The sequence below is a fragment of the Polyodon spathula genome, chromosome 12 (genome assembly GCF_017654505.1).
Source record: "Polyodon spathula isolate WHYD16114869_AA chromosome 12, ASM1765450v1, whole genome shotgun sequence".
NCBI classification, from domain to species: domain Eukaryota; kingdom Metazoa; phylum Chordata; class Actinopteri; order Acipenseriformes; family Polyodontidae; genus Polyodon; species Polyodon spathula.
Window position 1 is genome coordinate 30,442,168 of NC_054545.1, and position 144,179 is coordinate 30,586,346.

Here is a 144,179-nt window from a genome sequence, read left to right on the forward strand (position 1 = left end):
TTCATGTTAGATTTTGAAATGTCACATTTTTCAATTTTTGCCAGTTTTTCGTTAAGTATATGGAAAACTACAAACCAGTATGAAATTCAGTACGTTCATGTATAATTATTCAGCAGGTTTCATTCGAAAATTAGTAAATTCTAGAGGGTGATTCAAAACTTTTGGCATTAGCTGTACTTACTTTTATTGTGTATGTATATGGTACACAGAATAGGAAACTAGAATTGACATCCCAGGTAATTTCCTATTATGATTACTAGAGGATATGTACATTTATTAGGAGTCATACACAAAAATAATACACAGTAATACAGTATAAAGGCCCATTGATCCTTTAAACCGATCTCATTCCACATGCCTGGTAATGTATTAATGAGTGTGCTGAAAGGATAGTGAAGGTCATATTACAGAGGTGTTATCTCTTATACAGCACATGCAAAATTTGGGAAACAAATACTGTACATCATGGCTCATAATTTCTAGACATTTTCCAAATAATGCTTTTTGGTTCAGGTTTTTTGAGGACTACAGTAACTCCAATCTTATATTTCCATTCCCTTCTTCTCTTACATTACACCTCCCCTTCTCCTCCTACTCTTCCACACTCTCTCTCTTTCTTTCTCTCCTCCTGGGTATATCCAGATTCTTTCCATCTCGTTGTCCTCGGGATATCATCGCTGTGATTTATTAGAGACCCACTAATATTTAAAGCTCTTATCCCCTCCGTTCCTGCAGTAATAATTTAGCACAAAGCCCCTTCAGGCTAAAACAAGATGTAATAATGGAACTGTTAACCCTGTCAGTTCCACTGACTTGTAAATCTACATTTCAAAACCAGTTTAAAGTTAACAGTACAATATCACTTCACTAGCTGCTACACCAGTGCTTCTCAGTCCCTTAGCTTCCACCATAAGGGCACACTGCCTCCCGGTCCCTCAGCTTTCACCAGTAGGCCATACTTCCTTCATCCTTGTTCTAACCACTAATCTCACTGACCCTCAGCTCTAACCACTAGGCCACAATTCCTCCCAGTCCCTGATCTCTATAAACTAAGTCATACTGCCTCCTAGTCCCTGAGCTCTAACCACTAATCTCATAGACCCTCAGCTCTAACCACTAAGACACAATTCCTCCCTGTTCCTCAGCTCTCACCACTACCTCACTGCACCCCAGTCCTTGCCTCTAACCACTAAACCGCACAGCATGTGTGTGCTGTGGAGAAGCCTTGCAGTGTGGCATAGAAAACCTGGGCGAAGATTGATCCCTAGTGCTGTGAGAAAATCATTCTAACAAATATATAATTTCTGAAAAGTTTGGAGCACAACTATTTAGTAAGGCACTGCAAAACATTGTTCTAACACTGTAGAGTGGTCCCCCTATGTGAAGCTTGTTGAGTAGAGAATGCCTCACAGTCCTGTAACCCGAGACGCCTTCAAATCTTATTACTTTCCCCAAAATTAAAACCAGAGTTTTAATCCTGAAGACGAGCAACAATGATTTCACTCGCTTTATTGCTTCTGAAATCCCAAGACGACCACCAAATAAAGAGAGGGAGAGAGGAAAAAAAGAAAGAACTAACAAATAGAAATAAAAAGAAGGAAAACAAACAGAGAATAGCCCTGGAGGAAGGCAGCGTTTTGTGATCCATTTGAAACATGGTTTGCACCGATCTGAGTTTTTGTCAGTCTGAAATTTAGTGCCAGTTCCTTCCGAGGGATATTTCTTTGAAGGAAGGAGCACCTCGTGAGCCGTTTGTTAGCTGATTCTACCTCTTGATTTATTAATCACTACAGACTGAGTCTGTTTCACTATCATTGCGGACAGAAATACCACCGCTGCTTCTACTGATACATTGTACAACAAATACCAACCAGCCAGGAGGGCAGATGTGTTGGTAGAGGACTGGGAGCCAGGAGAGCAGATCCACTGGTTAATGCTGGAGACTGAGAGCCAGGTGATTAGGTTAGCAGGTCAGAGGGATCTTCCCAGAAGATAAAGCCTATGAATTTGACTTGTCCTTCTAGCCTTGTCCCCCTGTCTCTGTTCTGAATGATGTGGGACCGCCTGCCCCTGCTTCTTGTTGCTTGCTGACATGATTTATGTCCCTCTCTGTCATTAACCCGATAAAGGGACTGAGCTGTCTGATTGCTGGAGGTGCCATGGGCTGCCGGAGTACTGGGGCTGGCAGGGGAGGTGGGAGGGAGAGGGTGGCATCTAGTGGTGAGCTGATTGTCTAGGAGGCAAGGGTTACATGTTCCACAATGGAAACTCACTGTATATGTGGCTATACAGCATGAATTTTGCAAATATGCAGTACTATACACAGTTTGAATATAAGACATTGAACTGTCTACATCGTAAACCTAAATTCAATTCAAACACATCTGAATTCCCATTCAGCTTTTCATATCTTCTAGCATCCTTTTATAAAAGCTGAACTGTTGGAGTGTGAATTGCTTTAAAGTCTCTCTTCCGGAGGTCAAAATGTTTAAATTACCGGTGCCAGTTTTTGACCATTGCTGATTGAATGCAACTTTGTGTCTAAAATGATTACATACTACAGTCAGTATCAAGTCCATCGCGATAATCTACAAAACTTCGACAAATGGTATTGAGTGAGAAGAAAACTTCAATGTTTAGCCTCAATGTTTTAAGACTGTGGTGATCCGGACTAGGGGGTATTTTTAACTGATCTGATAATCACCACTGAAAATCAAACATTGAACAGCGCATGATGTGAGTGCAGCTTTAATGTATTTCTATCTGTAAAAATATGCAACCAAGATGGGTCGTGTTTTAATTATATCATTAAATGTTTTTGTCCACAATTATTTTGATCAATTTAATCTCCCCTCCCCAATATTTATAGTTTAAAACTCAATTCACTTGCTCAAGGACAGATATTTATTCCTGAGTGTCTGTGTAAAAAGTAGTTATTAATCTCTCTCTTATTATAATGCCTTTATATTGTTTCCGATGTCTTGCCAGCCTCATGAACCTCTATTTGTGTGCTCCCTACTATCCAGGAGATGCAAAACAGGGGAAATAAATTAAATAAATAAATAACTACTGTAGACTGACAGTCAGTAAACAATGAAGACAATATAGTAAACCACTGAGACTAGAATGTAAATTAAAGGCAATATATACATATGCATACACACTCACGCACACGCACACACACACACACACACACACACACACACACACACACACACACACACAAACTCATCTAAATGTGATAAAAAAGGGAAGTGCCCTGTGATATGACCTGAATGAGTGACAACAAGAACAGAGCCCTCTTCAGTATGAGTTAGAGTGCAGTCATCCTGCCTGTGGCAGAGCACAGCTCTGCCCTTTAGAAATTGGCAGGGATGGGGTTAAATTCCCCTACCTGCCTGGGTTCATTGTGTTCAGGTGGCTGGGGTTGATTAGTTGATTAGATGATTAGCTTAATTAATGATCAATCAGCGCCCAGCCACCTGACATAAAAGGAGGCCTCTGCGTCCCTTTAGGAGGAGGGAGCTGAGGAAGCAGGTTGGTGTTTGTGGTTGGTTGTATTTTTGAAATTTTCTAAATCCAGTGAAGACATTGCCCAGACTGGCAACCTTTATTTTTGTGAGTTTTGCTTTTTACTTTATTTGTGTTTAAATATCTGTTATTTTGCCCTTGTGCACTTTTGTGTTAATTTATAATAAAAGTATATATTTTTTGAACTGCAGTCTGTCTCTGGGCCTCTATCCACTTGCCAGCCTGTCACATTTGGTGTTGGAGTGGGATATAGTGCCAACAGGGGGCTTAGAGCAGTACTGCAGGATTTTTTTTTTTTTTTGGGACTTTATTTTTTAAATGGGAAAGAGCAGCCACTGGCAAACTGGTGTAACTGTTGTGAGGAGGATGGCCACAACTGGGCAGGATGCCCCTACAATCAGGCCCAGGAAGAGGTGCACTGTTCACCCCAGGCATCAGGGGCCACCCCACTACCTCCAGCACCACCACCTTCACCACCGTCCCAGGAGATCTGAGACTGGTTGATGCACCCTGAGGCAGACCTCGTCCACGATCTCCCCATAGTTATCAACACGCTGTGGCGTCGAGATGGGGAGAGGTGGGAAAAGTGGGAGGAACAACCTCACCCAGAGGGGTGAGCCGAGAGCCAGAGAGGGCCTGGGCACCTGACATAAAAGGAAGCCTCTGCTTCCCATTAGGAGGAGGGAGCTGAGGAAGCAGGTTGGTGTTTGTGTTTTTGAAATTTTCTAAATCCAGCGACGGCATCGCCCAGCCTGGAAACCTTTATTTTTGTGAGTTTTGCTTTATGTTTAAATATCTGTTATTTTGCCCTTGTGCACTTTTATATTGTGTTAATTTATAATAAGTGTGGTTTTTTGAACTGCAGTCTGTCTCTGGGCCTCTATCCACTCACCAGCCTGTTACACTGCCCTAATAAAGCATGCTGCGTGAGAGCCATTAATCTGGTCTGGCAGAGGATTATTGCACAGATCGGATCTCTGAGCCCGCCCCCTGCTGGAAGTCACGGTGCCGCCCCACTGGCAAGGCTAACAAAGCCGGTGGTAGATTCAATCAAAAAATACAGTAGTGCTCTCTGATCTGGCTACTGTTCAGTTCTATGGCACTGACATAGGCGGACACCCACCCCCCAGACACTCTATTGGAAGAATATACAAAATGTGTGCTACCATTCTACAAGCCCTTCATTCGAAACACATGTATATCACACTATGGAAATTAATAGAATGTGTCCATATTACAGGAAAACAAGGCTGCACTGTGTTCTTTCTATCCTATCCCTCCCAGTTATGACCCACGTGAGAGCAAGTTGCTTGTGTTAAATTTGACGAACAGAGTTGTTTTTAAAAATTTGCTGTTTTTTGGGTTGTAAGAGCACACTGGTTGTCAGATGCAAGTACTAATGTTGTTTAAATGTTAACCAACATTTCTAAGAGTTTGTCGTCTATTAAAAGTAAGGAAAATGCCACAATGTTTGTTTCAGTTTGTCTTGAAACAGGTGAAGCTCTCATTTGGTTAGACTAGGTTTCTGTTGCACATTAGTAGTTCATAGAGAATAAGCTCTCTGCTCATCTGCCCGATAAACAGCACTTTGATATAAGATAATGAAGGAGACTGTCCCTGGGTACTTGAGTTATTGACTGGTACAAGAATATATAATCTAAGGACATCTGAAATGAAATTATGTTGTCCAAGGATAAAGAAAACACTTTGGCAAAAAAAGCTTATCACTGTTACAGTGCCTTATCTGGGGAACAAACTCCAAGAAAACTTAACATTCCAGTTTTAAATTAAAAAAGAGGTTAAGAAAAATGTAGAAACACATGCCATGACACTGTTAATATGGTGCAAAGGTGTTTTAATTTTCCTGGAAGGACACTGTTCCATTGTAGGCTAATCAGTTGCGATGCGGCCTCTGGGAAAATAAAACAGCAGCCAACTTCACAGACTTAATGTGTCCCATTGTGTTGTTCTGTCCAAATCTCATACTGTGTGTTGGTGTGTGTGAGTTTTTGTTTCTGACTGATAAAGTGGCTGGCTTGGGTGAACAAAAAGTCATTAATTAGTTAATTAATTAAAGTATTCATTAATTCTCTGTGCTTTTAAAAGTTTGAGTGCATATGGAAACATTGAGTTTGTTCCTCATTGTCCTAGTATCATCCTGGTAGTCTGTCAAAACGAGTAAACCAGTCGCCCTCAGCACAGCAATGGATTTTACTTGGCAAACTGGTAGATTAATTAACAGAGAAACAATCATACCACAAAATACATAAGAAACAGCAAGGGAAATTAGAAAAGTTCCCCACACGCGCAGGCACACATCACCCTATGCAAGATGAATTATTTACAAGATGCATTGGGAGTGTGGGGTGCAGAGCTTCTAATCTGCCACAATAACTCAAAACAAAACAACAACTTGCTGACACTTAAAAAAAAAAAAAAAAAAAAATCATTTTCCAGTAAAAGGTTGAAGTCCTTAAGCATCGCCTTTGGATAATGCCTCCTAGGGCCATCCTTCATCTTTAAAAGGCAGATCAATTCCGGTTGAGGACTTAAAAGGCTGTTTACTTTATTTTCCATCAGCGTGTGTCCATCCACCCCCCCCCCCCCCACACACACACACACCCCTGCCTGCCTGGGAGGAAACCTTCCCATCAGCCCCTGTGCGGGGCGAGGGTCACCCAGCCTGACAGCTCTTCAGCCTCAAAGTGCTTTCACATAAAACATTCATTAAATATTCATTTATCTTGCTTTATCTCGGCATAAACTTGTAGAGATTACAGACATGTAAACAAGAACCACCGTGCACTATTTTTTATAAATACAATTATACACCCTGGGCTTGCCACTCTGCCCAACACTCACAAAAGTAGTTTGTAGGGTCCATTTAAAACCTTGTGAAGAATAAATATACACAAGACACATTGTCATCCCCTTAAATTCTGGCACCAGTAGACATGTTTAATTTTTTTCATGATTCCTTGGCAACCATAGACGATGATAGTTTCTCATTGTGTCTGGACTGCTCACATGTCCACCCACAAAACCCTAACAACAAATTGAATATCAAGGAGGAAGGGGGCTTGAATAGTTTTGCACCAGTTTTCAAAACAATTTATTCCCCTGGATGGGGGCTATACAGTCAGGGGGTAACAGAAAGAAAGAGATAGCGGAAGCCAGGATGGCAATGAGCAGCTGGAGGCCACACCAAACTGACTGCCAGGCTAACAACTAATAAATTCCTGATCGATTTAAACTTACATGGCAAGTACCCTCTGCAATATCAGTTCTATAGAGTGTGAACGGAGTTTGAAACCTGTGCCCACCTGACAGTTGGCAGCACTAGAAAATTGCGACCTAACATGTAGAAGGTAGTAGTTCTAAAATATAAATGTTGGGTCAAACAATCTTTGGGAGATTTACTGAAAATTGTTTGCACACACCCCAAGCCCCATCCACTCACTCCCCTAGTAAACAAACACAATTAAACCTACAGGATCTTTCTAAGAAACCCAGTTATTATCTGATTTTGCCATTTTAAGCAAACTTGCCAAAAGAATAAAACAGTTATACAGTGTCTAATTATTGCTGTAAGGATTGCTGGGCATATTTACTTTATTTTTGTTGTTGTTGTTGTTGTTGTTATTTATTCTCTTCAATGCAGGGCACTGAATTCGGCTCAGAGTGCTGATGCAACGCTGAGACATCTTGAAAAAAGCATTCCGCTCAGTGTAGCAGCTTGACAGGCATTACTTCGCTGTGTGTGAATTCCAGGGCTGGCAATTAAAAAGTAATATTTTCTGCGGCCGATGTTGGGGTTCCCTTGTGTGCTCTCAGCAGCCAGCACTGTCAGAGATGGAAATTTGATTCAGGGAGGATTTGCCATCGTTAGGGCTGGGGAGGGGGGGATATTAAAAATCTATTTAAGAAACAAACAAAAAACACAACATGGCCCAAAATCATGCGTCTTAGGTAATTAAAAAAACTGCAATACAAGTGTAAAATAATCACCAACACATTTAAATCGTTACGCTGAAATTCAGCAGAGATTCATCAAAGGGATTTTATAACAAATGCTGAAAAGGTAAAAGGGGTATTTTCTTACTGTATAAAACTAACAAAAAATGTGTTGCAGGCTCTTCATTTATTGATTTTGTTTTTATTTTTTGCAACCTAAAAATTGTTTAAATTGTATTATTATTTTCAGAAAATATGCCTGTGCAATTCAAAGGGGGGTTTAAAGAGTTGTGAGCAGGAAATATGCTTCGTGAACCAATGCAAATCTATCTGGCCACTTGCCCTTCACATAGTGCTGTTTATAGGTGTCACATATACAGTAGACATGGTACCTAGTGTGTGTCATTACATGATAAGTAATGGCATTTAACATCACGTTTAAATACATTCATACTATATATCCCCCTCCCAAATACTGAAACATTTAACCAAATTAAACCTCGGCAGGAAGTATAGCAGACGTGAATGCTCGGTTACTAATGAGTTCTCTTCAAGACAGCAGACTGACGATCAGACCAGAAAAGCAATTAAGATTGTTTGCTGTCAAAATTCATATTTTAATTAGTCTTTTACGAGAGAGAGAGAGAGAGAGAGAGAGCGAGAGAGAGAGAGCAAGAGGGGGTGCACAGGCTCATCTCCTGTTGCAGGAGTTGCTGTAATAAAAGCATTGTTACCAGAGATCCACATCAACAAATAATTAGCGCCATTGTTTTAGCAGGGCTAAATTAGCTTAACAGCCTAAAAAGAATTTATTAAAATAAATTCCCACTTTATTATTCCACAGGTAGTTACACACTCTTAACCAAGCTCACAAATGAAAGCGAGAGAGAGAGAGAGAATTGGGACATGTTATTCTCATGTACCCTGGGTCTCTTAATTATTCTGAGAAACAGAATGAATGCCCTAGTTTTCTTAAGTATTGTTGTGGATCAATCCACTCAACAAATCTGCACTTGTACCCTGACAATAATGAATTGTGCAGGAATGGTTTTGGGAAGCATGACAGAGACTTCAGGCATCTTCCATGACCACCACGACCCCTGGATCTCGGTTACTGGGGCTTTGCTGACTAATCAATCACCCCAATGGCAGACAAGAGCAGACCAGTCACTGATGCTCCTCAGCATTCACTAAGTCAACTTATCTTGACTCAGCCTAAAACACCTCAATAATTAAAGGATATTATGGTGTAAGACATATTCCTTAATTGCTTTACTAAACAATAGCTGACCTAATAATATAAAGACTAACTGTATTCTCTAAGCGATTTCTTTAGTCTGCAATGACCTCCTATTGTTCAAAAGCACTAAAGCCTTGTTAATGTAACAAAATAGGAAACAATTGAGAATGCTCAACGACGTACTTTATACAGTCTACATTTTCTTCATGTTTTATTCCTTACATTGTTATTATTATATTAAGCGTACATTTGTAAAATTATGTATGTCTGTGACTGTTTACCAGTTTTGGGAGTTTTTTCAGAAGCAGACCCAAGTCAAATGCCAAATAAATAAATACATGATGTCTAGTAAATAATGAAGCTGAGACAACAATACACTGGAGGACACACTTATTAGGGCATTAAATAGGTAAAAAAAACCCATAGTAACAGGTCCCTTTAATCCGACTAATGGACTTTGAATTAAACTACAGAGTTGATTTATTGTAAAATTAGCAGGTTTCTTTCAACCTTAGTTGTAAATTCCAGACTGGAGTAACGGTTTGAAGGATATTAGCCCTCTTTGCCATCCCTCATTCAAGCGGTCGGGGCTTGTTTAGTTTGCTGGTACAGTAATGACCTGTGTTCAGTTGTAACTCCTGAAGGCTAATGGGCTGAGGGAGAGGGGAAGGGGGGGGGGGTATACTATGATACATCGCTTGCCTGCAACCTTATCAAAAGGGCTTAATATAAACGACTATTAACACCCACTCCTGCACACACTCGCCCTGCTAATAGCACCGATATTTCTGTAAAAATAAACAGCACTCCTATTAGGTGCCCTGCTCATAGATATGAGCTCTAATAGCTGAAATTTGGCGTTCAAATGAATATATAAAGCTGGCCTGCTCTGCATTTGTGTTGTCTGTGTATCACTGTTGTTCTGAGGATACTTGGGGAAAAACATAGCTGAGAAATTGTTCAGCTGAGAGCTGGTGGTGACATAAATAGTTATTAATTGAAAAATAATTTTAGTCAGGCTTTTTGTATATAGGTGCTGCCATGTGTGTGTGTGTGTGTGTTTGTGTGTGGACAGATATTTCTATCAATGTGAGGACAAAATTTGAGAAAATGTCCCCAGAAAGATAGTAACTCCTTTGTAACACACCTTATTAACACCGATATATGCCTTAAAAAAAAAAAAAAAATAGTTTCTTGTCGACTTTCACCCTGTGTGGAATTTTATCTGACTGGATTTAGAAATAGTAAATAAAAATATAGTGAGTCAATGAGAAATCCCCACATATATAGGAATGCAAACAAGTAAGAAATGAAATAAAACCCCTCATTGCTTTTGAACGGGAGAGTAACACTCAATTACAGCAGTGCTCTTTATTAAACAGAGCCTGTAATACTGCATGAGGAGGGGACAAATAAATGATCAGCCTTCCACAAGAGAATAACAGGAGGAGACACTGGGGCTCCATGGGTTAACAAGGGCTACTCTCTGTCACACTGACACACACACATTGAGCTTCACAGTATATTTCAAATAGGTACATTCTTCATACATCATACATAGCACCTCAAATATCAGGTGTTATATTTCTAGCCAAGATAAACGTTATGGTCTGTAAAAAGCCACCTCTACTGCATTCATCTTCAGATGGAAATGTGAAACCCTACCCACATCTGCTCTGTATCCCAATGACATATCTTGGTTTCTTAAGAATGAAGTTGTTTGGGACCTACAGAGGAGGCCCTCAGTACTGTTCACATCTAAGGGCAGTGTTAAAACTGTGGTATGTGAACACTTTTACTGCCTCCTCTACAAAGTATGGAAAGGTGAAAAAGATCACAACCCTTTATCATTTCTATACAGCAGTGATGTTTGCCGCAACAATCTGAAATTAAAAAAGAGCGTTTTGCCCGGTTTACTGGGACAGCCTGTGCTTATTATTGTTCCTCTCATTGAAAAAAAACTGCCTCCTCCCCTCCTGTGCTGAGCACTTAGCACCCCTGGGCATCAAGCAAGCCATCGCTTTCCCAGCATTTATTTATCATTATTTATTATATGGATAGAGCTCTGCTGGGCTCTCACTCTCTCTGCCTGGGAGAGAGACGGATAATGGCTGTTAATATTTTCCAGCTAATTTCTCATTAATCGCAAGGCTGAGAATGAAAAAAAAAGAAAGCAGAAAAACGTATTAAATTAAAAAGCAAGAAGAAAACAAAGAGAGAAGGAAATCTTCTCCTCCGCAGATCTGCCATAACAAGTTGAAACGCGGAGGCAAACCAAGAAATAAAATATTATTGGTTCAATTAAAATTAATTGAGGCTGAGCAAAATAAGGTATCAAGAAATAAAATATTATTGGTTCAATTAAAATTAATTGAGGCTGAGCAAAATAAGGTATCCCAAGGCTCTCTGAAATGGGAGGCTGATCTCCTTAATAATAATTCTGCCTTTTTTGCAGCAGCTGGGGAATGAAAAAAACATTATTGCATATTAAAGAAGAAAAAAAATTAAGAAAAGCAAAAGCGGGGGGGGGGGGGGGGGGGGGAAAACAATCCTGCAGGTTATGGAAACTTATTAAAACAAACTACTTATTGCTAATAGAACTATCATGTTTGTGTTAAACATATAGAAATTAAAACTAAATACAATTAAGGTGCAATCAGAGAATGTAGGGCTCTTTAATTCAACCTAATTAGAGTTACTGGGCAACATGGTTTATAGATTAAGATGGGTCCAGGTCTCTCTCTCTCTCTCTCTCTCTCTCTCTCTCTTTCCTTGCTGAGTTATGCAGTGTCAGTGACCCACACTACATTAACACCATTCATCACTGCCTCTTTACCTCCAATTACCGCCCCGCGCAGACAGACGACTAACGATTCTCGCTAAATCTCCCGTTATATTTACACCCCTAACCTTGTTTGCTGGGACCAACTGCAAAGTTGAAATTAAACAGAGATCTAATTCTGCTCCCTCCTGTTAATTCCTAATGCCACCCCCCACCCTTTTCATTTTAGAAGCTTTTTTACTCTTCTTTGTTTTTTTTGTTTTTTTTTGCTGATTCTGCTCCAGTCCATAATTGAATAATAAACACCCTAGCAAAGACAGTTTCACAGTGCCTGAGTATTAAGAGATGAGAGAGACATTTATCAGCTGAAGAGGGGCTTGAGACAGCAGTGTCTCTCATAGACTGTACTGATGGTGTGTTCTTGTTGTTCATTGTTTGTTAGGTGACAGTGCTGGAGAGCGGAGAATGGAATGTTTTCATGTTTATTATTGCTGCTGCCAGAGTTAACAAGAACAAAAAACAATGAACGCATTACCTCTGTGTTAGCAGCCTTACATTGGCTTCCTGCTTCTAACATATAAAGCTTTAAATGGCCTTGCTCCCCTATATCTAACAGAGTTGCTGACCCCATATGTCTCTAGTCACTCTCTTAGATCGCAGGTTTGCTCAGTATTCCTCGCATACAGAGAAAGAAGGCAGGTGGCAGAGCATTCAGTTTTAGAGCCCCTGCAGAATTATCTGCCACGATTTACGAGGGAGGCACCATCTCTCACTATGTTTAAAGTCAGACTAAAACCACATTTTTATAATTTAGCATATGCAGTTTAAGGGGAAAATGTATCATCCTGTGTTATACTTACATATTTTATATATTTAGTTTTTTTTTTAAATGATGTCCATTTTGTCAATGCTTTTTAATGGATGTCGTTTAAAGGGATGTTTTTTCATCTGATCTTTTACTTTTTCTCAAAATTGTTTGGTATATTATTGATGTTTTATTTATTTATTTATTTATTTATCTAGAAAGCACTTTGAGATGATTAATCTAGAAAAGTGCTATATAAGAAATAAAGATTGATTGATTGTTTTAATACTCATTATTAAGGGGCAGATACAAATAGGAACAGTACAGAAAAAAAAAAACCATAAAAGCTGGTTAGCAAAATACGTCTCCATTACCTGATAGAGAATGATCGATGTGACTCCAGCTCCAGATTACTTAGTGTGTCTGGGGCCAATGCTTGATTCTCAGTTTTCCTAAAGCGTAGATATATTTTCTGGCCAATGGATAAAGTACTGCTTCAGGAACATCAATCTGCCTGTCTGTCTCACTATCTATGTAGGGGGCCTGCGATGGAGAGTTCTGCACACCACTGTGGTGACCAATGCGTTTGCTACTGTCATTCAGCCTGGGGTGGGGAGCGAGCGTGTGTATTGCTCACAGAGGGAATCTATTTTTCATTGTTTCTGTTTCTGCTCCAGGCTAGAACCTCTGTTCTGTATATTGACTGCTATGCTAAAGAGTCTGGCTTTCTCTTAGTCAGGTGAAACTGGCTATCACTAAGAGCAAGAGTAAAGCTGGAGTTCACCTATTATAAACTGACCCGTCAGCTGCACGGGTTCCACACAGTCTGGGGGTGGGGGTGTGATTTGTCCTGTTGTAGAGGGTGAATTGGTGATGTGTACGTGAGAGGGGAGGTTGTACAATATTGTTTGATCGTCTATGTTAACCCTTTTACACTCATTTCTATAAAGATTTTTAACATGATAATTCTGGGATTTTTGTATGAAATTTCTGTCTTAAAAAAATGTATTTATGAATAATTTTTGTTACAAGAAATATATTTTGCTAAATTTAAAAAAAAAATTCTATCTATCTATCTATCCATCTATCTTAATTTATTCACCTGGAAAAGCTGAATTCTTCTGCAACATAATTATTTCACAGATCACTGCAAACATGGATCCAAAAACAGTATTCATTTAGTTCAAAATCAATTAAAAGTGTTATCTTGAGGAATAAGAGCTCATTTAAAGCTGGAGTATTATTAAAAACACCTGTCATCAGCAGAGCATGCACTTATCTCCGTTTCTAAGCTTCAACTCGCCACTCACAGAAAAGAGTTCTGGTGCCACCTGCTGGCATTCAGAGGAATGCCAATAGACTCTCCACTGTTCTCTCTGAGGCGAAAATGCAGCAGCAGACCCACCTAGTGCATAGCTGTGGAGTTGCAAGTTCTTGACAACGGAGCGTAAAGTTTGGAAGCAAAGAACAGCTTTTTTCCCGTGCAGTCAGGTCCCAGTTGTGATAAGGTTCATTTTTCTTTTTTTTATGAGGAAGGTTGTGTAATTAATTGCATACAATTAATGTTTGCTTGTTTGTATGTGTTTTCTTTGGGCTGGTATGATTTTCTCAGTGTATTAACTGTAACATATATTGTACAATTAAAGACAATTTGCAAAAAGTACATGGCATTTGATTTATTGCCATGTTTTTAATGTAATGTTTATTTAATATTATTGCCCTCAGTATCAGTTAAAAACAAATTTAAAAAATCTGACAATGGTGACAGCTGAAAGTTAATTGCTTGGCATATCAGTGCTATTATTAACAGTTAGTTACACAATGAGCTTGCATTCAAGATTCAAGACCCTGTTCAAACTTTAAATTCAAATAGAAAAAGCGTTCTCCACTCCACTTTATTATATTTTGACTTGACAGATTACGTTTATTATTTTATGAAAATGCCACCCTTAATACAGGTGTGTAATACATAAAAGCTGCATCTCCCTGCTCTAAATCAGTGATGGGCAAGACAGTCAATCTGGCTCTTTCACGTCACTCCCCTCAATATATAACCCTAGCCCCTCCTCCCCCTACTCTTGCTGATTTATTCGGGGTACTCTCCTGACTCATAATAGCCATCGCCTCCCCCTCCTCTGTATCATCGTAGAACTCTTCCCCTTCATCCTCAAGGTAATTAGAGGTCTGGCTGCTGACCCTCACCTTCATCATTGAAGATGTGACGTCTGGAGAGAGGCAGAGGGATGCAGCTGCATGTGACTGTATCTCACAGAACAGACATGTTTTCTGTAGCACTACATATAAATATTTAGTATTTATATAAAACCTTACAGCACAGTCTATCAAAAGCTAATATTTAAAGTAACATAAGTAGCTTAAAGTGTCATTTTTACTAATAGATATGGTCATTAACAATGAAATAATGTTATTTAAAATAAATAAATAAATAAAAACTCTGATTAGTTTTCATTCTACAAGGACAATAACTTATATTTAATAAACATCAGTCAGCCAGCAAATGCATACAAGTAATGAACAAGAAGTGCAGGTTGAAATGTGCGACTGTGTGAGTCGTCAATATGAGATGCTTGATCACTAAAGGTTTGATTGTTTGGAGTGCCATTTATTTTTAGGAAATTCTTAAATTTCACTTTGTGACAACATCTCATCTTTACACAGCGTGCTGAATGGTAGAGAGTATTGATGCACCAAGAACCAGCTTTATTAAAACCAGCAGCTTCTCTCACTAACAGACTGCTCAAACAGATCATCAATCTTTCTGTGTTGTCACTTGTAAGTGGAGGAATTCACTTATTGATGCATGAGTCCTTCCTGTTTCTATTTATTCTTTCTATTAAATTAACTTAAATAGTTAGCCAGCAGTACTTGAATTTTTGTGATGTGCTGTGTTTGGGGTGTGCTGTGTTTGAAGTGAAAAGTGGCATTTTTTAATATCTTATACAATTGTGATGCCAGCTCATCAAAGGCTGTAGGAATAGCTAGCTGTCTGTAATCCCATGTTTAGCAGCACAGCTGCATGGTTAAGGGATTGTACTCTGGATTTGATTGGGCTGTTGCTACTTAATAAATTAAAAGCTATTCATGCTGCGTTAGCTTGAAACAACCTTCAGCATTGTTTAAGTGGTCATGTTGATTTTTCTCATTTTCTTTGATAATTCAATGCTGATATCCTTACATGATATATGCAAAGCTCATCACATTCAAAAGGTACCAAAATGTAGCTACAGTAATTACTTATTCTTAGCACATGCCTAATTCAAAGCTCATATTTACTATCAAATTGGAATCACTATATTACTATTGCTTTTAAATAAATGAAATCTAAAATGTATGTTTGCAGGGGACTTGTTGTTTGAGGCTCAAGTTGACCGCTCTCCCGTAGCTGGCCTCCCGGAGCCTACATTCATTCTTGTAGGTCCTGCCATTAGATCCACACACAGTCTCCCCAGAGAGACACATACACTGTGGCTCAGGGTCTTTTCCACACTCCAAGCCCTCCCTGCATCGTCCGTAGAAGCGTTGTTTCCCATCGGAGTCACAGATCTGCCCCTCCACATTCCCACACTCCTTACAGCGCCCACACTCGTCCAGCACCATGTCAGCCGGGCAGCTAGAGGGTGCTTCAGGGCACAAGTCCAGCCGGCACTCTCCACAGCTATCCCCTTCTTTCAGCAGCCGCAAATAGCCGCCGCGGTAGAACCGTGGTGAGCCATGAGCCAATGGCACAGAGAGAAGCAGAGTGAGAGTGAGAACCAGGGACATAGTGAACCAGAGTGACAGCGACATAACACTATCCCTTATTCTCTTACTAAAAACCTGTGTTATTAGCTGCTAAGGAACTTGATTCCCGAAGACATATGCAATGCACTCGCAGTGTAGAAGTTTTCAGAGTCCTGTCAGATCCAATATTGTACTCTACCGTGCCTTGAGAAGCTAATATGAAAAGAGCTCAGAAGAAAAATCGGATGTATTGTTTTACTGCATGTTGTCTCTTGCTGTTTCCAGGTTAATCTGCATGAGTAGAAACACAAACTCCATCAGTAACCATCAGGGATATCAATCACTTTCCTCTACAGAAAGACAGTGAACTGCATCGAAATGTCTGAAATCTTCCTGGTAAGATGAAAGTTGAAATGAAGTACTTGCTTGGAAGATGAGCAGCTGAAAGATTAGTTTAGAAATAAAAAAAGTAAACTTTTTTCTTTATCTTAGCGCCGTCTATCTCTTTCAGTGCTGAGTGGTAAGGGGTTGTATCTCGAACAGACTGAGGGAAAGTGTTTGTCTTCTTTTGCTTGGCTATGTTGGCACAATCTTCATATTCATTCCTGTTTTGAAGGCGGGGTGGTGGGTATAACCTGAGTGCAAACAAACAGCCTGAAACCGAAAAAACAAAACAAAAAAACAAACATTTCTATATAAAGATGCCCCGAGCAATATCTCTTTTTAATGGTGCCAGTGCTTCTCACCAGAGCTTACTCGACATGCCCTTTCAAAATGTTTTACTGCATGTCAAAATCATCCACAACCCACCCCTAAGTCACACCTGATCTGAGACTATATTGGTTTAGCTATGAAATATCAATAGCTATAGGGTCCACTGATGTGTGCATGTGTAATTTTAAATAGTGTTTGTGTGGGTTTCTGTATGCCTATATATTGTCTGTATGGCTTTCTGTTTTACTGTAGTGTCTATATTTCTGCTTTCCTTTATAATGTGTCTGTAAGCCTGTTTTTTTTTTTCTGTTTTCCTGCATATTGTGTCTGTGTGTCTGTATTGGTTTAAGTAGACTTGCACATTATGTCTGGGTGTCTATGTGTGTTTATGTATACCTGTATGTTATGTCTGCATGTATTTCTGTTTTCCCGTGTTATGTCTATTTGTACCCATGTAAGTGTGTGTGTGTGTATGTGTGTGTGTGTGTAATTCCTGTCTCCTAGGTTGCCCACTCTGTAGTTTCCAGCTCAAGGTGGTGAAGGTGAGCGATTCCTCACCCCAGTGCCAGGTTGTCAGGTTGTTTGTCTTGGCCCTCGACACTGGCCAAACACAAGGAGGGTGAGAGTGATTCCAAGTTGCACTATGCTTTTTATTAACAAAAGTTTGACCGAGCAGCACAAACTTTATTTGAATATGTAATTAGCTATGTGTTGGCATTCATGTCTTGGAATTGATTTGCCATAGCAAGCAGTGCAAAATAAAACCAAGCCAGTAAGAGGTTCTAGAAGAAAGAAAGGAAACAGTTGAGATTTTAGTGGTACGAGAAAAGGCTATTTATTTTTTACATTTTAAAACATACATTTACTGTTCCTAAATCATAATAAAAAAAGTAAAGAAACAGATGCTATTGAAAAACAATAGCTCCATTAACAGGTGAAAAAAACAGCAGCTAAACACATACGGTACCACAGCAAAATGGCATGAACCTGACCAAACCTTTTAGAAGCGAGAGTGGTGATCTCCGCCCACCTCCACCCACTACCCACATAGATTCAATTTAATCTTTAATATAAACAGCAGCAAAATAATGCTCCTTACAACAATAGCTCAATTACAATAATAGAGCAATGGCTATTAGAATCAACACTTGGTTCTACAGATTAAATACAAAATAAATACATTATTAAATATGTAAATAAATAAATATGCTACATAAAAACATAACAACTGAGTTTGTTTATGGGTGTGCAGAGAACGATGCCTAAGCTTTATTAACCTGCTATACCGGCATATATGCATCAAGTTTACAATACACTGCTGCTAACAGTAATTACAGCTTACATTAGTTTGGTTCCAGACTTCTTATTTGCAGTAAATATTGCTCATAAATAAATTAATAACTCAATAATACTGAAATCCCCAGCTGTCTAACTGCAGCTAAATGAAGAGCAGGTAATGCCTCTATTCTTAATGTTAATCACATATAATATATCGGATTCTGCCGTCAACGCCCAGGGGACGTAAAGTTGTCATTAAGGCAAAAGTGCGTGTGCGTGTAGATAGATTATGTTTACAATTAGGCATGCTTAAAATTCAAAGGTAGAGCACAGCACACAGTCACGCTAAAGAATCGAGACATATTTAATGACTGGTGAAATACTGCTGCAACTTTGAATTGTATGTCTACCTTTTTGACATATCAAATATTTTCACAAAACAGTCATTACACTTTAAAGCTACAGTGTGCTGTGCAAAAGCTCATCATGAACACATCTGTGAAACGGTAGAATAAAAGTTGCTACATTTAAAAAATATATAAACACATGCATTTTGCGGTCCACTAAAATAAGTGGCTTTACATAATCCCTGTTAGTAAGAAATGGGAGTGTCCAGTGTGAAAACACGAAATAATAAATGAACGTAGCATACAAAGTAGCACTATAGCATTAAAATGTTAAGAGCTTGCAGTGTCCAAAAAGAAAATACAAATACAAAATATGGACTGCATCGTAACAGGAAAGCGCAATCAATCAGACATGCAGAAACGTTAATCTGTTAACGTTTCTCTCGTGAGTCTGGGTTGGGAGTCTGTATCATCTGATTCGAAACTGCCAAACTCTTTGTCATTTAAACCTTCATCATTGATGATGGATGCAGTTATCTGAATCATTAATGCACAGAGCGAGTTTTCTATTCAGGTGACCCTCAGGCATTATTTGCGCATGGTTATTAAAAAACGGAAATTAATGGTGAAAATGTTACTTTCAGCGAAATGTTCGTACAAACCGTGGCGTTGAACAGCAGAATCTGGTAATCAGTATTTGGATCATTCAAAGTTCAGTAATGAGTGTGCTTGATTTGATTGTACAATGCTGCTGGTAGGCATGGAAGGAAAACGTGTGTTGAGTTTAGGCAGAGTGAAGAGAATATATAATATGCTGAACTGAGGAGCAGAACTATTTAGTTTGGGTGAAGAATTCCCTATTCCCTTTCTCTATAATGTGCATCTGTTAATGTGAAAGGGATCCATGTCTGACAGTAGGTTTATCATGTTTGAGCTGAGAAGTTTTCAAGGCAACCTCAGTTTGCCAGCCACTGATTTTCACTTGTAAATTTTTCAGATGTAAAAACGGGCATGATTAAATCTATCCCGCGGCACTTCATAAGTAGGAGTTGGGAAGAACGAAAAAAGACAGTGTGTCACACATTGGGAGACGGGCCCATTTGTTTGCTGCAAACTAAAGATGTTTAAATATTTAACTCAGGTTATTTAGAAAAGGATATGCTTAACATAGGTCAATAGATTCTGTGGTGGACAGCAGTCTTCTTATGCAGTCCTTCATGTTTTTTTTTTTACTTTCAGGATCCAGTTGTATGCAATAACACCACTGCAGAAGGAATGGAAATCATTATAAATATTTTAGTGCCTGATCTCTTTCCCCTTGTAATTTGAGTGACAACCACAGGGATGGCCTTCATCCGGCTCACAGTTGGATACTTTTAAAATAGCAATTAAGAAAGGAGACCACAGCAGCTTGTCCATTTTATTCCAAGTGTACACCCTTTAAAACTGTATCATTAAAAGACGAGGAGGGGTACAGTGCGTGTTCAGAGGAAGAGGTAATAGATCCAGTAAAAAACATTGATTAACATGAACGCCAGGGGGAAGAACATGGAGGAATTGCGGTCAATGTTGTGTGGATTTTACACATTGAAGAAAGCCAGGGTTAGCTGAACCTTCCCCTTGAGAGCCATGAAGAATTGCTCATTATCTAGCCGCAGCTCTGCCTTTGAGCCCACCTTCCCGGAAGTCACAACTCTCATACAGTCATTCTGGGTATTGTTTCGCTTCACCACCTTACTGGGGTTGGCAGAACTGGTGCTGAAGACTGGAACCATCCCGTTTGACTCCTCTAAATCTTTCCTAAGCTCCTGCAGGAGAGGGAAGCAGAATTCACTAAGTGGGGTAGCAGAAACAAATTGAGATTTTGTGATCAGTTTGAGTCAACTTGGGCCAGCGGTTTTCCAGCTGTTTCTCTTCCAGTCAGTTCCAGTCCAGGACCTTGTTTCAATCATCTACTTTTTAAAGTGAATTGTCATCACCCCTAAAGAGAGAGAAAAAGGAGCAGGTGGTGTTTATCTTTCAGAGCTCACAAAGAGATCTGTCCAATAAGTGGCTTCTGACCCACTTGTATAGAATTAGTACTTTTGTCAGAACCCGGTACTTACTGCTTTATCTCCAGAGTGTTTAGATAACATTAGGTGATCAACCAAGGTTTTAAGATGTATAAAGAGTGTAGCACTTGCACAACGTCACATTGTGAGCGAGAGGGAGCATGTTATTATTTTGGAACGCTGTTGAATGAAGAGAGCTGTGGGGCAGACAGTGTCAGTTGGTGACTCACCGATGCAGGTGCGGGCTGGGACAGAAGACTGGCTGATCCAGAAGGAGACCCAGGACAGCGCCACCAGCAGTGTAGCTGGAACATACCTCTCTAGGATGAAGTACAGGATGTTACACCACAGCGCAAAGTGGAGGACCAGCTTCGGGTAGGAACCTGAGAAAAAATATAAGCCTCTTTTAAAGCCCCCAAACTTCTCTCATTACCTGTGTGTTTCTATTATTATAGGACCAACTTTGTTAGAGCCATGAAACTCTCATAAATCCCCCCAAAACCTCGACATGTATTCCGACCTACTATATACACACTTGGTGACCTTAGTTACCTGTCTCGTACACAGCTTGTGACACAGAGGTGTAGTAGCTCTCCACTGAGTACTGTGCGAGCTGCAGTGTGTCTAGACCTTTCATTGAATCGTTCCCCTGCGTCCAGTAAAAAACGACATCCTGGAGATTATAACCCCCTGCGTGGAGAGAGGAGTCACAGAGATAAACCAGGGATCTGTTCTGGGATACCCCAGCCAAAGCATGGTGGAATGATTCTGCTTAACCTTTGCTCAGTCTTGGATCTTAGAACTACCTTGTTTCAAATGACCACAGATGCCAACAATCTGAGCAGTCTAACTCCTGTAGTAATCAGGTCACAGCATCCAACCTGTAATAATGTGATTCTGTAGGTCTTAAGAAATCAACTGATCTAGGAGATGCTTACCATGGGCTTGACTGCTGGCAGTGATCATTTATAGAACACATTTTAACAAGGTATTGCTAAAATAAGGTGCGGGTCAATACACTATTGCATATTATTGGGTAGGAGTTATTATCAGGAACAGTATTGGTACTCACAGCTCTCCAACTGCAGGGTGCACATTTGCCGATCCATGGGGTATTTGGTCAGGTCCATGTTACAGGCGATTGTAGCCGTTATCCTGAAAACAAGATTCAGCAAAGGAACACCTTTTTGAAAGCAGACTACATTATATCTGCATTTATTTGTGTTACTTATATAGGGTACTTTGTACCACTATGTTTCAGAACACAAAGTTTCTCTGAGAAAAGATTTAGAAAGATTTAGTCAAGACCAGTGAACAATCAAGGAAATGCTTGTTTTGAAAGATCTTTATTAATTCATTATCACTGCTGGCATCCTAGTAACATACTTGGAACTCCAATGCTACTGAATGCAGTCAACAAGCTCTATATATTGGTTAAACAATTCTAGACTATTGTTGTCTACTGTAGCAACAGACTGAAACAGTTTCATGAATAACACAGTGTGAGATTGTTTTTATTGAAGTAACTCCTGAGTTCAATAATTGTCAGTAAGGCCTGATAGGTATTGAAGGTCCTACCTGAGTGCATAGAACACAGTACCATTGCTGAAGATTCGGATGAGGCGGTTCTCCACAGTGATGTCATGCAGGAATGACTTCCTGGAGTTGACGATGAATGTGTCTGGTACCCAGAGCAGCTCCACTAACCTTCGGTCAAGACTCAGACTCTTATTGCCCTCGAAGAGGAGTCGCTCATCCATCCACTGCTGCCTCAGGAAGATGGTCGCTGTGTAATCCTGGGAGTGGGTGGGGTTGGGGAAGGGAGACAGTAAGGACACAGGGACAGATTTACTCAGGTATTTTCTCTACACAAAACAATATGGTAGCATGTTTGGTCCATTTGTCCAGAGACAACTTGTATATTGTATAAATACTTTATTTGCACTTATAGATTCCTATAATAATATGTAAAATGGGTTAAATTTGGGGTTGTTGGACCTCACTGTCCCGTATGAAGACCAAACCTACTGCAAACAATGAAGAACTGTGATAATCACCGTCAGCTCTCCATGTACTGAAGGAGCAGTGGATTAGTGCACTTGTACCCTGGCTAGAGACTGATCCTCCTTCTCAGACTCACCATGTTGATTTCAGAGATGGCATCAATACTCGCGATGCCCAGACTCATTCCGATCTCGATCGGACCTTCTGGGAAGAAAGTAATGTGAGAGTCAATACTTTGAGGACTGTGCTACTTTATTTGGAATGTAATTAAGAGCTTGGTGACACAATGGATTAATGTAATTCACCTGTTGTTCACTAATTTAATATGATTAACACTTGAAAACTTTGAGGTTCTCAAACTTTGCCCTCTCTAAAATAGGTAATGGAGACTTAATGTAACTGTCATCTCACATAAATTAGAAGAAGAAGAAGAAGAAGAAGAAGAAGAAGAAGAAGAAGAAGAAGAAGAAGAAGAAGAAGAAGAAGAAGAAGAAGAAGAAGTTATCACTAACCATTGAAATTGGGCTTCAGGTAACTGTTGTAGCCTTTCATAAGTTTCCGGATGGTGGGTGAGAGGTCAAAGTCATTCCTGTCAGGATGCTTGGCTCCAGATAACACGCACGTGCTAGAGAGAGTGAGGCATACATAGAGGAGATATAGCAGAGATATAGCAGAGACAGAGCAAGGAGGAACCGAAAACCACCATAAAGTGAAGGACTGATGTGCAGCCTTTTTGTCTAACAAGCAAGAGATTGCAGTTAGTACCATATCTCACTCACCTGTGCATCAGGAAGAGAAAAAGGGGGACACAGGTCAGCAGGGAGACAAGCATCTTCTTCACCAGTGTGGGTGTGAATCCTGAAAAGAAACACAGCAGGAAGATGAACACAAAAAGAGTCCTGGCATAGATCCTAGGACTCAACTATTGAACTTCCAGGGATTGGACAAAATATTACAAAGGTCTACCATAGCACTGTCAGTACAGTGGGTTGGAGAGGCATCTGAGGCAGATGAGTCTGCAAGGTGTTTTAATTGAATTGAAGGGATACATGAACACCCTTCAGTAATTACCACTTAATTACGTGAAGAAAGTAGGGGTTGATAAATGAAGCAAATTATTTCATCCAGAAGCATTGGACTTTGTACAGTCTTGGATATAGAATTATACATTTTTTACTTTTACACTGGAGACTAGAGAGACCTGGAATTAGTAGGTCTGTCTGTTATGAAAAGTTAATTGTTGACTCCAGACTATTATAACATCATTCAACCATGAATCACTGTAGTTTGCTGGCTGACCCACTAGGTGGCAGCACAGTAAAATACAAGACAGAAATCCAGTGAAGGGAGTGCAGCTGACAAATCCGCATGTTCATAGCGAGGTACAGTGCCTAACAGAAAAGCGGCTGTGGCTTGCATTTAAGTGCGACAAAGTAAAGTTACCCAGCAGTTTACCCACTGTACTGTAATGGCAGTTTAGCTGAGAGGCCCAAACTATTTTCATTCATTTCCTTTCCTCCTTGTAGCTCCTTTTTGTGTCCTGTACTGTACAACACATGGCCTGAGGAAACACAACTTTTTAAATTATTTTTTCATTCTTTCATTCACCCCTGTCATATTTAATCATTAGCCTAAGATTACATATATATATATATATATATATATATATATTATATTATTAGAGATCTATAATATATATAATAATATATATATATATAATTTGACCGTCAGTTGTCTGTGGTGTCCTCAGCCATAGAAATACTTCTCTTCAGCACAGTTTTTTTTGTGTGTGTGTGTGTTTTGTTTGTTTTCTTTTTCATTTTGTAACATTAGCATTTTCTCCTTTCAAAAAAAAAAAAATAGGAGTTAATTAAAGAATAGATTAAGGACTAAATATCATGGTATCTCTGAATAGATAATTGTCTCCCTCTTTAAATATATGAAACTTTTGTAATTAAAAAGTCTGCCCTACAGGTGCAATGGTGCCCAAAATAATAGATATTTACTACAAATGCCTGTACTGTCTATATACACACAGATATTGCTATACGACCTGGAGGAAGGGAATGTCTCACCTTCACTGCTATGAGAGTCAAGTATAGTAGTAATCTGCATGTGCAGTGAATGTGTGTTTGCAGTTAACATACAGTCATTAGTTTTGCCTGCAGGAGACTACAAGTGTGTTCAGTCCTACGACAGGGACAGGAAACATCGTAAAGAGAAAGCCATCTTCTGCTCTTACGAATGTTTTTTCATTAGAATCTAGAACACTGCTGTAGTGGCTGGTGATGGTAAATTGCACATGCTCCACACTGACTACTTTGTGTCTGCTGTGCTTATTTGAATTGCTTGTATTTACTTTCTGTTTTACAGGGTGCTCTATACATGTTTTAGAAATTTCTTTGTAGTGTTGCTTTTATAATTGAGAACATGTGCTGAAAATTATTAAACGAGGCAGTCTTCCCAGCGACAGCGAGTGGGAGAAGTACAGGCGTGGAAAAGTACAGAGCAGTTTCGAAGCAGAAAGGAGAAATTGCATCTTGAATTGCTTTAATCAGAAAACAGAGGACATTGGGGAAACACAGCAGCAGCTCAAAGTCAAACAGCCGCGTGTGTTTTTCTGATAACAAACAAGCTGAAACTCGGAGCAGCTGATTCAAATTCAGCGCCGTTTTGAGACACGGGCGAGGGGAGGAGCCGACAGCACAGCAGAACAACGCAGTTAAACGAGGCAGTCTTCCCAGCGACAGCGAGTGGAAGCGACAGCGAGTGGGAGAAGTACAGGCGTGGAAAAGTACAGAGCAGTTTCGAAGCAGTTGGAAAGCAGGTTGACAGCTGCAGAAAAAACTAAACTTAAAAAAAAAAACCCTCAACATGGTCTTCAAGCCTGTAATCTGTGACACCTGCTTGATGTGGGAAATCCGAGAAAACCCAGCGGAGCTAAACCAAGTGTGCGTAAAGTGCCGCGCGATCCAGGATTTGCATGAACTAGTAAGTATGCTAGAAATGGAGCTGGAAGAAGTGAGACAGCAACAGGATCTTGAGGAACTGGCACACCCACAATTCATGGAAGTCTGCATCACCCCTAACATACTGAAAGCCACCAGGGAGATAGAAGGTCAGAACAGCTGGGTTCAGGTAGGCAGAAGCAGGGAAAAAAAGAAACTTCGTCAAACACAACCACCAGAAATCAAAACAACCAACAGATTTGAGTCACTTCAGAATTGTGATGAGCAGAACCAACAACAAGAGAATGAAAGGAACAACATCCAGGACCCCATTGACAGTGGTGACCAGACAGCAAAAAGAAGGGAGGTCATGATTGTTGGGGACTCCATATTGAGAAACACAGCAAGTTCAGTTCGCAGTTTGGACCCCCTTACTACAACAGTGTGCTGCCTTCCGGGAGCCTCGGTCAAGCACATCACTGAGAACGTGGACAGGCTCCTAGAACGAACAGGAGACGACCCGGTAGTAGTCGTCCACATCGGTACAAACAACATTGGAAGAGACAGACCAAAATCCCTGCAAAACAAATTCAGAGAGCTAGGAAGGAAATTAAAAGAGAAAGACCAAAACTGTGGTATTTTCTGGTATACTACCCGCACCTTGCAAAGGACCATATGGACAGCTGGAAATAATTAATCAAAACGCATGGCTGAAGACGTGGTGCACACGGGAAGGCTTCACCTATCTTGATCATTGGACCACATTCTACAACGAGGACTATCTGTATAGACGGGATGGACTGCATTTAAATAACAAGGGAACTAGTCTACTTGGAGAAAAGATCCTCGAGCAGGTTCGGAAGCATTTAAACTAGAAAGGAAGGGGGGAGAAATCAACAAAAAAACAGAAGGGAGACCGCATCAAAACAAGAACAACAACTCAGGTAAGACAACCATTAAATGTATTTATCTAAATGCTAGAAGTATCAGAAACAAAATTCTAGAACTTGAAGCTACTGCACTAACAGGTAACTATGATGTGATAGGTGTTACAGAAACGTGGTTGTCTGAGAGTGATGGGGACGAATATAATATTTGTGGAAATACACTGTATAGGAAAGACAGGCAGGACAGAAGAGGAGGAGGGGTAGCGCTATACATAAGAAACAGTCTTGAAGCCCAGGTGTTAAACCTGGACAAAGAAAATAAAACCGAATCAATATGGGTCAGAATAACGGACAAAAATTCAAAAGGCATAATAATAGGAGCATGCTATAGACCGCCAGATTCAGATGGTGAGCAAAATAATCTGTTATACAATGACATTAGAAATGCATGTAGCAAAGGAGAAGCCATACTAATGGGGGATTTCAACTTCCCCCAAATAAAATGGGAAAACCCGGTGGGTAGCGCGAAGGATGAAATAGAAATGGTGGAAATGACAAATGACTGCTTCCTAACACAATTTGTGAAGGCACCCACTAGAGGGGAGGCATGCCTTGATTTAGTCTTTTCAAATAACGAAGATAGAATAACTAAAACAGAGGTCAGAGAACCACTGGCAAACTCAGACCACAACATGGTCTCATTTGAAGTGTTTTTTAAATCCTCAAAAGTAAAGACTAAAGCTAAGGTTTACAATTTTAGAAAAGCAAACTATGAAGGTATGAAACAGAGACTAACAGAAGTAGATTGGAGTAAAATAGAGAAAACACCCACAGAAGAAGAAGGATGGTTGTTCTTCAAAAATGTAGTACTAGAGGCACAAAACAATTACATCCCTAAAGTAGACAAATCTAAATGTAAAACTAAATTGCCAAAATGGTTTAATAGATCAATTAAAAAAAATATTCAGCGAAAAAAGGCACTTTACAGAGCATTAAAAAAGGACCAAAAAGAAAGTACGCAGAAAGAGTACACAGAACTGCAAACGCAAGTCAAAAAGGAAGTTAGAAAGGCCAAGAGAGAAATAGAAATGAACATTGCTAAGGGAGCTAAAACCAATTCCAAAATGTTTTTCCAATATTACAACAGCAAGAGAACATTCAAAGAGGAGATTAAATGTTTAAGAGATACAAATGGCAAAATCGTAGAGGAAGAAAAAAAAATAGCAAATATATTAAATGATTACTTTTCACAAGTTTTTACAAAGGAAGTTACTGACAACATGCCCCACATGTCATCCAGTTCCTATCCAGTTTTAAATAACTTTAGCATAACTGAGGCAGAAGTGTTAAAGGGACTAGGAGCTCTTAAAATAAACAAATCCCCTGGGCCGGACGAGATCCTCCCAGTAGTACTCAAAGAAATGAAAGAAGTAATTTACAAACCGCTAACCAAGATCATGCAGCAGTCTCTTGACACAGGGGTGGTACCGACAGACTGGAAAATTGCAAACGTAATACCGATCCACAAAAAGGGAAACAAAACTGAACCAGGTAACTACAGACCAGTAAGCCTGACTTCTATTATATGCAAACTTATGGAAACTATAATAAGATCCAAAATGGAAAATTACCTATATGGTAACAGGGTCCTGGGAGACAGTCAACATGGTTTTAGGAAAGGGAGATCGTGCCTAACTAACTTGCTTGATTTTTTTGAGGATGCAACATCGATAATGGATAATTGCAAAGCATATGACATGGTTTATTTAGATTTCCAGAAAGCTTTTGACAAAGTCCCGCACAAAAGATTAATTCTCAAACTGAACGCAGTTGGGATTCAAGGAAACACATGTACATGGATTAGGGAGTGGTTAACATGTAGAAAACAGAAAGTACTGATTAGAGGAAAAACCTCAGAATGGAGTGTGGTAACCAGCGGTGTACCACAGGGATCAGTATTAGGTCCTCTGCTATTCCTAATCTACATTAATGATTTAGATTCTGGTATAGTAAGCAAACTTGTTAAATTTGCAGACGACACAAAAGTAGGAGGAGTGGCAAACACTGTTGCAGCAGCAAAGGTCATTCAAAATGATCTAGACAAGATTCAGAACTGGGCAGACACATGGCAAATGACATTTAATAGAGAAAAGTGTAAGGTACTGCACGCAGGAAATAAAAATGTACATTATAAATATCATATGGGAGATATTGAAATTGGAGAAGGAATCTATGAAAAAGACCTAGGAGTTTTTGTTGACTCAGAAATGTCTTCATCTAGACAATGTGGGGAAGCTATAAAAAAGGATGCTCGGATACATTGTGAAAAGTGTTGAATTTAAATCAAGGGAAGTAATGTTAAAACTGTACAATGCACTAGTAAGACCTCATCTTGAATATTGTGTTCAGTTCTGGTCACCTCGCTATAAAAAAGATATTGCTGCTCTAGAAAGAGTGCAAAGAAGAGCGACCAGAATTATTCCGGGCTTAAAAGGCATGTCATATGCAGACAGGCTAAAAGAATTGAATCTGTTCAGTCTTGAACAAAGAAGACTACGTGGCGACCTAATTCAAGCATTCAAAATTCTAAAAGGTATTGCCAGTGTCGACCCAAGGGACTTTTTCAGCCTGAAAAAAGAAACAAGGACCAGGGGTCACAAATGGAGTTTAGAAAAAGGGGCATTCAGAACAGAAAATAGGAGACACTTTTTTACACAGAGAATTGTGAGGGTCTGGAATCAACTCCCCAGTAATGTTGTTGAAGCTGACACCCTGGGATCCTTCAAGAAGCTGCTTGATGAGATTTTGGGATCAATAAGCTACTAACAACCAAACGAGCAAGATGGGCCGAATGGCCTCCTCTCGTTTGTAAACCTTCTTATGTTCTTATGACACAAACTAAAACATACAAAAACATTGAGAACCCAATCCTGCTGTGTAAGACCAAAATCAATCATCCCTCAAAGAGGGATGAAAGCAGTTTTTTTTTTTTAAAGATAGCTAATGGAAAGCACTGTATGAATGTCTTCATATTTACACATTCACATGCCTTCCTTGTATTTTCTTGTTATGCTTACAGCAGTTCAGTTAATCCCCAATTTTTATTTATTGTACCACAGTATACTGGTTTGCACCAGTTACCTTGACAACAAGTTTGCATGCTTTTTTATACTGATATTTTCCTGGACTAAACCAACAGGGAACTTTGCATCAATTTACAGATATCAAATCTTAACTGAAGTGGTTTTTGTTTGTTTATTTGTTTGTTTGTTTGTTAGCACATAAACATGTATTATACTTATCATGATTATTACCGCCTGACATCAATTATGCAACATGCATAACAATGAGGTTGTTGTACAGACTTGCTGAGAACTTAGTAGATACTATAAACCAGAGCCTTGAGCCTCATTGTATGTGCACCCACCCACAGTGATAGAGTCAGCACTATGATGTGTAACTTATTAATCTTGCATTTAATTCATGTAATATAGGAATGTCCATGGCAGTTCTGGAGAAGGGCAGAGACAGAACTTTGCGCTTCTGTTACATGAGAGAGTGCTGCAGAGGGAATGATTCAGTGGCACAGCTGTCTTAACCCCTTCGCCCCAGGAATTCTCATCTGTCTACCCTCTCGTGTGTTCTCCTGTTTCAGACACTAAGTCAGCGATTTAACCAGGGCTGGATTCAAGGCCTAGGCAAAAAGCTACAAGGCAGAGGGTTAGGCCAAGGCTGGGATACAATACACAAAGGTTGGTGTCAAAGAAAAAGGTCTGCTTTGGAGAAACTGTACCTGACACCTCGAAACTAAAGCACTAAATCAAATTCACCGCATTTTAAAATGTTTCATTATTAAAATAACATTTGAAATGTGTTATTCATTTTATAACAGGTATCAGTATGAGAAATTGGATGTGACCAGACAGAAATGTCTTTTCTCTGGAACACAGGAAATCCGAAGACAGACACTCAAGGCCACTGTCAAGGTCCAGGTTTTAACCACTGAAAAAAAAAAAAAAGTAAAATACTCAGACACCAGTCACTGTTTACCAGCTCATGTAAGGCTTTATGTCTGTACCTCATTTAAGTTACATGACCTGTGAAATTATTTTATGTATTTGTTTCTCTTCGTCAACAATTTACCTTGGATGCTTATTTGAACTAAATGGCTTTCACTTCCTAAGGCTCTACAGCCAGGGGATAAGAATGTTAGTTAAGTCTTGGTCTAAGTTGGCACTCCCTACTTGTTTCCTCTCCCAACACAGACACATACAAATAAAATACTTACTTACAGTGTGAACTAAAAGAATCAACTGTTTAGTGAATGATGTATGAGGATAAATAAAAGAAAAAGAAGAAAAACAACCAGTTTCAATTATAATGATCTGAAAGACATAGTGATAAGTGATAAGGCACTAACTTTTCATTTATTTTCATCTATTGTATTTCATTGATCTGCACCCTAAATTAAAACAAGCAAAGAAACCAAAACTCTTCAACACAAAATAAGGGAGGCTGTGATAATATTGCTAGTGCTGATAAGCAGTATGTTTTAAACTGTCATGACACTGAACTTAAAGGGCTGTTACACTGTAATCAATTGCAGAGTATGTGATTGTATCAATGTAGCTTTGCTTCCCAGTTTCTGTCCCAGTTATATTCCACTTTGACTGTAGCTGTGATGATGCAGTCACTTTTCATTGCGGTTTTCATCTCATTTCAATCTTTTGAAATTTGAATGAGCAGTGGCACAATTTAATGTTCAAAGTAAAAGAACATCCATTAAAATGAAGCAGGAGGGGAGTCACTGATTGCATTTTAATTAGTATTACAATTTAATAAAAGCTATTATTATGCTTATATTGTATCAATGTAAGTTAGCGCTCTGAATTATTCTGCACAATTTCAGCAATTCAACAATCAAAATGACTAAATACAAAATCTGCATATAATAGTAGACACCTGCAGCCCAATACTTTAACCACGGAGCAACTGAAACCATCTATCCTCCACACTGCATCCCAGCACTACCCACTGAGCAACTGAAACCCTCTACCCTCCACACTACATCCCAGCATACTAATCACTGAGGAACTGAAACCCTCTACCTTCCACACTGCATCCCAGCACTCTAACCACTGAGCAACTGAAACCATCTACCCTCCACACTGCATCCCAGCACTACCCACTGAGGAACTGAAACCCTCTACCCTCCACACTGCATCCCAGCATACTAATCACTGAGCAACTGAAACCATCTACCCTCCACACTGCATCCCAGCATACTACCCACTGAGGAACTGAAACCATCTACCCTCTACACTGCATCCCAGCACTCTCACCACTGAGCTACTGAAACCATCTACCTTCCACACTGCATCCCAGCACTCTCACCACTGAGCAATTTAAACCATCTACCCTCCACACTGCAGCCCAGCACTACCCACTGAGGAACTGAAACCCTCTACCCTCCTGTGACGGGGTCTTCCTCGAGTCACGCGTGTGGGTCGCCGCTGTTCAAGCATACAGAGAGACTGAGGTTGGTGTTGAAACGCCGGCACAGGCGCGCAGGATTTATTAACAACAAAAAGAAAGTGAAAGTAAAATAAAGGTGGTCATGTGACGTTACCAGCGATGGTAACGCACAGAGGACAAATACAGTAAACCGTACAAAAAGTGCAAAATAAAACGCAATACCCCAAACTATAACTCAAAAGGTGCCGTGAAAACGGCAAGCCTTGCAGCAGCCCCGAGCAATCTCCCGCGGATGTTTTTAAACTGACGGACACTCGGTCGAGACCCGCCCATGTGCTGATTGAGGACCAGCACAGCCAATCACTTGCTGCCCTTCCCTCAATCAAGCACAGCAGGCAGCAAGTCTCAATCGAGCACCCGTCTGTAAACAATAATACAATCAAACTAATCAAGTACCAAAACGTCACAAAATAAACCCATTCCCACATATAAACCACACCAACACTAATTTACCACTGTGCAGGGCAATCGCACTGCCACACCTCCACACTGCATCCCAGCACTACCCACTGAGGAACTGAAACCATCTACCCTCCACACTGCATCCCAGCACTCTAACCACTGAGAAACTGAAACCATATACCCTCCACCCCTCCACTGTGCCACACTGCAGCCGAGCACTCTAACTCCCAAACTACTCCAACCCACTCCTTTCCACACCACAGCCTGGAACTGTTACTGAGTAATCCACACTGCAGTCTAGCACTCTGAAGCCTGAAATACTCAAACCCATTACGCACTGTGATCAAATCAAATTTTCTAATTCAAATGTATTTAAGTAATCAGGATGGAACCCTTGAGAGTCCTGACAGGACAAGAAATAATATTATACAACCAATGTCAAAAGCAGACAAATCATTCAAACAGGACAAAATCACTTAAAACAATCATAAAAACAGTTATACAAGATAAAAGTATAAAAAATAGAACAATTGCAATTTACACGATCCTGGACATCGTCAGTATTTGAAAAGCTGGTCAGATTTAAAATAAATACTCTGGGTTTGGAATTTAATATGCATAAATGGTTCAACTTCGTGTGAGTTGAAAAGTAATTACTAGTTACTGTGTACATTCTCTTTAGCTTATCGTCTTTCTCATATTTGTGAAGCCTCTCGTTAATGCCTAGAAGTCGACTCTTTCTCCCTGAAGAATAAACTAAACGTAAGCTTCTAATTAGTGCTTTATTCCCTTATACAAATTTACCATAGTATTTTCGCACTGTATTTTTGCACTTTTTCCCATTTAATGCCATGTATTAACCACAATGTACCCTGGTTTACCATGTTTATTAATGTTTGATCATACCTCACTGTTCTTTACATTGCTTTGCTGTGCTTTACCGTACCATGTTTATTAATATGTTTGATCATACCTCACTGTTCTTTATATTGCTTTGCTGTGCTTTACCGTACTTTGACTATGCTTTATTACACTATGGGTTGACCTTCACTGGAATGTCAAATCAACTTTTTCAGATTAAGTTTTACAAAAAAAAAAAAAAAAAAAATATTAATTAAAATATTAAAAGTCAGATCTCCAGGAATGGTAATGAAAGGAGTTGTACTGTATCAATGAAAACAGATAACTGATAATACAATTTGCATGGGGAAACAAAAGCATTATGCACATCTATCTGCAGTCACCGAAGTGACAGTGAATTAATGTTGTCATAAATACAAGTGTCACCACATCTCAGTCGCCCTAAAACAAAACAATGAATGCTCCTGATAATGAATACATTGTGATTGAACTGTATCATTACAACTCAGGTTAGAATTTGATAAGAACAAGGAGCTTACCTGGAAGCTCTTCTTAGCAGTGGCAAAGCTTCATTCTTCTCTCTATCTGTGCTCAAATAGTACAGTTCTATTCAGTTTGGGCTCGGTCCCGTCACCTCCACATCCCACAGCAGCCTAATGGAACACCAACTTCCAAAAGCAATGAACAACAGTGAGTGTGTCTCTGTCTCTGTGTCTCTCAGTATCTCTTGCGCTCCTTAACTCTCAGGACAAGTCACTGCCTCTTCTTTCTCTTCTAACTTGAGTCTCTCTCTCTCTCTCTCTCTCTCTCTCTCTCTCTCTCTCTCTCTCTCTCTCTCTCTCTCTCTCTCTCTCTCTCTCTCTCTCTCTCTCCTGCATGTCTGGGATATAAATGCTGCTCAAAATGTCTTTCTCTCTCTCTCTCTCTCTCTCTCGCCATCAGTTCAGTTCAATTCAAAAAGACATGTTTGGCATAAAAAGATTATTCAAGCTTTGCTAAAACAATTACAACAGGCGCATGAAAAGAAAATACACGATATATGTAACTGTAAATAGCATTTCTGTTTTGGCAAAGCTCTTCTACATTTTTTTCTCTTTTATCTTGTGTATCCAATATGACCAAATCATATGTACAGAAATGGACAAATTTAAGAAAAAATCCATATACAAATGTGAAATAAAGGTCAAAGTTAACAAAGCACAATTGGGCAAATTTGTATCTCAGCACTTCATCAGGTAATTTTATGCAGGGTTTGCCAGGTGTTCAAGACATAGGGAAGGTGGGGATGGAAATCAGTGGGAGCATCTATTCTGCAAAATGTCCTGTTAAGTCATTGCCCTTGAGAAATCTATAATTTGCAGACGCAACCAAGAGATTTTATATACATCTCTGAACTCATGCTTCTGGTTCTGGATTTCATTTACATAACAATGTGAGGGGAGTATGTGCATCATATCACACTGGCCCAATACAGGCGCGACATTTAGCCTTTCTGATGCCACTTTTACAACTTATCCCATCAATGGATCTTATTACCAGCCACCCACAGCGCACACTGTCATTAAAGAAACATCACCATCAATATCAATCACACTCGAATCACAAACCATGCAGGGGGGTAATAACACTGTATAACACATTATTTTTTTTTTTTTTTTTGTTCCTGGGTAGTAAGTGTTATTTCCTAATTGCTTATGCCTCAAAAGTATAGAACATGGCTATTATTCCCCACAAACTATGTTTTTGTGACCAGGACAGTGATATTTCAAAATATCACTATTTCCAATGGGAAAATGGGCAATGTGTGTCTTTTCGTTCACATAAAGTCAGAAAAAAACAACATATGAATCCAAATTAACATGTATTTATACTAAAGTAATACAAAGATGACTACAAAAGATTTAGAAAGGAGTTTTTTTTACAAGATTTACAATTATACTGTAAATACAGTATAATTGTAAATCTCGAAAAACAACTCACTTCTAAATCTTTTGTAGTCATCTTTTTATTACTTGTATTAAAGTCAGGATAACACTGGGCAAGGTAATGGGTCTAGAGGCAGACTGTGTTTGGCCCCAGCAACCCAGGTGACACAAGGGAACCAAATATTTTGGGATTATCGATTAAACAGGGTTTGCTGCCAAACATGCTTTCCAAAATTAAATTAATCCAGATCTAACAAGGTTTAACCCTCATGCAGCTTACAAAGCTAGATGTTTTTTCTAACAATTATTGGCTTTTCAAGATAAACATTTTTTTTTTTTTTTTTACTACAGGTAGCCCCAGAAGCAGAAGCCCTAGAAACGTAGGGAGGCACTGCTGCAGCTCATGATTCTCAACAATGCCTTGTCTACCAAGATGTCTGAGTTTCACATGAACACTGCCACTAGCTAACTGGAAGCTACCAAATTGGATTTGTTAATAAGAATAAGCATGTCCGAAATCTATAACATTGCTATTCTAGAATGCACAGTACTTAGCTGAAAGTGTTTCAGCAATACCTTTAATCCTTTCAGGTTAACTCCAACCATTTACAAAGGAGCAGATTACTTTGTTACGCCCCTATTTTATAGCCTCGCTCATAAGCCCTTGGTTAACGAGTGCATTCACTCCTCCAATCCACAGCCATTTCCCATTCGGGTCATTGAGTTCGGGTACCTTAGCTCAGTCCCATTTCTAACCGGTTGACTTCCACCTACCCACAGGAGTAACATGTCATGCCTTTAAGTCCAGGGTACACTGTTCCCTTTATCTAGTACCCCCTCAGGTCGGGAGGGAGGTCTAACACCAAGTGCAATTCGATCTCTGTCACAAATACTTATTACTATATTTATTGAATTGTATTCGTTATTGTATTCATTATTATATTTTCCAATTCTTTAATGTGTAAATTCCAGAACAAAGTTAGCCAAATTAGGTCTTTTTTTTGTTTATCAAGACAGCTGAGGAAATCGAGTGAGGTTTGGTTAGGAAGCCAGGCAATCCAATTCTCTGACATTGTGCCTGCTAGCTATGATTACAGGCAGGCTAATGAGGAACAGTGGGGTAAAGGTGTGAGGTAATTGGAAAGCAACATGTTAATATGTGGCAGGTTCAGATGCTCAGCTCTCAGCCTGGCTGCAGAGAAAGACAGTGTCCAAACTGAGCGCTGTGCCCTTGATAAAGAAACAGAATAGCCAAGAGAGGAAAAGCCATGTGGAGAGAGAGATGTGGGAGGAGAGTAATACGGAAGACATAATCTTTACCTCTGGATTCATCTGTTTCTTATACTCCCCAGTGTGTCCCCCATATTGTATTGTTATTTAGTTCTGTACAGAAAAATATATCAAAAACAGTTGTAGATTAGGTGGTTAGTTGTATGTGGGAGACAGGGAAGCAGAGAAACCAGTTCTGTATAACAGGGGACGGAGTCTGACCAAGGAATCTAATCATTAATATTAACGTTGTCAGACTAATGAACAAGCGTCTCAAACTTATCCGCACTTGGGGAGGCTGAGAGAATAGGGAAAGGACTAGGATTTTAAAATAAAGCAGAGAGAAGCAGAGCAGGACTGCTTCTGTGGAACAGCTCTGTCTGTAGGGATGCAGATTGGTTATCCAGTGGTGGACAGGATCACATTCTAAATGATAAACGGTTTGAGTATAAAATCAACGTGCCTCGATTTGATGGTTTTCTTTTCATTACATTTTGTTATCAAGCTGGTATTTTTTCTAATACTAAATAGAGCACAGCGTGACATAAATTAATTTGGGTTACATAATATCAGTTTGCCCAAAGCAGCCAGGCTGTTATCATCACAGAACAAGATCTATTGATCTTCACCTTAACAGAATCTAGTTTTGCCCATGCTCATTTGACACATTCAGCTTTGGATGTCAACAAAACATCAAAATATTCCAAATGTCAAGAAAACTGGAACTCAGCAATGATCCCACAAAATAGCAGTGGCCAGATAGCAGTCCATTCTTTAAAAGTAGGCCTACTCACGGCTGGCAAAAAAAAAACAGTAACACTTTATATTAATGTTTTATAAATGTATAAAATATGCTTAATAACTAAGCTCTATAGTGTTAATAAAGCATTATAGATGGTAATAATTACAATTAAACATCCCAAAATAGAATAGGTGTCTAAAAACTGGCACCTTTATAAAACTAATTCTGCCTGTGGCTGTTGCATGATTATAAACCATCTATAATGCTTTATTAATACCATATAACATATTATTAAGAATATATTATTCATGTATAAAAGAAAGAAAGAAAGAAAGAAAGAAAGAAAGAAAGAAAGAAAGAAAGAAAGAAAGAAAGAAAGAAAGAAAGACTTTGGGTCAGGTTATTACGATTTCTCTTCTTCTCTTTCTTTCCCTTTATTTCTTCTTCTTTCTTCCTTCTTTCCTTTTTTCTTTTTCCCTCTTTCTTCTTTTTTTCTGGTTCTTTCCTCTATCTTTTTTTTTCCTTTCTTTTTTCTCTTGCTCCCTGACCCTCTTTCTTTTCCAAAGGAAAGAAAGAAAGAAAGAAAGAAAGAAAGAAAGAAAGAACTAGAGTGGCTGGGAAGAAACAAAAATGCACCATCCAATCAGGATGGGACCTGTGCCTGACTCTGTGTATTGGGCTATACTGGGTTATTTCTGTCTACTCACCCAATAAACTATTGCAATCCTTAAAATAAGATGCAACACAGTAAGAAAGCAATATTGTGTTTCTCTCCAGAGACTGAATAGTTCAATAACTGCGAGTCAAACCCAATAACCATGCTGCCATAGGCACAATGTGATGAAGATCACGTCCCCCAGCTCAAAACAAACTTGCACAAATACCTATACCTGTAACAGCTTCCAATAATCTACAGAGGCTCAGGTGGGGTCCTGTTACCTGTAAGATAAGAGGTGAACTTACTGTACAGTGTTGTTGCAGAAAAAAATAGCCTCAGTTAAACTACAATACAAACAAGTGAATAAATTAAAAAGACTAACTAACAGTAAGGGGCTTGTGATTTCACTGTTGTGCTATTTTTTTTAAACATGGGTTAGTAGCCCTTTAGCTGAAGAACATGCTTTTAACGACAGATAAGGTTCAGGTGTGGGGACTTGTACATTTATAATCGGCTACGAATTCTAACTAATGTGATCTGGAGCAGGAGGGCCAGTGCTGACATACTGTTATAGAAACACAATCCATTATACCCACTTCGTCCTCAGCATTACACGCCACACTTCATTCCAAGTTTATGAAGACAGATTACTAAAGTGAACTACAAAGGCAGTGTTGTTTTAGGAACAAAGATGGACTTTAAATGAGACACCCAGGATAACTCAAGGTTCTACATGCTTTGAATGATAAACCATGCAAACCAAATATTCAAGAAGCACAAAGCAGTAAAAATGCCTGCCCTCAACCTGTGTCTCTGGAGCTGGGTGAGTGCACTGACTGTTTTTAAGATCTGTAATTGGGAATAACATCTTACTCACACCAACGCATAATTTCCCCACATTCCCTGTGCTGTCAACTGCACCAACGTTGCAGTACTGACCTTAACCTCCATCTACTTTGCAATAGCTTCCAGTCCATAACCAGGCAACAGTATGTGCATTATTCTTACACCCAAGTGCCATTTGCATTGTTTGGTTTCTTAACCCAAGTGCCATTTGCGTTGTTCTTTTTTTAAGGGTCATCTGCCAAAAAAATGTTTTTATAGATTCATAGCTTTTTTTTTTAATTGGTTTGTTGAGGGCTGGGTGATAGCTAAGGGAACATAATATTTAACATTTTTAATTATACTACTAAAGGTCTCCAAGAATAAAATGATTGCATTTGTATCATGAAATAGCCCTGCAGTATCTCTCTACTGTGCGAAATATAGGTTTGGAGCTTAAACAAACAGATGCATCTATTTGCATTCAGTTTGAGCAGCAGGTTCTTTGATAAGGTAAGTTCATTAAAGATCTCGGGATAAAATAAACTTACCCTGGCCATTTCTCAAACAAGTCACCAAATCCCTTACCCCTGTTAATGGTGATCGTACACTAAGATATGCCTGATAAAATGTTGCTCTGTGGATCTCCCCAGTTAGTTATCTTCTAATAAGAAGGAGTGTCATTATTCCTACTGAATTAGGACATTCTATCAGAGAGGTGATGCATGGGGTTAGACGAGTAGCAATATTCATTCAGCATGTAGCTGTTGTAAGCATCTTCCTCATTCTGCTGTTACACTTGGCCAGCACAATGCAATCCTTTCAGTGCATACCTGTGTGGCCAGGGGGGACTGGACACCCAGACAGACTGCTAGGGTGTCCTGGGGGTCTTGCAGCAGCCTGGGAACTTCCTTTGAAGAATTCATGGCTTTTATTTTCCCCTGAAAGAATACAAAACTGTAAGGCTGAAGATTTGGAAACTTCAAAGTAAGTGTGACAGTGGGAAACCTGTAAAAGAGAAGTGTTGGGAAACTGCCTGTTGTCAGTTCCCACCCCAGTTGGCTACCCCAGTAAAAATTAGCAGTGGAAATAAAATAAGGCAGGCTGTGATTCCTGAAACCTGCTCTGTTCCAGTAATGGTAAGGTATTTTTGGTGCAGGTACAGTAGATGCACAGCACGGTTCGAAGAACGAACATTATAGAATGAAAATGATAACTAATTACATAGTTTCGGTGTCACTTCAAAAAAACAATACAAAATAGGCATAGATATACATGTTAGATTAATTTGCTGGTCTGCTGTTTTGGGTGTAGTTATCTTTCATATACTCCAAGAGTGGTATAAAGCAACCTGCATACAGGTCTGAAGTGTTGAAAGAGGTCCTACTGCAAGTGGAAACGATGCTAATTAATTGTGGACTCAGTAAGGGCTGTACTCAAAAAGAATGGGTCTGAGCCCTGCAATACAGGGCAGTGGAAACTTAGGTTCTGTACAGAGAGAAAGAGTTGACTTGAATTCCTCTGACATGTCACCAGAAAAGGAGGGAAGGAGATAACGAGAGAAACACACACAGAGAGACACAGAGGAATGACACAGGCTCGTCAGTGTGTAGTGAGCAGAAGGGCTCTTGGCAGCCTGTGTAAACAGAAGTCCAGCTGGAGAGATTCTTGGGGACAAGCTGGTTTCTAGGGACAGGCTCAGGCAGCAGGTGTATCCTCCTCTCCTCCATCTCCGGAACTCCTGAGCACGAATCACTGACCACATACCCAGGTGTAAGCAGCACTTGGGAGGGAGAGAGGGAGGGGTACCTTCAAAATCAACACTTTCTGCTTCCTGCTAGTTATTTCTCTCTAAGCTGCTTTAAAATCCAGCAGTGGGACACAATCAGCATTAACAACACTTTCAGAGAAACAAAGTGTCAGCTGTTATGTTTAATTATCACACTTCTGCTCGGTGAATGTTTGAAGACTATCCTGAGCACCCAGGTGTGTCAGTGTGTGTGTGTGTGTGTGCGTGTGTGTGTGCAGGTATTTCTATCAATGTGTGGACAACATTTTAAGAAAATGTCCCCACAAAGATAGTAACTCCCCGAAAAAATGACTTCCCCACTTTGTAAAACACCTTTTAAAGAACTAAATATGCCTTAAAAAAAAAAAAAAAAAAAAAAAAAAAAAAAAAAAAAAGTGCCAAAATATTTAGTTTGTTGTCGACTTTCACCCTGTGTGGAGTTTTGTCTGACTGGAGTTACAAATACTAAATAAAAATATAGTGAGAGTCAATAAGGAGTTCCCACAGGAATGCAAACGTGTGTGTGTGTGTGTGTGCGTGCGTGTGTGGAAGGAGGGAGGGAATTGGCTTTCCCATTGAACAAGACAAGCCTTAGAACATAGGATATTTTTAAAAGCTGGGTTGCCATGCAGCTACAGAAACAGAATGTAGAGAACGAGAGGTTGGCGGGGCGGTGGAACCTGTGTTGTGTGTATGTGTCATGTTGCCGGCACAACAATTCTTCGGCTGTTAAGATTTTAGGTGTGTTAATTGCAGCCAGCCAAACAGCCAGTGAGTCATGTAGCAATTTAGAATCTGGAAAACTACCAGTATGCTCCATATCACACTCATCATTCAGTCTTACATGGTTTTGCAACAGAAAACAACACAGGCAAAGGTAAACATAATTATATATATAATTTAATAATATAAAATCAAATCTCTGAGCTGGAATCTGATAACAATTTAAGAATATTATAGAATGTTAAACACAGTTATAGTACAGTCTAGGTCAAACAGTTCAATAATACTGCTTTTAAATGTTCAATTCATGTAAGCTCTATTCCTGATGACACACTTTTAACTGACAGATAAGCTTTCAGCAGCCTATGAATGAAGAAATCCATAATAACAACAGGATTGAAAATGCAGTTAACATGACGCCTCATTGGAATAAAATACCTTGCTTTCTGCGTTGTTGCTCAGGGCACTCACTGTGATGAAACAAAATGAAGCATCCCATCTGTCTATAGCATAACACCTCAGCAAGCGAAAGCTGAACTCCCTCATGACAATCTAAACATAATTAAAAGTGAAAATCTGCATACAGGTACATTTTTCTCAAAGCTGGGGGAAGTTTGTGTATAGTAGTAGTTTAGAATTCAAGGTGTTCATTTGATTTTTTGGTTTGGGGTTATACAATGTCACTAAAACTTTTCATACCAAGAAATAAAAGTTTAAACTTTTGTCCAAACATTTGGCTACTTCTATGGAAATAATTACATATTAAAAGTCAGAAAATGAAATAGGGTTAGCAATCAACATTTTGACTACTGTATGAAATAGAACAGTCAAGAAAGGTCAATTATGGTTAGCGCTGCTCTTTTCCTTTCCTTACTTGCATATCAATGCTGATGGGATATCAAGGCCATTGGAAACACCCAGCACAACCTCAAACAGTTTTTGAAATTCTGACTGACATCTGCTTTTTGATGACGCTTTTTACAGAGCATATAATGAGGTTACTGTAGCATCTAGAAATGTTGCTTTCAAATACCCAGGCACTGCAGGAGGAGCGCATTTAAAATGAATGACAATGTTTTCTGAAAGGGTTCAGTGCTGGATTAAGGTTTGTCAATCAATATTATGTACCTGCTTGGGCACACTTCACTAACTTTCATAAGCTGCTGTTTGTATTCAGTTTATAACTCTTAAAATACATTATATTATTTGTTTAATTTTTTACCTAGTTATGTAACTGGAGCCAGACAAAACTGTAACCTAAATCGTACATGTTTATGAAAAACAATGAAGGATAAAATGGCCCCAAGTTTTCCAGATCTGTATTAACCAGAATGGCAAAGGGGAATGAGTTAAACAGTTGTCTCATTGTGTTCCGTAATTGATAATTTCCAGAGCCAAAGGGAACTGGAGAACTAAGTGCTGTAATAAGCTGATATCCGAGCACACTGTCAAACCAGACTGAGTGATGGAGGTTTGCTTCAAACCTCTCCGCCCTGGTCATCCATATGTGTAATTACAGCTGATGGAAGGGGAGGGGTCACCACACCACTGGAGGTTGTGGCATAACACAACGATTAACCCATTAGGGTCTGAGCTATTTTCGCCTGCTTTTTTACTGTTAGATTTGTGACTATAAAGGTTACAGGTACATGTCATACATTAAATGAATGTGCACACATTAAGCTTTCATAACAAAAAGTGAAATAGTCTGAAACTCACCCTCACAGTACAGATAATAAAAACCATAGAAAAAGAGAGATGATTTTTAGAAAAATAAAAACATTATTTATTGCTTGTAAAAAAATATTTTAGCATGACCAGCTCTAATCTGACAGTGCACAATGAAACTTCAACATGTAGAGAACATGTAAAAAATAAAAATAATAATAACCTAACATATTGGATAAAACAAATTAGCCATATATACAAAAGAGACCAAAAGCAACCAAAAAAAAAAAAAAAAAGATTAATTAAAAATGTGCAAAAGAAAACAAAAGAAAAAATAAGAAAAACATTTTAATTATTTGTCCCAGGCACCCTGATCATGTGGCACAAGATGGAGCTGTTCACTGTGGCTTGAACAGCAGGAGTTCAAACATGACATTACAAAGAGACCGCACAGCTGTCAGCACTGTGTCAGCACAGCTCCAGCACACTTTACCTCAGCTGTACCTGACTCCACCTGGAGGCCCTTGGATCTTCATATTCCAAAGTATCCATAATTTAGGAATTATTGTGGTGTTGGTGGATGGTACAAATATTGATTTGAACCACCTCAGAGGTAAAATATGTCTTACCTTATAAGGGTTTAGCAGTATTTTAGGAACAGTGCAGATATATGTTTTTTACAGTGTAAGATTTCAATAACTATCATCCTTCATTACTGTGATTCCTTCTCATAATACCGCTTTGATTGAGCCCAGCTGAAAGTGTTAATTGTTATATGTGTCCTACTTTAGTTTTTGGGAAAATGTTTGGGCGAGAGAGTGTGAAACTGATTCCTGCTTTAAATTAAATGATACAGATATAGAAGATGCTGTCGCTCAAAACAGTATCACAGACTTTAGGGATAGTAGAAGTTATACAAGTGGCTGCAGCATGATGAAAAGTGAGGGAAATCAGAGAAGGAAAAGTTAACCATAATGCTACAGCACAAAAAGGTTACATAACAAGTAGCAACAAAAACATTTTAACATTAAGTTTATAACTAGGTCTGAAGTCTTAAGAAAATTACATTCGGATTTGTATCTCAATCCTACAGTTTCACAGGCTGTGAATGACTTGCAAAATAAAAGCTTGATTGAGACCAACCACAGAGAGATGAGAGGTGGCTGTGCCAGTCTGCAGTGTGTGTGAGCAGACAGCGGAAGGCTTCAAGGGAGAGCAGAGCTTTGGGGGATAGAAGGATCTGTAAAAAACTGTCTGATAATGCACAAGTTTCATTCATTAAACAGTGTTCCCTGTTTAACATTTATAATTTATATTTACTGTCATGTCTGGGATTGTACTGGGGGTTCTATAAATTTAAAGAGGTTGAGGGTAGATCAGAGCTCTGCTCTCCTTGACCTCGCAGAACCCCTTCTTGACAGATCAGCAATACACACTGTGATTGAGCATGACTCAGAGGAGAGCAGGGGGGTCATCACTTTTAATTAATCTGCTTTTTAAAGAAGAGAAAGGAATCAATCATACTAAACCCATTTTTCAAAAAGGCTCTGCTACATAGGAAAAGCATGACTGACTGGACTGAATATGAATGGACTCTGCAAATAATGATCTCCTTGCTTTGTTGTTAAATCCTGGACCAGAATAAGCTTTATCACATGTACATAGGCACCCTTTTTAATTCTCATAAACTATTTAGATGCTATTCTTGAGATTGTTTTTTTAAAGGTTTGAAAAAAAGGTCTGCATCTGTTGGGTCAGCATTGGGACTTTCATTCAGTATTCTCCAAGTACAAAATTACTAAGGTGCAGTATGTTACCTACAAGAATGATGGGACTCACCTTGCCCAATCTGCTGTGATCTGCAGTTTCCATCTGCAGCAGGCCTTTGTATTTCAGTACAAAATAACCCCCTTGCTGTCCTGTTCAGGAATGGAGCCTGCCAGCTCCCTGGACCTGGGGAAAGGTCCATCTGACCTAAATTAATTGCCTGTAGTTAATGGGGCATTTCACTGTCTGCACACAGTTAAAAGCCTTTCTCTGTAATGAGGTCTCCAGTGAACAATACTGGAATTAGATATATAACCAAACAGCAGCCGTTTCACAGGTTGAGAATGTGAGTCTTATACCAATACTCTCCGTGTATACTTTACACTTCAATAGGCTTGCTTTTTTTCACCCACCGTTAAATAGATATTTATATCAAACTGGGCTGCCATCAGTTCCTGCATAACAATCTGTCAGGTCAACTACTGCCTATTATTCGACTACATGTAATGTTTTACACTTCAAAGAAGAGAAATATGCCTTGACTGAGTGCTATTTCCCAAACATTCAGCAGTTTCAGGTACATTATGTTGCTGCACTTGACACATGGAAGGCATGGTAACAACATTCTGATCTGAACACTAACAATAACAATAACAACAACCCAACGATGAAAATGGACATGGTTAATTATCAACACAACAATACAACCATGAGAGTTACAGGGGCTAAAGGAAACATGTTTGAGATGTTTGTTTAAACATTACAAGGACATGGCCTGTGTCCACTTAAGGTAGGTTTTGCTTCCTTCTTGTGAATGTCATCTCCTCCAAGGTGTGCTGTCATTGATTTTTCAGGTCTGCGGGTTCAGTGGGAGCTGCAGGAAGTGGATGCTTTATGAATATATTGTCATAAGGGTTCAGACTCCAGCCCTAATCAAAAGTCACAAACTCCCTGTTTAATCAGTCAAACTGACTAGCAGCGTTATTGTTTCCACAGGCAAAGATCCATGGCTACAGCTTTCTCACAAAGCCCCTTTTCTCTTGCTTTACACATCTAGTTCACAGGTACAATTTCCATTGCAACAGCAAATCAACTGGAGCTAACACTCCAAGCCTGCACAATATATATTTGGACAGGTTTTATTCCGGTTTGAGAAATTAATCCTGAAATGGCTTGAACTGCTTTTCAATGAGAGTCTTATTTATTAACCAACATGTAAATATTGCACAGTGTATACCATTTTTTCTAAATATTTGAGGTTCTTCTAGGGAACATGCACCCCACAATAAGGGTTTCTTAGAGAAACACAGTGGGGTATGTGTGTTGTTTTGTGGCTGACAGTGTGGTTCATCATTTGACCTTAAATTCACTTCAGGCTTATGTTTATGAAAGACAAATGTGAAAAGGCTAGTGAAGAAGATGACTGCCAGTGTACGTGGACACAATGGAGATATTTTAAATTGACAATTGCCGAAGTAAAGAGTAAAGGTACATTGGCATTCATTAACAGACATAAACTACTGTGCAGTGTACACTTCTGGAATAGCAAATGAAAATGCAGTTTGAAAACACAATTAGGTGTGAATTGTCAACAGGGGACAGTCCAGCTCAGATCTTAAACAGGGATTATAGAAAATGTCTACACTATACTGTTGTGTAGTGGAGAACCGATCATTCTAAATCACAAAAGCCTATTGAGGAAAGGGCCTATGATCTTTGTGCCACTCCTTCTGCATTAAATACATTGTACAGAGTTATAACTAAAAGACAAATATTAAAACAAGAACTGTATAGAGTAATAATCAACACAAAGCACTCTATCCTCAGCTGTCCAGCACTCTATTATTATTGTAGCGAATGTTTTCCTAAATGTAGCTAATGTGGATTATTAATTTATTTATTACTCCTAATAAACTCTGAAATCTGACCCCTGTAAAACCTTCCATAATCTTAAACTCTCTCTCTCTCTTTTGAGAGATCTGTCTCCCATGTGTCTGACCAGCCATTTAGTGGGAGCACGCGTTCAAAATGCAGTGCAAAAAATGATGGTTGATATTAGATAAGAGCAAGAGATTGATTGATAGGAGGTTCAGGGAACCTCTGCTGATTAAACAGATCTTGCTTGTCACCTATGTGGTATAAACCAATTATCACTCCATTCTCATGCAGTGGAACCTGCACCTTAATAAGCACCAATGCACTTCACTATCTGCTCTTCAGCACTGCCACTATGCAAATAAATAATGACACTAACTAAGCAATTCTCAGCCCTCCAGTGCTACAAAATAAGAGGTAAAACATTGCATTCTATTGAACTACTAAGAAAGCTTGAGAAAGCTGTCAGGGCATTGACATGGGAGCAGGGATTGTAAAGAGTGAAAGTGTCACATTGCCGTTGTGAGGCTGTCAAACCACTGTGAGCTCCAAAGGAAACCGAGCAGGAGAAAAAAATAAATAAATTCCAAGCCCTTACTGATCTTGCTTTTCACTATGGTCCTCAGTACTGTACTGTATGAACTGTGTGCCTGCCAGAAATCTCTTGAAGCTATGGTCTCATACACATATATTTAGTTGATAATAATATCCAAGTATTATTATTATTATTAGTTATAATGGGGCTTATTTATACATGTAAGAGTATGACTGTTTTCAAATGTTACATTTGAATTTATATTTTTTCTATGTATTCATCTGAGCAGCTTCATTAACTTGTATATTTTATTTGTTTAGTTGCATTGATGGAATATTTTTAACAATAACAACAATTTACATTTCTATAGCACTTTTCATCACAAGGATCCCAAAGCGCTTCACACACACACACACACACACACACACACACACACACACACACACACGCACACATACACGTGCACACACGCACGCGCACACACACGCGCACACACACGCAAAATTAACAATGAAACCATTAAATGAAAAACAGTCAAATACAGAATTTGATGAAACAGAAATTTTAAAAAAGAGATAAAATTGTAATTGGAGAGTTTGAAAAACTAAGATAAAAAGCCAGTTTATAAAAATAGAACAACTATTAAAAAATAAAATAATACATTTGGGGGAAAGACGCCAAAAAGGAAATGCAGTTTTGGTTGTAAAATAGGAAAACTTAGATAAAAAAGAGATTTTGTAAAAATATATTTTCAATCTTGATTTAAAAACAGAAAGAGTCAGTAATTTAGGAGCTATGTTTGTTATTTTTCCGCGGTATGTTTAAAAATCTAATACAATTATATAAAAAAAGGAAGAAATTTCTGCTGTAGAGCCCTTCTTCGGGAGCAGCAATGGGGTTGCTGGTTCTCATTCCTGTCACTGCAACCTATAACGGGAGATTAACATCGAGCGGCTATGGATAGTGCCACAGCACCACAGTTCTGCCTTGTTATATCGTAATTCAATAAATCAAGGGTTAATTCACATTGCTAATGGTAACTAGCACATGTACTGTACTTCACTGACTGCATCTACAATTAAAAGATATTTCAAATTTTGTGATGTGGATACAACAGCTGGCTTTTTGACTTGTGACATGACGTTTGTAACAATCTAACCCCCAGCCTCGAAAGTTTGATATTCAAGATTACGTCTTCCAATCTTTAACGATTACACCATTCTAAATTTTGATTATGAACACAATGCCTGAGGTGACCCTCTCATTGGTGATTATCTTCCCCTTTGACTCTTTTAAAGCTTGTATATTGTGCAGCACGGCAGCAGCATCGCCAATGAATCTGTGAGATTAGGTAAGAAATCTCTCCCCCCTCTCAAGAAAAACAGCAAAAACATTGCACGCAACTAAACTAATCTAAAATTCACTAGGCAGAGTCTTCCAGTGTTAATATCCAGAAATGCATCATCACCAATCTGTGTATTACTGTCACGCATTTCTTTAACAGTAATTACAATGTGCACCCCTTGCTATGTACTGTGAATCCTACTGTAATATATTATATATTGATAATGAGTCGGACTGCATAGCATCGATTGAGTATTGCTGTCTATTTAATTACGGGTCTCCCGGGTCTTATATGTGCTCTTTTTACAGTTGCTACTAGCTTCTTCCAGCTGTACATAGAGCGTCAGCCCTCTATTATGTACTGCTTTGTCATCAAACCATTGGATTATAAATACAAGAGAATATTTCACCCGTACTCTGTATCATTGGATTACTGTACCTGCTCTACCCTTTGCCACAAGGTGTCAGCCTGGTTCTATGAAATACAAGTTAGCACAATTAGTTATTCCACTATTTCCTCAGTGCATGGATAGTGCATAAACATGTGAAGTTTAAAAACCCTTCACAAACCAAGCACACGCACACTTAATGCTTTATGTGGATAGGAAAGCAAAGGAGATGAATAATGACTCTATTTCCAAGAGGGCTAGCCCTTCTAGTTACAAAGATGAACTCATTACTTTGCTGTGAAATATATGTAATGACAGTGATCGCTCACCGGCACAGTGACAAATTTCATTTGTGTATCATTTTCCGAGAATGGTACAAGACAGGCTACATTGATAACCTCTATAGGATTTATTGATTCAAATGCTATTTAATTATGTATTTTTCTTAGCTCCTCTGCATACTGTGTAGTCTACTGGTTAGAGCTGATGGACTGGGATACAGTGTGCCCTTGTGGTAAGTGATAAGGGATTGCGAGTGTCCCAGTTCTATTTCGTGCTCTGCTGCCATCAGATTCAGGCTGCAACATACTCTTCTCTGTTCTTTAGTGACATCCAGTGGACAACAGATATAATTACACCATAAGCACACAGGGAAGGACTGTATGTACAGTGCTGTACTGTATTATCCTTTTTTTTTTATAAGATTGACAGTTTGATAATGCACAAGCCTGCAATTCAGAAATAAACCATCACACCTGCATGACTCATCTGAATAATAAAAAATAATAATAATAATATAATGACAATTACAAACACACACCGAAAAGTTCTCTCAAAAGTTTATTGTTAAATATTCTTTGTACAACATCTCAGCAGGAAAAAAAATACATTTTTTTTCTTTAGATTCATTCAGTGAATTAACCAAAACCATTGATGAGTGGATGAAGCTGATGGGATCGCACTGGTTTGAAATCCCCCATCTGGGTTTGTATTGGTGGGGTTACAACCTCTGAAAGAGTATTTCTCAACGTGTTGTCATGGCTTGGACTCCTAAACTCTCATGGACAGGTTTTCTTTCTTTCTTTCTTTGTCTGAGAGGCTCACAGTGTTCAATAATAATATCGTTGTTCAGAGAAACCAGATGGTCACCTCCAGGACAGAGCACAAACTGACTACCACATAGACACAGACAGGGACTATAGATTGTAGACAAAGAGGCAAAACCCAACCCACTCTCAATAGCATAGCCAACAGTTTCTTATAATGCAGGGTGCCAGTAGTAATGTTTAGTACTGTAGGCAACTCTAAATTGTTTGGGCGCACTACTTCTTGCATGAACCAAGTACCCAAAGTACTATTTGAACAATTTAATCAAAATGTTAAGAATGGTGTATTTTCTCTAACAGAACTCTAGTAATATTCATATGATTTCCAGTCTCAGGTTTTAGTGGATTGGTGGAGTTTTTTTTTTTTTTACCAGTGTTGAAACAAATAATAACATCTTGTTGGAACAAAAGACAGGACCACACAAAACCCACAGGAAGTTACACAAACATACTTATAAACACAGGAAACGATTTGTTCAGTAGGTCAGACTGTGGCTTCTGGGGGAGTGGTTTTGGGCGGGTGGACAGTCGGGCGGTGGGGGGGATTTTGAATTACAATATGACCATCTAACGAATATGAACAGAGCTTGGCTTCTTTCAGCTGAAACACAGGCAAACACTCCCGCTCATCCATGCTTTTATATATACTGCCGACACATGCCCACAGGCACATCTTTAGACAATGCTTTATTTTATTTCATATTCATGAGAAAAAAAATCAGCGGCAGAACATTTTCTTTTAAAACCTAAAGGTGCTAAAACAGACCAGCAATATTGAGGTGGTCTGTTACAAACAGGTGTATGCATAGGAAACAAATCAATTAAGCATAAATAAAGTAGCATTCATTAACAAAAAGCCATTAATTACATGCACAAATATAGATTTTGTAATTGAATAAACAATGAAATGTAATAAAATAGCACTTTTCACTATAGAACTATGCGGTTTCAATGCAAAATTCATACTTGGTCAGTTCAGAAAGCTTCATGGCTCTGTTCTTGCCAGTATGAGGTCTGTCAACTGCTGACAGTGCATTACAAAGCAGCAGCTTTGATTAAGGCAATTGAAAGCAATGGTGACAGACAGATATGGCACTGAACCAGATCGACTTGCATCACATCAATGATGTTGTAAGTCAATCCTAATATACAGCATAACAACAATGCTACTAATATTACACTATATATCTATTTCCTCATGTGGTAAAGATGTGGATCACAGAAGCTAAACGTCACTGAGGAGTAATAACTGCCTCCTCCCATTAAAATCCTCTGTCACGCACATTTTTTGCTCCATCCGACTTTAAATTGTAATTTGTGATTCTGAATCACTGTGGTGTCAATCTTTTGTTTGGTGGAAGTCTTAAGTGGATGAGACGTGCCTGCAAGCATACACACAAACCCACATAACATACACACTGTATCCGTACTACCAACTAACTTGTAACTGAATGTTTCAAGATGTAATCACGAGGACTTGCTGTCGACAGCCATGTCATTATCCAAACAACATGCAGGTGCGTTCTTAAAAATAATTCTACGGCTAAATAGTAGAGCAGAAAATAAAATGACATTCACATTTTTATTTTACCCTCCCTAGTTTTTTTTCATGCTTTTATTTACTACTGAGGACAAGATGCCCTGAAACCCATCATGCTCTCGCACGCCTATTTTGCTGTTCTTTTATGCGCACACTAGGAACTGGACTGACGCTAACAAACAGGAGTGTCAGACAGAAGTACGGCTCTGTGACTGTATGTAGTTGCACAATCAGCCTACAGTGTAACTGCCAAGTGGCCCTGGCTCCTAAACTCAATGCACAGTATTAATTAACATTAATAAGGCATCAAATAAAGCACAGGGCTTCATAATAAGGCTAGGATTTACTAAGTTCCAATGTCTGCTTCACAAAGTTTGAAAATCATTTTGCAATTTGACTTTAAAAATGTAAAATAGTATTTAATGGCTTTATTTACCCGTAGCTGCAATATTTTATATAGCTAGTTTGAAAACAAGCACAGTTTTAAAGGACGAGTATTGCTACAAAGCCATTTTGGCATTGCAAACCTTTCATGTTTGCCTTTATATACAGAGTGGTCAGAAAGTCAGTATTCCACTTAAACTGCTGCAGTTGAAAAGCGACAGCCTGTTGCTCATTATTTGCCTATACCTTTTTCATTGTTCTGTTTTCTTCACAGCAACATTACAAAGTGGCATCCTGATATCAGCTGTATATTTTAAAGAACTGGCTAAGCACTGAACAGTGTAGGATTGTCTTACAGTGCAGCCCATAATCAAGATTGCTAGCTTGATTTTTGCTTGGCATTTTTTTTATTTTTTTTTATTTCTTTGTTTGCTATAGGCAACAAAAAGTTGAAAAAAAAAATGAAAGTACCACTCACCCACTCACCCATGACGCCTGTCCTCCTGACAAACCGAGAAAACAACAACATGCATTAGAAAAAAGTGGGACAGGAGACTCCAGTCCTCAGACCTCTAGCTCTGAACCCCCAACCCCACCCCACCCAACCCCTGAGTCTCCAGGGTCTGTCCAGGGCCCCCCACCCCCGTGAATAAACAGCGGTGTCCTGGGCTCTCCACCAGGGTGGAAGGGGGTCCCAGTTCACTCCTGCCTCAGCCCCAGACTCAGGATCAAATACAAAGTTCATGGTCTTTGAACCGCCCGTCCTCCCTCTTACATCACACTCTCAAAGAGCTGCAGGGATCGCATGATGTTTTCATCCTGCGAGAGACAGAGAGAAAGATAAGAGAAAGATTTACCTTCCGAAAATACCACCAAACCAACATGTTTCAGAGTCAGCATTTACTTATAGCTAGTGTCCCGTAATTCTGCTTAATTTTAAGTAAAAATCGGATCCCTTAAAGTCCTTCATGCTGAGTTTACTCCTTATAACAGCATGCACCAGGACACCTCTAGAGGGTGCTACTGTGATTGTCTGCTTCATGTGGACAACAATGATGATCAAGAACTGTTTGAATTATGTGGCACTACCCTGTAGAGACACTAGTGGGAAATGTTAATCCACGAGGTAGTCAGAGTCGGTTTGACGTGAAACCTTGGGTGCAATAGAGATACAAAGAAACCAACAGGAAGAAAAAAGAAACATACTTCTTGACAAGACATCATGAACTCGTCCAATGTTACAACTCCATCTTTGTTCTTATCCATTTTCTGTCAAAGGAGAAAACAGAGAGACAGTCCTGCATAGTTACAGCAGCCAACCAGAAGAAAGCACTGCTATTGTAACTGTGATTGTGTGTGGGAGTGTATGTATGCATAGCTTACCACACTTTTGCATTCCATCGCGTGTATTTATTTGTGTTTTTAATTTTTTGTTCTTTTTTTACAGTTGATGAAGGGTGTGTTTGGAGTGCTTGCTGACCTGAAAGAAGGCATCGACATGTTGCCGTGGTGCGTCTCTCCTCAGCGCTGGGTATGTGTACTTGCCCATCATGTCGTAAATGGCTCTCACGATGTCAGTCATCTCCTGCGGATACAGAATGAAACCCGCACATGAACAAGGTCCATCTGGTCTATTGTAGATCTATTTTAACAAATCCATTCTAGTTCTAAAAGGAACCTTCGCCATGAATGTAGACAAAAAGGATCCTGTCCATTAGTTACAGTGTGAATATTTCTGTATTTATACTGGCTACTAGACAGTCCTAAAGGGATTTGAAAAGCTTAATTTTTTGTCAACATTTTTAGGTAACATCAGGTTAAACTCTAATAAAAAAAAAAATACAGTGGGGGTTGGAAATACAGCTGTATCGGGTGCATTTCAACCCTCTAGCTGTAACCATGGAGACTTCGGCCTCAGCACCTCACAGGGAGGGTTGAGTTTGTAAGGCGATGCATGAAAGGCAGGTCTCAGTCCTTCGTATAACAGAGGGTGGGACTCAGAGAATGGAATGGTGCTTCTCACCTCCTTGTTAATGTAGCCATCCTTGTTGATGTCATACAGGTTGAAGGTCCAGCTCAGCTTCTCCCTCACTGACCCTCTCAGCAGGATTGAGAGAGCTGTCACAAAATCCTGGTGGAGAGACAGACAGGCAGACAGTCCAGTTAAAACAATCCAGGAGCACAAACAGACCTTAACAACAAACTCTGAACTCTAACATCTTCAGTACAGAACAGGAAAAATAGTTAAGTTAGACAGACATTTTAACTGCTGCTTAGTGGTTCACTTTTGTTCTGCTACACCAAGGATCTAAATTATAATGCCAAGGGATTTTTTAGTTTTTTTGTAGTTAATAGTGGTAGTCTAGATAGTATGGGTTTAACCTCATATATTCCACATATTATCCTCCCATGCATTACAGCAGTTGTACTATATGTTGTAACTAGGTTGCTGAGTATCTGAAAATGCCTTGAAAGGGAGCTGCATCAAAAGGAGGTGATATTTTCCAGTGTAAGCCAACAGTTACACACACAGTCAGCCAGTCAGTCTCAGAGCTGGAGTTTGCTGATCGAGTGTCAGTGCTGTTATTGTTATGTGGAGAGAGAAATAAAAAAAAAACAGAGAGCAAGATTTTCCTGAAACAGACTGAATGCTAAGTGTTGTGAATGCTGTTGGTTCCACTGGTGCTGCTTCAAGACCCTAAGGGTCAAGGTGTAAAATCACCAAACATACTACTTCAGCAGCTAGCTCACTCACAGGGTTTCATTAGAGCTTCTGTGACCCCCTGGAGCCTGACAGACTTAAAGCAGTGATGAGAGGCGCTGGCTCATTTCAGAAGAATGCATGGAGGTGTTCTCCATGGTCGGGAGTGAAATTGTGTTACTGAAACCTTTTGGGACTATGGTTCAACAAGTCAACAGATGTAAGATTCTGTCAAAAAATGAAACAAGGCCATAAAACACAAACACAAATAGCCAGATACATAGTCAATTGAGCAACTGTCTTAGTTTTTACCTCAAATTTGACAGATCCATTGTGAGCAGAGTCAAAGGCATTAAAGAGATAGTGTGCGTACATGCTGGCATCTGCAATTAGAAACAGTGTTAGGTGTTGACACTGGCACGTGTTGCTTTATAGTTCAGTACATCATGCTGTCTTTAGTAGCCCACTATATTCCAGAGTCCTGTATCCTGGCAACCACAGCGGAATGGCACTCACCTCCCTGTGGAAAGAACTGTGCGTAGATCTGCTTAAATGTATCTTCACTGACAACACCACTTGGACATTCCTGTCAGGGAGAACACGGGGGTCAGGGCAATAACAGGAACTGCGGCACGTAAGAAATCAATTGAAGAGAAAAAAGGGGAGCGAGAGAAGAGAGGGATGGAGGAAGTGGGAGAGGGAGGGGGTGGGTGTAAGAGAAAGGGATGAAAGGTGTAAGGAAAGTTAAAGGGAAAGACAGTACAGAAGTAATGGAAGAAGGGAAATAAGGAAGAAAGCATGGGAAGGAGAGTAGTGAATTTGGAGGGATGTGTCAAGGGAAGGAGTGTGTTTTTTTTTTACGTTTTTGAAGCCACGATAGAGCACTTGCAGCTCTCTCTTTGTGAAGTTGGTCTGTGCCTCCATCTGCTCCAGCCCCTCAGGCCGGTGACACACCGTCGTCATCTCTAAGTCATCTTCCACCTTGTCTAGACAGATAGAGAGAGAGAGAGAGAGAGAGAGAGAGAGAGAGAGAGAGAGAGAGAGGAGAGAGTGTGAGGGGGACTGAACAAAAACGAATCAGGGCAGTGGGAGTCAGACGAGAAGTGGAGACCAGTCCTAGTGCTGAAGAGAAGGAAAAGAGGTGAAAGCAGAAGTCAGAGATTAATTTATTAATCTGAGATTGCAAAGAAGAACTTTCGAGTTGTAATAACTCATTTCCACTAGCGCTCTACATCAGTCAAAACAACTGATCATCTATATGTACAGTACAGTCTATATGAAATGAAATCAACCAACAGACATGCTTGTTATTATTTAACTGTAAATTGAGTTTCCCTAAATGTTATGTAATATTGCCACCATCTGATTGTCAGTGTAACCACAGTAGTCCGCATTCAAAAAGCTGATTTAAAAAGATTATTCACAAACATTGTTAGTTTTTTTGTTTTTGTGTTTTAAATTTTAAAAAAAGTGTTGGCTTATTTCACAATTGTTTAGTTTCCCTTTATATTAAGCTTCTCGAACTACAATGTCGTTAAACTGAAATAATACAGTAACAACAAATATGGCGTAGTAAAAATGCAAAAACATTTCTTAATTACAAAAGAAAATGCTATCAGTTATAGTGTTTTGCAATTACAATGCATTTCCACATGTGTCTATGTATTTAACAGTGTAATTACTATGTAACTCCATGTGTAATTACACTGTAATAGCAACATAGTTACATACACTTAATCCAGTGTTACTAAACATTATTTCAATAAATTCTGGAAGGAAAATGGCTCTCTGTTACTCCTCTAGCATTTCAGTAAAGATACAAGCACAATTTAGCAGGTACTCAATTGAAATATATTCTTTAAATAACCTCTGGGAATAGCGTCTTTTTAACAACCCGATGGTGGAAGAGGATCTAATCACACTCTGTTACAATGCTAGCACAGGAGGAGCACTTTCTGGATAACAATCATTTAATTAATACCAATAAATAAAAATACAAATAAACAACATTAATTATCCAGAGAATCTGTAACATCACACTTTTAAGCATGTTTTAGGAATGAGTAGAACATTTTGGTTTCCTGGATGTTTTATTCATGCTTAAATGCTCGATGTTGCTGATTCCCTGGCTAATAAATCCATGCTGCCTTCCTTCTCATTGCTTCTGGTTTAAACTTTCAGCTCCTGGAGGCATTGGTGACAGCCACTGCTTCAGTTTTACTGCACAATTAAACATTCATTTGTGTCTAAAACCACAAAAGCTACAGAAACACTTCCCAGTGGAGAACTCTTACACAGATGATCCTGCAAGCACAATCCAATAAACTCAACCACCGGTGGTCTGAGGGCAAGAAATTCAATATGCTGTTGTAGAAAGAGCTCAATACTGGAGATGTGAGAGCTATCGGGTACAATACAGTATAAAGAACTAGGGACTGCCAGCCCAGACTGCAAGCAAGCGCCTTCACCACTATGCAAAAGAGATTGGCTCTTCCTGCATTTGTGGTTATAGTTTTGGTAACAATTCACATTAAATGTCAATAATGTCTATAATGTTACTAATATATTTACATAGTAGTTATATAGTAAACACATGTGTACTTACACATAATTACAGTGTTATTATGCATAGTTACAATGTCCTTAATATGTGCAATGTTTGCACAAAAATACTGTATGTAAATACAGAATAGGATTAAGGGGTTTAGAGTTAGGGTTAGGGTTAGGTTTAGAGATAGGATTAGGGTTAGGTTTAGAGTTAGAATTAGGGTTAGGTTTAGAGTTAGGGTTAGGGTTAGGGTTAGGGTTAGGGTTAGGTTTAGAGTTAGGGTTAGGTTTAGAGTTAGGGTTAGAGTTAGAGTTAAGGTTATATCATGCAAACAAAATTACACATTTAGAACATTGTAACTATACATAATAACATTATAATCATATGTATAAACACATGTATTTACTAAGTAACTACTATGTAAACGCACAATAATTTTGAACTTCATCTGATCTCACAGACAGGAGAAACTTTAACCCTTTGCGGTCCTATGTCGGATAGCCCTATGCACCACAGAGATAACAGTCTTAAACAAAGGAAATAACTGCTTCTGCATCCAGTGCTGAAAGAATATCACAGACATTTGCAGAACTTTTTGAGATGTTATAGTATTAAAATAATGACTTGGATCACATTACTGAGGAGCTTGGTGATAAAACGAGTGATAAGGAAAGGATTATCAGTATGCATGTCTAAAAAGAAGTATGTGAAAAATACAGTGGACAAGAGATGGGGCTTGGCTGGAGATACAGTACTGAGAGTCCTTTTGCTGTTCAATGCCTTTTAAACCTGTTTTACTCTGAAAAGAAAAAAAATTAAACAGCATGTGTAAAATAACAGCGCTTGTGAAAATAAATTGGACCTGACACGCCTGACAAGCGCTGAATAAATGGACCGCTAAGGGTTAATGCATCCCACAACATAATGCCCATCACATCAACAAATTGAAGAGAACGTAGTAATGAGAACCCAAGCGTCAGGTATTGTGATAAAAAGAACTCCAAAATGTGATACTATACAGTAGATTTATCTTGACACTAAAGTAACAACAAATGCAGACTTACAAAAGGTAAATACTTAAAACTGAACAGACTTTGAAAGGGTGACTGGTAGCAAGAAGAAACTCCAATTTGTTAAATGAATAATCATTTTTCAGGAATGATTTATTAAATACTATTAATAGGAGACATTTATAAATGAAAATTGAAGCAACAGGAAGGATGAAGCAGCTGGACCAGTGTTACTGGAGGAGACTGGGGACAACAATACTTCAGACGGCTGCTCTTTCCCTCCAAATTCCTGAACTTTCACTTGTAGGTCACACTACCACCTAGTCCCTTAACTCTCATTGCTGCTAGACCACTTAGCCTCCTAGTCCCTCAACTTTAACCACTATACCTCCCTGTCGTTAAGCTCTTACCACTATGCCTTTCTGCAGCTAAATTCCTCAGCTCTATAACCACTTGACCAAACCCGCTCCCAGTCCATCAGCTCTAATCACTGCACAACCCTGCCTTCCAGTCTCCTAGCTCTAATCCTATACAACACTGTCTCCCAGTTTCTCAGCTCTATCTGTACAGACAGATTAATTATATCTGACGTTGCTCAGCAGGCTCCATCATAACAGCCTCTTAGGGCCATCATTGTAACTGCCAAAGTGTTCAGTGTCCCGTTGTCAGGGAGACGCATTTCCTCTCGCTCCAGCTCCTGGTCTGCACAGAGTTCATCACTCATAAGGAGCGACAAAGCAGTTGTCATTTATAGGCTATAACCCACCATTAACACCAGGACTACCAAAGTCTTTCAATTGGGAGTTTAACTGTGTTTAATAATCTGTTGTTCACCTATTGCTCAGGTGTAACTAATCGCCTTCAAAATCATATACCAAGTTAAGTGGCCTCCACCTGTGTTAAATTGTAGTGATTCACATGATTTCAGGATAAATTCAGCAGTTCCTGTAGGTTCCCTCTTCTGGGAAGTGCATTTCAAAGCAAAGACTCAACAATGAGCACCAAGGTGCTTTCAAAAGAACTCCGGGACAAAGTTGTTGAAAGGCACAGATCAGGGGATGGGTATAAAAAAAAAAAATATCAAAGGCATTGAATATCCCTTGGAGCACGGTCAAGATGATTATTAAGAAGTGAAAGGTGTATGGCACCACCACTGCCTAGATCAGGCCATCCCTCCAAACTGGATGACCGTGCATGAAGGAGACTGAACAGAGAGGCTACCAAGAGGACAAGGGCAACTTTACAAGAGGCTTTTATAGGTTTTTATGGCCAAGACTGGTCAAAGTGTGCATGTGACAACAATATCACAAGTGCTCCACAAATCTGACCTGTATGGTAGGGTGGGAAGAAGAAAGCCATTACTCAAGAAAGCCCATCTTGAATCCCGTTTGAAGTATGCAAAAAAACATTCACGAGATGCTGTAGTCATGTGGCAAAAAGTTTTGTGGTCTGATGAAACTAAAATGGAACTTTTTGGCCTAAATGCAAAGCGTTACGTTTGGCACAAACCCAACACAGCGCATCACCCAAAGAACACCACCCCTACTGTGAAGCCTGGTGGTGGCAGCATCATGTTATGGGGATGCTTATCATCAGCAGGAACTGGGGCACTTGTCAGGATAGAAGGGAAAATGAATGGAGCAAAGTACAGAGAAGTACTTGAGGAAAACCTGATGCCCTCTGCAAGAAAGCTGAAACTGGGATGGAAGTTTACCTTTCAGCATGACAATGACCCAAAGCACACAGCCAAAGCTACACTGGAGTGGCTAAGAAACAAAAGGGTAAATGTCCTTGAGTGGCCCAGTCAGAGCCCCGACCTAAATCCAATCAAAAATGTGTGGCTTGACTTGGAGATTGCTGTCCATTAACGCTTCCCAAGGAACTTGATGGAGCTTGAACAGTTTTGTAAGGAAGAATGGTCAAATATTGTCAAATCTAGGTGTGCAAAGTTGTCCAAGAGACTCACAGCTGTAATTGCTGCCAAAGGTGCTGCCACCAAGTATTAACTCAAGGGGGTGGAGACTTATCCAATTATGATCTTTCAGTTGTGTATTTTTAATATATACATTTTTTTCTCAATAAAAACTTTTTTTTCCCTTAACAGTGTGGAGTATGATGTGTAGATAAGTGGAAAAAAAATCCTCATTTAAATACCTGACACAACAAAATGTGAAAAAAGTTTAAGAGTCTCTCTTCAAAGGTCAGTTGTAAAATGGACACTTTCACGATGTACAGAAGGCTACTGAAAACCAAAATGACTGAGTAAAGGGAGTTTGCCCTCAACGCTGACCTCTACTGCTGCAGTGCCTATCGGCTATGACCAACCAGAATGGATTTGTGTTCTTTTGAAAGTTGCAAATGAAAAATGTGCCAAAAATTGGGCCTTGCAAATCAACAATGAAAATAAATCCCTTAACTATACTCACCGGTGTGCTGGTTTACTTACCCCAGGCATAACACAAACAAGCCTCTCCCAAGATTTTTAGAATTTGATCTAAACATGTTTCCATCTCCATTAAGTTTTCTTTAACATAACATTTAAGTATTGGAACAGAAATAATGATTAGTGAAAGTAGCTATAACACATGACTATACCACTAACATCACTTTGCCATAAATTAAAGCAATTTTTGCTGTAGGTCGACAATACACACAGCTATAAAGCACATACTGTCATATGTTAATACATATTAATGTGTATTGACTGTTTGGATCAGGATTAGATTGAGTTTAGGTGGTGTCTGTTTGGCAATGTATATATTCCTTATTTGTGCTTGTTTTTGTTTTTTTGTTGGTTGGAAATGTTCCAGTTTCTTCAGTTTAAAGATATACTTTTTAAAAGTAAAAAAAAAAAAAAAATTTCAGAGCAGTTCCGTAGCTCAGACTGTTCTAGTAAATCAGGGGCTACGTTTATACAAACATTAGTGCAGTTTTGATTTTATGAGTGAAGTGTGCAAATACTAGGATTCAGCAAAACAAAAAGTCTCTTTCCAAAGTGGTGCTAAATGGGAGCTAAGCAGGTTCCCTTTGAAGAGGTGAGGTCTGTGTGGTGCTGTCTCTGTGGAACTCTCTCTAATTAGAAGTGTCCTGTGGGGGAGAGCTATGCTCTGGGAACCACAAAAAAGGCTCCTCACATCCTGCCTATGCAGCGCATTGCAAAACCAAGCCTCATCAAGAATTAATAGGAAAAGAGTACCGTCCCCACTGACAGAGAGGGACAGCAATTGAAAGAAAATTATGTATTTCAATATTGTGTAACATGTTCAGTTAGCTCTCCACAATAACTGTGTATTTTTTTTTATCAGGTTTCACAACATGAATAAAGTAAAAAAAAAAAAATTATTTATTTTCTGGCTCCATGCAAAGCTAAAACTATGCTTCCTGTCTATGCATTCTTCATATTACACATCTCATTAATGGAGGTCATTGTCACATAGGTGTCAGGATGGTCGAAGGTCGGGTAGGAAGGCAGGTGTCAAACTACTGATTAAAGTTCAGTGTTTTTGCTCTCTTTTTTTATCGCTGTTCACAGTTGTTTATTGTTGTCTTCGGGTTATTGTAAAGTGGGTTAAGTTTCTTTTGATACAGATACAATCACATAAACAGGCTCCTTAGCTTTAGAGCTCTTACCTTCAGCAAACAGTTCTTTTATCAACACATAGTAGCACTAATTTTAGTGCTGGAGCAGCTTAAAATACACTCTGTTCCTATAGCCTACCAACCCTAATTGGACTTTCTGCAGCCTTTTAAATATATATCAGATGGATTATTTAACCAAACGATTAATTAATTGGCCAACCAATCAAGGCTCCTCATTCCAACCACATGCTCACATCTATCAGCTCACATGATGCCGGGATAGCGAATTTTAAACACAAAATCGACACACAAAATATACCCTAATAATGTGACAGGGGAGAGGTCAACCTATCACAAGTGGTATACTAAGCTTAGTGACGGACTGGGACTAAAAACCGGTCCTGGCATTTTAAAGTGCACCGGCCCAGGTTGAGGCTGTGATGGTACTTAGTAAGAATAAAATAAGGAATTTACATAAGATGTTCAATTTTAATTACTGAACTAAAAACAGGTGACTGGACTGTTTTACTGTTTGCTGTAAATGTACTTCAACCACAGGAGACCTACAGCTATATCTGGAATACAATGTACAATGTGTTTTGTTATTTATTTCAGTAGCCTAATATGTTATTATTACAGGCATTTAGGAGGTAATAGCCAAGGTAACATTAACAAGCTTTTATGTGCAAGACAGAGATGCCAAAGGTTGACTGTCCTAAACAGTGAGATTCAAGGCCAAGAGACTTTCCAGGTGTCTGTTGGTCATTGCTTAAGACAGGAACTCTCATCTTTGGTCCTTGGACCTTGATGACATCAATTTTAAAACAAACATAATAGTTTGTTTTAAAATGTACACTGCTTAATATTTCATATGAAACACTTCAATCAGCTAAATTAATTAATATTTAACCCTCAGCAATACAGTAGTTTGCAGGCATATGCTACATAAAAACAGAATTTGGCAGCTTTAACTAAAATAATATATTGTAGTGTGCACAAAGGAAAGCAGCAGCAGGGCTGGTAGGTGACATATATATGCTCCTTCCAAAGGAACCAGCTCTTTTGTACAGTGGTATAGGCGCTATGCTTTAGTGAGAGAGGGCCCGGGTTCGCGTCCTCCTCACCCTGTGTGATGAGCTTGCCTGCGTTAACCAAGATCAACACAATATATATATATATATATATATATATATATATATATAAAAAAATATATTTGATATATTATTTTCATAAGCCACTGGTATGTCACACAATTTTTAAGAACATGTTTGCATGGAGGTAGAAAGGTATAATCCTTATGCTGTATTTTCTTTATGATGCAATAGTAATAGTTACGATCTTAGCAAAACCAAACATGCAACGCAATTGTTCTGTTTAGCAACAAATACGCAGCTTCAATTAAAATATATTTTCTATTCACATCACAGAATTTATAAATATATGCTATGCAAATACTATAATAAAAGTTAGATATGTTCTATAGTTAGACAATGTACTTTTAAAGTTTGCCATCAGGCATCACAGTTAGCACATCAAGTAAGTTAGATATGTACTTTTAAAGTTTCGCAGGCATCACAGTTAGCGAAAGCATCAAGTAAACTGTCTCTCGCGGCGCTTGGTGCTCATACGATCACTGATAGGTTGAAAACAAGAACACCCGCCCTTGCACATTGCTTAGTGCCAATTGGTTGAAACACAAATTGCCAACACCCTCACGGCAATACAATTGGTTGAACAGTTGCTCCTTTCTCCTCTTGTGGGCATGTAGTCTCCATGGTTACCACAGTACACAAGCTTGGTTAAGCCTCGTGCCTGGGACCTCGGATCTGTATTGTTGTCTAAATGTTGTCTAATTGTTATTGTATAAAAATATTAAAATCTTTTTATATATATATATATATATATATATATATATATATATATATATATATATATATATATATATATAGCTCCTTGAGCTAATATATCCAATCTGGCAGACTTGACATGTCAATGAACATGCAGATGAACTTTCTACCTTCACTACTACGGTGCTATCTTTTTCTATAACTTTCTGTTTCATGAAATAAAAGGACTACCCTCAAACAATAAGCAGTTATACATGTGTAGCTCCATCTACTGGCCACGGCTAAATAATAATATTAAAGAGGACATATGGATCAGCCTATTGTAATTGTTGCTCAATAACAGGAATAGCTGCCACAAGATCCAGGATATCTGCCACAGGATGAGGAATGTCACTTACTAACATTTCATTCACACCACGATCGTGATTCCTAAGTTGAAGTTGATGACGATGGTCGAGATGGGCCGGGGCGACTAAACCAATCAGTTATTTTAATACATTTTTGTGTTTCAGTTTCTAGAATATTTTTTTTCTCTAATTTTCATGCTCTGACTTTTCATTTAATTGATTTGTTCATTTTTTATTTTATTTTTTAATATGCCAACACATGATGACCCAACATTCTACGTTGATTGGCTCAGGATTAGGCAGAAGCTATGTATGAGTGTGTGTGTATTGTTGTATTTTTTAAATAAAGTTACTGAGAGGGAAGTCCAGTCAATTTGTATTTAATTACATTATTTTAGGTGAGTTCTTAATGTAGTAAGTCATTTGACTAAGCTTCATTTCAAGAATTGAGGAGAAACTTTTCACCTCAAGGTCACGGAATAGCAGGTCAACCCTGTTATTTTTTTTATGTTTGTTTTTTAAAATATCCTCATGATTAGAAGAACCAATGATTCAATATAGATATACTTCTACACAGTTACAGAGTCAGGTACAAACATAGTTCCTATGGCAATTGAAAAAAATCAGCATACAGTGTATGTATGAATCCGCAGTGAGGCATGAGCTTTGTTACTGTTCATTTTCAGAAAATTCGTTAAACAGAAGTAGGTCACATTCATCATCTTTTGCAAGGCACAGCGAAGGCTCTGCCTAGGTAAGGTAAAATAATGGTACTGCAGAAATTGTTAATTTATTTATTTATTTATTTCACTTTTTTTTTTCTTTTTTTTTTTTGGATAGAGCAGCCACCATCATATCAAGTACCTTTGCTATAATATTGTTGATTCTTGGGTCAGTATATACAGTAGCCACCTTTACCTAAACACACTAATGAATACACCTGAAGCTGTAATGCATTTGTTGCTTCTGTATACGCCAGTCAGTAAGTCAGTAAGTATACCTTTCCTGTCCAAAACTGTAACAGTCAATAGTTTATATACTGTAACTGTTAACAGACTATCAATACTTTGTACACCATGATATATTTTACACATCCAACAGTCCTTTAAGAATACAAATAAGAATTATGTACACCCAAACACCTTCACCTGTGCCAGTCAACAGTGTCAATAGCACATGCTCTTGGAGCTGTCAGCAGCCTGCACTCTGGCACCCTGCCAGCAGCTCGCTGTGGTGGAGGAGGGTGTCAGGCATACTCACCGTCGCTCAAGTCGATGAATCCCAGGAAGTGAAGGAGTTTGAGCAAGGAGCAGAGCACCACCACAATGCCAAGCGTCTGTAGCCCTTCAGACTCACCCTCCTTCCACATGCTCCCCTCTGCCTCTCTCCGTCTGTCCCAGGCTTACTCCAGCACACACTATCTCTCTCTCCCCTCCACAAGGGCTGAGGTACTGCACTGTCCTTCACAGGAACTTGTGCACCCCCACTCGTTTTGCTCCTCCGGTCGAACTGACACACTGCCTCTGTGTAAAAGCCTTTCTCCCAAACACTGCCTCTCTCTGTTCAACCCTGGCAGGTAGACTACGGAGCTTCGGGGTTGTTCGTTACTTTAGTTCTTCTCCCCTCCCATTCTTTCCATCCCATACTGACGCTCACACTGTTTATTTCTCTCTCTCTCTCTCTCTCTCTCTCTCTCTCTCTCTCTCTCTCTCTCTCTCTCTCTCTCTCTCTCTCTCTCTCTCTCTCTCTCCCCTCTCTCTTTCTCCCTCTCTCTCTCCTCCAAGCACTGGGAGAAATCTTTGTGTTATGCCAAATTCTCCTCAGTGTCACAAGCCAAAAAGTAACAAGCTAAACACCTCTGGAGGAATTTAAGTCTCTATTAAAAACATTCCAAGCTTATGGAAAATAGCGATTTTGTATTTTAATTGTCGTAACTGATGTTTTAATTTTTGCTTGTTTTGTAAAGCCCGTTCAGATGGCTTGCCTTGAAAGGCGCTATATAAAATACATTGATTGACTGATTGATTGACTGACCTTTACTAACTAGTTACATTCTCCCTGACATGTCTCCCTCCTTGCTTCTTTCACATTTTTGCTTTAGAGACACAAGCTCCACCCCTCTTTAAAATCTGCATACCTCTATGTCCCTCATATTTTTGTTGATTCTGTTACTTCACACAGCAAGGTTATAAATGGATATCAATGATTTATTGAAGCATAACAGAAATTAAAAGGGACTGTATTCCCAATTTACAACATTATACAGCTCTATAGAGCTTATATTTCCAAACCGACTTACAAGAAGCACTGTGTGGCATGCTAATCAACTTCTTCCATAGCTGCGTTGTTTGACAACTATGAAATATTCTCAGTGTATGAAAAGTCAGAATGGAGAATAAAGCAACTACTTCATACACTCCTGTGAAGTGAAGGTTTAAAGACGACAGCCCCTGAAATCGCAAGCTGTTCTTTTTATCCTACCTCTAGACACAAACGCTTTCTAACTGTTAGAGGCTGAACTGTGGTGAAAAGCTGTTCCTCATAGCTTGAATATATTTACCTGTCCCGAACAAATAGATTTATTCAGTTTAATATTTGTGATTGCTTTTGGTTATTCACGTAACCTGGATCTTTAGTCATCTGTGGAATGAAATCAATCACAGCTTAATAATATTTAGATTATAAATAATAATGTGTCATACCTAACAACAAGCTATTTACATATAGGAACTTTGTTGTAAAACTTCTATTATAATATGCCCAGGATATTACTGTCATTAATAAACACATTTTATTCTGTATTAACAATACATTGTTTTACAAACACTTAAAAAAGTTAAAATTATATTTCCATAGTTTATCATATATTATTGTAGTATTGTCCTTGTACGTTTGCACTACATATGTTTAATATATACACTGTAGCATAATAACAAAAAAGAAAATAGACAAGTAGACTGTATTGTCGGTGAGAGAGAACTGTACTGTACCAGTACACACGTTTCCAGCACTTGTTCCATTTAGGAAGTTGTGAAGAAGTTTTTAAATGGGCTCCTCTGATGTCTCCCTCTGGAAGCCCGTTCTCAGAAGTCTGAGTTCTCGTGAAGACTGGCCCCTGACTTACAGCCCTTTCTTTCTCGGTTTTATTATACATCACTCTTTAGCTGGACTGGGCACCTGCTACTCATGATTTAGGTAGACTTTAGTGTGCAAGAGAGTTTACTTGTAGCTGGGGATTGCGGAAACTGACTTTGAATCTTGTTTGGTTTGGAGGGACCCTCTTCAAAGCACAGCTTGACATAAATCCCAAAGATAAAAATGAAAACAAAAACATACAGTATCCCCCAGATACTATTGATTTCAGCCAAGAACAGTTTGTGTATCTAAAATACCACGAGATGATACCCGAAACTCTTTTATTGGCTTTGAAATGTTTTCAAACAACATGACACAGGAATCTTGAAACAAGCAATGAATACTTGCAACACACACACACACACACACACACACACATATATATATATATATATATATATGTGTGTGTGTGTGGTCACACCCACGCACACACACACACCACTGTGCCGTCTACCCACGTCACGTGGGTGCAGTGCACTGTTCCAAAAGACAACTTCTGTAACCAGGGGGGGAGGGGGTGTGTGTCCCCCACACACACCACTTGTTTCCATTAACCAAAGACCCCTTCACACCTCCGTTTCCATGAACCACATTATACCCCCCCCCCCCCCCCCCCCCCACACACACACACACACACACACACACACCAGTTTCAAATGAACTTGGTAACCCGTGTAAGGCACAAAGTGCAACAAATTGCCGCCCCCCCCCCCCCCCCCCCACACACACACACACGTTTTTGAATTGCCGTTTTTCACTTAGCACGTTCACAAAGAAAAATGTAACGCAGTTTTGCATTTATACTTTTAATTCCAAAATGATTCAAATAAATGTTTATTTAAAGAAATCTGTCTGCTAAAACAATATCTCATTTACTGTAACTTGTTATACTAGCATCTACAACGTCACTGCAGCAACTTGAAGAACAACAAAGAAGGCCTTCTAATCAGTTGGACTAGCAAGCACTAGTAAAAGCTCAGTTTTATACGGTGCAGAACTCATTTATTTTAACATTTTGTTTTGTTTCTGGACTCTGCGATAACAGCACGGTGGGTGTCTTTAATAAAATCTAAAACGTATCGACAATAACAATCAACCGTTTTGTTATAGACTTTCTAACAAGTCTAGCATAAACAATTTTGTCTGTTACTTTATTAAACCCTTCTAAACAAAAAAAATGCTTTTCATAAAAAGGAACAGTCCTACTACAGTAACAGGTTCAGTTTACCGTGCCTCTGGGCATCCGATCAATTCCAGATTTTTGTAAATCCTTTGATTATTATTATTATTATTATTATTATTATTATTATTTATTATTATTATTATTATTATTATTATTATTATTATTTATTTATTTATTAGCAAATGCCCTTAGCTAGGGCAACTTAAAGTTGTATAAAAAATACATATCAAGAATTACAGTACAATTAAGTGCAACATACAAAATACAATGACTTCATTCATAATAAGAGCAAATACAAAACACAGTAGGATTAGATATTGGGGCAGTTCAAGAACAGATAACAGTGTTGACAGTTACATCAAGGTTAGATACAAGTGCAAAATGCTACAGATTGGGTTAAGTGCAGGATTAAATACAGTACAATAGGGAGCAGATCAGTGCAAGTTAAAGTGAATTAAAGGCAGAGTGCTACAGTATATAGTCCAGAAGGGAAGAGTTGAGTTTTACAGGTGTTGTCTGAAGAGGTGTGTCTTGAGGAGGTGCCAGAAGGTGGTCAGGGACTGGGCAGGGATCGGGCTCTGGAGCAAAGGGAGCATAGAGGAGGTACAGCCAGTCTTCTAGTGCAGGCGGACAGGAGAGTTCGGTGGGGGTGTAGGGAGAGATGATGGTATGGAGGTAGCTGGGTGCAGTCTGGTCAAGGCATCGGTAGGCAAGTACATGAGTCTTGAACTAGATGTGAGTGGTGATCAGGACCAGTGGAGTAAGCAGAGCAGTGGAGTAGTGTGGGAGAAACGAGGAAGAGAGAACACCAGGCAAGCAGTGGAGTTCTGGATGAGCTGGAGTGGATGGGTGGAAATGTCTAGTCTACTTTTAATGTTTTCAAGCAAATTGATTTCATCACTGCTTTTCTCATATGCACTTGCACATCTGATACATTATTTCTCTTGTCCAGCACTTCATTCCCTATTCTGCATACCAGTGTCCCAGAGGTATATGTACTGCATGAAACAAATGCGAAAGTATATCGAGATGGATTTATCTTTTAAATTGTTGACAATTTGACTGTAATCCCATCTGCAGCGAATTCACGTCTTGACCTTTAACTTGCAAGTATTTCCTGCCCAAAATTACGTGACAACTCAGCTAACTCGGAAAACCATGGAAACGCCTCCTTTTTCACCAACTCCAGTTGTCCATCAATTCGAATTCAAGGAGAATTCGGACCAATCAGAGCACACTGGAGTTGACTCGAGTTGGCTGTCCATGGAAACGAGGCGTAAGGAAAGTCATTCTCAGAATTCTGCAGTTAAATAGGTTTAAACGTAGGGTTAAAATTAAAATTGTTATATAAACAGAGTACTCTGTGAATATTAATACAGTTCTGTAGTCACTTGTGTGGATATCTATGAAATATAGCTACAGTACTGACTCGTGGTGCATACTCTGTATTTCTCAATGTGTCTTTGTTAACAGCTGTGGTTTATACTGAAAAACCGAAAAGAGTCACCCACGCATACTGAAAGTCTGCTTAAAATGTGTTTTCAGCAGTAATGGAAAATACTCAAAAGCACATGCATGTGTACAGCAATTCTATTACTTCAGTCAGGGATGTTTTAAATTTAATTTAAATAAAACACAGTTATATTTGCCGATGAAAACATATACCTGGTATTAAAAAAAATAAATGTAGGGTACACATGCACGTAAAAAGACAAACAGCCTTATAAAATGATAATGAACCTCTACAGAGAGACATGCTGAATAAATTATGTTGAGCAATACTGTTATAATTGAATATAATTGCTATCCTTGTCACAAATTAACAGAAGTGAAAACAGATTGCTCTTTGAATGACCGTTTAGAAGCGAGTCGGACAGTTACATCCCTTTTTTCTGTTTGTTAAACTTTAAATGGAAGCAGATATAGTGATTGTATAACTTGTTCACTTTGGAGGCCCATTATGGTTAGCAAAGACACTTTTCAATCTCTTGTAAGGAGGCACTGGATAATTCTATCTACCACATATTATAATGGCAACAGTAAACTCTTTTAACCCAATAGATAATTCACAGCTTATTGAATCAACATACATCAGCAAAACAGGTTTAAAAGGCACTGCATATCAACATGACACCCAGTACTGCATCTCCAGTCCTGCCCTGTATTTATCACATACAGTGCCTATAGAAAGTCTCACCTTTCAAAAATGTTCACCTTTTGTTGCCATAGCCTGGAATTAAAATGCATTAAAATATATATTGTTTCATGTATCTACACATCCTACCACATAACTTCCAAGTGAAAAAAAAATATTCTAGAAATTTGTAGAAAATTAATTAAAAATAAAAACTGAAATAGCTTGGTTGGATAAATGTCCACCCCCCTTGTAATAGCAATACTAAATTAGCTCAGGTGTAACCAATTGCCTTCAAAAATCAAACAGTTAAGTGGCCTCCACCTGTGTTAAATTGTAGTGATTTCAGAATAAATTCAGCAGTTCCTGTAGGTTCCATCTGCTGGGTAGTGCATTTCAAAGCAAATACTCAAAATAAGCACCAAGGCGCTTTCAAAAGAACTCAGGAATAAAGTTGTTAAAGGCACAGATCAGGTGATGGGTATAAAAAAAAATCAAAGGCCTTGAATACCCCTTGGAGCATGGTCAAGACAGTTATTAAGAAGTGGAAGGTGTATGGCACCACCAAGACCCTGCCTAGATCAGGCAGTCCCTCCAAACCGGATAACCGAGCAAGGAGGCTGATCAGAGAGGCTACCAAGAGGCTAATGGCAACTTTGCAAGCGCTACAGGCTTTTATGGCCAAGACTGGTCAAAGTGTGCATGTGACAACAATATCCCAAGTACTCCACAAATCTGGCCTGTATGGTAGGGTGGCAAGAAGGAAGCCATAACTCAAGAAAGCCCACCTTGAATCGTGTTTTGAAGTATGCAAAAATCACTCAGTTTGGTCTGACGAAACTAAAATGGAACTTTTTGGCCTAAATTGAAAGTGTTATGTTTAGCGCAAACCCAACACAGCGCATCACCCAAAGAACACCATCCCTACTGTGAAGCATGGTGGTGGCAGCATCACGTTATGGGGATGTTTCTCAACGGTAGGGACTGGCGCACTTGTCAGGATAGAAGGGAAAATGAATGGAGCAAAGTACAGGGAAGTCCTTGAGGAAAACCTGCTGGCCTCTGCAAGGAAGTTGAAACTGGAAGTTTACCTTTCAGCATGACAACGACCCAAAGCACAGTGGAAAAGTGGAAAAAAATCCTCATTTAAATGCATGAAACTGAGGCACTGGCACAACAAAATGTGAACAAAGTTCAAGGGGGTGTAGACTTTCTATTGGTACTGTATCTCTTCATAGTTGTGCACACTGATAAATCATCTCCTGATCATTCGATTTATCACTAAACTCCTCAATAATGGTATTGCGTGGCAAATGTCTGCAATTTTCTTTGAGTGGTGGATGCAGAAGCAGCCATCTTGTTTGTTTATGTCCGTGTTATGTCTGTGGGGAAAGGACTATGCGTATTGCTCAGATCTGCCTCAGTTTTTCCGGCTTCTCTCGGCTTCTCTCGGCCTCTCTCAGCCATTGAAAGCTTTTCTCTGCTTTTATCAGAGAAAAACCGACTAGGGACCTGTGATTGACATCTTTTTGATGATGTGAGACAGGGTCCAACATCGGACCGGAAAGGAAAAATGTTAATGTCTGACCTGGTCCAACACAGGACCGCAAAGGGTTAAACAGCTCTGTGTTTCTCAAGGCCACTGAGAGTTTGTTTCCAATTCACTGGAGCCCAGTATAAGCACCTTTCTCTCTCAGTTCTTTTTTATAAACTACTAAGCTGTAATTTGAACTACGCATCTATCATTGTGTACTACTGGGAAGCACAGGCTGAGAGGGCATTCCATTTCCTGCTGCCTGTTCCAGTTTTTGTGTGTGTGTGTTTGTAAGTATTTCCCACGGCTCAGCACTTTCTAACTCTCTGGCTGCCATCCATCTTTGGGCTGCTTGTTAGCTCTGCTAGGCAAGGGGATGAGGCCACTGCACTTGCTTGCCACAATTCTGCTTAGGGTATGCAAAATCAAGGCAATAAATAATTGCTGTAACATTTATAATGCACTCTTGGAGCAGTACAAGAACAAATTGTTCCGCAGAGCATTAATTATTCCCCCCAGAGCAGGTGCTGTTGTGGTGGGGGGGCTGGGGTATATTTCTAAAAGTAGGTATTTGTGTAAATCTGGCAGCCAATCAAACAACACAGAACAAATGTACTGATGTCCTAAAAAAAACAGAAGAAAGCAGAAGATTTATTGTCTCTCAATGAATCAAGACAAAGAATAAACCGCTGACAGTAATTAGCAAGTCAGTTCGGTTGCTTTACTTAGTTGCCATTTCTTATCATCTATAGTATCACCGAATGCAAAAGACATTCACATGGCCTCAAACAAGCAAAGCAGCATACTGATCTATTGCAGGGTTTGCATTTAGAAGTATTATAAGGGCTCTGATTGGATTTTGATCTAAAGTATGTGTTTGCTATCTCAACCATTTGTATTAATTACCACTTTGCTTTTCCTATTAGACAAGAAAGTGCTGCAAACTTGGCACTTGAACACATGTTTAGTAAATTTGAATGCTGAAGGTGTGCCAGAGACAATTTCACAGAGAAGGCAGCTGCTATAATGCACCACAAACCATTTCAGTCACTCTTTTGGCGCGGCACAATGTGTTTGTTTTACTTTTTTTAGTTTTAAGCCTCATCAAGGCAGTTTTTTTTTTGACTGCACAACTTTTAACCCCACAGTAAATTTGATGAAATGTGATTCCCTAAAATATTATATATAAACAGGGGTTCACATAACTCGTACGCAGGTAGGCATAAGCACCACTAAAAAAAAAAAAATGCAGGCTTCCATATTGCTCCATTTTTCCTATAGACAGCGAGGGTGTTCACGCTTGCAAGGTCAAGCATATTATCTAGCTGTGACCCATACCTGCCTAACCTTGTTCTGTCGAGTCTCAAGGTCTCTGGGAACTGTTAGCTAATGCTGACCATAATTAAACACCAGTTGCCATATTTCACTTAAGGCCAGAGTGTTACAATTAATTAAAAAGTTCATCCCTGCTAGCACCTCCATTGGCTGCTTCAAGGTTTTATTAAAGAAAAAAAAAATCGGGAGAGCGATAGGTTATAACATTAATCATTTTCTTTTAATGGACATTTGAAACAACCAATGATAGCAGGAATCTTGATTTAGCTGTCCATTCAGAGAAGAGGGATGTATTTGTGGAAGCTCGCTGATGCTGAGCAGTAGTGAGAGGAGGTGTCAATGTTTGAAAGCTGTTACATTTAAATGTTAAAAAAAAATACATTTACTTATGCATTTTACTTACAATTATATTTTTTCCCTCAGTTAAACAAATACTGTTGTGCTGTCAAGCTAACGTGTTCAACAGCACTAAAAGATGGCTTCCTATGTACCCACATGGACCTCTTAGAACTATATTCTCCATCATTTCCTACTCACTGGAAAATCCATCTCAGTTACATATGTGAGCAAGAGGATGATGGGAAAAGTAGTTCTGAGAGGTACATGCGGGTACATGGGAAGCCATCTTGAGGCAGGAAATGCAATTTAAAAGTTTAAAAAGGTGGTCAAAATGTAAAAAAAATAAATAAATAAACAATACACACACCTTACGTAAACAGTTTTAGCAACACATGGGAACGTGTAACAATAAAATAAAAATGTCCTGATGTACCCTTTAATAAACCGTTGTTGATGTCTCTGACAAGGCCATTAAGCAGTGCTGCTTGTGAGTGTGGGTTTTCATTTTAAAAAACAAATATTGATCTCGCCTTTCTGCCCTGATGCATATTCATGTGTGTAAGATGACCACTGAAACCACTGATCCTGAACCCAGCATCCTTGGCAAATCGCTTTGAAAATTGGTGCTAAACTGTTTTGAAAGTTTAGCACCGGAAAGCCTACTTGTGATAAAATATTAAATACCAACATAATCAAGCTCCCCTCACATAACACAATCCTTGGACCATTTGAGTAGTCCAGACCCAATGCGAAACTATCAGCATCTATGGTTGCTAACGAATAAAAAATATAAAAACAATAAATAAAAATAAATAAAAATAAAACATAATAACAACAAACTAAACTTGGCACCAGAATTTAATGTTGCTCGTGCTATATGAAGCACCCTGACATTAGAATCTGGCTCCAAATGTACACCCCTGATCCTTGGCATCTCAATTCTTTGCACTGCCGGAGTAGGCGGTGGCCCTAGATACCAAACCATTTCTGCTGGTTTTCATGTAAGAACCTAATGACAAAAGTTAGGTGAGCCCCTGTGTATAAATAATGCTTGGTTCTAGAATGCTTTGTTATTTAATTTGAAATAATCAATTAAGCATCTATAAAGTGGAATAAATTATCCAAAGGTTACAGATTTCAGGCTGAATGATTTACTCAAACCCAGCAGCTTGTGAATTAATGAACATGCCATGAGATGTACTGTGAATCATGGAGGGTTTATACACCAATTTACAAGTCTTTACAGTCCCCATAGTGCTCTCTGCAGGGTGTGTGCTAAATCTCAGGTACTGTATTTTCACTTTAACACATACAACATTAATAGCTCTTGCAGAATTTGCTGTGCAAACAGTTTTTTAAGGGTTTATGTAAATGAAGCACAATGTCTCCTAGTCAAGCACAGATATATAATACAAACATATGTCAATCATACATGATGTGTGTTGCTCAGATACTGTGCATTGTAATAAACAGTCCACCACGCAGTGGCTACCTCAAACAGGATTCAATCAAACACTGAAAATGCTGTGATAAATCAATTGAAGAATAATCCTCACCGAAGACACATCTAAAAACTGCAAGTCATTAATGCTGCTGTATATTAACACTTAAGAAATGGACCCTGGCTTGGGCTCCTCAGATGTTTCATCTTATAAATGTTGTCAACAGAGATAACAAATACAGCTGATTTAATTAACCCCAGAGGCAGAGCACTGATAACTAAACAAATTGCTAAAAGAAAATGTGTAATCATTTCCTTGGCTCTCATTAGCACATGAACGTATTCCCAAGTCCCTTATTGCTCTTTGCTGCAGGCAATTCAGTTCTCGTGATTTTATTTGTACTTTGTCTCCGGGATAGCCAATGTATTTTATCACCATACTGTACATGCATTTCCTTTGCAGCTGATTTACGCATGGGGCCGAACTGACCACATAGTATTGACTTCAGACCGATGATGAACACTGATCTTGAACTTCTGGTACCTAATGTTACTTTAAGTGAGATAGTTCAAGGTATGTGCTGTGAAACCAGCTCTTGAAGCATAAGAACATAAGAACATAAGAACATAAGAAAGTTTACAAACGAGAGGAGGCCATTCGGCCCATCTTGCTCGTTTGGTTGTTAGTAGCTTATTGATCCCAAAATCTCATCAAGCAGCTTCTTGAAGGATCCCAGGGTGTCAGCTTCAACAACATTTCTGGGGAGTTGATTCCAGACCCTCACAATTCTCTGTGTAAAAAAGTGTCTCCTATTTTCTGTTCTGAATGCCCCTTTTTCTAAACTCCATTTGTGACCCCTGGTCCTTGTTTCTTTTTTTAGGCTGAAAAAGTCCCTTGGGTCGACACTGTCAATACCTTTTAGAATTTTGAATGCTTGAATTAGGTCGCCACATAGTCTTCTTTGTTCAAGACTGAACAGATTCAATTCTTTTAGCCTGTCTGCATATGACATGCCTTTTAAGCCCGGAATAATTCTGGTCGCTCTTCTTTGCACTCTTTCTAGAGCAGCAATATCTTTTTTATAGTGAGGTGACCAGAACTGAACACAATATTCAAGATGAGGTCTTACTAGTGCATTGTACAGTTTTAACATTACTTCCCTTGATTTAAATTCAACACTTTTCACAATGTATCCGAGCATCCTTTTTTATAGCTTCCCCACATTGTCTAGATGAAGACATTTCTGAGTCAACAAAAACTCCTAGGTCTTTTTCATAGATTCCTTCTCCAATTTCAATATCTCCCATATGATATTTATAATGTACATTTTTATTTCCTGCGTGCAGTACCTTACACTTTTCTCTATTAAATGTCATTTGCCATGTGTCTGCCCAGTTCTGAATCTTGTCTAGATCATTTTGAATGACCTTTGCTGCTGCAACAGTGTTTGCCACTCCTCCTACTTTTGTGTCGTCTGCAAATTTAACAAGTTTGCTTACTATACCAGAATCTAAATCATTAATGTAGATTAGGAATAGCAGAGGACCTAATACTGATCTCTGTGGTACACCGCTGGTCCATTCTGAGGTTTTTCCTCTAAGCAGTGGTTCCCAACAGGCTAACAGTTAATTAAATAATTTAGGACCTGGACTGGAATGGACCTTGAGGGGCAGAGTTGGGAACCACTATGTTAGAGTAATGTACAGAATGATTTGCAGTTCCCAGCATAGCTCCCATTAGATCACTGCATTACAATCAGGAAAATAACTGGGTTTAAATATTATTCAGAACACTAGAAGGATGGTTGAAAAAGAACTTAGGAAAATTGCATTTATACCTGTCACAGACCTGTCAAACCACTTTGTCTCCTGGTTCTGATTACTGATTATATTTGTTTTTGCAAGAATCCCAAACTGAGCTTTTATTCCAAATCAACCTGTTCTGTACTTTTCAAGTATATCATGAAAAAAAAATGAAGTCAAAAAAAAAGAAATTAGTCAAAACGAAACGGGTGTACCGACGACTGGGGTTTTTTTTTTTTTGCCATCATTGGCTTCATCGGCTGCTGAACAAACCAAAAAACATATGTTCAACAGATATATATATATATATATATATATATATATATATATATATATATATATATATATATATTATATATATATATATATATATATAGACACACACACACAGATCGTCCAATTAGAATGGACTATTATTCACATTAAAGTTTAATCTTTAATTCAACTTTCTTGAATCTAGGTCATGGCAACTCTACCATAATATTTTATGAAAAATTGTTTTTCAACATACCATACATTTTTGATTCCGATCAGAAAATGTCCCTTTGGACTTGTTTCAAAATAGGAAGTCTTTTAAATATACAACCCGACAGAGCTCGCATTTTGTTTGGTGAAACATTTTTCCTTTGATAAAGCCGGCGATTAGATTTGGCATCTCTTTTTTTAACCATTGTTCTTTTTAACAAAGGTTACTGTGTGTGTATGCGACCATACAAATCCTGTTGCAGTACATTATTACCATGGGTAATTGGAAGTGTCTGCACAGGTTATTCCTTTTAGACTGCTGATGATGGATAACACCAGTGGCTGAACTGCTATCACAACGATTCCTAATTTAAAGAAAGCATCTCATTCCACACCTGCCTGCCATTAAGCACTTTGATGTAGTATCACCTCTGTGTCTCAATTCAATTAACATTACTGTTGTAAATGGCTTACTGTATATACTGATTTAATAATAATACAACTCTGCACTGCGGGAGATTTTTAAAAGCTTGTATACATTTGAACTATATTATGGACGGCATAGAAGGCAAAACCTACTGTGTCCTCAGCACCACCCATCAATGTGATTGACCATAATTTCACTATGCTGTGCAAAAGAACCCTGGTTAGAGGATATCACCCTCTGGTAGTTGACTGTGTTGGCAAGGCAACGGCCTATTTGTAGCTTTTCTTCCACTTTCCTTTTTTAAATCTGAATTCTATCTGTGGTGTTTGTATTCTAAAGTTGTATTATTTTATCATAATTTACCTCAGCAAACTTTGATAAGGACAGACTGCATTGCTGTACATTTGATCCTATGGATAAAAAGGTGTGTGTGTGTTGGGGGGGGGATTCTGTGTTGTTGTAGGACTCAATGCACTACAGCGGCTAGACACCTAGTGTGCTTAGGATGACACCTGCAGGACTGGCCTTTGTCCTCCAGAGGCCAGTAGATCCCTGATATCCACTCTCGAGTTCCTGGGTGTAAAAGAGAAAACTGACTCGCTCATGGGATCAGAGGACGCCCACTGAGCATTCAGTTCTCCTGTGGGGAATTGCTGCAGTGAGCAGAGAAAATAATTGGACATTCGAAATTGCTGAGAAAAAAATAATTGGGGGAAAAAAAGAATAGAAATGAGGCCAGAGCAGGAGGAAGTCTTTAAGTGGGTCTGTGCTCAGGCGCTGGCAGGAGGCTTCAATGAAGGCAAGGCCTGACGTTTGCTGTTTCAGAGAGTTGTTAATATTCTCTTGCTGTGTCTCTGGAGGACGCTTTGTCAGGTAAGTGGGTCAGCCAGCAGATGACCAGCTCACCACAAATACCTGGCAGGGAGAGCGCTTCCTTTAGTGATGCGCTGCTGCAGTTTCACATCTGCCATCGGTATGGCTTTAGGCTCTAAGGCATTACAAGCCTATACCATATTTACTTCCAGTATATTCAAGCCACACATATATATTTCTTCATACTTTTCCTGTTTCCTGTTTATTTCTTGAGAAGTCTGGCCTAACGAGGGACTAAGGAACTGCTAATATTGGAAGCAAAATTGTGATTTGCAAAAGGATGAGTAAACTTGTTGGCCAAAAAGAATGGATCCATCAGGGAACAAATAGCTGTCAGTTTGTCGTTCATAAAATCTCCTTCAATCAGGAACTCCATTTTTAATGAACAATGTTTTGCAAAAAATGTTGCAGGATTAGGTTTAGCAATTATGTTTCTTGTTTGAAAGATACAGTTTCAGTTTGAGAAAATATTGACTGGATTGTGATGCATGTTTTCAAAATTATTTGGAAAGCCCCTAAAACGAAACAGTCACTTCAACATCACGGGTATAAAACATGTATTGTAAAATGCAGTTTTCCATCATCACTGTGTCTGAACAAAAAGGCAATACAAAGTAAAAACATTGTTGGCAGAAGAGATCAACATTTTATATACTTGGCTTGTCTCTGTGTGCAAGAAAAATGACAGTGGAGCAGTACCTGGAATTTGAAAAATCAGGAGGGTTTATTTGTATTCAGGGGTAGAACTCATTCCTCCTGGTGCGCTGACCTTACACAAGCCAAATTAAATACAATGGTGTTCAACTTCAAACCTCACGATAGTCAACGTTGAACAGATAATCCAGGCAGTTGCTAGGTGTTAGCTCTCCCGGGTAAGGTTGTGCGGAGAAGTGTGTAACTGTGTAAAATTTAGGGTTAGTTTATCCAGCTAATCTGGTCCCAGCCTTAAGAGATTATCATAACATTTTGTTTTGTTTCTTTTTTTGTTTTGGTTAAATATATTAACTTGCTGCTTTAGTTACACTATGTAACACAATTTTTGTTTCTGGGTAGTAAGTGTTATTTCATAATTGCTTATGCCTCAGAAGTATAGAAAATGGCTATTATTCCCCACAAACTTTGCTTTTGTGACCAGGACAGGTAAATTTCAAAATATCACTATTTCCAGTGAGAAAACGGGTGAATTTGTGTCTTTTCGTTCACATAAAGTCAGGAAAAAACAACATATGAATCCAAATTAACATGTATTTATACTAAAGTAATACAAAAATGACTACAAAAGATTTAGAAGTGAGTAGTTTTTCGAGATTTACGATTATACTGTAAATTTACAATTAGGAAATAACACTTACTACCCAGGAACAAAAAAAAAAAAAATTTGTTACACGGTGTTATCAGACATTCTACTTGAATTATATCAGATCTGAATGAAAGCTATTTATTATGTTTTTTTCAATAAGGAGGCAGATTAATCCTAAACTCCATCTCTATTCCCCACAGATCCCTCCACCTGCATCACTAATGGGCGGCGGGTAATTGCGTTTCTCCTTCCAGAAGATTTGATTCCTTTGCTAATGCGATTGTGACTAAGCTTGTGGCTGCACGCTTAATAACTCCTGCATTTCCAAATACCTGTCATCGGGCAGCTGCCCTCCTAGAGATGCAATTGCTCACTCCTCTAACCCCGGCTCTGTTGTTACAGTATCTGGCTATACGGAGACCACAGGGACAGTCTTGGCTCATGCCAGGAGAACAGCTGCTCTCCTAAGCAGAACATTAATTAAAGATATCTTTACAGATGTTCACAGTCCCCGATCAACTGTGTGCCCATCGCTGAGCGTGATCTAATTGAGATAAAAATCAAAGGGCGTAGAAAATGTCATGCATAACGGATAATAGAAAGGTGTCACCAAATGTCATATAGTTGAAAGATTATCGCTCACATCACTAACCAGTTTGGGACAACCTGGCATACTTAGAAAGAAAGAAATGGAAGGTGTTCAGGTCAGGATTGTCATGCGCCTGTAGAGCAGTGATGAGAGGGTCATGTGCCACCTGACAGCACCTTGCCTGTAGCCTGGGCTTTTGTTCCTCAGTGATACCAATAGAAACTGGGAATAGCAATGGCAAATTATTCAATGATAGATCTTCGTCAGGCTCATATTTGTTACAGGGCACTTCTCACAAAGCTTTACAAAATTATTTTTCAAAGTCTATTGCTATGAATAAAATTTAAATTGAAAAATCACAATTTATTTTATTTTTTTTTGTAGATTAAAATAAGCCAACGACAGTCTAGAATATCAGAGCTGCATTTTATTAATAAAAATAGACTATTAAACATTATTTATCGTTAATGACAAATAAATACAATGAAAAGCCTACCTTTTGTTAATAATGCTTTAGTCTTGCCACTCTTTCATCTCAATAGTGGACAAACCATCGCCTGCTCAGACTGCCATTGCTCAATAGAAAAAAATAATGTTCATTTGTTTTCCCAAAAGATGTAAATCGACTTCCCATAGGATAACAACATTTTGTTTTCTTTTTACAGTCTCCCTTCTGGCCTGTCTGTAGCACTGCCCTCGGGGTTAATGAACAGCATGTTATAATTCATTTCAGTGTCTCCCTCTTATGGAGAAACCCCAAAACTGCAAAAGTCTAAATATGAGAGTGTGTGCCTGTATGTGCAATTCTGTATTTGTCTGTCTACTGTACCTTTAGATGTGTGTGTGTGTGGTTATCTAATTAAGACACATATTTACAAACAAGGTTGGAACCACAGTAATCCCATCCTATGTACAGGAGGGTTAAGGTAGCTTGCACAGAAACACCACCTTCTTACAGATGCAGAACCACAGTGTGTTCAGCCAGCACAGTGTTTCCAGTGTTAGGAAGAGCTGCAGTAATAAAACAGGCCAAGGGATGTCAGCCTAGACCACAAGAGCTCTCAGGCACAAGATGACTGAGAGAATGTTGCTATGAGGAGGGGAGGGGATGGGAGGGAAGGGCAGGGGAGGCAGCGAAGCAGCAAATAAATAACAGTAAGAGATACACAGGACAGAAAGAAGACGTCGGTACATCACAGCTTTTCATCTTATTTTTCAATATTTCATTCCTCGTTACAACAGGCAAACTGTAACTCTAGCACTGTTTAAATTCTCATGCCAACTGCACTCAAAAGTAATCACTGGCAATGGGCTGTGTCTTTCACTCTCCTGTAAAATGATATGCTATATTCACATATTTACACCTGCACTGTATTCGGTATTACATTTTAACACAGCTTAATAAGGAGAAGTGGTAAATCCAGCTAATACACGCCCACCAGGGATGATAAGGGGGATTCAAACTTACAGACACTGATGTATAGAAACATTTAAACAAAACATTTATTTTGCGATGTCTTCAGTGGTTCAGTGCTGGAACAAGCCTACTTGTGTTTTGACGACACTGTGTGATTTCACCCAGGCCAGTGGCTCAGTGCCATGTTTATCAGCAGAGCACAGGATCAATGCCAGCTTAACAATGGAGACTCTGCAGCCAGCAGGATCCTGATTATCTTGTCTCTCCGAGGAGAAGGGCGTTGCGAGCTGTTTCCGAGTCTGACTCCTGGCTAATTAAAACGTGTTCGCAAAAACAGCTCCTTCTTGCATGGGTTGTTATTCACCTGTCTTTATCAACAGCCCTTTATTTTTACAGTGTTCCTGTAAAATCCAAACATATGTTCCTTCATAGACAGCAGGGTCCATGCACCTCACAGCATCCAGGATCTGAGGTTTGTGAACTTTTTGGCCAAAATGCAGTTTTGCTTCGTACTGTTTCCAAGAATCTCTTTCTCCTCTTACCAGTGTTCCCCTCAACCCTGTAAAGAACAGGACTGACAGTTTTGCCTAGATCCAGACCTGCTTCTGCCCTATACCCACATATACCAGGAACCACCTGCCCAAACTGAAAAATGACCTACATGCAGCCAAGTTGGAATGATCAATCACACACACACACACACACACACACACAAAGCCTGTTGCCCTCTGGTGATGTATGTCATTTATCGTCTTACTGTGTGGTGTGCACATTAGTAAGCTTTGGACACAATTGGTAGACTATTATTTGCAGTGTTTAAGTTTGCGCTTATTATGGTGGATCAGTGTCTGGTTCATGCAAAAGTTCTTTTTTTGCAAAGAAGTGTTTGTCGTCACTGCATATATATATATATATATATATATATAATATAGATAATATATATATATATAGATATATATATATATATATATATATATATGGAGTTACACCCATATGCTGGAGTTACACCCAGTAGGGCTGAGTGACACCAGGCAGGTAGAATGCATGAGTAATTCATGACCAGTTCCTGAGATCTCTCCAGCTGATGGATGGAGACTGTCAATTAAACTGAAAACACAGCTGAAATTAAATGTGCATCATAAAAAAAATGCAAGAAATCCATTTGTAACAAAGCCGTAAGATGTATTCAACTTTAGTTTCTTTCTTTCAATTTTTTTTCTTCTTCTTTTTGTTATTTATAAAATTGCAGTCATGTAGTTGTTAGGAAACAAGCAGATGAAAACAGGCTTCAAAGAAAAGCTTGAAATGGCATAGAGGGAATAAAATATACTGTCTATAAAAACAAACAGATTATCTCTGCTATACTTTGATCTGTAAGAGATGCTGACAACCGCGCCTGTTTGGCTGGATTTCTGAGCTGAAGTGAGGCAGATAATGGGTTTGTGTAGCTCAGTGTTTAGAGTGCTAGCCTGCAGTGTGAAAGACAGAAGGTTTGAGTATCTCAGTGGTTAGAGTGCTGGGTGCAGTGTGGAAGGCAGAGGGTTTGAGTATCTCAGTGGTTAGAGTGCTGGGGTGCAGTGTGGAAGGTAGAGGGTTTGAGTAGCTCAGTGGTTAGAGTGCTGGGGTGCAGTGTGGAAGGCAGAGGGTTTGAGTATCTCAGTGGTTAGAGTGCTGGGTGCAGTGTGGAAGGCAGAGGGTTTGAGTATCTCAGTGGTTAGAGTGCTGGGTGCAGTGTGAGAGGCAGTGGGTTTAAGTATCTCAGTGGTTAGAGTGCTGGGTGCAGTGTGGAAAGCAGAGGGTTTGAGTATCTCAGTGGTTCGAGTGCTGGGTGCAGTGTGGAAGGCAGAGGGTTTGAGTATCTCAGTGGTTAGAGTGCTGGGTGCAGTGTGGAAGGCAGAGGGTTTGAGTATCTCAGTGGTTAGAGAGTGGAAGGCAGTGGATTTATTTCAGGATTTCTTTTTTACTCCACACTTTATAGTTAAACCCTTTATAACATAGACATGGATAGAAATATCACGGTAATGAGGATTATGCTAATTTAGATCACGCTAATGAATATTATGTGAATAATAATCATGATGATGCAGATTATGACACTGGAATGAGTGTGCATGTGTAAGTGACAGGAGGGGGTCTCCCACAGGCAATGAAGGATTAACTGAAGTTTCAGACCATGAGAGTACAGCCTAGCACTGAATTACTGAAACCCTCTACCTTCAACCTTGCAGCCTTGCACTCTTAACCACTAAGATAGAATGGGAGGAGTCTATAACCATTTTTTCTATCTCTTATTAAGTAAATCAGTCCCCCTTTTATCTGCGATTAAGCCGTCCATGCATCCACTGTAGCCCTGGCACTGACCACACTGTCACTGTGCTGAGCAGGTTTCATTTCTCTGAAGAGTCATGCTCACTGGCATTCCAATGCGATTAGCTTTCTCAATGTTTATCTTCAGCAAGCAGGGCGATGTGGTTGAGCTAATCCCTGGTTCTCAACTCAGGAGCGGCAACTGCAAGACAGCTTGGCACTGAGCTCGAAGATGAGCTATGAGCGAGGAAACAGCAGTGGGTGTGCAGCCTGGCCGTTAGAGTTGAGGAGCTATGAGGCAGTGAGGACTTGAAGCTATTGGAAACCCAGTCTAAAGAGTAAAGCTGTGGGAGCCTGCTTTTAAATATCGTTCTGCTCTCTCAATCCCCAATTTTATTAGATTTCTGTCTGAAGAACATGTGCGTTTCCTAGGCTTTCCTCTCTTGCAGACTGCACAGCTACCATTCACGAGAAAGAAATCTAAATTAAAACTGGGCATTGAAATTCCATCTCCCTCATTTGTAATGCATGCATTCATATACATTTTCAAGAAATACTTTATTAGAACCTGTTTTTTGAGACCCTCTGAACAGAGCCAAGCCTTGTACAACACCAAGGGGCACTGTGTAGGAACCTGTCACCTCAATCAGGAAACGGGAGGCTGGAATGCCCAACAGTGTAAGCCCTTGAGAAATGCAGTAAAGTTAGTTTGTAGGCTGTAGCCATTTCCTCCCATACAATAGAAAGCAGGGAAAGCAGGAGATGCTCCTGGAAGTTTAATCCCTGAAGAAAGCCATCGCGTTTAAAACAATTTTACAGCACTAAACAAAAATGGGACGCCCACCACACACACAAAAAAAAAACCTTTCATCATAACCTCCAAAAAAATCGCCTTTCTCTATCTTTCCCATTCTCTCTCTCCACCCTTGTCTATATGTCTCACCTCTCTCCCTTTCAATTCATCTAATTAAAAAAGAAATAATAGTAACAAAACTCCAATTTAAGAAAATGACAGTTCTATTAAGTCTTGGAGCATTAACTGTTCGCCCACTCTCACCGGAATCAAACCTCTGAATTGAGAATTCTAATAACAGGCCTGTCCTCCACACGACGGCAGAAGCGAGAGTACTGCAGCCAACACTGGGTTTTGCACATGCACACAGACTGTTACAAACGATGAAAATCAGACCCATAGTCCCGGAAACATCAACAACTGAGTGGCAATTCTAACTGAACACTAAGTCTGGCGCTGCACAGTGGACTTGCACATGCCATGCTGGGAGATTGAACTGGTCCAGGTTATCTTAAAACTAATCACTATATGCACTCAAACCCTTGTACTGCTGGAGAGCTGGTAGATGGCACAAGTCCAAAGCTTTTACTAAACTTGATAGCACACCACCAACTAAGGAAATTGCAGTGCCATCTTGCAAGTGTTACTCGACAAATCAGTGCCACATGACCAATCCTGTTAAGAATACAGTTTGTTAAGATGAATAAAGAAGAGTTCAGAGGTTTGCTCATACAGATTGGATTTTTTCCACAGAGTGCCTACTTTCCGCATCACATTATTGTGGTACAAACCCCGGATCCTGACATTGATGAATGGCTTTTCTGCTTCATGACTGCCTGCCCCAGGACTGTTGGTTTTCTGTGCTTTTACAGCAACTGCACATCAGCCAATAGCAACTAGTAATTCAGCTGATTCCAAATAAGAAAAGACTGTATATCCTTTGAAAAAATTATTGCATCTCATTTGTAGAGAAATTGCAACAGCCAGCGACCACAACATAACAATTCCATAAGGTGCTTTTCTCTGCAGAGAGAAAGAGGAGGTTGGCGCAAACCAATAGAATAAAATAATTTAAAAAGGGAGATAAGTAATCTAAAACACCCAATTCTCAGCTCTCCAGCACTCTCACTCTGCAGTTTAATAATGAGCACTAAAACTCTCAATTTCAGCTCTCCAGTGCTGTCATCACATGACCAAAACCCAATAGAAAATAGGAAAAGCTAGACAGTACATCTTAAGGGAATGGCTGTACTATTGATATGTCAAGAGGTTAAAATAATGTGGTAATGAAATGGTTCATTTCTACTGAACACCACCTGTATGAGAGAGAGTCATAATTATGATTTCCATTACATGAGAGTAGATGTTAAAACTTCATGCTGATTTGAACTCGGCTCTCGCCAAGAAAAGCACCAACTAAGACATAGCTTTACAGTAAACTAATGTGATCCATCTGCATCTCCATCAATTTGCATTTCTTTCCATCTGATGATGTAGATATCCTTCTGCTTGGTCTTGATGGCTGAAGTGTAATGCTGGCTACAGGGATCAGCTTATTTTGTCTCACAAAATACACAACGGCTGTGATGCTGGCTCCGGGGATCAACCCAGTGCGGTCTCCCCAGCGCATCAGCATGACAACCGTCTGGATTGAACTAAGTAGGGTACATCTCTGGGGTCTTCAAGTGGGCACCTTCCATCCTCTGTGTTTCATCGACTAGCCCAAGAGGGCTCAACAGTGATTCTGGCATTCCAGCATCACCCCCCTCCATCCTCCCACTCAACTCAGCCCAGCTGTACATCAGCATTGGTTTCTTTCTATTCTGCTTGAGATCCCCAGCCAGAATCTTCCCGTCTCAACCACAGCCAGTTGCTGCTCCTTTCTGCTGCTTCAGATAAGTTCTACACTGTGCGACGCAACTCTTGGCCACTGAACCCAACATCTTTGAGAAACCGGGTTGTAGATTGCGCCACAATAAAATACAGCAATGTATCAACTGTTAAGGAAGCGGTCTGTATTTATATGGTGAGGTGTGGCACTTTATGGAAGAGTCAATGTCATAGTCACCAACACATTTAGCAAGGAGGGTTTATATGGTTTGACACAGTGGCAGTGGTAGCTTCATATGAAAGCTGTCAATGAACTTGATATAGAGAATCAGAGAAAATATCTGTGTACTATGAAGCAAATATCTCAAAGCACTAGGTCCTCATTATCAGGGAGGCAAAAAGTCACATCAATAAGGCATCCACCTTAGGTCCTAAATGAATCTGAATGGTGTTGGTAAGAGTTTTCCTAACACTGAAAATAAAAGCTTGTCAGCTGTTGTACAAGCAGTGACGGGTTTCCAAATTCATATAAGCTCCCCTTGTTTGGCTTAATTAAAAAGAATTAGGTGTTGGTTTGACTCAGCTGTGCTCCTCCTGCCTCTGCTCTTTGCTGTCATACAGTAGTTTAGAGGAGATACGTGAGATAATTTGAGTGGATTAAGCGAACAGCAAGAAATGCTGCTGTCCATATCTCACAGAATGAAAAGAAAATCAATACGGTCTGTATAAATAACTATGTCAGAGGCAGCTACTATAGAAGCTAAGTGCTGGAAAAGAAAACCGTATTTAATCTTGATCAATTATTTAGTGTGCGTACCTTAATCTGTGTCAAACAGTTAGTGTAAAAGTGTGTGTTAATTAGTTTTGATACACAGTATGTTCATTAAAAGTAAAAGTGAAAGAGGGACTGACCCCAACAAAGAACAGTTCACACTCCCAATAAATCAGAAGCCTTTAAATATACCCCTGGAACCTATAAGGCATGGAACAGTAAGAGACTACAAAAGAGTCTTTATCCATGTGCTGCATCAGTTTTCAATGTTACTGTGTTAGCATAAACCTTGTTATGGTTTTCTTTTCATTGTTATCATACAGTCAGCATTTTTGAATGAGTGAGAAAGAGGAACGTGGAAAACCAACAGTAGACACTCACGAAACAGTCTATTCAGTTTGTCACCCCTCCCTGGTTGCAATAGCAGCGCTCTTCAGATCAGTGGTATATGTGATCCATACGACACAAACAGGAACTGACGTTGGTAAAACTATTGTTTGACTTAGATTCTGATCTTTTACATGAGTCACATGAACATGCAACCTGCATTATCTTGTAGTGCTGATGTCTCAGTTCAGTATTTGCTGATATTACTGAAATGTATTTATTTTTTTTTCCTTGCTAAAACAGACTTGTTGCACAATGTAGCGATTTCCTGAGACAGATATTCCTGGTGTATGAGCGGGGACTGTTCAAGTGGAAATAGACTGGAGCAGCTTCACTGACACTGCCAGAAGACAATTCTTTAGCAAGGCAGCCTGCTGCCCAGTGAATCTCTAATGCTGGATAATGGGCTGCACACTCCCTTCCCTAACACACAACTCTGAGCCTGTGATTGATCTGAGCAACACATCAGCAACTGTGACTTTATCAGCACCTCAGTTTGTTTCTATTTTAAGTGTGTGTACTTATTTATAAAAGTGGATGAGAGAGAGAGAGAGAGAGAGAGAGAGAGAGAGAGAGAGAGAGAGAGAGAGAGAGAGAGAGAGAGGAATTGGGGATCTGTATGACAGTATTTGTATATTGCAGTGTGTCACTGTATGGGATTAGGCATGTGTGGCTGTGTGGTGTATCAGTGTGTGCTTGACTCCCCAGTGTGACAGTATGTGATCACTGGAATATTCAGTGCTGGTTCCTAGGCATCCAGCAAGAAACCAACACTGTCATCAAACATAGGAGAATTGTGGCCACTCTACACAGAACATTGCTTCTAAATCACACTGTAAGATATTGATATTTGTTATTCGGCACTGGATTTCAAAGTGCTTTTAGCTGTATCTACTTTAAATTGTTGTTGTTGTTATTGTGTCTACCACTGTTTTTCCATTTCCTGTCGCTCCACCCACGCCTTGCAAGCCTGACAGCGACACTACCTGAATACTTGACCCCTCAGCTCTGAACAGCACACAGTTGGTTCTGCATTTAGCAGAGACATCCATCTCTGAGCAATGCTGTTGAGATACTGTGATAAGGGATAAAACAATAATTTGCCCAGCTGTAGATTTATATTTTTAATGGCACTACAGTAGCTACATATGAGTATGAAGGAAGTGATGACAACACACATAATATCAAGTACTGAAATAGCTTTGTTTAACTGTTGCCATGGGGCTGCTGTGTGTTTCTGTTCCAATGCTAGCTTTCGAAACGTCATGCACAGAAGTACGGGCCTGCAGGAGAACAGGTGTTTGTTAATGCTCAAACATGAGCAGTACAATAAATGTCCCTCCCTTGTTTCTGTTTTTTTTCTGCTTCACCTTTCATTTCTTCCCATCCAGCCCTCCCTCCTTGCCCAATGGCAACACTACCTGCATACAAAAGCTGGTCTGCCTGCCTCCCTGCCCCCAGCCCTCACCTTGACATCCCAGCTCAGCTCCGCTCCACTCTGTCTAGGAGGGAGGCACGTGAACAAACATGGAGTGAAGTGACAGAAGGACTCAATCAAAAAGCCAGGCAGTAGAAACATAAAAGATAAGCCAGAAACATAGAATCTGTTTTTTTCCCCTCCAACAAAATTTCAGTAAACCTTACGGTAGGCACACTCAACAGATCATTCTAGCATGTTAGAAGAAACACTGGTATTGATAGGGACCTACTCGATGTTATTCAAATATTAAATGTCTCTGTGGTGCTCTTGTAACCATGTTTTGGGTTTTAATTATCTTCTCCTTAAGAGGCCTTTGCATGTATTATCACAGGATAAGAGTGAGCACAAACAGGTTTTATAAGGCAATTACATGTGCAGGAAATTGGTTTGTGAGCAAACTCTTGCTCAATCTAATTCAGTTAGAAAACAGTCTGAAGAGTCTTATGTCTGGGGAGTGCTTCTTTTTGGTACAGTAATCTCAGCTTGTATTAAAATCACGGCGATTCCCCATTGGAAAAACACCACAGTCATATAGGCCTGTTATTGATCTGCTAAAACCACTTTATTTTGGAAATAAATGAATTAGAACAAAATATTGAAACTCAATACAACCTCAGAGAAACAGACCATCTTAAAGGTAAAGTTAATTTTTACATATGGGTTGACATACCAATATTTATTTAATTCTACAAAATCATATCATTTCTCAATAGATTTTTTTCTGATTGATTTTCTTGTGATTACACCATTTAGTCAGTTGGTGGTGCTGTGTGCTATGTAAGATTCCCATTCAAAGAAAGCATAAGTGTATATACTGCACTGCATATATTTAGGATTTAGTTTTCTGCAGGTCCCCATTCCAATTATAGACAGTAGAACCAGACAGAAAGAGAGACTGGAAAAGATTAAGATTCATCCTCCTATATTAACAAGCACTCCTGAATGTAAATGAGAGAGGAAAGGAGATATGACAGAGAGTGGAGTATCAATGCATCCATTTCTTAACACTTTATTTAAGGGTTCATTTTAATGCCTTTTATCGCTTGAGTTTTAAGTTAAACAAACATAAAAAAGAATACTTCTATTATTAAGAATGTAAATCTGAAATCACTCACATTGAATTCATATAAACGGAATAGCTAATGATAAATAAATTCAACACTTGAATTGGGTCCCCCTTGAAAACAACCTGGCTGTGCCAACTTAATAAAGTTAAATCAACACTTATTTACAGTAGCATCCCTGTGTCTGTTCATGATAAAGCTCTTCCTGTTTTATGAATTCATGATTTAATAAGAATAAGTAGTCATTAATTCATGTTTACATAAATCATTTATGATAACTTTATACAATTAGAAATACCTGATAAGTTATACTTTTTTGAAACCACTTGTTTGCAGTTCCTGACATTCAGTTATTGTATTAATGAACACGTTTTTGTTCCGCCTTGGTACCATAAATAATGCTACCTCAAAGGGGTTTAATACGGATACAGCTTCAGCTCTACTGTTTGAGCCGCTTATCACAAGATGAGATAGCTTGAGCTAACGAGATAACAAGTACTTGCACAGATGTCTTCAATTGTAATTGTAGTTGCTGTATTATTACATCGTGATTAATGGAAAGTTATATAAGGGACGGAACTGTGCACACACTATAATTGCTTAACTAAAACACCCATACTGGTATTTAAACCTTTCTCCTTGACTGCCTTCCTCTCTCCTCTCTGAGCTCACCAAGTACGTCTGGGAGCTGACCGAACTCAGCTCTAGCAGCTCTCTTCTCCACCCCTCCCTGTCTGCATCCCTTTATTATAGGAAGATCAACTTCCCACTGGGCAGCCGCTCTGAGCCAGCAACATACCTGTCCAGCCCCTACTGCTTAGTAAATAAAATGCTGTACAGCTCGAAAGTTGCTGTAGCTATAGAATGAATCTCTGGAATACTGTCAAGACACACTAACTCCACCGATGTATACTGAACTGACACTAAAGGATGCATTCAATATTATTATTTAGGTTTTTAGGTTTTTGGGGGGGTTTTTTTGCAAACACCCTTACAATATTTTTTTTTTTTTTGAAGTGTCAAATTCTCCTGAGTACGACCTAGCAATAAAACAACACCAGCAAGGTTTAACAACTAACTCAAACTCGAAACTCGGATTGTTTGTAACACTTTAAAACAAGGGCTGCAAATTCAAATGAATATTCACACATTTCACTGGAGCAATATCTGAATACCATGGGGGAAAAAAAAAAAAAAAAGAAGTTACAAAATTTGAAATAAACAAGAGCTCTTAATATCACTGATAAGAAAACGGTTACAAATAAAACATAATAACAAGAAAACCTCTCACTGGCAACCATAAATCTCCTTGTTTTTCCCTGTTGGCAATGATCGGGCACATTGCACCAGTATCACTCTTGCCTATTACAATACAGTTAATGCACAGGTTATGCACAAAACACACTTAAAACAAATTGTGATCACTTTGCAATACTGCATGCTTCATCTATTTTCAATACATTGTATCCTCTGCACCATGAATCATCTGTTTTTGATACTGTACGCTGGTTCTCGTAGCACAACTTTATCTAATGTGTGATTAATTCAACACATCTTGCTGTGGAAAGCACACGTGGTCTGCACAGATTGATGCCCTGTTGTTGTTGTTTGATTGGGGTGAGATGACTATGTCACAAATGAATGGAGGTTATGGGTTACAGTACATAAATCCTTCCAGGTAAGGGTATGTTAATGCATTTGCTGTAACAACACATCTTTTTGCCATTCTCAGGAAAATCTTAATAAAAAAAAGGGGTTTGTGATATTATTTCCTCAACAGTACAACCCCTGCTTTACAAAGCCTACCAACAAAAGCATACTATAGTAAATGCATTGCCAATTTATGTAAAGCAGCTACAGATCATCCCCATGAATATCAAGAACATAAAACTTTACAGCATCCTGTTGTTTAAAATGTTACAAAATGTTTCCCGCAGTTACAAAACAGGTTCGAATGCAGCAGCGTTGAATGATCTCACATCCCAATAACTTTCTCATTAGTTTCTCAATATGAGGCAAGCTGTGCACCAATGCCTGTGCAAAGCAGCCATCAGGGGCTTGTGTACCGAATATCAGTAAAACAGTAAATCAACAGGCCGGGACATTGAAGCATTCATTCTTACAGTAATATTACCCCCTTTCTCAAATGTAGCGTTGAATATCGAGCTGTGATCCTGAGAACCAGGTAGCACACATATTTATAAAAGTCTACAGTAGCAAAGGCATAGCAAAGTGTATTAAAGCATAGTGAAATCATGGTAAAGCATACTGTATCAAGCATTGTAAACAATACATAGGTATGATAAAGCATATTAATAAACATGGCAAGCCTGGGTAAACTATGGTACAGTGGCTATTCACCCCCCCCCCCCCCCCCGGACTTTTCCATATTTTATTGTGTTACAACATGGAATCAAAATGGATTTAATTAGGAGTTTTTGCCACTGATCAACACAAAAAAGTCCATAATGTCAAAGTGAAAAATAAAATCTACAAATTGTTCTAAATTAATTACAAATATAAAACAGAAAATAATTGATTGCATAAGTATTCACCCCTTGAGTCAATATTTGATAGAGGCACCTTTGACAGCAATTATAGCCATGAGTCTATTTGTCCTGCTGGAAGATGAATCTTCTACCAAGTCCCAGGTTTCTTGTAGACTTCAACAGGTTTTCCTCCATGATTTCTCTTTACTTTACTGCATCCATTTTGCCTTCTATCTTCACGAGCTTTCCAGGCCCTGATGCAGAGAAGCATCCCCATAGCATGATGCTACCACCACCATGCTTCACAGTAGGGATGGTGTTCTCAGGATGATGTGTGGTGTTAGGCTTGTGCCAAAGTTAGAGCTTAGCATTGGGGCCAAAATGCTCTATTTTGGTCTCATCAGACCATAGAATCTTCTTCCACTTGGTCTTAGAGTCTCCCACATGCCTTCTGGCAAACTTTAGCCAAGATTTGATGTGAATTTTTTTCAACAATGGCTTTCTTTTTGCCATTCTCCCATAAAGGCCAGTTTTGTGAAGCACCCAGATTATTGTTACCATAAGCACAGTATTTCCTAGCTCAGACTGTAACTCCTTTAGAGTTGCCATAGGCCTCTTGGTGGCCTCCCTGACTAGTGCCCTTCTTGCCCGGATGTGAAATACCTTAATTGCAAACAGGTGGGCTCCATTCAACTAATTATGTGATATCTAAAGACAATTGGTTGCACCAGAGCTTATTTAGGTGCGTCATAGAAAAGGGGGTGAATACTTATGCAATCAATTATTTTCTGTTTTATATTTGTAATTAATTTAGAAAAAATTGTAGATTTTATTTTTCACTTTGACATCATGGACTTTTTTGTGTTGATCAGTGGCAAAAACTCCTAATTAAATCCATTTTGATTCCATGTTGTAAATAAATAAAATGTGGAAAAGTCCAAGGGGGGTGAATACTTCTGAGGGCCACTGTAAATGCATAGTATAACCACGGGAATATCACAGTAAAACTGCAAAACTACCAGGTAAACTTTAATAAGGGTGAATGTATCTCGGGTCAGAAGGAGACAGCTATATCTCTTTTAAAATAAAATAGTGCATGTAAAAGAATAAAGTAGCATGGTAAAGCGTAGAATAAATCATGGGAAACTATAATGTACTACCTGTGCAGGTGTTCTAAAAGAACCTTCCTGTCAAGTACAGTTAACATTTACAGTACGACTCCCACTGAGCTACACACTGAGAACCATGATGCATCCTAAATATATCCACAATGCTATCCTCAATGTAAAGGCATTGTATATCGCTGCATATCGCCTCAGTGTAAACGCATGTGAAGATCGCTGCAAAAAGTGCAAAGAAGAGAAGTGTCTCATGAACAATGAGTTGCATGCAAATAATTTGTGGCCACTTGGCTACACCCTGAATCAGTCAGCTGAACATTGAACTGAACTTAAAATATACAGTACCTCTACCAAACTCTAACTAGAAATACTCAAAATGGGTTAACTCCTTCATATAGACACCACTCCTGATAGCTGGAGGCCTCTCTATAAAACTGCATTGGGATTCTTGGAATCACATTTGATGCCTGTATTTCAAAGGTAGTGTCCGTGTTTAATAACTACATAATGTTACTGGATTTTCAATGTTACTGGATTTGCTATTCAATTAGATTTCTGGTCAATAATTTTTAAAAAAGTGTTCCTGTATTTGATGTATGTACTCATATGCAGTGGGAGAGCTCAGTAGTGGGAAATGGTTTGAGTAACTTCTTAGCTTCTACCAGAGAGGGTCCCCACTCTCTACTTCAATTAGTTTAGGAGAAATGAAATATTCTCTCAGTGCCCAGCACACTGACAGTGAGCGAGTGCCTGTAGTTACAGGGCAATATAGACACACAGAAATGAAACATTTTTAATGGAGGAGTGGGGGGTGGGGATGCTGGGTCCAGGCAAGCACTTTATCAGGGCCTTAGTCACTCTTACAGTACTTTCTACATGAGATGACTACACACTAATTAAGCTATTATTGTGTATAGTTCAGGCAAAAACCGCACATAAAGTAGACAGTGTGCTTCTTTTTTATAATCCCTGCCCTTGTCATGTACACAGAAAACATTTTCATAAAGTATTAAAGTTGCTTAACCTGAATCAGCACTTCAAATAACATAAATGTGGAAAAGGAAGAGTTGTCCAAAGAAAAAACAATACAATTTACTCACCATCACCTAAAAGAAACACAAAAGATACATTGCACAAAAATTTCCTTTGCAAGTTGGGCCAGTGTTGGAAAACGTGAGGCATGCTGGAGTGATGTACCTGGTCTGTATCATCTGGCAAACAGACACCGTCCCGATCGACTCGCTTCTCAAATCAGAAGCAACAACAGCAATATTACTTTACAATGGTCGGAACTGGCGCTTCTGTAATCGGGTGGCTTCAATTTTTTGTAATCCCTACTTAAGTGGGGATTCTCTTACAGATAGAGCGACTTAAGTCTTTACAAGAGTTTTCTGATTAAGCGAGTTGTAGTGTAAGACTACACTGTAGTAGTCCCCCAAGACAGCATCCCAGCTGGGTTTGATAAGCTAGTAATTCTGTGAAGTCTTTATTATAAAATTCTTCAAGTAAAGTTAATTTCAAGAGGTTCCTAAAATGGAAATGGAAATAACCAAATGGAAATAAATATATATATATATATATATATATATATATATATATATATATATATATATATATATATATATATAACGAGGTGCAGTTAGTCTGCACTGGACTACTGAGTGGAAGGAGGCAGAATGTGTGCTCTGCTTCCGAGCAGTCAATGCAAAGTGCTGTATTAGATCTGAGTGGTTTGTTGTGTTTTGTTTGTTAGGTAAACAGCTTAGCCGTCCTGTGAGCTAGTCAGGGACCTGCATCAAATGGTTAGTAAGAGCTCCGAAGGAGGTAGGCGAGGGGTAGTTGGCAACCAAAAACAATTTGTATTTTTTTTGAATTACAAGTGCGCATCAGTGCTATTTTTTTTTCAATTCACCCACCACCATTGATTTTAATTCTTAATAAAAATTTAAAAATTAGGATATGGGATCCTATATATATATATTAGATATATAATATATATATAATATATCTAATATATAATATATATATATATATAATATAGTAAATTTTAAATTAAGGACTTGTAACGTGAATGCTCTGATTCTAAATGTTTATATGCAGTCGTCCAGAGTGTTCCTTTCCTGCAAATGTTTTTTAGGTAACTAAAGATATTTTGCGTGAGAGAGCGAGGCTGAAAGAGGGAAAGAGTGTGCGCTGTCACAGTGTCTCAACATCAGCCCTGAGCCAAGAAAGCAGCAATGAATTTGAAGCAATCAATTGTCTGGCAGATATATAGGAAGATATTGAAGGGCAAGTCATTCTTTGACTGTTGCTGGCTGGGGATGAATGGATGTAAAGTGGCAGGTTCAGAAAAACCGTTTTCACAAGGCCTTTACTGATCAGCACAGCAAAACAATCTCTGTGTGTGTGACAGCGACATTTACAGCTTGCCTGAAATGACAGCTCCAGTTGTCGTGGCAACGCGAAGCAACTCAAAATGACAGTCTTAGCTGCTGCTGTGTCAGACCCAGACATGTTTGTTCAATAGTCTGCTTGTCAAGAGACTCACAGCTTCTAAAACAGCACATCGTGTGAGGGGTAAAATAAAAAGAAACACAACCATAATAGGAAAAACACACAGGCCTCTGTCGAGAAAAGTAAAGCACACATAACATCCTCTGAGATCCATCTACTCAAATAAGATCTAGAAGTACAGTCCACCGGGATAGAGACTCTATGGAAGCAAGTGTGCATTAATATACTCAGTTCCATACACACCCTAGCAGGAGGAATGAGTGTAAGACCTGTGTACCCAAAGCTGAGGAGAGGTCTGCTTCATGCTTCTGCTTCAGCCTGCTGGGTACAGCATGCAGCATAATTTTTGTGCCTGTACTGTTCAGCTCCGGGTATTTTGATACTGCAAGAATTATCTTGTCTTCCACCATTGTTTACTAAAGGCACGCAAGGAAAGCTGTTCTTCATTGGTCAGTTCCCTAGCTGCCGCACGACAAAATAGCAAAAATAGAGCATTGCAGGCAGTGTGAACGACTTGTATAAAAAATGTATGTTTTATTTTGTGTGGAACATTCGCTTGTAGCATCGCACCCAGTGTGTAGAGGCCTTAACACTTAAAAACAGTGCAATGTCTCATGTGCTTCTAGCTTGCTATCTCTAGTGGCACTGTGCTCTCATTTTAGCATTACAAAGCTACTTCTCTCCCAAGGCTGATGTCTTTTAAAAGTAGCAATCAGCTGTGAGAGAGTGAGGCTGAGAGAGGGAAGCGCAGCCGCTGTCACTCTGTTTCAACATTCACGGGGGACTCAGGCAGGAACTGTGCACAGTGTACAGTGGAACATCGCATATCTTATCGTCACATAACCGCCCTGACCAATTAACCACCTCGCTAAATAAATAAAGATAAAGCAGGCTACGAGAGTAAAATGCAGCTTCTGCGATGGAAACAGAAAGAAAGGGTTATAGCAATCAGGCTTTTGGTGTGTTCCCCTTTAAGAGAGGCGGGCTGTGTGCGTGTGTCAGTCAGCTGCATGTAGCAGTGACGTTTCACCTGAGCTGCTTATCGGCTGTTGGCAATATCAAGAAAGGGCGCAAAGTACAGTGACAAAGATACTAAAAAAGAAGAACCAGGGAGGCAGGGACTTCTAGAGTTAAGAAAGAAGCCATCAGTTGCAGGTTTCTGTACATTTACCATTTGTTTTGTATTTTTTTTTTTAAAGCTTTGCGTGGAGATGGCTTACAGCAAACCGCATAGCAACACTGTGTATTTGTAGCCTAATTAATCTTGTTTACGTTTGCTTACTTTTAAAGCAAACAATGTTCCCATGTTTAAAGCAGTTTGCATGTTGTTTTTGTTCACTAATCTATTTATGGATGTATAAATGATTTTTCTATAGCTATTCACATATCCAACTTTTTCACATATCTGCCTATACCCCAGTCCACAGGGGGTCGGATATGCGACGTTGTACTGTAGTTATGTAATACCTATTTATTGAAATGGTAGTCGGCTCCCTCTCTCCCTCTCTTTTTTTATCTATGAGATTCTCAGAGCTGTTTACACCAAATTGTCGCCAGTGATAGAAAACACCTAACTAGTTACCACACAGAAAATTCTTAGAAAAGTTGCTTCTTATAAAAAATTAACTAAATTCCATTTAAAAAAATAAAAACAAAACAAAATACGCAGTTGGAGTGGGCAGAACATTCTCCACACTACCTATAGCACCACGCTGTCTAATCCATTATCTCATCAGACAGCGTGCTGTCTAACCCTATATTCCCCCTGCTAGCTCCCTGTCCAACTTCATTGTGAAATCTCAGAGCTCCACTGCTTCTCTGCAGCACAGTTACTTTCTCTCAGGGGTTTGAATGGTCCTGTCACTTTCATTAGCAGTCTCCTGGCTTTTACTCCTTCACTCTGACTTGCCAAAACCTCCAGAACTAACCCCAAGTACAAACACTAGCACCGCCTGCTGGATATCTGATGCATAACAGGTTGTTGTAATACATGTAGCCCATCTCATCCTAGTGGTTCAATCTATTTCTACATTTGTGATCATTAGACCTGATGTACAGTACTGGCACACGTTTCTGTGAGATAATTTGCTGTCTATACAGAATATATTGTTGTAATCTGTACCAAAAAACTAACTTGGCAGTATTCACCCATAACTGTGTTTCAGTTGTTAATCACTTTATTCATAAACCTCAATATCTTTTTTTTTTTTTTTTTTTTTTTTTTTTTTGACCAGTCTCCTTGTTCAGCCTGAATTTAATTTTACTCTGAAAACTTACTGTAAGAATACAACCTCCCATGGCTCAGTCTTACAATCCTGATTGGACTTTATTAGACCCCAGCAAGGTCAATGGCCCCATTAGCACATGAATAATAACCACACAACCATGGTGATTTTTTTTTTTTTTTCCATTACCCATTCATTAAGATACAGAATCTATCTCAATTGGCAATGTGATGATGACTCACCCCTCAGTACACATGGCACACAGCATGAGCCAGAGCCCTCAAGGCCAGTGAAACATCTTTTTATGCTTTGCACTGATAAAAACCTCAATACTGGCTTACGACAAGCTGAAGACAAGGAATCGCAGAGCTTTTAGGACACAGAGAAAAGGAAGCAGGAGAGGTGGAGAGGGCAGCAGGGCAAGACAGGTACACAGTAAGCTGGCTGAAAGGAAATAAATAAATTGAAGTCCAGGGATACATTATGGGAGAGAAAACAAGTAGGTACAAGAAGCGTCTGCAGGGTGAGAGAGCAACAGAACAGAGAAAAAGAGACAGGTACTGTCTCTCATAAAAAAAGGAACAGATACGCAGTAACTGTCTTCACTGATCTACGATGTCTCCTCTAAGGGATATCAACAGAGGTGGGCTCACACCAGGACTACTAGCGTGTGCAGGAAAAGCAGTCAGACAGTGCTGGGGTTGGGAAATGGGACGTTGGCTTTGCCTGCATTTTGGTCCATTGCATTAAAAATTACACATCTCTTTTTGGCAGCATTTCCCCCGGAGAGGAATACAGCTGGCCACGTCAGGATTCTGATTAGCATCTTCCTGTGGAGGGAGATTAATTACCCTGCATTCGGACTGGAGCAGATATCTAAGAACGCCTCAACACCAGCCTGTCCACCCAGCACTGCACTGGAAAATGCACCTGCACTACATACAACTGTATTGACATTCAATCTGTTTAAAGCTTAATTAAGTTTCCCATTAGTGCAGTTTAACTGTAGTTCAAATTTGATTGCCAGTGAAGTGATATGAAATCAGTATATTGAAAATGTCATGATGGTCCAGCAAACAGCAGTTCCAGTGCATTTTAAATTTCAATCTTACTACAGACAATTCAGAGCACTTCTCCATATTGTTGTTGCTGTTGATTTTTTTTTATTTTAAATGTCACAATTGCAGACTTTTTTTTTTTTTTAATTAAAAAGTCATATAGCTGCTGCAGTGCACAAATATGTCAAGAGTGCTTTCTGTGGTCCGCACTGGCATTAAACATCCAAACTTCCTCTAGTAGATTCAGCGTCTGTTCAGGGAGTGTATTCTGTATCCTGTAATTGTCTATTAAGTTACAATACTGTAAAACTAACTGTCCTCGCCCAAAGAATGCTGTTTGTGTTACTCATAAGCACCATGATTACCAGTCTTTCTTTCTTTCTTTCTTTTTTCTTTCTTTCTTTATTCTTGAACTAGGAATAAACCCACTGAGACCAAGGCCTTGTTTATAATAGTGTCCTGGCATTTTCCTGATGGCTGGACAGCAAACTGAGTCATTTTGCTTGCTAGCCCTACCCTGGTCAGCAACCACACAGAGCAGCAGGTCATTAACAACAATATGGGAAAAACATTGAATAATAAAAGCACAGCCATTTGAACAATTAAAGTCACACCTAAAAGGGCAATTCCTAAACATCCTACAATTGTGCATTGTTTCCTCCCACAAGTCATTCTCAGAAAAGACGGCAGTAGCAGTGGAAGCAGATCATCAGACCACTGAGATCCCGAGCCTTCTTGCGCATGAGCTCTCAGAGGTCATTTCCCTCCTTTTCCATAGGAAAAACAGCAGTCAATTCACCACAATTCCCATTGCACTTCAACAGCATTATTATGAGCTGTATGACATCACTGGAATAGGCTGTTTCCAATTACCCTTTACACCAGTGGTTCTTCACTGACTAGGATATTAGAATGATTTCACACGCCGACTATGGATCATTACAAGTACATACTTAAGCATAACTTATTTTCCAAACAAGATGGGACAGGATACAGCACAGTTAAAGTAATGTGTTTCTAGTAAACACTGCAGGGTTTTCTGTAACACTGGTCCTGCTGGTTCCCTTGACTGTGCTCGCTGTGTTGGTTAATGACAGCCGCAACAGTATAAAGACCTCTTACCCCTGAATTCCAACGGAAGCTTGTGATAACATTAATTAAAAGACTGTGTTTCCATTCCACACACACACACAAAACACAGACTGTACACACACAGGCACAGTCAGTCTTCTTCCTCTGGAATGCTTATTGTATTATTCTCAAACTAGCCAATTTCCAAAACAAAATGTTCCTGTTTTTATTATTATTTTTTATTTTTTTTATTTTCTACCCCCCCCCCAAAAAAAGCGATGTGGAAGATCCTCGCTACTAGTTATTCTTTTCACATTTTCTTATACCTAATTACAAAATAGCTCTCCAAGTGCCTAGTATAATCTGTTCAACAGCACAATGAATGTGTCATTTTTTCAATTAATAATCAAATTCTTCCAACACAGTAAATAAATGCATACATTATGCATGGATTAAAAAAAAAAAAAAAAAAAAAAATACAGGTAATTGATCATTTGCAGGAAATCGTTTAATTGCAGTTGCAGCTCATGTTTTAGTCATTGTCTAATGCTGTAAGGATGTTTGGCTTTTCTGTCAGTTGTCTGTTCCTTCACCTTGAAAAAAAGATATGTCACCTCAAAGATCTGTCCTGGTTTGCTACATTAAAAAACAATTTTCGTTCCACAGCTAAAAAACAAATTAGCAAAACCCTGAAAAGACAGACTGCTGGTGTTTTCAGTTTTGATTTCTAAGCATCTACTGCTAAACTCCTCATACACATACATTGAATAACAGTAAAAATGTGTGATTGCTCCTGTGTGCACAGAAATATTTAAACAATAAAAAAAAAACAAAGCTGTAAAAAGCATGAGCAGAATGCAACCTAGGTTGCCACTGCATTCAATACACAACACCCCTATACAATACTTTCACTGTGTCTATCTGAATAACACATTCCCATGTGTAGTAAATCTACACAGGAAAATACACAGCCAGCACCTTTCCACTCTCGAGATTGTGTTTTTTATTTCAGAGAATGTACATTGGTACCTGGAAATGCAATACTGTGACCAGCAGGTGAGTTATAGACAGAAAATGCCTTCACAATTGACCCCCTCTAGGGTTCCAGGTTTGTTCCACTAGCTCCCCTCAAACCATTTTTGTTTCCAGACCTTATTTCAATAGATTTTCTTAAAATTACAGTGAATGAATAGTGTTGAACTAGATTCACTGACAGAGCACTGACAATGTAGGTAGGTAGGCTGATACCTAGTTCAGAAAGAGAGACACCCTGAAGGGCAGGAGGGTAAATCCACAGAATTTGGGATTCACCTGTTGAGGTTTGACACTGGAACTAACACACTGCACCAACCACTATCCAAAATGATGACACAGGGATGTACAGATCTTTTTATTGTTAAATTCCAATAATTAAGTAACACTAGCCATGAAAGTACTCTCCTAAACTCCCAGACCACAAGTGGCTTGTGAGGTAAGGGGCAGGTTTTGGAGCAGGGGGTGAAGAAACCTCCAGATCCCACCTCCAGTGCTTCCCAGCTGGAAGAGAAGGATTCTAGGTGTAAACTAGAAGCAACGGAATAAAAAATAAAAAATAAAAACACTCCAAACAAAAACAATACAGTGAAATAAAAAGCCCAGAGCTGTTTATCTCAAAGAACCATGGTTTGTTTTGTTTGATTTTTCCTTCAAAGCCTCTCAAGACAGTGGTGGAACATTGGCAAAATACAAATAAAATGTTTTTGTCAACAGTAAATGCAACCAGGTCACCGAACACAGCCGTGAAAGAGCTGGAGTCAAAAATCCTCCTCCTAGAGTAAAGTTTAAATTCAGAATTTAAAGAACAGACCCCGGAGAACCTAAAAGAGCAGAAACTCGCGCTGGGGAGCTTGCTGAAGGAAAGGGTGAAGGGGGCGATTGTGCGTTCCAGATTCATGGAGTTGAGAGACATGGATGCCCCCACCAGTTTCAACCTGGAAAGGAAGAGAGCGGACAATAGACAGCTGTGCTGTATCAGGACTCCTGGTGGGAAAGAACTGCACACCCGGGAGGAAATCAGCAGAGATACGGTGCATTTTTACAAGGAACTTTATAATAAAGAACAGTGCAACCTGGAGGACACTGAGCAGCTGCTCCAGGGGTTACCCAGCCTCGGTGAGGAAGAGCAGATTCAGCTGGAAGCACCGCTGACCCACCAGGAGATGACCGCCGCTGTCAAGAAGCTCTCCAGCGGAAAGGTTCCCAGGATCGATGGACTGCCAGCTAATAGATTAAAAACATTTATTGGAACTGTGGTACACAGGGACCAAACATATTGTATACTGGGTCACTCTATTTTTGATAACTTGTTTTTTATTAGAGATTTTTTTTATCTGTAAATGATATTTGTGATTTTAATGTAGGAATGGTCTCCCTTGATCAAGAGATGGCTTTCGATAGAGTTGACCACACCTACATCTTTAAAACACTACAGGCCTTCGGGTTTGGTCCTGGTTTTATCTCTTATATTCGGCTTTTATATTCCAACATTTTTAGTATTTTAAAGATCATCAATGGGCTGAGTCAGCCTTTCCCAGTGTGCAGGAGTATAAGGCAGGGCTGTGTCCTGTCTGGTATGCTGTATTCTCAGGTTATAGAGCACCTGCTGCACCTGCTGAGGGTCAGGTTAGCTGGATGGACAGTGCCCTCCTCACCCTCCACACCCTCCTCTGCCACAGTGAAGGTGTCTGCCTATGCCAATGATGTGACTGTGTTTTGAGTGGGGATGCTGATGTGTATTGATTTTATTTTGTTTAAAATCTGTTTTTAAAGAGAACATGGTGTATTTTAAGATTTTTTAATTCTGCTGAGGCAGTAGGAATCTTATTTTTTGTTGTATTTTACTTTATTGAGTTTTAATGGATTTCATCTGGAATGTTAAAAAAAGGATCTTAAAAGTCAAAGCTGATTTATATTATATTTGATAAAAGCAATTGATTTATATTATATTTCATAATGTTTAGGTTTTTCTTCCAGCCCCCTGCTTACTTTTGCTTATGCCTGCTGTCAGGTTCACCTGCCCAGGTGTGTTTCTTTGTGAGCCTTGGTCCCACCTTCTCACTCTCAGTTCCAGGCCCAAACTGGGAGCTGCTACCCTGAACAGTTCTATTCTCAGTCTCTCTCTTTACTTCTGTGTTTGCATGAGCATTCAGTTCTCTCTCTCTCTCTCTCTCTCTCTCTCTCTCTCTCTCCATCCTTCCCTCCCTCCCTCTAGTCCCTGCTGCTACATTATTATTCAGATAGAGAAAGGCTGACAGAAGGATCAAAACCTTTTGTTGGAATAAAGCTGACTTGCACATGCAAACAACACTAAACTACACTACACAGCCTAGCTCCCTACCACACACACACAGCATCCACTTTGCATACTAAAACATCCTGTCTGCAACCATATCGATCTGCACTGAGAGTGAATGTATGTGAGCGAGTAGTTGAATGCGTGAACTGTAACGTGTGTTGTGTGTATTTCATGTATTTACATGTTTTCTTGCAAGTATTAGAGATACAGTGGCTCTCAAAAGCAATCACCCCCCTTGGACTTTTCCACATTTTATTGTGTTACAACATGGAATCAAAATGGATTTAATTAGGAGGTTTTGCTACTGATCAACACAAAAAAAGTCCATAATGTCAAAACGAAAAATAAAATCTACAAATTGTTCTAAATTAATTACAAATATAAAACAGAAAATAATTGATTAGATGAGTATTCACCCCCTTTGCTATGACACACCTAAATAAGCTCTGGTGCAACCAATTGTCTTTAGAAGTCACATAATTAGTTGAATGGAGTCCACCTGTTTGCAATTAAGGTGTTTCACATGATTTCAGGTTAAGTAAACCTGTCTCTGGGAGGTCCCACAGTTGGTTAGTACATTTCCTAACAAAAACTACATAATGAAGACGAAGAAACATTCAAAGCAAATCCGTAATAAAGTTCTTCAAAAGCACCAATCAGGGGTAGGATATAAGAACTTTTCCAAGGCATTGAATATCCCCCAGAGTATAATAAAGTCCATTATTAAAAAATGGAGAGAATATGGCACAACTGTGAATCTGTATAGAACAAGCTGTCCTCAAAAACTGAGTATCCGGGCAAGAAGGGCACTAATCAGGGAGGCCACCAAGAGGCCTATGGCAACTCTAAAGGAGTTACAGTCTTCCACAGCTGAGCTGGGAAACACTGTGCATATGGCAACAATAGCCTGGGTGCTTCACAAAACTGGCCTTTATGGGAGAATGGCAAAAAGAAAGCCATTGTTGAAAAAAACTCACATCAAATCTTGGCTAAAGTTTGCCAGAAGGCATGTGGGAGACTCTAAGACCAAGTGGAAGAAGATTCTATGGTCTGATGAGACCAAAATAGAGCTTCTTGGCCCCAATGCTAAGCGCTATGTTTGGCGCAAGCCTAACACCACACATCATCCTGAGAACATTAACCCTACCGTGAAGCATGGTGGTGGCAGCATCATGCTATGGGGATGCTTCTCTGCGTGAGGGCCTGGAAAGCTCGTGAAGATAGAGGCAAAAATGGATGCAGCAAAGTACAGAGAAATCCTGGAGGAAAACCTGCTGAAGTCTGCAAGAGACCTGGGACTTGGGAGAAGATTCATCTTCTAGCAGGACAATTACCCCAAACATACAGCCAAAGCCAACTGGAGTGGTTTAAAAACAAAAAGGTCAATGTCCTGGAGTGGCCCAGTCAAAGCCCGGGCCTCAATCTAATTGAGAATATGTGGAAAGAGTTGAAAATTGCTGTTCAGCAAAGGTCCCCATCCAACTTGACGGAGCTTGAGCAATTTTGCAAAGAAGAATGGGCAAAAATTGTAGTGTCCAGATGTGCAAAGCTGGTAGAGACTAATCCAAATAGACTCATGGCTGTAATTGCTGTCAAAGGTGCCTCTACCAAATATTGACTCAAGGGGTGAATACTTATGCAATTAATTATTTTCTGTTTTATATATATATAATTAATTTTGAACAATTTGTAGATTTTATTTTTCACTTTGACATTATGGACTTTTTTCTGCTGATCAGTGGCAAAAACTCCTACTTAAATCCATTTTGTTTCCATGTTATAACACAATAAAATGTGGAAAAGTCCAAGGGGGGGTGAATACTTTTGAGATCCACTGTATGTCAACATTTTTCTTAAATCTGAACTGTATCTGATACAGTCTTTCTCTCAAGCCAGTCATTCATTAAACAACAAATTCATAATGATACTGAAAGTAAATCCACACCAGACTGGTTTGGCAGTGAGGCTAAATGAGCAGACTGCCCCTTATATAAAGATATTAAGTAACTCAGGGGTTCAAGGTGAAGACTGCAATCCAAGAGATCTGGAATCTAAATCTTAATTAAGCTTCAGGCTTGTTGGAAACACCTTATGAGTGGCATAGAGACTTTAGATCCCAAGTTCAACTGTCAGCACTGACAGAACATCAACGATTAGGAGTTCATTTTAATCTCCGGTCCCAGATTATAACACAGAGAGGTGATCAACAGTACAGGAAATCATTTAGGAGATACTGAGGCAACCTGCATTTCTCCAGTCTATGTTTTTGGATCCACCTGTGCACCTGTGAATTACTTACCAAAACCTAATAATTAGTAGTCCGTTATTGAATAATATGTCCATTAAACCAACAGTGAATGGGCCCTTCTGGGTGGCAGCCACCCACAGCAAAAGCTATTCTGGGACTGGGTTAAAAAAAAAAAAAATTCCAATCTAGATATCATTTTTTGAACTTACGAATGCACTATGGGCGTATTATTAATGACTTTTTTTTTTTTTTTTGGCAATATCTTAAAATATTGTAAAATAAGTAATTTGTAAATATGATGGACAGCTTTATGGTTTGGTGGTTTGGAGTGGTTTTGTTGGTGTGTGGTGCGGCAGTGATTTATTCTGTACCAATCTGATGCTGAGCTTGTTCAAGACCAATTTAACTCAGTCTTGCTTGCTGCAGCGCCAAACTGCCTGAAGGAAATTGTTGGAGATTCGTAACCCTAATTTAAATCTCTCCTATAGCTATAAACACTCCACAGATAGGCATATATAACATTTAAAACAGTATAAAAACACTGGCACTTTATTTTGCAAGAAATACAGCAAGCACATGTTATTGGGCGCTTGATATTTAGTGACAATTGAACCAGAATGCCACATTTATAACCTTGTGTGTTGCAATCTGTATATTCACATCAAGGTCGGAGGGTTGCCACCTGTTTGTGCTTTTCCTGGATCAACCCGGTTTTGAGGAAGCTGTCCCAGGATTTCAACATGCCTTCCCGAAACATTAAAAGATGTTTAATCATATGCTTCCCATCTGCTAAATTCAGCACATGTTAGATATATCAAGAAATGATACACTATTACTCCAATAGGGGTACCATATTAACTAGTTGTCAATACTATAGTAGTAATATTATCAATGATACCTATTGGATGAATACAATATGCTTTCTACCACCTCAGAGGTGGCAACCCTACAAGGTGGAGATTTCAATCCTTAATCTCATTTCAGATTTGTAAGTAGGTAAGTTTATTTATTTATATAATACCTTTCATACTGCAGTATCTCAAAGTGCTTTACAAGTCAATACAACAAGCTACAATAAAAAAAAATGAATCGAAACAACAATAAAAAAACATCACTATTAGAAGAGAAACTAAAAGAGAAGAAAGAACACATTTTAAAAAGTGTATAAAAAGTGAGCTTTTAATCTTGATTTAAAAATCTAAAGTGTCTCAGCATCTCTAATATCAGATGGTAGTTTATTCCACAATCTGGGGGGGCATTGTAACTGAAAGCTCTTTCTCCTTTGTAGAGTCAGCCCTTAAGCACCAATTACCTTGTTAATGTCTCCAATCTGATAGCACGATAAAGCAGCTCTAACCTCATCCCTTATGAAAGAGGGCAAACAAATTCCAATGCAGTAGTCTAGCAGTACTGGGGATCTGAGAACCAGCCAATCCAATAGAGTATAGACAACTCAGTACTGGGGATCTGTGAGCCAGCCAATCAAATACACTATAGACAACTCAGTACTGGGGATCTGAAAGCCAGCCAGAAAATAAGCAAGAAAACAGTCAGATGACTTAAAAAAAGGACAGTGTTAATGAACACAGTGGCATTCCTTGTGTTAAACCCCATAAACTGACTTGTTTTAATCTCCCTCACACAGCCCCAGGCTGCCATTCGCAGCAGAAGCCAATCCTCTTATCTCAACATGTGCCGAGCCTGTGTGCCGTTTCTAAATTCACTACAGGTTTGAAGTAAAGGATTGCCAGATTCGAATGATCTAACCCAGCAAGTAATGAGGAAATAGCCCATCGAGTTTGAAATTAATTACGAACAAGTCATATCTGTTACATCTTTGAGGGTCATGCTTTTAACAGAGAGCAAACAGAGGCTTAGATTTATGACCTTGAACTCCCATTGAGAAAGAATTTTACAATGAACGTCACACTTCACCTCTTAACCTCTTAACCTCCAATAACATGTCATCTGAAATGCCATCAATCTGAACCTGCATTTCACACACTGTTGTTCACAGATTATTAACGATATGCCTTATGTTTTTTTAGTAGTACAGCCGCATAATGCAGTCAATTCCTGATGCTGGGGAAGTTGGGGGAATAAAACTGGTTGCAATAATTATTGAAGCCTCTTCTTCAGCCAAAATAATTTTGGTGTGTACAATATTTGATTGCATGCAATCAACATTGATTTGTGCTGCTTTTGCTGTAGAAAACAGATGGTAAAAAAAAGCTCTGTTCTTTTTTTAAGCGACTTGGGATCATTATATACAAATGTATTGTGATGCTACAGTACAGTATACACGGGTTACTGCTCAGTTCATGCAATAAAACAGTCATGAAATCCAGTGGATGTGCACCACTTTCTGCATCAGAAGTTTAGACTTCCTTCCCAAAACGGGCCAATAGTAATATGTAAAAGGTGACTTATCGGAACTGCTAAAACCACTAAAGCAAATCAAGCAAACGTAAATACAGTGTACTGTAACCCATCAGATCGGATGGCTGAACAGAACGCTAAGAAATACTCCAGCCTCTCCCATCTGATTCCGAAGAATGACACACTATTTCTAGCGGTTCATGAGGTCACCCAAATCCCTTCCGTGGGCAACTTTTACTCTGACTCAGAGCAATTCATGCATGAGCATTGAACAGAGCCAATAACCTAATGAAGGCAAGCTTTGAATGTGTGACAAGCAGGTCTTGCACACAGCCTTCTAAGATGAAGTGGTTCTGGGACATGTTGACAGTGGTATTTGATAACATTGGATAGACTGACTAATTTAAACACTATTTCAATCGAAAGAAACCGCCCTAAAGTTGAATTACCTTTTATTGTCACTCTCCTAGAAGATATTATACTATTCATCTGTCCTTCTATATGCCAACACTTCCCTCCTTTCTGGTTAACCATTAACACAATTCTTATTTCATCGTGGTTCTTTTTACTTCCACTAGCCCTTCACCTCTGGGAGTCAGTAGCTGTCTAACCCTTCATGTTACAGACCTCATTACCACAAAAATGTAAAACCAGAACCATACCCCTGCATTTATCCCCAGGTCTATCACAGGGCACCTGGCAATTAGCGGGTGACAAGCAGAAACCGACATGCAAATGAAGCGTGGCAGGCTCGTACACTGATCCAATTAGCGGAGATGATAGATTCGGATTCTTTTATTCTAGTGTCAGTGCCCAACTGGGATTCTAGTTATCTTTTATCAGCGAAACCAATTACCTGCCGTCGCACCGGGAGAGAAGGGCTGGGTGCAGGACCAGACTCTAAAAGCACCAAGCACCAGATTAATAAATTGCTGCTTGGGCTTTATTAATGCATGCTGAAGGGTTTGAAAATAATGTGGACCACTGAATATACAGTAGAGGGTAAAGCCAATCCCGCCAAATGGCATTTACTGGTGACCTAAAACAAATTGTGTGTGTTTAACCATAATTAATTACAGATCATATCTTCGTAGAGAACTACCAAAAGTAACTGTCGTTTAAGTAAGTACAATAAGAAAAAGTATTAAAAAGTACATGACAGCAGTAGTGTCAGCACTGGGCTTTTTTATTATCATGTTTTTCTTGTTGTTGTTACAACAGCCATCATCATGCTGTATTTGTATTCAGAGACAGAGTCAGTGAGAGTAAATTCCTTCCTCATTCATGGCACAACAAAACATTGCAATTATTGTAGCTGTTACCTCAGCCAACTCAATGCGTACTGCATTAGTATGATGTCCTGTAATGAACTAACCATTCCTGGCACACTATTAATAACACTATTCATGCTCAGGAAACTCAGCTTCATTAATTAGCAATAACATTATATTTTACTGTAAACAGCCAGCTCAGTGCAAGCACAAAGCCAGCACAAAACTCCCTGTGGGAGAGCACAGTGTGTCTCTCTGTTTAGCACCTATTCTTCGTTTCTCTATTGTTCACTTTTTAAAATGCTCACTGCAAATGTACATGACGTGAAAAATGTATACTGAAGGGTAGTGAAATCTCAGGCTGAATGAAGTTCAATGGCAATACAGAGGCACTATAATGGCAATAAGAACATGTTTATGAGAAGGGTGGAAACAGGCTCCATGAAGTGTTAAAATATTCAAACTCAACAAGTTTTCCCTTTTTGTTTCTTAAATACTTGGTTTTCCAATGTGAAAAAAGAGAAGTCACTTAGAAGCTCTGAGCATTGCACAGTAATAGGCAGTGACTTTTTTTTTGCAAAACATCAATCAAGCATACAGTATGGAGTAACATACAGTTTCTGTACCAAGGGGCAAAAGAAGTACAAGCAGCTATGATGGTAGGATCCTTTGTTAGAATGGGCCAGCAAGCAGTTTTGTAGTTTACCTATTGAAAAAAACTAATACACAATGCAAAGCAATTTAAACAAAAAATGATACCCAACGTGTTAGCGTAACAGCTGCAGTTTCAATTTGGCAAAGGTATAGTGCCTTGAAGCTTTGAATGAAATGCTGCTACAAAACAATGGATTTTAATATTGAACAGCGTTGGTGCGAAGGCATCTTTAATATTCAGTGTAGTCCCAGACTGAAGTCCCCCTGACAGCTGTTTGAAGTGTCTGATTCACTGTTATTGTTTGAATCCTTGTATGACTGTGTTTAAACAGATATTACACAGAAGAGACATGGTGAACTATTTCTCATGTGTCTTGTTTTAGAATGGCAGGGGAGGAATATATACACCAGGAATTGGATTTATTGAAATTCAGAACTGTCTATTAGCATGACACCTACACCAATGGTTTTAGCAGCAGTCAACAGACCTCTGATTTACAGTACTATGGTTTAATAGTGTAATGTTAGTCGTGTAAGGTTTGAGATGGGCAGTGGAATATGCCCAGAACTGACCCGCTTGGCAGGTCTATGTCAGCGTGTTAACCCAGAATGCCAGATTCATATACATTCACAGGCACTCTAAAATGGTGGCTGTTTTTTGGGCAGCCTTTAACTTCCAGAAACATTTAATATTTAAAGTGCTTTTTTGTAAAGAACAGTGGCACTCTTTAATAATTCAAAGCCTTCCCGGTTATAAATGAATGAGAAAGTGGAGAATCTGTTTGCTTTATTGAAAGAAAATAGGAAAGCGACACAAATTAATAGAGCAGCCGGAAGCGAATTGCTTCAGTGCTCTTCACACAATGTCAAAGCACCATGCCAGCCAATATCAACAGTACCAGAATGCAACTTCTGCACAAGACCAGCTATACCTGAATAGAGCTGTGTAGCTAATTCAATCGGAGACAGACAACTGGAATTCGACACAAGCTGGGCACTGGGGCTTGCAGAAAATTCAGCTTGATGATTTTAGACTTTCCATTTACTGTAAACTCTTTGTAATTACTCTGGTTCATTTTGCATTTCATTCACGCTTTTGTTTAACTTCTTTGTTCTCCATCACTAACATTTATAGAGTTTCATTCTGAGTTTCATTAAAATTACTAATTGTTAACTAAAAAATGCTGTCTCTTGATGGTAAATGTTGTATTCGAAACCCAACAGTGCCATCCGTGATCACATTTCGTAACTGCAAGTTTTTTGACTGTGACGTGTGCAATCTGCTACACCTAGAGTACAGTTGCAGTGAACACAGGTATGAAATAGTCAGTGGATTATAGTAAAGTGATGTTAACCAGCAGTTTGATAACACTAACCCAGCTAGTAATGATCAATGCAGTTGACTGGCAGTTGCTTTCCTGTACACAGATCTACAGTGCATTTGTCACAGGGTCTGATAGTAATGATTATATGATTAATCTATCCCTTTATACGCTTGCTGTTATTATATCTGTAAGAACAGCTAAAGTCAGTTTTTAGTGAAAATATCTGTGATTCAGTGTGACACTGTCAGAGAGCCCCGCCCACCTCCCAGGAATAGCAAAAATCACCCCCTGAACAGGTCAACTGTTCAACTTCCAGTCACAACTTGAGAAAAGAAATAATCCCATTATATATATATATATATATATATATATATATATATATATATATATATATATATAAGCATATTTCCAACACAGCTCAGTACATGTCTACTACAAAGAATAAGTTACAGAACAGATTCTGTATCAGACAACCCTTTATAGTGCTTCCACTCTCCTTGTAATGCCATTTCACATGGACATAAACTTGCTTTCTCACAGATTCATTCCACTTAACAGTGGCTCCTGATTACACTGTTAAAAAGAACATTGTAATACGTACATACAGTACTGGGATAATGTGTACTGTCAAGATCAAATGATCTTCTGATCCTATGTCCATTTGTTGTTCGTACTGAATACTAGATCCTAGTATTTCAATTGTTGTGCTATGTGTTGTCTTTCACAGGTAGTTTGCTACAATGAGAACCGAGCACTACCTTGCAGTACCAGTAGTGCATCAATTCCTGTCAAAAGCAACCTAGAGAAAGTAACAACATTTTGGATTTGTCTCACTTTTTAGCATGAAACTAATTCCTGATATTTATATTTGTGATTGAATAACACTGTCCTTAAATTACACAAATTAGCACAGACTAAGCATAAACATATCACCCACAATAAAAAAAAAAATCTTAGTCATATGCCACTAAAAAGTGTTTTGGAGTTAGACACTTTTGTTCACATCTCTTAAGAGCTTTGAGAAGTACCCTTTGGAATGCCTTTTATAGCTTGCCTTTTAAAGACGAGTTTTGGCATGACTTTGCTCCAAAACATTTCTTCATTTATGACGTTCTCAGTTCAACCAGTATTGCACAGTCGCAATTCAATCATGTTTTTTTTTTTTTGTTTTTTTTGTTTGCTCTATATATTCATGTTATGAAAACGAGTCTCTCTAACAGCAGTGTGCATAACTGGTATATGTTTGTCTTTAAAGTGCACACAACGTGGTGGGCTGCATTTTAACGTTTCTGTAAGGTTTGCCTTACAGTACATTCAACCAGATCTGTTACCTAGGTTGGCACCAGGATTTAATTAGTGTTCAAATTAAAGAAATACAAGGGGCCAGACTATGAAAAAAAGGTACAGTAGTATTTAATTTTTTGCACATGAAATGTTATAAAATAATAAACATGCTTTAAAAAGTTACATCACAGCCACAGTCTCAGACATACTTGAACTGAAGTACAGACATAATACAAGAAAGTCAATACCTGATCATTAGACTCTAGGAGAGTGACTGGGGAAAACAAGATTAAACCTCTACGACCCTGACACTGCACCGGGTGGCAGCAGCGATTTCTCGCGGCGAGGCGCCGTGCCAGCCTGCCAGACTCTCACTAATCTAATTCAGCATCGTTTGTTTTAGGTTGTAGTTATTTATTTGGCAGGGTAGGACAGAGCCTGTGGGATTGCAAAATAATCACTTCTAGACTCCAGCGCATGTTCCAGTAATCGATCTTACTGCTCGCAATCTCCTCTGATAAGACTTGCTCATTCTCCCCCTCACTCTGCCTTTCCTGCTTTAAGCTATTTTTTACTCCATCCTGTCTTCTCTCCTTCTTCCTCTCTTTCTTGCTCTTTCTCTGAACATTTTTCAAGCAAATTCTGAAATTGCTCACTTAGAGAATGCCTTTCAGAACAATGCTTGCATTGCATGATGACACATGCCATTGTTCACTGGATGAACATTAGAGTTCTGCAAAGACAAAGCAGTGAAATTTGAATGGCGATTGGGTGTAAAAGACTATCAATACAGCAAGAGATGGACAACTGGATTTCTACCTCACTTGTTCTGCCAAACCTGCTTTGAATGACTACTCAAAATAAGCTTCCTTCCTCTCTCAGTCCATTATTATAATTTAATTAAAATCAGTTCTAATCCATTTATACGCATGACAATAGACATCAAATAAATTCACATGGTTTACAAAAGTAAAAAAAAAAACAGCACCATGTAAATATACCCTTGCGTTTTCACTGCTATTAACATGCAAGACACCTTAGGTGATCCATGAAATAGCAATCAGCAATGAATACTAAGACATAAAACATCACAGAATTTAAGTAGCTTGGTGAATACTGTGATGGAATTAAGAATAAGGCAGCAGGGCTGACACAGGTGTCTGGAGTGATGAAGAAGAGTATCTCAGTCCAGGGCATGCAGGAAGAAACAAAGTGGCCGCGAGGAAAGTGGGCAGCAGCAGTTATCTCGGTGAAGATCTCATCCAGCAGGCCCCTTCATTGGTTTTGTCTGCCACAGCTGTAGCCATAGGGAGTTAGTATGGGTGGAAATAGCAGAATGTGGAGAAATGAAACAGCGATCACTAGAGAGCGAGGCACAACAGAGAGGGCACAATGGGTGCTGTGATGGGCTATCAGTGCTGTGCTGAAGGGTATAGCACAGTGTTGTGTGCAGCACAAGGGAGGAGGCACAATCAGTGTTGTGCATTTTTTAGCATGTGTGGCTACACTTGGCTAAAACAGAATGAGGGCATTATCTGGGCTCCCTCTAATTCAGCAGCCCTACAAGTGTAGCTCTAACTAGGACCAAACGAAATGCTTGGGAATTTCAGATGCACACCACTATTAAGGAAATTGTGGTTTCAGACTTGGCCTTAATCCCTTGCAGATAAGTGTTGTTTGTGTGTATTGTAACTACATTGGAGCAGCAATCTTATCAAAGCTTTCAAACAGCAGTTGCAGAGAAGGTGTGCAATGCTGTTAAACTTCAGGATACCTGCCCTCTGGTGCTGTCCTCACTGTTCCCCTGCACTGTGAATGCAGTTGGTTGAGCAGTGGGGTGTTACAGCTTGGGAGCAGGCAGGCAGTATGGAAGTCTGCCATGACGCTGTGTAACTCATTCAAGGCGATGCTAATCAATGCCTTTTTAATGGGATAAATGCTTCACACTAATTCGCAGCTGAGTTTCACAGTACAGCGTTTCAATGTAGTTTCAATGTATTTGGCACAGCAGTGTAATACCCTTCCGATTTCTTTTAAAAATAAACTTCAGCCCAACCCCTTTAACCCCAGCTATTTCCTATAACACAAGAGTCTTTGCAGAGTGATGATGTTTATGGTTGCTGTTTGGTTTTGGACAGGCATATACAGTGCAAACGGTTGTAGGGTTACAGGGTTAAAAGCATTGCATGAAAACTTTATTAAATGAACACAAATAGCTCAGCCATTGCTCTTTAGAGTAGAATATCATGGCAACCCATTCTACTGAATGGCATTTACAGCTCTGGACAAATGTATTGCATCACTCTAGAACTAACTCATTTTTCTTCATAAAGTCAAATGAAACCTGCTGAACAATGTTACATTAACATATAACACCACTTTCTAGTTTTCTATGTACCTAACGAAAAACCATCAGAAAGTGTAAAATGTGACATTTCTGAATCTAACATGAAATACAGTGCCTTGCAAAAGTATTCTGACCCTTCCTATGGTGTCCCATTTTGTGAAATTACAAAACGATTTTTTTTTTAAACTTCATAGTTTATTCAAAACTTGAATGCTCAAACTGAAGACTTCTAAGGGTAAGATAAATTACAGTAAATGTCAGCAAAAACTAAAGAGAAAAAACTGAAATTGATTGCATAAGTATTCAGACCCATCAACTCAATATTTGGTGGAAGCACTACTGGCAGCAATTACAGCGGCAAGTCTTTCTGGGTAAGTCTCTACCAACTTTGCACACCGGCTTGGTGCAATTTGTGCCCATTCTTCTTGGCAGATTTGCTCAAGTTCTCTCAAGTTGCTTGGGGATTGCTTATGGACAGCCGTTTTCAAGTCTTTCCACAGATTCTCAATAGGATTCAAGTCAGGACTTTGACTGGGTCATTCAAAGACATTCACTTTCTTATTCTTAAGCCACTCCAGTGTAGCTTTGGCCTTGTGCTTTGGATCATTGTGCTGCTGAAAGGTGAATTTTTGCTCTTTAGCAGATTGAAACAGGTTTTCTTCTAGTATTTGCCTGTCCCATCCATTTTTCCTTCAATCCTTACAATCTTTCCAGTCCCTGATGCACAATTTCTCCCATCTCAGCCATTGAATTCTGTGGCTCTTTCAAAGTTGTCATTGGCCTCACAGTGGCATCCCTCACCAGTTTCCTCCTTGCTAGGCTGCTCAGTTTGGAGGGATGGTCTGATATTGGCAGTGCCTGGGTAGTAAAATGCACCTTCCATTTTCTGATGATTGAGTAGACTGTGCTCACAGGGATATTCAGAGAATTCGATATTTTTTTGTACCCTTCTCCTGATCTGTGCTTTTCAATGACTTTATCCCTGACTTGCTTTGAAAGCTCCTTGTTCTTCATGGTCTTTGCTTGAAATTCACCACCTGACCAAGGAACCTCACAGAGACATTTACATTTGCCACAGCAAAGGGTTTGATACTTATTTATTTATTTTTGTTTTTGCTTTGAATGTGTGGAGTAGGTTGTGTATATAAATTCCTACTTTAAAATGTCATGACTGCAAGCTTTAAAGCAACAAAATGTGAAAACTGTGACAGGGTCTTTTGCAAGGCACTGTACTGTACTACTATTAGACTTTTGCAATGTCATTTTGTAGTTTATATGATTACATGATGTTAAGTAAAAGATCAAAGTTATATTCATATTTTTTTTTTTTTTTTTTTTTTTTTAACTGTATCTCAATGCTAAAATTCTAGGCGATTCAAAACTTTTAGCCACAGCTGTAGCATCATGAATATCAGGAGTTCAGTCTGCATCAATTATTAGATTTTGTCTCAGTGTTTTATTAGTTTGTCAAGGTATCTATAATAATAAATCCATATCCTCCTTTGAGCCCTAGCCTGTGCTAGCTGGAAGCAGCTTCACAGTCCAGTGATTTCAGCAGCTGTTCTGTTTCCTTACACAATGACACTGCTCAGAATTTTGAATTATTAGGCTCAATCTGTGTGTCGAAAGATGGAACTTTTCCAGGATGAGTAATTAAGTTTTACTTGCGGGTAGAGTAGCGGTTACAAAGAGACACAGTGAGAGACAGAGCGCTACTATACCCCAGGTGTGTGGGGTAGAAAATGAGCTTTTCAGTTTCCTCTGTACATCCCCAAAAAAATGGCAAAAAATTAATGACAATGTTTTCATCTCCTCTATGTCTCCTTTTATTGCCACTGTAGAGTTAATGCAGTAGGAATTACACTGGCTGCGCCAGGAAAAGTGTACTTTATAGAAGGCTCTGAGCGATGGGCACTGATGAATCCCCTGCACTCCCCCCACTGACTTATTTAACTTAAGAAGTCTCTGACTTCTGTTTAATGTGAAAGTCCCTGGATTTCTCCAATCCTTGTCAGATAGACATGTTTATTAATCCCGAAAGCAATTGTTAAATTTGCAGTATTTTTTTTTTGTAATGTGTGGAGCTAAAACACTGCTGCATTAGTAAGGAGCGTGAATGTGATTAATGAGTCGTCTTGAATATGGGCCGTGGAAAGGAGAGCTTCATCTTTTCATTCATGCTAGTTCAAGAGCTCTTTACAACAATACACAATCAACCCCTTTCCATTTTGCATTCACAGACACTATTTGTAACTATCAGTCCAGGCTGTGAACTTCCAACACTGTCTATATATAATGTTAAGTGTTCTTAAACTACAGTTAATTAAATCTACCCTGTCACAGTCAACCACCCTTGAGTTCACGAATTCACACACTTTTTGCAGTGCATTTTGCCTTTTACTGTTCTGTGGTCCACACAATGTAATTCTACTGCACATCCAATATACAGTAGAAGCTATCATATCCGATCCTGTAAGATACCATGCCCTCTATTAACTGATATACCTCTGGCCTGGGTCATTTATGCATGCCAGTTCCAATGGAATGGTACAGGTGGAAACTGATCAATGCACATTTTATCATTGGTCTAAAACAGACAAATCAGCTCTTAGCAAGACAGCACGGATTCAGGTGCAGATAAAACCAAGGCGCTAGACAATATGGTGCTTTTGGGAATGCAGCATCACTTTCTACAGCCTGTCACTTCAATGTTCAACAAGAGAAAACAAGAAAGCAAGGGATTCATATAATTACTATACCGCTTAATAGATGAAAGAAGATTGTTTTCGCCCACCTCCAAAGCTAGTTTGTGTTTCTGTGCGCCCTTTATTTTTTTTGTTGTTGTTCTAAACCCAGTTTCTGTCTCGGGTCAACATGCATTTATGGTGCAAAAACAAAATACTGTGGGATTAACTGTGGCATAAACTGAGAAAGTACATCTAGAACTGTTTTTGGAATGCTGACAAACCTGGTATGATGTGTTTTACCAATAGCATTTTTATACATGCTTCTTCAGGAGCTCACTCTTACACTGCTGCAGAATGATGCAGAACTAATATCATTTGCCACTGCTAAGATCCATTTATAATATATCTATCTTATTTATATGGCAATGAAAACTCCAGACCTACTAGAACAGCTGGAAAACATGGATGAAAAAAGAAACCCCCATTGCATATTACTTTAATCCATTCCAGGATTTATAATGATCTTTATTATGCACTTTGCAGGTGACAACCTCAAGTGTGCCAAGTTAGGCTGACGACTGGAAGAGTAAAGCATTACTATATTCTATGTTCAAGTCCTAGACTTTTTCTTCCTAATCTTCTTGTGGTGTGTGCATGATCTAATGTTTAAATGGCATTTGTGCAGTGGGGACTGGGCATTCCAAGGTTAAGACAAACCTCACAAGACATCACTATGGTTCATACAGAGAAGATCTGTGTATTCTACAGGTTCCACTGCATTGAGCAGATTCCACTGCATTGGTTGGATTTGATAACTTGGTCACTTCTATTGTTTCCATCATGATTACACTGAATGTGACAATGTGTGTGACCTTTACACTGAATGCATTCCTAGAACGCTTACAGGTAATATCAGCACGGGAAGGTGACAGCTGTATGCATGAATCACAAAAAGACCTCCCAGATCTAAATTACAGACTTTAAATATATAATGTGTCATTTCTGAGACAGCACAGAGGTCCCTTTAAATCCACTGTAACTAATGCATGCCATTACTGATCAGTGCAAACTGGTGCATCATATGCAGGAGGCTTTGTATATTATAACATGTTATTTTGTTGCTGGGAACTGTCACAAAGAACAGACTGGCCTACCTTTATGTCAGAAGCTGGAAAAAATATCCTTATACCATATACACTTTATAAGGTAACATTCCACATTGACACCATCCACATTACAGGCTAAAACCATCCCCCATCTCTGGTAATCCCCAGTACAATAGGTTGGGTATTATTGCTTTAAAAGCAGAAGCAGACTTTCTCAGACAAACTGTGTTAGCTGCCTCTGTCATTCTTTCCTTTGTGTGAGTCACTGGCAGCCTCTGTCTAAATGTGAAGAGCAGTATGGGTAAACAACTAAGACTTTGCTCCAAACAACATCTGACAATCTATTCTTCCAGTTCAGCCATTAGATACAATTATACTAAGTTTTATTTCAATGTTGTGTGGACTGGTTGAGTCCCCTCAGATGGGAGAAAGTGCTCCCAATAGGGTTATCAACACCTTCCCTGGCATGCTAACACCCAGGTCTCATGCAGGGCCACAGATTCAAAACAATTGCGATGGAAAACTAGTCCACAACCCTTGTTAGCACTGTCTGATGTAGAACACCTGAACCTTATCCAATTCCAGCGTTAATGTGCATGCTCAATCCCACTCTTGAGCACCATTAAGCACACGATTATAAGTAATCAATTTTACCTTTGATGTGGTACACACACCTGCCTTGTACAGAAACCAGGTTAGCTGTTGTATAGGTGGCGACAGGTTTCCAGAAAGCATGAACATGAAGATGTTGGTGATTGTTGAGTTGCAACATGCTTTATTAACCATTCATTGAAATCTGAATGAACCAGCTTGCAGAGGGAGGAGAACAGAGGACAATCATTGGAACAGCACAGTGCATGCTCAGAATGGTACCCACTGAAGAACGAGACATAGCGCAGACCGAGGACGAACATACTGTGCTTGTTTTGAACTCAAAATCTGAACCCACTCACTCACAGTCAGTCAGTGAAAACAGCAGACTGCTTCTGAAAAAAGAATCCACTTTGCACGATGAAGGAGCTACCACAGAAACAGGATCCAACACAAATCAATCCCCATCTCCCACACTCACACCTGTAAACAAATACACTCAACAAAAGGGTGCACACATAAAATATGCACAATAAACAGAAAGCCCCCTCATGCACTCTCACAGGTATACCTCCACACACATACACAATATACAATACTATGCTAATTTTACCTGAGCAATAAGCATCTAAGCATACACAAATACACACAATGAAATGCACCTGTCGCATAAAACGTAAACGAATCACAAACAGCAAATGGGTATTTACATACTAGACAAAAAAAATTCACACTAAACCTGCACACTTTCTTTTACTCACTCAAACTCATAAAGACATATATGCAAAACACTCGCAGACACTTAAAATACACTAAACCCTAATACTGCCTGAGCAAAAAAAAAAAAAAAAAAAAAAAGAAATGAAATACATAAATAAATCCGGTAAGGAAACCCTACCTTTGCGAAAGCCCACTTGTTTGGTTTGCATGGAAAACGTTCCCATCACCACTCCCATCTCCAAGCTGGAGTATGTGCGTATCTCTGCCTCTCAGATTAAAATACTCTCTCTGCTTCTCGTTCTTTATGCTAGATTAGTGTAGTGTAGTGTAGTCTAGTGTAGTGTAGTGTGGCGCAGTGTGGTGTATAGCGTTGTTCCAGGTTTGTCTCTCCCTAAACACGGACCAACAAAGAGCTTCTCTCTTTCTCTATCGTGGGGGAATGGGAGACCTCACTGACTGCAATGCGAGAGGGTCTCTGGAAAAAAAGATTCCCGAAGACAGCGAGAGAGAGAGAGAGAGAGAGAGAGAGAGAGAGAGAGAGAGAGAGAGAGAGGCGGGGACTCTGTACTTCCAAACCGATACTCTGTGCGTGATTCTGGAAACACACCAGCGCGATCAGTCCTGCTGTTGTCACAGAGCTTTAGCCCGCTCACCACCGGGCTAAGAGGCGGCTCTGCGGGAGGCTGAGCTGAGTGTGCGTTGGGATGAGGGCTTGATTTTAATACGTTAATTAAATGTAACCCCGGGGAAAGCAAGTTAGTCGAGCAGTGTACTTCTCCACTGTGGTTTTATTCTCCAGAAGGATGAAACAGTAAGGAAATAGCACGTATATCTCTAAAAGACTAGACCCGCTGAGTTGATGCATCTCGTTTACAGCGATGTTCATTAGTTTAGTGGAAGGAAAGATGTTGGGACTGTTTGTGAATAATCCAGCATAGTTTACCTAGGTGCAATTTTGACCTGGAGAAACAATCGTTGCAAGTGAATAATATTAAAATATTATACAATTAACCCAATTAGGTTATTTTATTTGTATTTTAAATTCACCTTCACCAGCCAGCCAACTTCTAATTCCAGCCGCTGGTGAGCCCGTGAGAGCGAACTAAAACAAAAATATGCCCATTACAAATACCTTTTCTCTTCTTAAATCAGCTGTTTATTATCTAATCCTAAATGAATATGCATGCTGGAATCTGTGTCTAGGATGTCATGTATCAGCTGCGCCAGTAGGAGGCTAGTAAAAATATGTTCAACCAGTTTATCATAGGGTTGAACCAGTATGACCAGTAGAATTCCAGCAACCTAGCCAGTTCTAACCAGAACGGATAGGTCTGAGATCAATAGAGTCCAGTAGCTGGCGGAGGAAAGATGGTGCTGGAGCAACACACACACACAGACACACACACACACAAACACACACACATTGACATACCATACCGTTATTATTTGTACAGTACAGGCTTAGATGATTGTTTTCATTATTATTATTTTTTTTTTTATTGATTGTAGGGCATTTAGAACACAGCCTCCTAGTGTAAAAAAAATGTAATTGCATTTGGAACACCACCTTCTATCAGTGCAGAAACACATGCATACAGTCAGTCACTTAAGTTTGAACAGCAAATAACAAATAATAAAGCATTTTACCATGAAGGAATTATAATTTTAAACCAGCTGCCACCTTAAATTAAACGCACATGTTAATTTACAACTTACCCTTGTAGCTTGATCTAATTTATTTCCTCATCCCCTATCCAGGCAATACTCTGGTATACTATATGAGGTAAAATTCATAACGAATTCCATACTTTCATTATACTTTCAATACTTTCATTTCATTACTTTCAAGGTGTGGTGTGTTCCTAAGCTAATGAAGGTGTGGGGGGATAGCTCTCCCCACAGCATAGGCTGAGTATGGAGCTTGAGAAGTTCTGCAGTCTGGTACAGGAGTTGTTAGATTTGAGGGTCAGAGAGAGACAGAGAGAGACCTTTCCTAGATCTGATAATGATCATGTGTCTTCCTCCACAATCTCGTCTGCCCCAGAACCGGAGGATTTATGGAGTTTTTAAACGAGGAATATTTAGCGTTAATTGATTCTCATAAGTCTTTCATGCAGCTCAACTTTCATACATTAATCTAAACATAAGCTCAGAAATAAAACGTATATATAATATTGGGCAGCTGGCTCTTTGAGCTAATATATATATATATATATATATATATATATATATATATATATATATATATATATATATATATATATATATATATATATATATATATATATATATATATATATATATATATATATATATATATATATATATATATATATATATATATATATATATATATATATATATATATATATTAGAACTATATCTGTGGGGATCTGGGTTCATACGCATCAAATTCTCACTGTGCTAAGGATTCTCCAGCATGTTGCTTTGCTTAAAAATAAAAATAAAAATAAAAAGATTGAAACCTGAAAATAAAGGCTCTTGGCTTTACAATACAGAGATACGCAGTACACTCTCACCAGTCATGTTCAGTGTGCCACCACCCTGAAAAAAGAAATCACTGCAATATGCCTTTGTAAAAAAAAGCATAGTGAGGGCAAGATAACCTTAAAGCACAGACAAGGTATCGGCCACGGTAAGGCATGGTATAAGTATTGGCAAAGCATGGCAAACTGTAAAACATAATCAGATTTTTTTGAATACACGTCGATAGGAGCTAAGCTTTATTTTATTCATACCGGTGTGCAAGTGTCCTCCTAAACATCTGGAATCGATGAAGCCATCAATTGACAATAATTCACATGACAAACCCACCACATGATTTCGTAATTCCAGTTCAGATTGGGTCTGGAATTGCAGACTGTATATAGAATGCAGTTTGACTGGCTAGTAAGTGTACATTATAAACTAGCAAGTGAATGTAAACTGCAGTGGCTGCACAATGTTTTATGGTGATCCCAATGCAACCCAAGTGCTGCTAAACACTAGTTACGGGGTAACTAAAGGGTAGCCTGTCTATACCCTGCTGTCATTTGTTCCAGTCAAGTGAGCACAGATAAATGTGGAGAGGAAGTTTTATCTGTGTGTAACTGACATGCTGTCTGCTTAACACACAGCACTGACACCTGGTGTTCATTAATGGCAGTACACCACTGTGAGCTTTACTGTAGCAGTACCTGTTGTGTATACTGAACAGCACTCACAGGAAACTCTTAGAATGTATCAGCTCTGAGAAGCCTGGAAGTCAGAATGTGTGAGTTGAATGTTTTAATTTCTAAACAATATGGTATTTCATTATATTAAATCACAGCATACTGTGAGCATGAGATACTGTCATATTTTATCGTCAGGTACAGTGTTTATTGACAGAGCTAGTATTTTATATAGGAAGAGGCTCCGAGAATAATGGTGGAACGATACAAAACGATTTACTTGATATGAAACCATAAAATACCATTTATGTTTGCAATATGACACTGCGCGAAATACTGTTTTTCTGCATGAAGCAAATGCAAACCATATGTGTCGTTACTGCTGTAAGGATTGGCTGCCATCTAGTGGTGTCAATAAGAAATCACTCGATGTTGTTCCAAAAACACAGGACTCGTGAATTACTACACAGTAACTAGAGTAAGCATGGGTTCCAAAATAATCCCAATTAAATCAACCCGGTGTTCAAGAGTCTGTATAATACCAAATTATATTTGGTTCAAAATAAATAAACAAATATGCGTCAATGTCACCACCTATAGATCGGTCGATTTTTGGGACACCTCCCTTATTAACCAGCATAGTGGTTAACAAGCTGTGCTTCGCATATTGTGATAATCGTTTATTAACAGCTTTGCATACTTCGTTAATGTTATACCGAACGCCCTATTCACAACGCTTAAGTCTGTTTTCTGGTGTAGGTTTAAAATACGGTCTAGTTTCATAAATGTGATGCTTATTTTATTTATTAAAAAAAAATAAAATAAAATAAAAACTTTTTTATTATTATTATTATTTTTAAATTGTCAATAATAAACTGTGAGTAAGACCCAATGGATACTTCCAGGGGCTCCACAAGTAGGATTTCTTCAGACTGATTCATTGTGAAGGTTACAAACAAAATTAAATTTGGCTGTTTGATGTGTGATGTAGGTGCAACTCTATCAGATTAGTAGTTCAGAAATTTTATGCACATAGTTTTAAAAACAGTAAAGGTTTCTGTCACTGCAGAAAACTAATATAAAATATGAACTTCTGGTGCAGCTCCTTTCATACGCGGTTTAATAGGAATCATCTCTATCTAATGTCAGTGGCGATTTCCTCCCAGAAGAGGGCAGTCTTGTGCAGTTTGTGCACACGGGTCTCAGGCGGCAGTGCAGCAATGCAGCGCTCTCTGTAACTGGTATCTCCAACTTAGTAGGTTTCCTAGATTGATCAATGGATATTATTTTGAATACGTCAACACTTGTGATAGTAGTTAAATTGGTAAATTACAGTTTGTTATTTGAAGAGGGAATGTTTGTTTAGGGTAGCCAAGATATTTAGGGAGTAGGGGATCTGAGTAGTGAGGTTAAACTGACAAGTAACACCCTAGCAATTAACACCCTATGTAGCAATTAGCATCCTACATAGCAATTAACAGCCAGTGGCTGTGCATTTCTTCACCTGTCCCAGTACTTTAAGATGTATTTTCGTTGTGATCTGTCTGAACCACTTTTACTAAAACATCTGTTGTGTTTTTACCTTGACCTGCTATTGAATTTTAAATGTATTTTTGTCCACAGAAGAAATTAAATATTAAACAGTGAAACAAAGAAAAAAAAAGCAAAGGAAAAAAACCTGGAAAAATCCGTGTTACACCAAAAAAAAAAAAAAAAAAAAACCCACCAAAAAATCCAAACATGAGTTGCCATAGATTGTTAGTATTTCTATTTTGCTTTGTAAAGACTGCAGAGGCAATCCTAATTCAAGGCCCTGTGAAAGGAACATGACTAATATAATTTAGAGGCTGATGCTCTCTGCACAGGGATGGATGCAGATGCAGTGAAAGATGGACCTTTAAAAGACAGTATACCATGCTAAAAGCCTCGCAGGTGTAATGAATGCTTTAAATAAAAGATCATTCTGTCAAATCAATGGCTGGCAGCACAGAAGGCTGAAGTCCATTGTTTGTCTCTCTACAGATCAGGACTGTCAGCAGACTCTGACTCAGTTCACATTTAAAAAAAAAAACTATTTTAAACCATGAGTGAAGAACCAAAAAAAGATTATCAGCATAACAAAAAAGTGGGACCAGTATATTAATAAATACTTATACGCATAAGAAAATGTATTTTAACACTTCTTTAAACTTTTTGTGCAGCAAGTACTGTACCCTACATGTCACATTATTGTTGTAAACGGACAGGACTTACTTGTATTTTGTACTCTTTTGTATTGCCTATGTGCATTGCAAGTAGAGAACAATAACTGTAGAGCATTTTAGCATTAATATTGCTTGTTAATGAAGCAAACCTCCATTTCTGGTGCATATTATATTAAAATCACCATTTACAAATGGAAGAAAATCCTAAACAGGTGGCATACTTGGTTTTAATCTTTTAGAATGCAAGGCGTCATTTCTTTCGGATTTACACCAGTCCCAGCTATCCTCTAGCTCTGGCAAACAGGACACGCTTGCAGGCAAACATCATCTGTGTTTTCTTTCCTGTGGGTTGAATGACAGATGTTTAATATTTTAAAATACTTCAATGAAATAAAATACACTGCATGCAATGGAAAGCTGTAACTATGTATTAGAAGCACAGTAACACAATGTAATTTGTACATATTGCATTATTTAGACACCCAGCACTGCGTGCACCACTGTTGTCTGCTGTGGCTTCTGTGCAGATGATCTTATTTAATATAAAGAAGACTCTGGAGCTTTGCTCTGTTCAATTGATGCATACAGTAGCTCTATCACATTTTTAAAACCAAGTGTTTAAAAAAAACTATAAAAAAGCTACCCTTAAAGCACTCCTGTTGTTCTCAAAGAAGACAAGTGTTAATACAAAATTACTGGTTAGCTACTTGTTTTTATATATTAGCGAAGATAGTCGTGTCAGTATAATTAGGTAACTATCACCTTAGAGTACTTAAATAATGTTTATAAAAAATGTATAGCAAGCATTGCTGTGGGATACGTGCAGACCAGTAAGAACAGCAAGCTCTGTGGTCTATCTAGTTCCACAATAACAGAAAACCGATTTCGATTTTCACCCTGTTAACTCTGGTCACCTCTCTCTCTGAGCAAGGCCTGAAACAAAGAGCTGATACACAGCTCCTTACACAGCAGTCAGACAACGTTCCTCTGCCTTTGTGTCATAGGTCACCCTGGAAGACGCAAGGCCAACACGTCAGCATTCAAGCGTCAAAGGGAGTGAGCAGACAGTGCTCTGGTAATACTGCACACAATGGACTTTCACAGTCCTACTGTTGTTCAGCTCTGTCTTTTCAAAGCAAGTTTTATTGCACAAGGTTGCCATCGACGACAGTAAAACAAAGTAAACAACAGTTTAGGGAATAAAAAAATATCAGTACTTTATAAAAAATTAAAAAAATTAAAAAACTGAGTGAAATTAATTCTCAAAATATTGCCCTTGGATCATTTTTTAAACCTTTAACTTAGTGCTCACCTTGCTACTGTTTCTCTGCAGGTGTGACAAATTCGACCCACTTATTAACATTACCAAAGAAAAAATACTACAGAAAAAGGTCACTGCTGCCCAGCACTTCATAGCGCCTAAGCCACTCAAAACTGCTACCTTCCACAATGCAGCCTAGCACTCTAAACACTGAGCAACTCAACTGCACTACCTTCCACACTGCAGTCCAACACTCTAACCAAAGAGCTACTCAACCCTACTGCCTTCCACACTGCAGCTTAGCACTTTAAACACTGAGCTACTCACCCTCACTGCCTTCTACACGCCAGTCCAGCCTTCTGAACACTGAGCTACTCAACCCCACTGCCTTCCACAGTGCAGCTCAGCACTCTAACCACTGAGCTACTCAAACCTGTTACCATCCACGCTGTTGTCTGGTAATTTGTTCTCTAACCACTGAGCTATTTAAAATGCCAGTTTCCTATTTTTAATAATGAGCAAAGGCAAATCTAAGTAATTTGTCACGATTTAAAAATAGGAAGAAACAGATTAGTGTTCTGAATAGCCTCTTGCTAGTTTTGCTCCTCTTAAATTATTGTATTTCTCTTTGAAAGCTTTTTCACTCATTACTTGCTGTCCCACCACAACAACACCAAGATTCAAACCCATTGCCTTCCACACTGCTGCCCTGCACCCTATAGCTACTGAACCTCAAATCCACTGCTTTCCTAACTCAATCCCTGCTCTCTAATCACTGCTACTGTACTCAGATCTTCTTTGTTTTGAGTTCTAACTCACAGTTCTCTCATTAGCTGCATTTGCAGCTGCTGTAGTTGGTTTATTTTTAATTCTCAGATGCATATTTTAGATCCTTCATATCCTTATAATCTGAATAAGTTTTCTCTGATTCTCATTTCAGGCAAACATTACCTTGTAGAGGTAGAAGCTTTTCACAGCAAAGCTGAAAAATCAATATTTCTGTTTGATTGTGTCCTTTTAGTCTCTAAACGAAGGGGACTGCTAGCACAGCAGACAGCAGAACCACATCTATGACTGCAATCCTGTACTGTGCTATTTCAGGAGTGCCTGGGCCAGTAGCACCATCCTATTACAGTTAGAAAATTCATTAGCTTTTCATACGCCTAGACATCTGGGTTCCAATCCAACCCAACTCAAGTCACATATTAAATTATTTAAGGGGTAGTTGCCAGTGCCTGTCCATCCACATGAACAGAATTATCACACACAACCTGGCACAGTAGTGTCCACTTGAGAGAGACTTAGATCTGATCAGTAGAGGATGCTCAGGCAGGATTGCAGCACTGTATGCTGCAGAAATGTAAATAATATAAATAATACATCCACATATGTTCAGTATTAGGCATGTTGAAGAGAAGCACTGTAAAAACGGATAGGAGACAGTACATTAAGTTTACCTAGAACCTTATTCTGCTATCTCAACTATGACAATTCAGAATTATAAAAATGATCACTTCACTTTAATCATCATCCTCGTTCACATTTAAGACCCAAAGCTGGAACAGATTTCATCTTGTAGCAGGCATGTGGTAGAAGCTTGAATGCTGAATAAATCTGTCAAAATTCCAACATAAAATTATGAATTCTGTCAAAAAGGTTGTAGTGTAAATTTGTTGTATTGTTTTTGTTTGTTTTATCTGTCTCTGCAGATTTGATCTTTTTCTCATGTTAAAGTTATTGAGTTCATGCTTAATTTAACACAAACGGGATAGAAACAGTTTACAACAAAGACTCACCTTCTTGAATCCCACAAATTGGAAATAAACTAATACTGTACTAAATTTGTAATTTGCTAAATCTGGCTCTAAAGTCCTCTGCTTGATCCACATAGCAGAGTCAAAAGCAATACGAACATCTAGATCTTGCCTAGCCAACCTGCTATTGCAAACCATTCCACTGTCCTTATTCATGTTGTTTATTCATAGAGTTTATATAGTAACTGGTAGCTGTTTGTGGAATGTCAAAACATCAGCCATGTCCAATTTTTCAATGCTTCTCAGCCTTGCAGGATTCATTAGTCTTCCCAGGCAAGCCAAACATTAAGCAAAAACACAGGGATAATTCAAAACCTCGCAAAAAAGATAAGGAGACTAAAAGGCAGCTTCAGAGAGCCTTCCAGTAGTTGTTTCATGGTTAATGGTATTGTGTAGATGGAAAAATGCTTTTATCTTTAACATTATATTAAGACTGAAAACTTTAGAGAACTCAAAAAATGAATGTTTCTAACTGAAGGCTCCCTCCTCTCCCACACACATATCATATGTCCTTTCAGTTAACAGTAAAAAAAATACAAAGTGGCCAGTCTTATACGCCTCTTTTTATTCAATACTTTCTCATCCCACCACCTCCCTCAAATGCCACATTCTTTCTCCATGGTTATAATCTCACCCAAACAGCCAGGCAATGGACCCTTAAGTGGTTTTAAGGCCAAAGGTTTCATATTGTACCTTGTATAGCCAAATGGTTCCATAATCATCAAATGCATACCATACATTACAAATTCTGTGTGGTGGGGAATTGTCCTCCACAACTGAATTTGAGTATGCATAACATCTTAGGAAATCTGTCTGCAGAAGTATAACAGTGTGTGCCAGGTGTATGTTGGACTGTGATTTCACAAAAGGGTTAATGATTGTATTAAAATCAGGAATGAAATTGAGGCCAGGAGCTCAGACTGAAACGTCGTCCCCAATCTCAGCAGAGCTACAGGGTCTATCTTCCTGCATGTCGCTGGAGACTGGTATTAAAGGTCGATGGGTCAGACCTGACAACTGCCCCCTCCCTTCCCCCTCTCCGCTCCCACCTCTTTAACATGCTTTGTGGAATGAGAAATAAACATTGCAAGCTAATGTCAAAAAAAGTCTCAATAGCAACACAGTAAGGCCTTGGTAATTACCTCATTAAATAGTTTTATGACAAACACCTGAAGAAAAAAAAAAGGTAGGAGCCGTCGGTCTTTCCCCAGGACTTGTTATCAGAGAGCAGGCTGCTGCTGTAATGACAGTCTGGGGTTCCGGCTTTGGTTAATCACTTTCCTGGATCCTGACACCACGGTGATCCTGCTAATCATGATCCACTGACCTTTGGTAGCAGGCTTACAATCCTGTCATTGCTGGAGGTCTATGTAGCTCTAAACATTCTCCATGGTATTTAAAATCCAGGCACATAAAGTAGCTGCTGTCCATGGTGCTGAAGCTGGATTCTTCTCTGTGTACTTTAAACCGGCTTCTGGTCAGAAACCAATTTAATTTATTTAAAATGTGTACAATATGGCCTGATTCATTTTACCTTAAAAGACAGCGCAGTTCATGAAGCTGAGCGTTTATAAAATATCATGCAAAAATATATAGTGCTTCCTTTTTATTTCGCTATTTGACTTACACATCGAATACTGAAATACTGAAATATCGAGGGAGCACTGTGTGTGGACTAGAGAGGAGGGCTGTAGTGAAAAGTTATTGACCTGAGGGAGACTATTGTTACTGACAGGGGACTACAATCCCCGAAGCCTCAAGCACCCTGGAGGTAACAATAGTCTTCCAGAGGGGCATTTAATGTTCCACTATGGCTCAGTCTGCAGTACATATTTAATATATGAATCAGTCAAGAAAATAAGTGAGGCAAGATTGGATAGTAAATACCACTTTATATATTTTGTTCAAATATAGCCAATACAGTATATGTAAATAAATATTAACATATATTTAGTGTAAATATAGCTTATACAGCATGAGTAAATAAATAAATAACAGAAAAAGTTTTTGAAGTTCATACCGTATAGTTAGCAAGGTTTATCTCGTCTCCATCTGGTTTGCTGACTGCTGCATAATCCAGTTTATATCCCGTCATCATATTTGTTTTTGTTGTGTTGAATATGTTTGAATTTCAGAAAGTCAGAAAACAGTAACAGTGATGTTTTAATCACCATGTTAGTGGTGTTAGCATCTTTCTTTTGTAGCATGTTGTGTAATTCATTTTATGTTAAGTCAGAATCGATGTTCAGCTATTTTCTCTTGTTGTGAGGAGTGCAGGGGAGAAAGGCATTCCTTTGAAAAGGGGTGGGACTGACAGTTATGTGAACCGATCACATGACAGACAGAGACTATTGCCCGGTGGTGTAAGGATGTCAGGGCAATAGTTCAATCTATTTATGCTCCTATGATGAGGTTTTAACCAATCACAGGCCAGAATTTCCAACCACTGATCATATAGTTTCAGTACTGTTTTAATGTGCTAGAATGTTGTGCATAAGTACTGGTCTAGGACAGGGAACCTCCAGAGAGTACACTGTACAGAAGTGTGGGCATCAAAGCAACAGTCATGATAAATTATTAGGTTCCGCCTCTGGGTGAGCACGCATTGCATCTTAAGGATTGAAATATTTGCTGCTTTAGCACAGCAAGAGGTGTGCGGCTCATAATGTTACAATGCTGGATCTATAAAACAAACTTCATGGGATGCAATTCCCAAAAATGTCAGACACAACATCAACAGGAAACGAGACACCAGAGATCCATGTAGATTTATACCCTCTCCCACAATCAGCATGCTGAGCACTTTCAAAAACACAGCTCCCTGCCAGCTGTATGGGCTATAAACCAGCTGGGCTTGATGTATAGACTGAGATTAGATCCACCTCAATTCGCTGAGCTGACATTAGACCTTATAGCAAAGACACATTTACATGCTCTACAGTTTTCAACCTGGCTTACAACCAAATAAAGCGGCTGTTCATCAAAACCAGTACTTAACATTTCCATTGAAAAGCACATCAGCAATTAGGGAATACTTAAAAATAAATACATGGAATGTTATGTCTCATTAGAAACCAGCATCTTGTTTCTCAGTTTTAATGACCAAGCAGTTTTCAGAGCCCTCATAGGTTTGAGTCTAATTTTGTGAGTCTCTGTGGTAAAGAAGTTCAGAAGACTACGTCTTGAATTGGTTGCCTAGCTAGCTTTACAGTACTTTGACATGAGCTGTTTCAGGGTTGATCACAATCCAGGTGTTCTGTACGCTGTCCTTCTAAGTATTGGGATACAGGGTCTGTACTGACAGGGATCCAATCTGGCACTATTTGGTTTCAACCCTGTATTTTTTGGCTAGGTCAACAGTTTAGAAATACAGGTTTGATCCATGTCGGTTTTGGCTAAAGTGCAATTTAATCTTTTCTATTTCCTACATTTGTGTTACTACTGAAGACACAGTGCACAATAACTAATTAAATTAGTATTAAGCTAGTAATAAACTAGTATTCAAGTGCAAATAAACTCAACATAAGCAAGCAGAGTGCTATACAAGTAAAACACCTTTCTAAAGGTCTTTACACCAAAATACAATATGCTTCTTTTGTGTGATATCAAAGCTGATAACAAATACCTTTGTCATACATTGACTCCACAAATGAATATTTAAATTGCTTATTATTAGTTTTGTAATATTACCAGTTTTACTTTCCTTTCCACCCAAAAAAAACAAAAAAAAACAAATGGAGCACACTTTGGTAAGGAATTAATAAATCAGGCCCATTGACTCAAATCCGGTCTTACTCATTGGTCAGCTTTTGACCCTTCACAATTAAGCCCAAACTGTAGATCTCAACATAATGCTAAAAACGCACACGCTTCTGCAGCACCTACCCTCACTGTCCCTTCCACTCACACAGCCACCAAGCTGTCAGCAGTAAGTTGCTCAAGCTGATGGATGGATCTCATATGGAAACAAGATGGTAGTGAAATTGATGTCATGGGAGATCAAGTAATGAAATGAGTAGGAGGGAATGGGAAAGCAAAGTTTCAGAAAGGAATACAATAATTTAAGAGGAGCAAAACTAGCAAGATGCTAATCAGAAACTAAACTGCTTCTTCCTATTTTTATACCATGACAACTTACTTAGATTTGCCTTTGCTCTTTCTTCAAAATAGGATCATGGCATTTTAAATAGCTCAGTGGTTAGAGAACAAATTACCAGACAAATGTGCGGATGGTAGCAGGTTTGAGTAGCTCACTGGTTAGAGTACTGAGCTGCAGTGTGGAAGGTAGTGGGTTTGAGTAGCTCAATGGTTAGAGAGTTGGGCTGCAGTGTGGAAGGTAGTGGGGTTGGGTAGCTCAATGATCATTGTTGGCTAGCAGTGTGGAAGGTAGTGGGTTTGAGTAGCTCAATGATTAGTGTTTGGCAGCAGAGTGGAAGGTAGTGGGTTTGAGTAGCTCAGTGATTAGTGTTAGGCTGCAGTGTGGAAGGTAATGGGATTGGGTAGCTCAATGATTTGTGTTGGGGTTCAATATAGACGATAGCGTAGTTGAGTAGCTTAATGGTTAAGATGGTTACCTGCAATTCAAAACAGGAAAAAGCAGATAAAGCCTATAGCTTCCTACTTTATCAAAACTCTGAGCAGTAGTGAAGTTCCACAGCTCTCTTTACTGGCTTTAAATTATCTGTAGAATGCTGCAGTGAAAATACAGCATAATAGCAATCACCATGGAATCACCATGCTGCTGGCAATTCCAACAGAGAAGTATTCAAAAAAGGTATGCATCAGCAAAAAAACAATACAATATATATAGTGGAGACCTCCAAACACAAACAGGGCTTCACAAGAACAGACAATTTAAAAAAAAAAAAAACACGTATTTTTGTATTTACATGATTTACTTACTTTTGAACAGTGTGGTCAAAAAGTAACAATATTGTTGTTTTTTTTTTTTAAATATGTTTGGAGTGTGTACACTTAAACAGATTAAGAATGGGAAATGAGACAGAAAAAATTAAATGATTAGCAAAACATATACGTTTACATAGTTACCCCAGTGTATTTTATTACACATGTATTTCTATCACATGCCTCTCTCTCTCTCTCTCTCTCTCTCTCTCTCTCTCTCTCTCTCTCTCTCTCTCTCTCTCTCTCTCTCTCTCTATCTCTCGATTTCTCTCTCTCTCTCTCTGGCTGACAGAAAACCGCACTGACAAACGCGCATTGACATCCTAAGTGGCACTGCGACAGACACAGTCTCTAACAATAATGCACATAGTGACACATTCAGTGATGCACTTACTGGCCCTCTTGCCCAAGTCTAGACCTGCATTTTTATTTGGTATTAAATCCTTGCAGTTTCACTATACAGACAGGGGGAGAAAGACTACGGATTGACTGTAATGTTTTTATTTTGACTGCAGTTATGCTACAGGTAAGTTGCATTTAACGGCTTCACATTTAGTAGATGTGCTTCCTTTGAACAACAGCTGTGTAGGTGACAGTGAAGTTACAGTTGAATTTTAGACAAGCCACTACATTCCCTCTGCAGATACCCTTAAGATGAAGTATTGGTTTCTGTTCATTCTGCTGCACCAAGTCAATGAGCTTTGCCTTTTCTTTACTGGTATTAATTGAAATGAAACTCCAGAGAAGAGAATAGAAAGGTAAAGAACTCTGTGGTGCTGACTGAAGCAGCCTGCCAGTGAGCTTGGTGCACAATAAAGTCCTTTTATGAGAAGGAGAAGCTGATAACTTATTGTTTAAGAGTTAAGTGATTTGCTGCTCAAACTTGGGAAAGATGAGAAAATAAACCACAGCCCCTGACTACATTTGTAACTAAACAATCTGCAAAGGTGTACAGTAGAAGTTACAAAAACACCACAAACTGATCAGTAGACCAAGCACACCACTTGACTGAGTCTGGAACTCCTGGCTACTATAAAAGACATAAAGATGGCATGAATTCTTTCATTTAAAGAATTCTTTCATTGTTTTCTTAATACTAATGTTACTAATACATTTTAGTAATGCAATACACACAAATGAAATCACTGAAAATAATAGCTGAGTTTTAGAGTGACACTTCAATCTTATGAACACCGTCTGCTGATGTGTTTGTAACTTTGGGGTTCTCCTGTAGAACCTATAGCTCAGGCATAGCCAAGTTGTGAACATCATACAGAATATCAATTGGCTTAAATATTACAACTTTTACTGACCCCTGCTATGTCACAAAAGACTGGAGGCTGCAGGGTTAAGATAGAGAACCTCCCCTCCCCTTCCCTTCAAACTCACAGGCATGCCCTAGTTGACCTCCTACAGTATGTAGAGAGGATTGATGCTTTATGAATAGCATCAGGGAGGCAGGCTGACAGATTGCAGCAGACACCTTATTCATCTGCACATTCAGCTCTCTAATGAAAGCAAACTGTGACTGATGTCTCTGCAGTTGACAAAAAAAAAAATTCAATTAATCTAAATGGAAATTCAATGTGCGGTTTTGAGATTTCTGTGCTGTGATCCTGGGAGCAGTTGAATGCACTTCAGCAGGTTCTCTCTGCACCCCTCTGATCACAAAGAGAGGCTTTCAAGAGAGCTGAGAGCACAGAGCACTCACATTAACCATGGCCCGGGGGTGTGTCACAGGTCTCTAAAAGATCAACAGGGAGGTGTGCCCTGGCTAGAATGCTCCACACTGTCCCTCTGTAGATCTGATCCATTTATCTAGTTAATCTCCCCTCTTTGAGGTTAGTTTCAATTGGTTGACAGGGGATGCCTCTCTCACAGAAGCTGAAAGATCCAAAATTGTGTTGATAAAGAACAGAAATAACTCGTGGTTCAGAATAGATTATGAGCCACATAAAGGCATCTGCCAGATAAACAAATACTAATAATATCGATTATGAGGCACACATTGTGATGTTATGCTATTTGCTTGGCACAAAACCAGATTTCACAATTGAAACTCATTTTATACTGATTCATTCTTTTATTTTGTTTAGAGCAGGCTAGTTATGACCAGCAAATGTGTGCATACAATGCAAAAACAATGAGAGGTCATGACAACTTGGCACCCAGCTGGAAATCACTTTGGATTTTATGGTGCAGCCTTTACTACAACAGCATTTAATCAATGACTGATACAGTGAGAAAGGGCTCTGCTGGAGCTGAATAGCATCACTGCTTAAAAATCAACCCCCTTTCTACAGCCTGCCTAATTCAATACAATGAAAGCACCTCTAGAGCAGTCAGTATTAAAGGAGATTAGAATCAAATGCAGAGCGATAACCAGAGAGTAAAACTTTTCTACAGGACTCAATAGATAAACTCACATACCGTTCTGACCTAGACCTTTTAAAAGCCTGTATACCCCAGTTTAGGGCCTGCAGTTTTAGATTTAGAATGCATTTATGTATACAAAAAGCCCTGTACAATGTAAATGGAAAAATAAACAATGACTCTGGCTAGTGAAAGGGTTCAGTGGGACCTGTCATTCAAATTGTTTAAAGTAAACAAAGCCCATTTAGTCAGTTGGGGCTGTGCAATACAAACCCAAATACTGTTCTTCCTCTTGCTTCTAACCTCTTTTGTTCTACCTGGGCAAAAACACCTCTGCGTGCCATAGTATATAGTATACTACTGTACAACCTGAGCTCTGCTACTAACCTTGCATGTGACCTGCAAACCTTTTGGAAAGGTTTTGTAATGCAGTGGTGCCATGTTTATTTGGGAGTTTGAATGTAAAGCACCAACACTGGTCATAAAGCAGCACCCTTAAGGTTTGAATAAATGGCAGGGTGGAAGAGAATTTCACACACCCACTTTCATTCTAGTGACGTAGCCCCCTTTTACTAGTTTCCTGTATCAAAAGCACAGCAAAGTGTAACAAAGCAAAGTGAAAGCATGGTAAATCTTACTGTAGGTAATCATTGTGAAGCCCAGAGTATGGTAAGGCAGAAAAAAAATGGCAAAACATAGTATAACCACGGGAAAAACATACTGGGGCTGCACAGGTAGTAAGAACAACACTGACAGGTACATTTAGGAGTTAGGGTTAGGGTTAGGGTTAGGGAAAATCCCTTTTCCAGCAGAGCAAGCTTTTTAGGGCACAGCTGTGAGGGATAAGCTGTAAAATCCAGTTGCGCTCAGCAGATATGCGCCGATGGGAGAATCTGCAGGGAATATAATTTTTAAGATTTTGTCCTCCTTTTCAGCAGGTTTTTTTACGGCTTTGTTTTCTTTCTGTCCCTTGGTTCCCATGCTGACGCAGCAGTAATCAGAACCTATAGAGAAGGCATCATTGATCTTCGCATACACGTGTATCGAACAACCATCAAGACGGCGTGCTCCTGAGAGCTCTATTGAACCTCTCTGTTTTAAAAACAGTATGTGATGACTGAAACAGAAAATTGCACAAACGGAATCAAAACAAACTAAAGAATACGTTATTTAAGATACCTCGGCTTTTATCACACCCATACCAACTTAGAAATCTATATTCCTACAAAAAAAAAATTGATTGTTGTGAGATTTCATAGCACGTCTATGAAATTCTTATGGGATATATTTTGTGAGGAATACAATAGAAAAGTGTCATTTATTTTGCGTTTAATTTACTATATTTTTATCAGGGGAAAGCACATTTACAGAGAGGAATAAAAAACTAGATTGTATTTCTAAAGGACATGCGTTTTCAAAGCTGCTCAAATTATCAAATGGTTAGTGAATGGTTGGTTATCGATTACCCCAGCCCTACAGCTCAATGCCCTACAGCTCAGGTATAAACTCAATTCAGAAAGGCTTACCTTTCGCATTCCCCTGCAACCTCCTGCTGGAATGAACTGTGATGCAGTGTCCAGGTCTTGGGAGGGAGGATAGAAAAAACACACAGCACTTTATCATTATAGCGCTGTGTTTTTTTTTAATTCTTATTGCCTCACATGTAAATGCTATCCTGCACAATATTAAGATAAGATCAGCAACAATTGTATTTACCAAGATATCATCTAACATGTGCAAATAAGAATTTTAATAAAACCCTCCCTGTTCACTGTGCTTTTTTTGCAGAAATGTTTTGATTCATTTCACATTTTTTCTTAGCTAATAAGTTATTTCAATGTTTTTTGTATTTTTTATTATTATTTTCTTTTCATTACCTGTCTTAAATCTAGACTGTTATCGCAGGAGAGGGTAAAAAATGGTTTGATTAATTTCACATTTTTTCTTTGTGAATAAGTTATTTCAATGTTTTTTGTATTTTTTTTATTATTATTTTCTTTTCATTACCGGTCTCAAATCCAGACTGATATCGCAGGAGAGAGTAAAAAATACACAAACTCTGCACCAAATGCATGGATACTGAACAAAAGAAAGTGTGTGTGTGTGTGTGTGTGTGTGTGTGTGTGTGTTTGAAATTTAGTTCATTTGTTGGAATTGAAATTGCTTTTTTTTGCCTGACTATCACTGATAGATGGCATGACAATAGGGTAGCTGATACATGACCAAGCGGGGTTTGTAAGGAACATCCTAAACTTAAACGAGAAGATGATTCACCATCAAAGTCCTGGTAGACTATTCAGATGTAAGCTGACAGTAGTTTAAGGTATTTTTTGATTTTTTAACTGGCTGTGCTTCTATGGAATCCATTAGAAATAGCAGAAAAGCATCAGAAAAGCACAAACTGCAAACATGTTCCCAATGCATCTTTACTTGAAGGTCATTGAAGCAGTTAAAGTGTTCAGTTGGACAATTCATAAATGAATAATGAAATGAAGGAGTTCAAGCAACCTCTCCACCTCTTTGATTGTGTTGTATTATTTATATATAAAAGGTTTATAGCAAAGTGGGTGATATAAAACATTTCACTGTCATAGAGGAAATGCTATGGCGTATTTTTTTTTTTTAAATCTGATCAGCAACGGTTCTTAAAAGCACAGTCTCACAATGTATAAACCAGTTATACTGCAGGCCTGTTTCCACAGGATTTTAATGCTCTTAAAATCAGGGTCAATAAATCACCCGAGCGGGATGGAAACTCCAATGGGACTAATAAAGAGTCAAAGACTGAAGGTATCAAAACAGCTGTTTAGATCAGTCCTTTGTGATTTAAAGTTCATGTCTGGATCGCAAGCCCAATAGAGCTCCATTGCTTACATTGCTAATGCTAAAGTAAAACAAGCAGTCCATTTACCATTACAATGCAATCTTAACTACACATGCATTTAGTTACTATCATTAAGTGCTATAATCCAAGCTTGGTTTTATTGGGACAAGTGTCACCTATATAAATGATAACATCATTATGTTAATAACCCAGCAGACTATGCTGGATCATTTGTTTTGCACTGTTTTGCTTTAGAAACTCTCTAAATTTCAATGATACATCTTTGAAAGAAATAGAGACAGCTGGTATACACATCTATCATAGTGATATTTTATTTGGTTTCTACAGCTGCAGGGTCTGGATTAATGAGTCTACTATAATCAGAATGCCTTTTATCACCAAAAGAATCCGAAACACTAATAGTTACAATGAAGTAACAGATTCAGAGAAATAAAGACCCTAGACATTGCTACTGGTATTAATAACATTCCAAAGTGTAAACTCTGTTTGCCCTGTCGAAGGAGCACAGTACAGTCTCTATTTGCTACATATGCTGTAAGCTTAGGGCACTCCTGCAAACATAAAATAAAAAGCTTAACAGGTAAATTCAAAACACATGCTGGATCCTACAAGAGGCAGAATGCTAGTGCCTGCAGAAGTCCACACTTGTAACAAAAACATGTGATGTTATTAAGGTTCAGTGGCGTGTTCTTACCTTTGTTGAGTGTCCCAGTGATGAATCTGTGGATAGAGCGGGTAAACTTCACCAGCCCCAGTTTACAGCGTTTGGCACAGCCACTCATCCTGCAGACCTGATGAACCCAAGAGTGGAGCGTATATCCGTCTGTATTTCAAGTGCCTGCCCTGTTTAAACAAGTCTACCCTTTACCTATCCCACTCAGGACACTTGTCTTGATCAGAACTCTCCCTCCACAGCTGAACTAAAGACTGTTCCCAAATCCATTCAAGGAGAAAAACCGTGGTCCATTCTGTTTTTCTGAAAGCTGGGCTGCAGTTGATAAAGTGTAATTGATCTGCACTTTTCAAAGCTTTGCTGGGTCAGTAAAGTCTTGGAAGGTTTCTGCTCCTCTCCCTCTAATTGCCTGGGTTGTACAGGTCAGTAAAATCTTGGTAGTGGACAGCTCCCTTTCTCAAAAGCAGCATGCAGTACACCTCCACTTACTCACAGAGGCTTGCTCTCTGGCGCGCTTTCTCTCTCTCATGCTCTCTCTCTCTCTCCTCTCTATCGCACACATACAGTGCAGAGCCTACCAACTGATTGTAGTGATTATCATACCACCACCATCGCAATGAATGGGGTTTTAGGCTGAAGACAATTTACTATTTAAAAAGTGTGTGGCATTGTTTTCTTGTGAAGATGTATGTTATCTATCTTTCTCTCTACCTGTATCTCTCTCTGCCTTTCTCTCCTGTATGTGTCAGGAGAAGTCAGTTTGTTCATCCATCCGTACACGATTCTAGACTGGGCTGACAAGGGCTGTTGTCAGATGATTTGTTCTTAAGTGGATTTTACTCTGTACTCTTCAGGGTATCTGGGGTATGGTAGAGAGGGGAGGAGGGAGGGTGAGGGAGGGTGAGAGGGAGGGAATTATGGAGGGAGAAGAAGCAGAGGCAAGAGATTGAAACTGCTAGATGTTGGTATTTGTGTTCTGTCTGAGTTGCCCTGTTGAGTGAAGCTAAAAGATGAAAATAGGAACTTATTTCAGACTTTATCTGTGAAAACCTCAAAAACTACCACCTGATCCAATCACAGTACTTCAGACAGATTGGCAGCAGGGGGCACTCCTATTCACTCTCCAACAATCAGCTTTGATACCCTAAAACAGGGATTCTCAAACCCCATCCTTGGGCCCACCTGTGTCTTCTGGTTTTCATTCCAACTGAGCTCTCAGTCATGTAATTGTTTTCAGCTCTTAAACAGTAGCAGAGTTCAAGTTACTTATAAAATGCTATAGCTAACTTGAACAACTGTTTAAGAACTGAAAACAATTACAGTTTAAAAAGATCAAATTAAGCAAATTATCAGTTCAGTTAAAGGTATAGTTAAGCAATTGAGACCTCAGCTGGAATGAAAACCAGCAGCCACAGGGGTCCCCAGGGTTGAGAGACAGTTCCTTTTAACAGGACAGAGGGTAAATGTATCGTTTTTCTCAAGGCATCTGCAGCCTCAGTACTGCGGCTGGTTAAGTCTATATTTAGCTTGTTACAAAAAAATATAGATTGGAAAGGCAGATATAAATATAGATGTGCGGTCAACAGAATAGTTGAGAAACTGAGGATCATGGCTGAAGTGCATATTGAATACTGATAGATACTTCTGGCTTAAACAATATGTAGAATGGATAGCACAACCTCCGGGTAAATTTAGGAAACAAATGGCAAATAAGGTTATGCACTTCCATGTTAACTGTGAAGTATTTAAATACAAGAAGCATTAAGATGCCACCCCTCACCCTTGTAGCCTGTGATAATACCATAGTGGCAAGATCTATTTCAAGACCAAACCAGTATAAACCTTTTTACCATTTATCCCAGTCTGAATGAACTACTGCTTTTCTGTCAGTGCTGAGCCATGCTGTTGACAGGCAGCTGTTAATTAAAAAACAAAAGAAAGCATCATGTTCATAGCTGTAATCTTTCCAGGAGAACTGTATTTCAGCCCAGCCTGACGTTAAGCATTGAAAATAAAGTGATAAAAGCTGTTTTCTGATTGTTACAAATGTTCAACTGAAATATTGGTGTAGGTCAGCAGTGATGATGTCCCAGGTATGGATTATCCCCTAAATCAGTGCCCCAGAGACGACTGGGCAGGGAAAACAGTGTGCTGTTGAGGGGGAGATAAATAATGCACTGGCTGTTTTTACACAGGAAAGCAATCCTTCATGATATCGTGTGGAAATTGCTCCAGGGCTGGGAGGAGCCACGAGCAGTGATGCAGATTCTAATACAGCCCAGGATGGAGTGATTGAAAACCTTATTACCGTCTGGTCCTTCAGTCTATCTATTTCTTCTAGTTGTCTGTCTGACATTTGTCCACCTTTTGTCTATCCACCCCTCTGCTTGTTACACACTGTCCAACAGTCTGGCTGTAATTGACAAACAGTTGTATAAAATTGTTGCCATCACAATTTTGCTGCACTGCATGTACCGCAAATTCACAGCGACACAAAAGAGGTCATGCATTTTAAAGTGACAGTTAAGGAAACGTCATTCGCCATGTCCCCTGCGAGAACAAGGTCTATCAGCTTTACTGGAGACAGCACAGCAAAACACTGTGCCTTGAAAGCAGCAGTAGACAGTGTATAGAACTCTTAGATCAGGATAGGATGTCTGAATGAAGCCAGTTCCTTGTGTGGAGTAGTAATCTGGGGGTGAGACCCTCTGAGCCCCAGACAGTCCCTAAAAGAAGACCCCCCCCCCCCCCCCCCCCCCCACTGTACACAGAGAGCCAGTCTCCTGGTGCAGCGCTCAACATCAAATATCCATTCTCAATTTCAAAAGAGTAAATCCAGGTAAGCAGAGTGCTCCATGCTGCCAGACACTGGAAGTAATTCATTAGACACTGATTCTTCTTTCAGCTCTGCTGCTGTGGTGTTAAAGTCTTCATCCAAGCTGGCATTGCCAACGAGAGAGAGAGAGAGAGAGAGAGAGAGAGAGAGAGAGAGAGAGAGAGAGAGATTGCTTTCAGTTTTATAGACAATATATTCCCTTCTGGGTACGCAAGCTAATTTTGCCTTTATTGACAGTTACTGTGTGCAGACTGTGCGAGAGCAAAAGGCAGTCAGTAATGGCAACATGGGATTTGCACACTTGTAGTAACCACATAAACACTTGGACCCCCCAGGTATGCCCCAAAATTCATCTGAAACTGTTACTGATTGAGCACCTGCTGTAAATTCAAGTTATTTCTATAAAGCAGCACAGCATTCTACTGATACTGTAAGAGGCATTGAGAGGGAGGGGGCTGGCTGGCTGGGAGAAGTCACAACCCCCCGGTATCTGCACACTGACACAAACTACTGAAACAAAGGTATCATGTAATGAATAAACCTGCACCTAGTGAACCATCAGTCCTATTTCAGTTTGGGAGAAACTAATGCAAACAGGAGCTCTCGAAGTTACTTTATTTGCAAATAGTTACTATCCTGATGCAGGTATTTTATCACTGTTTTTTCAGGTGGTGCCCAAACGTGATAATCAATAACGTAAAGTTGGTAATCTGGGTTTTAGAATAAAGGCTTTTAACAGCATTAAATAAACTTTCCTCTTGGCCGTAGTCTTGTGAGGTTTGTCTTGGCAGATATATAGCAGAACAAACAAGACACACTCACATGACTGGTTAATTTAACAAGTGAATGACAAAAAATACATTTTTTAATAAATACAGTTGAATCTCCTTGTTCAATTGAGCTTTCACGCTCAATTGATAGGTGTTCCAGAGCTTCACAGATTACTCATCTACAAGGAAGTCTTGAAAGTGATAGCTCTGTGCCACTCTGGAAAGCAGATATTGATTCCTATTCCAACCCTACAGCCATTGAGAATGTCCGCCCATCATGTCGAATCAGTGATGTCATGACTGCTCATGGTTGACTTGACAGTGCCAGGGCAGGAGTTTCCAATTTTCAGTCCAACTGTTGGTAAAACCATAAGAGTAATATTAAAGTAAGTGTAAAAAAGAAAAACTAGAAAGAAATTGAGCAGAACACACACTTGTTGTTTCTTGAACAGAACATTTTCAACCAGGGGTGAATCAGTCAGAATTCTTTGACAGCCCAGTTTGACAAAACTGTTCTTTAGTATGGCAGTCTAGCTAGAAATAGTAAAAATCGCAGTATTTTTTTACAACAGTTTTATTGGTTGATATTCCACATGCATATTGAGTATGCAGAATATATGCCTGTTCCTTGGGTGATAAATTAAG

The 144,179-nt window shown here is 39.1% G+C and overlaps 2 protein-coding genes across 4 annotated transcripts; both read right to left on the bottom strand.

The window, feature by feature from the left end:
* Positions 1 to 18,646: 18,646 nt before the first annotated feature.
* LOC121324763 (gamma-aminobutyric acid receptor subunit pi-like) lies at positions 18,647 to 23,392 on the bottom strand. The gene is made up of 8 exons (XM_041266921.1): positions 23,227 to 23,392; positions 22,960 to 23,072; positions 22,584 to 22,651; positions 22,022 to 22,239; positions 21,516 to 21,598; positions 20,996 to 21,133; positions 20,674 to 20,826; positions 18,647 to 20,373 (listed from the first exon to the last, which is right to left on the bottom strand). The coding sequence occupies exons 1-8, from the start codon at positions 23,277 to 23,279 to the stop codon at positions 20,345 to 20,347; spliced, it is 855 nt and encodes a 284-aa protein (XP_041122855.1). The 5' UTR covers positions 23,280 to 23,392; the 3' UTR covers positions 18,647 to 20,344.
* Positions 23,393 to 49,421: 26,029 nt separating this feature from the next.
* LOC121324685 (Kv channel-interacting protein 1) lies at positions 49,422 to 121,173 on the bottom strand. Of its 3 annotated transcripts, none has more exons than XM_041266801.1 (8): positions 120,859 to 121,173; positions 55,179 to 55,303; positions 54,834 to 54,903; positions 54,630 to 54,700; positions 53,640 to 53,747; positions 53,097 to 53,201; positions 52,823 to 52,885; positions 49,422 to 52,435 (listed from the first exon to the last, which is right to left on the bottom strand). In XM_041266801.1, the coding sequence occupies exons 1-8, from the start codon at positions 120,914 to 120,916 to the stop codon at positions 52,388 to 52,390; spliced, it is 648 nt and encodes a 215-aa protein (XP_041122735.1). In that variant the 5' UTR covers positions 120,917 to 121,173; the 3' UTR covers positions 49,422 to 52,387. The 3 variants fall into 3 exon arrangements, with proteins under 3 accessions (XP_041122735.1, XP_041122736.1, XP_041122734.1); XM_041266802.1 differs by lacking the exon at positions 120,859 to 121,173 and adding an exon at positions 65,005 to 65,305; XM_041266800.1 differs by lacking the exon at positions 120,859 to 121,173 and adding an exon at positions 64,909 to 65,305.
* Between the last annotated feature and the right edge of the window lie 23,006 nt (positions 121,174 to 144,179).

What these genes read in the sequence shown, in the direction of transcription:
- LOC121324763 (XM_041266921.1), bottom strand. Translation starts at nt 23,279, where the DNA reads ATGCTTGTCTCCCTGCTGACCTGTGTCCCCCTTTTTCTCTTCCTGATG. An exon ending in CCTGAAGCCCAATTTCAATG is followed by an intron (nt 22,652 to 22,959) that starts GTTAGTGATAAC and finishes CTTTCTTCCCAG; the next exon opens with AAGGTCCGATCGAGATCGGA. An exon ending in ACTGTGTTCTATGCACTCAG is followed by an intron (nt 21,599 to 22,021) that starts GTAGGACCTTCA and finishes TCTTGTTTTCAG; the next exon opens with GATAACGGCTACAATCGCCT.
- LOC121324685 (XM_041266800.1), bottom strand. Translation starts at nt 65,017, where the DNA reads ATGTGGAAGGAGGGTGAGTCTGAAGGGCTACAGACGCTTGGCATTGTG. An exon ending in ATGGCTACATTAACAAGGAG is followed by an intron (nt 53,202 to 53,639) that starts GTGAGAAGCACC and finishes CTGTATCCGCAG; the next exon opens with GAGATGACTGACATCGTGAG. An exon ending in TCATGATGTCTTGTCAAGAA is followed by an intron (nt 52,436 to 52,822) that starts GTATGTTTCTTT and finishes TGTCTCTCGCAG; the next exon opens with GATGAAAACATCATGCGATC.